Here is a 144,179-nt window from a genome sequence, read left to right on the forward strand (position 1 = left end):
GACTCCGCTTGTACATAATGTAATGAACGAGCTTCCAAGATACTCTACTCTTAGAAGCTAGCAGTACTTACATTGTTTTCCCTCTTATGGAACGATTGATGTTAATGTTGCTTCTCTTATTCTTATGTTATCAATGTTGTTGGTACTTCCTAATTCTTATAAGGTTCATAGTGAAGAGTTAGTCCTAATAACGTGTACAGAGGATACCGACCTTACGTCACTCCGAAAGGTTTAGAATGTGATTCCATGAGTCGAGCATGCATTATATATATGTATCTATTTTACTCTACCGAGCCACGCTATAGTTGGCCGGGTACGGCACCTATTGTGCAACCACTGATCAGTTGGGTTTTACCGAGCTCCACGTGGCCGGGTACGATTCTACCGAGCCTTATGATGGCCGGGTACGTTTTTTTACCGAGCCTATTATGGCCGGGTACGATATGATGATGATGATGCCACAGAGGCGAATGTTTTAAGGGTTTATGTATTTATACATATGTATCATGCATTTTATGTAAGTAGCCCTCAGAGGTACTAAGATGTTACAGGTTGTATATTCTCTATCCTTGCTTACATTACTGATCGTATTTATGGTTCCCTGCCTTACATACTCAGTACTTTATTCGTACTGACGTCCTTTTATTTGTGGACGCTGCATGTCGTGCTGCAGGTCCTGATAGACAGGCAGGTGCAGCTCCCCCACCACAGTAGGCTGTCCAGTTCAGCGGTGATTGGCGAGATCCCTTCTCCGGACTTTCCTTAGTCTTGGTATGCATTTTTGTTATAGACATTATGGGTATGTCGGGGCCCTGTTCCGGCTATATTGCAGCACTTATGTTCCTTTAGAGGCTCATAGACAGGTGTCGACTCATGTATAGTTTGGTATGCCTTGTCGGCTAGTTTTTGTTGTATAGTCTTTCATAGTAGTGTGGTAGCTCATACCTTATATGTAGTTTCTTGATTGTCTGGTCATCCCCTGCTATGTATGTTCATGCCGTCATATTTTATTGCTGGTTGCCCATGATCCAGGTCTACCATTTATATTGATCTCGTCAGCCCTAAAAGATAATAATGAAGGTTAGATGAAATGTACGTTGGTGCTCGGCAAGTGTGGTCGGGTGCTAGTTATGGCCCTCCAGTTTGGGTCGTGACAGCTCGACCCCAAGAAGAAGGGACCCAAAGTAAAGGGATTTGTATAGACATATATAAACCTCTCTCTGGAGTAGGTAACTCGTTCTACCCTATTGGGGCAAAGATTTCGACATTGGAGTAGTTGCAGTCCTCCTTCATAGTAGGGATACTAGAAGGATGAATAGAGGAGGGGTACCTATGAACAGGCCAAAACCTGCGGCTTTGAGAATTTACAAATGTAGTTTGTTCTTGGAGATCGGTATGATGGTGTTAACAGTTGGAGGTTCAGACTCAACGTCAATCTCTTTGCCTTTGTTTTTCTTCGGGATTCCACCGAAGAAAGGACCAGTGTTTACAAAGTTAGCAATATAAGAAGTCATGGTGGTAAAGATCAAGGAAGAAGTTCTTGCTAAGGAAGTCAAATGTTTTAAGAAAACTCAGAAAGGGAGAAGAGATTGTGAAATTAGTGAAAGTGAAGAAATAAAAATTATGAGTAGCAAAGAAGTTATACATGACAAAAATCGTGGTCATAATTACCTCGAAAGCCGGCGAAAATACTTGCTGAATCATGGAGCAACACGTGTTTAGAGTATTAAATGCGAGGAGACATGTGTCCCTTCAAGTGTCAAAGACCATTTAGGAACTTTCTCTCCAAGAAAGGAATATTCATCTACTTCCCGATAATACTGAGTTGCATCACCGAAAAGTAGGGGGACTATCTGTATGGGATAAAATTGGTTGATAGCAAGTGGCTAAATGGTGAGATGACACGTGAAACCGATGACAGACAAAAGTTGAGTCAGAAATAATCACCACTGGGTACGAAGTGCGTAACAAGTACGGGATGGACCCCGAAGGAAGCACAACCGATGAAAAATATTTCAAGGCTCGACATCGGATATCATTTAATGAGTAGCTGTTACAGAGAATTTCTACATTCAAAGTCAGCTCTTATGCACCCCTTAATGATGTTTTTATTCTCATTCAAGAGGGGCTTGATTTTAGGATCTTGTCTCCCTAAGGATATATATAAATATCAAGATTGGCAACCTTATAGGAAAAGAAAACATCATGCACACAAAAGCTTTAGTCTACTATTTTACGTTCAATCTAAACAGTATTATCATTCCTTTATCACTGCTTTTACGTTTGCTCCCGGAAAGATCGAGCTCAGAATCAAGCTTGCTATTTCCTTTAATTTCAGTCATTAGTTTTATTTGCGTTCTCATTTCTTTATTATTTTTGGAATTAAATCGATTCGCTTGTCTATAAACCACGCTATAAATTTAACTTTACTATTTTAAGAATAAACAACAAATAAGAAAATTAAAAGTCGAAAAAGATAGGTGATCTTTATTTAGATTGAAATAAACTATCAACTAATTTAGTTTTATTTGTGGAAAAAATATTATTGCTTGTGTGCCAATCTAAATATCAAAATTAGAGCTTTCCTTCATACGAAAATAACTTATGTTGGCATTGCATTCAAATTTTTATTTGTATTTTTTTGCTTCTATCATTTTGATCCATAGTTCTTATATTACTTTTATTCTTTTTGATTTTCACATAGTATCTATCTATATTTACATATAAAGATAATTATTCAATAAAAACAAACGTCCACTCAATATTTCATGACAGATACTCAGTTTGTACCTTACTCTTGCAGAGTTGCATGTACAATTATTTACTCAATTCTTTGATTTAATATTATTGATATTATTTTACTATATGCGCGTCGAGTAACAGAAGATATAGTCAACACATCATTCTTCTTTGTTGAAAGCTAAAGTTCGGTTGCTCCTCCATCTCTCTAACTCTCCCCAAACAAAACTTCTACCTCACTCAATACCATGGATTCAGATCCTCCCAACCTAGAAAACACAAAAGTTCCTCTGAAACCACCGGATAATTTAACGCCTAGTAATCCATCTAGGGATCAAACCAACATAGGAAACCCAATCTATCCCATTCCAACCACTTTTAAAGATAAACTAATTGGATATGGGGAGCAAATTGATCTCTTCATAGACCATCTATCTTCCCTCACCCTACCAATGGAAATTCAAGAACATGAGTCTACTCCACTTTCCAAAGAAGACTATGAAAACCTAGCCCTCTCCATTACCATCATACTGGAGGACAAACAAAGAATCTATCACCCCTGGAAATACTCTCTAATAATTAAACTACACGGAAAAAGGATCCTTCATCAAATTTTGAAACAAAAAATTCAAGAACTATGGAAAATTAAAGAGAATTTTCCCCTCATCGGCTTGGGCAATGACTACTACATTGTTAAACTTCAAAATGAAGGCAGTATGAACCATATCCTCCAAGACGGGCCATGGTTTATCTATGGCTTCTTTTTATATATCCAACACTGGCAACCAAACTTCGTAGCCAAGAATGCCAGACAAAGCCACACGGCTGTTTGGGTCAGGCTACCCCAATTACCCACAGAATTCTATGATAGCCAAATTTTACAAAAAGTAGGGAAAGCCATTGGAAAACCCCTAAAGGTAGACGCTTGTACATCCTCATCACTAAGAGGAAGGTATGGTAGACTATGCATAAAAGTGTCTATGGACGAACTAGTTAAAAAAGTTATCTATATCAGAAGTCATAAGCAGCAAATCCAATATGAAGTGGACAATTATCTTTGCAAGTCTTGTGGTCACTTGGGCTATAAAACCACAGATTGTTAGGAGAAAGGATTTGCTAAGAAGGATATTAATCCCTCACCAATGAATAAAGCAAAAAACTCCACACCAGATCCACACCAGTCAACCCCTCAACCCTTATATTACCAAGACCCTTCTCCTAAGAATGCTAAGAATACCATTAAGCAATTGGAGAAGATTCCGACTAATTAAAATTCTAAGAAACCAAAGACTGCTCCACATGGACAACCTACCTCCTTTCCCTCAACAAATGCCACCACTTCCAATATTGTATGCCCAACCTCCACTTCCTCAGAACCATCACCCGACCTCCTGGATAGAGCTAGGTCTTATGGGGAGGGGGATATCACTCCAAGTAAATATCAACGGGCAAGAGAGTATAATACTCATCAACAACCCACAATTCCTAGCACAAATTGTGTCCGAGGGCCTACACTTATCAATGAGCAACTATCTGAATCACATTTGGGTAAACAACATCATGCAACCCCTAGCGTCTGGGATGAACAACAACTTAGTCCAAGCCATGCGGGCCCAATGGAACCTCCCCGCCACTTCTCTTAGAACCCTTATCTCCTTCAAAACATAGGTCTAGAGCTTCCCTTCTTTCCTCCGTAAGAGTTGATTGCCCTGAATCCAATCTTAATGCCCTGGGAACTGCCTTAAGACCACATGCAACAAGAAGTGCCAATGAACCCAGACCCGATGGATCAGCAGGTTCCTCAACCCCATATGCCACAAGATTTAGGAAATCCAAAGGGAGATAGACCTTATAGGGGAACAAATAGTAGAGTCTTCAAACCTAGACGAAGTAAAGGTGTATCTATTCAAGGAAAGGCTGGAGAAGAGGCTTATTCTAGCATGTCCACCTTCACTATTCAAATGCACAATGGACATGAGGCTACCCCGCGATCCCACTGTAGGGAAATTAGCCATGATCCTAGTTCCCTCTTTAAGGAAGAATCCAGTATTCCCAATAGCAATCCAGTCCAATGGTCCCCCCATCACCCTCATCTACCAATGAATCGTGCTAAAAATATTATTATCTGGAACATCAGAGGAGGAAATAATGATGAGTTTAAGAGAAATTTTCACGAGCTAATATCCACTCACCACCCTTGCATGGTCACCTTACTGGAAACAAGGATGACAAACCATGGATGCCTAATGAATGAATTTGGGTTTCCGGATATGATAAAGGTCATAGCAGAGGGACAATCAGGTGGCATGGTAGTGATGTGAGATACCAACTTCGTCCATGTCAACAATTTCGCCAAAAGAAACAATAAAATTCATGCACTACTTGAGGTAATCCCTTCTCAATATCCTTGGTTATTTACATCCATTTATGCTAGTACAAAGATTTCAAACAGAAATAATATGTGGGATAATGTCGCAAACATTTACGATAATTATAAAGGTGCTTGGTTACTAGGTGGAGATTTTAACGATGTTTTTGTAGCAGGTGACAAGTTAGGAGGTAACCCTATAAATAGAAGAAGGGCTGCCAAATTATGGAATAGGATTAATTATTGTAAGTTAATGGACCCGGGTTTTAAAGGTTGTAAATATACATAGTCAAATCATAATAAGATAAATAGTAACCGTATTATGGAAAGACTAGACAAGGTTCTAGCAAATGAAGATTGGTTACGGATATTTCCTAAGGCATCTGTAATTCACTTGCGTAAAACCCATTCGGATCATAATCCTATCCTTCTAGAACTAATTCCAAAACACATAACATCCTTTCCAAAACCATTCAGATTGGAATCTTATTGGTGTGGTCACCCCGAATTTGGTAACATTATTAATGAGTGTTGGCTGGACAACAATTTTGTTGTAGCCTCCAACAATTTTAGGAATTGTATTATTGAATGGAAAAATACAACCTTCGGAGACCTTTTTAAGAGAAAGAAAAAAAATCTTGGCAAGACTAACAGGGATTCAGAAGTCTAGATCTTATGGTCAAAGTATTTTTCTTAATAACCTATAAATTTTCCTCAAGTCTGATTACAACAATATCTTAAAAATCGAAGAAGACTTCTGGAAATTACGCTCTAGAATAAACTGGCTCAATGAAGGAGACACTAACTCAAAATTCTTCCACATTTGTGCCACCAACAATAGAAGAACTAATAAAATTGTATTTTTCAAAGATATTGAGGGTAACTGGATAGATGATCCTCAGAAAATCATGGATCACACCTACAATTATTTTAGGCAAATTTTCACTACTAGCCACATTTACTTTGACTGGTCAGCTATTACTAACCCTCCTAGCTTCAGATTTTGTAACTTGGTCTCCTTAGACAATCCTTTGTCCCAGTCGGAACTCAAAAATCAGTTTTTAATTTTAAACCTTTTAAATCACCCGGGTCAGATGGTCTCCATCCGTTCTTCTTTCAAAAATATTGGCAGTATTTAAGAACCTCTGTCACAAATCTTTGCCACAAAGCTTTTGAGACAGCCAAACTTCCAGAAGGGATAAATGAAACTTACCTCTACCTAATCCCCAAAATCCCTAATGCCAATAATCTGAAGAATTTTCGTCCTATTGGGTTTTGTAATACTATTTATAAAATAATCTCAAAAACCATAGCCAATAGACTAAAACCTTTTTTAGAAAACTTAATTTGCTCTTACCAGGCTAGTTTTCTCAAAGGAAGACGTAGTAGTGATAATGCTATTATAACTCAGGAATTGATGCGTAGAATGCACAAACAAAAAGGTGCTAAGGCTAACCTAGTTATGAAAATAGATCTAGAAAAGACTTTTGACCGGCTAGAATGGTCTTTTATTTATAGAACCCTTTGTCATTTTAATTTCCCTCCAAAAATCTCTACCTTAATTATGAATTGTATCACAACCAGCAAGATAGCTGTCTTAGTTAATGGTAGTAGGAGCGACTTCTTCTCTCCCAGTAGAGGCATTAGGCAGGGAGATACTTTATCTCCTTATATATTTATCCTTTGCATGGAGATGTTGTCCATCCAAATTAACCATCATGTAGATATTGGTACCTGGTCCTCCATCAATATAGGAAGGAATCAATGCCAATTATCCCACCTATTCTATGCGAATGACCTCACTCGAATGTGCAAGATTGATAAAAAAATCCCCTAATTCAATCCTCAATTGCCTGAACTCTTTTTGCAAATTGTTAGGCCAAAATATTAATTTGACAAAATCAAAAATCATTGTCTCCAAAAACTGCCCCATCAACACCTCAAAAGCTTGGTCTAAACTTTTTAATATAAAAATTAGTAATAGTTTTGGTAAATACCTGGATTTCCCAATTATAAATACGAAGCCTAGATCTTCTGATTACCAGTTCATCCTTGATAAAATGGCAAATAAAATGGCTTCCTGGAAATCAAATTTTCTTAGCATGGCAGGGAGGACAACCCTTGCAGCTGCATCTCTAAATAGTATTCCTAATCATATCATGCAGTATAGCTACCTGCCCACTAGGATCATCAAACACATTGATAAAATCCAGAAAAATTTCATCTGGGGTTCCACTATAAATTCAAAGAAAATTTACCTTGTATCTTGGGATACTTTGACTAAGGATAAGGAGAAAGGGGGTTTGACATCCATTCAGCTAAGAAAAACAACCTAGAGACCCTAACTAACCTTTCATGGAGACTCATACACAAACCCAAGCTTCCTTGGTCACAAATTCACCTCCCTTTATGGTTCATCCAAAAATTTGAAAACCTCTTCTTTTATTTGGAAAAGTGTAGTAAAAGGATGGGAGGTTTGCAACAAAGGTTTAAAATGGACCCCGCATACATACTCTTCCGTGAACATCAGGAAACGAATTGGATCCCAAAAACCTCTTTGCTAAGAAATCAAATAGTGGGTCCTCTCACTTTTCCCACGAGGAAGCTTAGTATCAAAGAGATTTGGTCTAATAATAAGTGGGACCTATCAAAAATCCCCTTTGAGCTCCCTCAGCATATTAAGAATGCCATCCTCTCTATTCATCCTCTCTAGAGTGGCCATGACACATGTTATTGGGAATTAACAGGAAATGGTATTTTCACAACAAAAACTTGCTATAAAGCAATCCAATCAAATGATATTAACTTGGTAGATTTTAATTGGATTTGGTACACTTAGTGCCCAAACAAGATACAATTTTTGCTGTGGAAATGCCTTCATAATAGGCTGCCCACGCGCTCATACTTAAATTATATAGGTTTGAAAATTGATCCTCTATGTCCAGTGTTTAAAAAGGAAGATGAAATCATTAAGCACATCTTCACAACTTGTACAACAGTTAAAAATTATTGGACTCCACTAGGTTTAAGTTCTTCTCCGGGACAAAAGGGCACTCACTGGATCCATAATATTAGAGACCTAAGATCCTCGACCCCTTCCCCTACCTTAAATGGGAGAAGCTTTTCCCATTCGTCATGTGGAGTATTTGGTTATATTGGAAAAATAACAACCACTCTAACATGACCCTCAATTTCAACTCTTCACATGCAATTTCTCTAGCTTTAGAGTATAATCTTCTCACTACAAAGGAACCCTTAACTGCCCAGTCCCATACTATTGAGGTCGCATGACACAAACCTCCTCCAAATTATTTCAAGCTAAACATAGATGGAGCCTTTAAAGAAAATACAAACATGGGAGGCATGGGTGAAGTATTCAGAGACCATAGGGGGGACTGGATAATGAGTTATCAACACTCCAGTCCCTCAAGCTCACCCCTTCAAACTGAATTGGAAGCACTAAAGGAAGGACTTACAATTGCTCTAACTCATGGTTATACACTATTGGTGGTGGAAACGGACGCAACAGAGGTTATCAAAATATTACATTCTAATTGTGTCCCTTACAACTCTACTATTGTTATTTGCAGGTGGTTAATGCACCAGATGAAGCAATCGAAGATTAACCATAATTTTCGGGAGGGAAACAAGGTATCTCACAGGATGGCTAAGGAAGCACTCAAGCATGCACGAAAACACCAACCTTTTGATAATACTGTCCCTTTTGTTCAAAATAACTTAGCAATGAATAAGTATGGTTATGTGTATTTGGTTAAAAACATTAGTACTAATGTGTGTTGTAGTGGCCAAAATGGGGAATTTGAATGTCCTTGAGGCCTGTAGTTTCGTTAATGATGTAACTATTGGTACTCCGTAATGTTTTAATATATTATCTTTTCCTGTCAAAAAAAAAAAAACAAAAAATATAGCTATTATTTCTGCATAAAACTTTTTGATGGGAAATTATTTTCCATGCCAAACAAGCTCAGTCACTAAGGGATGGGCATATTTCGGTCGGAACCGAATAAACCGATCGAACCGAATTTTTTTTATTTCGGTTTTGGTTATTCGGTTTGTTCGGTCGGTTTCGGTTTAAAATTTTAAAATTTCGATTTATTGGTTCGGTTTTCGATTATTAAGTTTTTTAGTTCGGTTAACCGAAAAACCGAATTATTAGCATATATGTTCTTTAAATTATATATAGGCTAAGCCCATAGGTAATAAATTAATACTATTAGGTCCAATATATCAAAGACTCAACCTATTTAAGTAAGTCCATCAACTTTCCAATCTTAAAGACTTTCAGTCTATTAAAACTTCCATAGCATATATGATAGATACCGGGAGAATTTCACACAGAGTTGTAATTTACACTATGTTTGAATTTTGTAATCCATAGTAGTGTGCAAAGTTTAGTCTATTTTTTTTTTCTATTAACACAATATTTCCAACAATTTCAAAGTTTTGGGAAAAATCAACAAATTCGCCGGTCATATTATTACATAGAAGGAGTCCAATATGATAATGTTCAAACCGAACTGAAATAACCAAACCGAAATTAAAAAAACCGAACTGAACCGAACTTATTTCAGTTTGGTTTCGATTACTACTTTTACGAACCCAAAACCGAATAGCCGAACCGAACCTGCCAAGAGTCATGCTAGTATTCTTACTTTCGTTTCGTGAATAGTAAATAGTTAAGTTAAAGCAAAATCCAAGAGTCAAGAAGAAAACCCTCCACTCGAATTTCAACTGTGTGTATGCACGGAAGAAAAGGATGCTGCGAGCTCCGACTCCAACCAGTCATTCAAATCAAGCCACACCAGAAATGGAGCAGCCGCCGCCGCCGCCGCCGCCGCCCCAGTTGAGGTCTTCTTCTTCCTCAGTTTTCAGAAGCCACCACCATCACTTTCATCCTTCTCGACCTGCCATCCTTGATCTCTTCAACCTCTACTTAGGACTGGTAATCTACCTTTAATTTCATATTTGCCCCCTTTTTTGAACAAATATCCCCCAAATTTGTTGCCTTTCTCTATTGCCTTTTTTCCCATTGTAAAGTTCAATCCCGCCAATTCACTGTTTCTCGCAGAAAAATTCTGGGCAAAAATCAGATGATTCTATTAGAGAACCTCCGTAAGTGTTGTCTTTTCTTTCTGACATGTAAAATTTGGCTGTAGTTTGAAGCACTATTTTGCGCATGAACTAAATATTTTTCATTGTTTATGAGTTTTATAAGCTTAACAGCTTAACTATATACATCTGTCTCCATATTATCTTAGGTAAAGGCAAGAAGTGGTGGGGGTGGGGGGAAGGTCTAATTACCACAGCTATTTAAATGAAAAAACTAGCTTATTTGATGCAGGCTATATATTATGCTTTCTTAGTCTTTCATGATTCCTTTTTATGAATTGGGGTTTGTTGGACTTGGTCCTCCATATATTCGGCATCTTATGCACCAAACATTTTATTTATTATCTTCCAGTCATATTTCATGTCACCGATTCATGAACACAGCAAAGAGGAATTGGAGGTGAGACTGAAGACATGGCAACATTAAGGTTTACCTTTTGGAGTTGCACAATGGCTTTACTAATTATCGGAGAAGAATAGGTTTATTATACCTGCAATCAACATCATTTCTTGCTTCTATTTAAGAAGAGGACAAAAAGAAATTGAGATTTTTGGTTTTTACGCATCTATGTCTCTCCAGTAGGGCTGTGCACGGATCGGATCGGATCGGATTTAGCATATTTCGGATTCGGATTTCGGATTTCGGATTCTGAAAAGGCCAATCCGAATCCGATCCGAATTAACATTGGATCGGATCGGATTTGAAACTTTGGATCGGATAAATTTTCGGATTGTCGGATCGGATTGTCAATTTTCAGAACTTGTTCGAAGTACATAAACAAATATTTCAGAACTTGAAATATGTGTTGTTGTTTTAACTTTGAACTTCGAAATTAAGTACTTAACATTGTTACATGTACTGAATGTAAACCAAACTGAAGTACATAACTGAGTACACAACTGACTGAACTGAATGTTCAATTTACAGTACAAAATGATTTAAACTGAATGTTCAATTTACAGTACACAACTGACTGAACTGAGTACTCATAAAAATTAATAATGCAACTGAGTTCAAAAATGCACAGCCCTAGTAACAATGTTCGAACTTAACAAAACAAAACAACAATCTGAAATTTACACAACTGGACAGTAAACCAAACTGAAGACCCCAAAACAAAACACAATCAATTGTCTTTCAAACCATATTTTCATAGCAAAATAAAACAAACCAAACTACTAAAGTCCCAACAGTTCTTTAACATATTACACATAACAAAAGAGTTCCAAGTTCCAAGTTTTGGGAAGCCGCAACAGTCAACACAAACCAGCAACTAGGCCAAATGTAGCTCTCAATCTCAGATTCTCAGTAGGACTGTGAGACCAGTTAAAAATCTGCAATTTCAAACAATACAAAGAGCATTTTCAGAGAAAGAAAAAGACAGCTCATGGTCCAGAAATACCTATATAATACAAAGAGCTTGTATAATGAAATACCTGAGAGCAAGTGTATAATGAATCAATACAAAGAGCATTTTCAGAGCAAGTGTATAATGAAATACTTGAGCTTGTACAACAAATGGAAAATCACTATATGTCGACAATGCAAGGCTCTCTTCCCGTATTCATAAATTCTGTATAATAAGATAGTAACACAAGAAATTAGTTTAGAAGTAATCTAAATAAACATACAAATAAAGTATACATTAAACACAAGTAATAAGATAGGCTTACCAGCTTCAAGTTGTTCAAGATTATCTAAATCTTCTTCAATTTTAATCGGAGTTGTTGATTCATTACGAAGCCAATCTTGGACACACACAAGAGCTTGAACCAATCTAGGAGTCAATGAACTCCTAAATGGATCAAGTATGCGTCCGCCGGTGCTAAAGGCTGATTCTGAGGCAACACTAGAAATCGGAATGGCTAGCACATCACGTGCCATCTCAGCAAGAGTGGGAAATCTAGGTGAGTTCAACTTCCACCACCCCAGAATGTTAAACTTTTCATGGTCTTCCTCAACATCTTCACCCAAATATTTATCTAACTCCGTTTTAGAATCAACTCCGCCACATTTCTTATGCTTCTTTAAATCTAGCATGAATTTTGAGAGCAATGATGAAGAAGATGGAGAAGATGGACCAGAACATGGAGAAGATGGACATGAACCAGAACCACCATTTTTCATTGCATACACATTAAACAAAGTATCCATGTATGTTTTCACATCCTCTTGTATTTTCAGACCTACTGTTTCTCCAAACATAGAACCAAGTGCAAATGAAAGAGTATTAAACTTATGGCGTGGATCAAGCACACATGAGATAAAAATCATTTTGTTCATCTTATGTGGATCCTCTCAATACTTGTCAAATTTTTCTTTCATATTCTTTGCCATTTCTCTCAAGAAAGCATCTTCATTTTGCATCAACTCTTTCAAAGAAGAATCAACAACACATATTTCAAGAAAGTGCTCATTAGACGTAATATAAAGTGTACCTGATACTTTCAAGGTGAGTTCATAAAAAATTTCCAGAAACTTCACAATACGTCTTACACTATCCCAATCACTACTTAAAAGTGGACCTGCAGGTTGTCCATCCTCACAAATGCAGTTAGAAATACATGACATCAAACCATAATCAATATCACAATACTTTGTAAAGGCTTCCTCATAAACTGTAGCAACCTTCAACATCAAATATGTGGAGTTCCACCTAGTAGGAACATCCAAGCACAATGATTTTTTAGAAGTTATCCTATCAAGATCACAACATTCTTTAAACTTTTTCCATCTTGCGGGAGATTGTCTAATGTACCTAACAGCTTGTCTTATTCGTTCAACAGACACACTCCCATCTCTCAACCCATCTTGAACAACTAGATTGATGATGTGAGCCATACATCTCACATGAACATGCTTACCTTCCATCAAGTTAGTGTTCCATCTAGTAAATTGCTTGGATAACTCTCTAACCATCACATCATTAGAACTCGCATTATCAACTGTCACAGTAAATACTTTATCCACTCCCCATTCAAGTAAACACTTTGCAATACCACTAGCTAAATCTTGACCTTTATGACTAGTAATTGGACAAAAATTCAATATCCTTTTATGTAATTTCCAATTATTGTCAATGTAATGGGCTGTAACACACATATAATTAATTCTTTGAATTGAAGTCCATGTATCAGTAGTAATACATATTCTCTGTTTTGATTCTTTAAGAATAGACTTCAAAGCAAGTCTAGCTTCATGGTAAATCTCAAGACAATCCCTAGTCATAGTAGTACGAGATGGAATATGAAATAAAGGTTGAAGACTTCTAACAAAGTCTCTAAATCCATCTTTTTCAACAGAAATAAAAGGAAGTTCATCTTTAATAATCATACGAGCTAAAGCCCTCCTACATGCCTCTTGATCAAATTTCCAAGGGATAACTGAAACATCACCTGTTAGACCTTGCGGCTGAAAACCTAATGTTGTCTGGCTACCTTCTGCCTTGTAGGGATTGGTCGGACATTTGGGAATATGCAATAACAAATTGCTTGTGCCGCTATGCTTAGTATCAGCTACATATTCTTCTGAACAAAACTTGCACCTCGCTTTTTTCACACCCTCGGAATCAGTGAACTTGTTGAAGTAGCGCCAAGCCATTGATCTTTCTTTAACCATTTTTCTTTTCTTCGAACCAGGTTCAGATTCAATGTTATTGGTTGTTGAATCTGAATCAGTTGAAGCATTACTTTCACCAACTGTTTCAACAATTTGAAGTTCATTCACTGTCTCTGTTTCGTTTTCCATCTACCAAAGGTCCAAAACAAACAAAAAAACCTAAATAAAATCAGAAATAGATGTTGTAATAGAAAAAAACCTAAATAAAATCAGAAATAAATGTTGTAATAAAATCAGAATAGAAAATGAAAGAGATAAAAAACAGAACATAAAGACAAATCGATACATACATAAAAATTGAAAAAACAGTATGAACCAATAGTAACTAATAGTGAAGAAGAAGATTACTTTACTGGCTTGGGACTTCGAGAGAACTTGGAGTTCACTACTTCACTGGCTTGAGAGTTGAGACTTCGAGACTGAGAGGACTGACTACTGAGTCACTGAGATAAAGAGTGAAGAAGAAGAGAGGCGGAACCGCGGAAGCTAAGGCGACTGAACTCTGAACTTCAGTGGCTTGAAGGGGCAACTGGCAACAATGAACTCTGAAGAGTGAACTGTGAAGTGAAGGTGAACTGTGACTCTGTGAGTGTGAAGTGGTGAACTAGTGTAAGTGAAGAGAGGCGGAAAAGAAGAACTGAAGAAGCATCAAGCTTCAAGCATCGATATAACCTAGGAAATAGGAATAGTATTTAGGGTAGTATAGTACTATTACTATAGTATACTTAACCAGTTAACCGGGTTAAGTTATTTAACCCTAAAATTTTAGGGTAGTATAGTATTTAACTATTTATATATAGGCCCATATAATTTCGGATTTCGGATCGGATCAGATTAAAATCATGCCAATCCGAATCCAATCCGAAAATCCGAAATTTTATAAAACATAATCCGTATCCAATCCGAAAATCCGAAATCCGAAAATCCGAAATAGATTATGTCGAATCGGATTTCGGATATCCGATCCAAATGCACAGCCCTACTCTCCAGGATAAACTAAATGGAACGGGTTCTAAAGTTACGGTTTAGGGGCGTTTTGGGAATTTGAAACTAGTTAACTCTTTCCTTTTCTTGTTTGGGTTTTGGGTTTTGGGGGGGGGACTGAATCCCATACTTACCTAATTCATCAACCATTCTGTTTTCATGGCAAGAGTACACAACATTATTTTTATTTCAGATGTTTAATCTTAGAAGCAAGTACAGATACTTAAATCTATAAATCTAGTAGAATCAGCAGGTGAGATTAAAATGTTGCTTCAAAAGTGAAAGAAGCAGCAGTCTTCGTACTTGAGGAGTCAAGTGCTTAGATGATTTGCTCATGTTTCATCTCATTGGATCTGACATTAAGCAATCATATATGTGGAACTTGAAGTTTCTTTTTAAAAGAGGAGAAAGTAGAAGATGGAAAATACTGCGATGTTATTGGATTGTATGGCTGACCATTTATATAGATATGTACAGCAGATGCAGCAACAAGATAAACTTGAAAAAGATAATACCTATCAGAAAAGAGCCTAAATAGGAGGAGAGAGTTACAACAAATTCCTAAAGATCAGTAACTATATAATAGATTTCTATAGTAGTAAGGAATCCTAGAGTAAGCAGTAATCAGCCGTTATTACGCCCCCGCAAGTTGGTGGTGTCAACAACACCCAACTTGGAAAATTGCTTGACAAACGAGCCTCTTGGAAGTGGTTTAGTAATTATATTTGCCACTTGATCAGCCGAGTGAAGGTGTTGAACTTCGATTTCCTTGTTTTGAACTTGTTCACGAACAAAGTGAAAGTCAATAGCAATATGCTTCATACGACTATGAAACACCGAGTTGGCGCAAATGTAGGTGGTACTGACATTGTCACAAAAGATCTAAGGAGTGGCTGATATACGGAAGCGAAGCTCATTGAGTAAACTTCTTAGCCAATTGGTCTCAGAGACAACCCGATATTCTACTTCTGTGGAGGAACGGGAAACAGATCTTTGCTTCTTAGAGGACTATGATATCGGAGAGCTGCCAAGGTAAACAACATAACCTGTAGTGGAGGTTTGATCAAGAGGATCTCCAGCCCAGTCAGAATCCGAGTAGACTAGAAGACCGATGGTCACGTTCTTTAGCAATTCGGAGACCAAACGAAGATGTCTGGTGAAGATACCGAAGGAGATGCTTCATGGCTGTCCAATGAGATATTAAGGGTTGGTGCATGGACTGTGAGAGTTTGCTAACATCAAAAGCAATGTCCGGACGTGTAAAGGAATGATAATGAAGTTTACCAATTATCCGCCGATAAAGAGAGCCATCTACTAGAGAATCTTCAGCAGATTCTGGGAAAACAACAGTAAAAGCCATTGGCGTTCGAACACCCTTGCAATTGTGCATATTAACTTCCTGTAATAGATCTGTTATGTATTTTTGTTGAGACAACAAAAGACCACCTGGATAAGAAAAGACTTCAACACCAAGGAAATAATGATGTGGACCAATATCCTTTAGTGAGAATCGGGTTGCAGGTTTTACATTAATGTTTTGAACACCACGAATTTGATTGCCCGTAACAATTATGTCATCAACATAAACTAGTATATAAGTAGTAAACTCAGAATTATGCATGATGAACAATGATGAATCAGATTGGGATTTAATAAATCCCGAAGTAAGAAAATAATTTTTGAGTTCAGTGTACCAGGCCCTTGGAGCTTGTTTAAGGCCATATATAGCTTTGTGCAGCTTGCAAACATGTGTAGGATGTGTAAAAGCTTCGAAACCAGGTGGTTGACACATATAGACCTCCTCGTCAAGACGACCTTGCAGGAAGGCATTATTGATATCGAGTTGACGGATGGGCCAACTCTGTTGTGTCGCAATTGCAAGAACGAGTCGAACAGTTGCGTGCTTTACCACAGGACTAAAAGTACATTGAAAATCAAGGCCAGGTCGTTGTGTGAACCCTTTGGCAACTAGGCGAGCTTTATACTTGTCAACAGAACCATCAGGATGATATTTAACTCGAAAAAGTCACTTACAATCCACCACATTTTTCGAAGGATCACATACCAGATCCTATGTCCGGTTCCGAACTAAGGCTTCAAATTCATTTTTCATAGCTTCATGCCAGTGTGGGACTTGTTGAGCTTGCTTAAAGGTTCTAGGTATGGAGGAAGTGGTTTGAACAACAGTGTGAAATTGTTTGGGCTTAAGGCTGTTGGTTTTAGACCGAGTAATCATATGATGAGTGGATGTCAATGTAGAGTCAGAGGCAACATGGAAGGTTGTGAGGCGATGGAAGGTGGGGCAGGTGGCGAGGAAAAAGGTTGTATCATAGGGTTCTGGGTCAAAGGTCTAGTGGACTTATTTTGGCGCTGGTAAGTGATTATTGTGGATTGAGGCTGAGCGTTTAAATGGGGAGAAGGGTGAACTGGTGAGGCAGAACGATTTGGTTGAGGGGAATCATGGCTGGCAATTGAGTTTGGGGTGGCAAGAGGAGGGGGCAGAAAAGATGTTGGAGAAGGAGAGGAAGTGTTAGATAAGTGAGAAACCGAATTACCTGAGACGGTGGCACCTGTTGGGGCAGAAGAAACGAGTGAGTGAGTGTCCACAGGCTGTTGTACATTCTGAGTAGGAAGCTCATAACAAACATTTGAACTCAAAGTATTATCCAATTGTGGTTGTTCAGTTGAACAAATCTCCCAAGATACATTTTTTATTGAGTGTAATTTTCAAATGGGAAAAAATATTTTCAAATGGGAACTGATTTTCCAGAAGTAAGGCATCACGTGATAAATAAATTTTGAAAGTTAAAGGATCAAAACATTGATGGCAGTAATGTTTATTTGAAAATCCTAAATAAACACATGGTGTCGAACGAGGCTCTAATTTATTTTTGGCATATGATTTGAGCCATGGATAACACAAGCATCCAGATACTTCAATAGAGTCATACTTGGGCATAGTTTGAAATAAAATTTCAAAGGGGCTCTTATGTTGAAGATTGGGTGTAGTGAGCCTGTTTATTAAGATAAACAGCTTGTTGACAGGCAAAATTCCAAAAGTGTGAGGGTAAAGATGCTTGGTGCAACAAGGTTCTAGCAGTTTCAATAACATGTCGGTGTCGTTTTTCGACTAGGGCAACTCTTTGCGGAGTATACGGTGGTGACATTAAGTGTTCTATGCCATGTGTTTTGAGATAGGACTGTAAACATTGAAATTCACCACCACCGTCGGTGTAAAGAGATTGAATTTTGGTGTTGAATTTGCGTTCAAACAATGGACGCAAAGTTTGAAAAACTTCAAGCGTTTCATTTTTTGATTTCAAAGTGAACGACCACATGTATTTTGAAAATTGGTCGACAAATAACACATAATATCTTCTTTTATCAATTGACAAAATCGGAGACAGACCCCATAAATCGCTATAAAGGATTTGAGTGGCTTGTTACTTTGTAATGAATTTTCGGAAAAATCAACCAGTGCATTTTATTTGAATAACAGGAATTACAAATGGAACTAGCTTTAGGATCTGAAACAGGAAGGGAAAAATTATTCAAGATAGTATTTAAAATGCGACGACTAGGATGACCTAAATGCCGATGCCACAGGTGAATTGGAACAACCACATTGCATTGAGGAGGACGATGTGCACAACCCGGTGGCCACTCGTACAACCCATCTTTGTTCTGCCCGTGAAATAGAGATGCCCCCGTACTCAGATCCTTCACAAGATAATGAACAAGAAAGAATTCAATGGATGAATGATTATCACGAAAAAACTTAGAAACAGAAATAAGGTTACTTTTTATGGCAGGAGAACATAAGGTATTGAGAAGTTTAAAATTATGATTTGAAGCACTTATTTTAGAGTTACCAGTGTGGGATATTGGTATGGTGTTACCATTGCCCATAGTTATCTCTTCGGTGCCGTGGTAATCATGTACCGTGGTTAGGCTTTGAGCATCAAATGCAATATGATGAGTGGCTCCGCTGTCCACGATCCACGGGGTCTGTTGAGGAGAAAAACGAGCAGCAAAGTTTGCCCGAGCTTGCAGATGATCATGTGACTGCAATCTGCATACTCTAGCAGAATGACCTACACGATCACATAATTGGCTGCGAAGGTTTTTGTCAAAGGGCTGCTGCTGGTTGTTTCTTCGGGGGCGCCATGGTTGTGTTTGCCATTGCTGATTGTTGGCAGGTGCATTTGGACCTGGACGGCGATTGTTGGAGTTAGGATTATTACCCTGACGAGGAGGAGTTGGTGTAGTCTTTTGTGCTACAGCAGCGGTAATAGGTGTGGATAACGGCTTCTTGTCTTCCTCGTGCTTTAGGAAAAGCTCATGATCCAGAAGCTTTTCATAAAGCTCTTCATAGGAAATTGTAGAATCCCGAGCACGAATGGCAGCAGAGAGTTCGCGAAATTCAGATCCGAGTCCACTAAGTATTTTGACGATGAGTTCGGTGTTTGATACAGGGGCACCAGCAGTTGCAAGTTCATCATAGATCGATCGAACTTGATGAAGATAATCGGTGACCGGACGAGAGTCTTTAGTGAGGCGAGCCAATCGATCTCGCAAGCTGAAAATTCTTGTTTGAGATTTGTTCGCATACGCAATATGCAAAGCATCCCAGGCAGCTTTGGGGGAGACTACAACCGCAACAGTAGGGGCAAGTGTAGGATCAACAGAGGCCAAGATAGTATTTTAAATTAACTGTTCTTGGCGATACCAGGGAACAAATGCAGGGTTATCCACATCTTGATTGTTTTGAGAGATGGTGCGTGTAAGGGCAGGGATGGAGCCATCGAGATGCCCATAGAGATTGTGGCCACGCATAAGCATTGAAACTTGAGCTTTCCACAGATAGTGACTGCCAGTTAATTTTTTGGGCAGTTGCATAAGGGGATTGAATTGGACAATAGTAATGGCGTTGTTGACTCCATCAGCATTTGTCACAAAAATATTGGCGGCCATTTGAGTGGTTGGGCTAGTAAGCGGGAAAAAAAAATAGAGGATCGACTCGTGGGAGTTTAGTGTCGCTCTGATACCATAAAAGAGAAGAAAGTAGAAGATAGAAAATACTGCGATGTTATTTGATCGTATGGCAGACCATTTATATAGATATGTACAACAGATGCAGCAACAAGATAAACTTGAAAAAGATAATACCTATCAGAAAAGAGCCTAAATAGGAGGAGAGAGTTACAACAAATTCCTAAAGATCAGTAACTACAAAATAGAATTCTACAGTAGTAAGGAATCCTAGAGTAAGTCAGCCGTTATTACTTTTAAGCATGAAAGGACAGGATTCTTTTTAATTTTGTGAAAAAAAATGTGATGACTATAGGCTTATGAAGTTATGTTTTGTCGCACTTGGTAACTGGCATAATGTGATCTTTAATTATCCTTCTCTTCTCTTTTCAACTTCCAAACCTGTGCATATCTGCTCTATGATGCCAAAAGTCTTATAATTGATTGCACTGATTAAAAAAGAAAGGAAGTCTTATGATTGATTGCTTATGCAAGCATTATACAGGAACAAGACACAAAAGCGAGTAACTGCTCTTAACAGAGAGCTTCCTCCACGAAATGAGCAATTTGTCTTAGATTTTGGACAGCTGCAGAGCCAATTTGCTGTAAGTTTTTTCACTTGGAAAATAATTGCTCCGTTAGATACTTACGTCTTTTATCTTCTATGTGTTACATCTGATAAAATCTGTGTCTTACATGTTATCCCAGGACCAGGAACAACTGCGTGCGGTGGCAGAATCTGTTCTTATTTCTCTGGTTATTCAGTGCAGCAGTCACGCACCTCATGCAGAATTTCTTCTCTTCGCCATATGCAGTTTGTCTAGTATAGGATACATAAACTGGGATACCTTCTTGCCTTCTCTTCTTTCCTCAGTTTCATCTACGGAGATATCCGCAAGTCAGGGCAATCAGCCATCTGGTGCGGTCTCTTCTGCTAATTTAACACAGTCTGGATTGCTGCCATCTTCCGCCGCAGTAGCGAGTACCTCTAATTTTCATTCATCAAATCCTGCATCTCCTTTGCCCACTGTCCATGGTATTGGGTCCCCTGTTCAGTCAGCAGCTGAACCATCATCTTCTGCTGCTTTGTCTCCCATGAAGTCTTCTGATATTAATGGCACTAGCCAACAGTCCATCGCAAAAGTGAATTTGTTGACAAGGGATAGTGCTGCAAGCAGTCTGCGACAGATATGTTGCAAAATTATTTTAAGTGGTCTAGATTCTAGTCTTAAGCCAGGAACACATGCCGAAGTTTTCCACCATATGTTGAACTGGTTGATTTATTGGGACCAAAAGTTACATGGTGTTGATGAATTTGATAGTGCAAAATATTGGAAACCAGATAAGGCCCTAATTGAGTGGCTACACAGCTGTTTAGATGTTATTTGGTTGCTGGTAGAGAATGATAAATGCCGCATACCTTTTTATGAACTTCTCCGGAGTGGGTTGCAGTTTCTAGAAAACATCCCAGATGATGAAGCTCTGTTCACACTTATTTTGGAGATCCATCGGAGGCGAGATATGATGGCTATGCATATGCAAATGTTGGATCAACACCTTCACTGCCCTACATTTGGGACCCCTCGACTTCTGCCTCAAGCCACTGCAAATTCGTCCGGTGAAGCAGTTACTAATATGAGATATTCACCAATTACATATCCTAGTGTGCTTGGGGAACCACTGCATGGAGAGGTATGTATATGTGATATCTTATTAGAAACATGTTAAAATACTGTGTAGAGGCTTACTGATAAAAATGTGAATAGAAAAAAAGAAATGTTTATAGGGAATCTGTTTGCTTGAGAATGAAGGAGCAGGTGAGACATCTTCCAGACTGAAAGAACATTTTAACATCAATTTTCAGCAGTCCTCTTAGTCTCCTTAACATCAACAATAATATATGTTCTATCTATGATAGAAAATTCATATACAACTTTGTTTTCTGCCAGTCTTTAGTCGAAGAAGGATAGTAGCGTTCTAATGTGCTTCAATTATTTTTGACAAAATGGTTTTGGTCCCTATGATATCAAAAAGAAAAAAAAAGAAGAAATTCTAGAACATCACTGTAGTGCAATGAAAGTAACAAACCATCGGCTACTAGACAAAGAAATAGTTTGGGTTGGACATACATCAGAATGAATAGTCATAAACGGAGTTGTGCTTCTATTCACACGCATCACAGGACAAAGATTCAAATCGAGTCCTTGAAAACAAATCGGGTTATAACTTCTTCAAAACAAAGAATGATGGGTGTCCTAACTGTCTATGCTGTTATATTATTTCTTGGTTGACATCCTTATTTTCCCCAAAAAAGGCTTGACTAGTGTTTTGAGTCACATCTAATATATACAAGTCATCACGCAATCTACCATTGCCAATCCTTTTCCCCGTTTGAAGATCCTGAAAAATACAATGATCGGGAAAGAACTCGATTTTGCAATTTAGAGCTTTGGTGATGGCACTAACAGATAAAAGATTGATAGGGAACTCGGGAACATGGAGCACGGATGATAGTTTAATATTAGGAGTACAAATGACAGAACCTGTTCCAGAGATAGGTGTTAATGAACCATTGGCTATTTTAACATTATCTCTTTTGGGACACGGAGAATAGTTTTGAATGTCTTTAGAAGAGCCTGTCATGTGTCTATTTGCACCATAATCGACAATCCAAGAATTAAAGTAATCAGCAAAGGCAGTACCTGGTTGCACATGATTGGATGTGACAACATTAGCAGAGTCAAGTTTGGCTAGGAGGCGACGTAGAAGCTTAATTCATCCGAAGACAAGATTTCTCCAGAAACCGTCTCCTTGAATGTCTCCATATTTCAGCCCAATCAGAAGGAGTTTGTGTTGCGGACAACCAACAAGAGAGAAAACTCGACCTATTTGATAAAAAAGGAACCCTAGTGCTGCGAGGGAGATAACTCACCTCAAAAAGGCAGCAATAGCTCTGATACCATGTAGATTTTGAGAAGAAGAAAATGCTTCTTGTATTTATGTGTATGTTTACATCCCATGAGCAAGGGAATTTATACAAAGCTCCTAATGCTAATTAAGGAAATAAAATAAATCTATACAACCAATCCAACTATCAAATCAAATCAAATAAAATCAGATCTCCTAAATATAATCAAATCTTCTGAAATCATGCTAATCAACACTCCTAAATCAAGTTTCCTTGAATCATGCTAATCAACAGTTATTTTCCGGCGGGGTTTGCTGGGGTTTGATTGCCGGAGGGTGTAGGACCCTGTAGTGGTGTTGGTTTTAGCACACCACTGAGGAAAACGTAGGTGACGCAATAACAGCCCTAGAAGTCGCCGGAAATTGATGCGCAACGACTGTCTGGCGGAGTTCTCTTTCCCAGATGTTTCTAACGCTCTATATCATGTGAGAAGTATAGCACGGAAAAGTTTTACTAATTATGTCTAAAGTGTTGTACAATGTCCTATTTATATACAATGATTACATAATAATAGGTATCTATTTCCCGATATGGGACACTATACATTACTAACTATTTAACAATTTATCTGTCATTTCTCTCTACTATTTAACCTTGTTTCATATTCCTAGTGGTATACTTTCTTGCCTAATTAAGAATTCTTTAAGCAATCCTTGCTTTGGTACTTCTGGCGATACTGTTGTTGTACGTACCAGGGAGTGTTTAGATGATTAAATTTTCACAATAAGGGCCTTGTTTTGTTAGTTTCTTTTGTGTGTCCATCTCAAGTTATTTACTATTAATACTTTAGTTCATAAGAGCTACTGACGTCGCTTGAGAGAATTCTCTTTTGCAAGGCATGGATGATATAGGAGACTATATTGCAAACTAAGAATTTTTGCTTGCAAATCTAAAGAAGGGACAAGTCTTTTTATTTTTTTTTGGGGTGGGGAGGATTTGAGTCCCTATGAATAAAAAATTCAGAAAACACACTCATTGTGTGGGAACTGCTTGTACTGTTAGCTTTGGGAGTCGGACTATTATTATTATTATTATTATTATTATTATTATTATTATTATTATTATTATTATTATTATTATTATTATTATTATTACGGCTACTACTTTCTCTTGATACCGGTGATGTCCAAGCCAGCTTGGACGCACTTCCATTTTTTCATCTGGTACGTGCTATCTCCCCATAAGTAGAGGTATAGGGTAACTTTTCCCACCAAGGCTTAGGCAAACGGGAAGAAATCACCAAGTGTTTTTGATTCGAATCGTGGTCTCCCATTTTTTTTTTCCGTTTCACTTTATTGACCAGTAGGCCACATCCTTGGGTGCCCTTTGGAGTCAGATTATCTGTGGCTTAGGTTAATGAAAAGATAGTACAGGCAGCAACCAAGTGAACTGTATGCTATAGCTAGTGTTACCCATTCAAGTCCTTGCAAATCACATTTACATTTTCCTCATAATCTTTAGGACGGGGGTTCTAGGTGATAGTGATATACAGAAATCAAGTTACAACTCTTTATCTTATACACTTAGTCGAATCAGATTGTTAAATCATATTGGAGGCATATTCATGTATGCTGAGCTACTTATCTCAGTCAGAAGTGCTGCATCGGAAACGATGTCTGACCAAGAGATGAAATATGTAACTCGAGCTCCAAGGCCAGTTTCAATCTGCTTGAAACAATTATAGCATATAATGCATGTATCAGTTTTATCTATTTGTTTGTGCTAATGTTTATCTGTATATCGCCAGACCTTTATGTATCTTACATCGACCAGTGGTTATATCTTGAGGATATTCTGTCACTTGTGCAAAAGCTGATCTGTAATGCCTCTCTTTTATAGTTAAAAGAATCTTGGTGGTGCGTAAACTTACTTGCATTTATTTGGAAATAGGATCTTGCAGCATCCATTCAAAAAGGGAGTCTGGATTGGGAGCGAGCTTTGCGTATTCTAAAGCATGCTCTTTGTAACACTCCATCACCAGACTGGTGGAGGCGTGTGCTTCTCGTGGCTCCCTGTCACAGGCTTCATGCCCAGGCTCCAACTCCGGGTGCCGTTTTTACATCGGAAATGGTTTGCGAAGCAGCGATTGAAAGAATTGTTGAATTATTGAAGTTGACTAATTCAGGCAACATTCTCAAACTTCAAACTCTGCCTGAGATTGTGTTAGCAATTGCCAAATTTGTACTCTGTTTTTCCCCTTCTCTTTCTTATGATGTTATTATCAATATTACTAGTTGGTTAGAGTATTTCCAACATGATGCTTACCTTTTATATTCTGATTAAAAGAGTTGTAATATTTATTGTCTTGTGCAAGTAAATCATGTTAATCTGATACAGAACAAAAAGTACTGCTTTCCACAGTTGATTCAGAAAGGTCTATCCAAGGGCATGGCATAAAGCAAAGTGCCGATGCTTTGAAAGAAAAGTACAAGAAAACCTGAAAGTTTTTTCCAAAATTGTTGCGCTATATCGGTTTATCTTGTCTAACTTTGACAATAAAATGTGCTGCTTGGTGTTTGCTGTGGGTGAGAAGTTAGAACTGTTCTCCTGGATGTGTGCCTCTAAGGAAAGGCCCTCTTGCATGCTTGGTCGCATAATATGTTCGCTCTTAGATAATGTGTGTTTAGTTAGTATATTGTTAACTTTAATGATTTACTCTGCTTCCTCGTAAGTGCTTTCCACCTTTGTAATGGACTTAGTTTGATAGCTTTTATTTGTTCTTCTTACTTTCTGCAGAAATCAATTGCTGGCAGGAGTGGCTTATCTTCTCAGATATATTCTTTTTTCTCGTGAAAAGTGGATGCGTTGATTTTGTGGAGTTTGTGGACAAGTTAGTATTGCGACTTCAAGAGGGCGATCAACAAATACTTAGGACGAACCATGTTACGTGGTTACTTGCACAAATTATTCGGGTTGAACTAGTGATGAATGCTTTAAATACAGACTCAAGAAAGGTTTTCCATCTTCACTTTATACTGATCACTTTTTTAAGATAAAGAGGACATACACTGGTTGTACTTTAATACAATCGTTTTGTAGCAACCTTGATGTTTTTGGTGGTTGATTTTTTTTTTCTTCATATTTATCTGTCTCTGGTTTTCGAGATTTCCTAAAGAATGATCGCGTAGTGGAAATGGCCCTCCACCATGGGGTGGTTCCAGTCACCAAGGGGGCAAGTTGGAAAAGCCGCTGTTGGCTCCTTGGGAAGTTTTGTGGGGGGTGGGGGTTGAAGTGTACCATAATTTAAAAAGAAAATTCCTCCTCCGGATGCAGAACCAGAAATCCGTCATTGGCAGTTCTTTTCATGTTTAAAAGCATTAGTATCTCAATCTTCTTGTACCTTTTTATTTTTAATTTTCTTCTTCCCGCAATTCATTAAGATATAACTTTGAGTAATTAAAGTAAGTTTTTGATGTTTGAGCCAATTGTAATATCTTTTTGGTGACTCTCACAATTTGCTGTTAGGTGGAGACAACCAGAAAAATTCTTTCGTTCCATAAAGAGGAGAAAAGCTCTGATCCCAATAATCCTCAAAGTATCCTACTTGATTTCATTAGCAGTTGTCAGAACTTGCGCATTTGGACACTAAATACAGCAACAAGAGAATACTTGAATAACGAGCAGCTACAAAAGGGAAAGCAAATTGATGAATGGTGGAGACAGGTTAACAAAGGTAATCCTTTCATTTAACTGTACCAGTTTAAAACATGTTCGTTCATTTCACAACAGATTTTAGATTCAACAAATAATGTGTAAACCAACAACACATCTATTGCCTCTCCCCTCCTCTATATTGGCTGCTTTTGTTTTTTGATGTTAAGGTCATTATTTCTTCTCTTTTGGGTCATTATTAATTTCATGTTTTTTCTTCTAATCTTACCAATTCCACCAAAACAATGAAAATGGACTGTGAGCACAGATAACTAGTCAAAACAATAATGCCACTTCTATTGTATTCAAGTTATTAAGGTGTTAAGACTTTTGGAATTAGTGTGGCTGAAATCATTTTGCTGAAGGGTTATATCTGATCACCACAAACCTAGGAAGATTCAAGGAAATTGAATTTGAATTATTTAACCCACAAGAACTCCTTGAAACAGGTAGAAAAGCAATAAAAGGGATAGATGGATTAGGAACTAGGCTTGAACGAATACAAGAACTCAACTATAGATTAGTTGAACCCGTGCAAACACTACAATAATCACTAATCAAAGGACAGAAGAAAAAAAGGATCAAATCAGATAATGAATGCAATTAGTAAACCCAAGGTCATCATTCCAACCCAAGGTCATCATTCCCTTTGGTTTTCACAACCAAAAAATTATTCTGAAGGTTTACAAGAAGATCAAAAAATAAGAGATTGTATCAAGAATTATGTACAAAAGAATATGAGAACGTCCTCTGGCGTCGAGGGAATTGCACGTATAGAGATTCAAAAAAGAATCGATCTGATCCAGGTCATAATCTTTATGGGATTCCCAAAATTATTAATAGAAAGTCGACCGCGCGGAATCGAAGAATTACAAACGACCTTACAAAAAGAATTTCATTGTGTAAACCGAAAACTGAACATTGCTGTCACAAGAATTGCAAAACCTTATGGAAACCCTAATATTCTTGCAGAATTTATAGCTGGACAATTAAAGAATAGAGTTTCCTTTCGAAAAGCAATGAAAAAGGCTATTGAATTAACAGAACAAGCAGATACAAAAGGAATTCAAATACAAATTGCGGGGCGTATCGACGGAAAAGAAATTGCACGTGTCGAATGGATCAGAGAAGGTAGGGTTCCCCTACAAACGATTCGAGCGAAAATTGATTATTGCTCTTATACAGTTCGAACTATCTATGGAGTATTGGGCATCAAAATTTGGATATTTCTAGACGAGGAATAATTTTACTACTTGTCTTTCCCTTCTATCCAATGATTGAACAAAAAAAGACAAATTCATTCTTTTTCTAATCAATCAAGGGAAACATTTCTAATTCTTAATTCTATAAGGTTGAATAAAAATTCGATTGACCATTTGATATAATTGCTATGCTTAGTGTGTGACTCGTTGGTTTTTTAGGGTTAGGATTAAAAAAGACCAGCCCACATAGTATGAACTAAAAACTATAGAACTAATAACCAACCCATCACTTCGCATTATCTGGATCTAAAGAACCAGTCAAGATATGATATATAGGTCATATCTTTGTAGCAACTGAAATCTTTTGCATAAACAAAAAAGGAAATCTGATTCTAAGTTGTAAAGCAAAATAGACAAAAAAGATGTGGATAAATGGAAGGATGAGAGAAAGAGAGAAAAAGAATACCAATGATATAAAATTCCAATATGTAAGGTCTATGAGTAATCTCATAAAAGGCAGTGTAATAAAGCATCAATACGCATTCATACCATAATAAAATGAATCTTCTTATAGAAATAGAACAAAAAATCAAGAGCTTCGAGCCAATAAAGACTGAGAAGATTGACTCAAGAACCAATTTCATTCTGAGCTCCATTGTAGAATTCGGACCTAACCATTAAGTAAGAAGTGATGGGAACGACGGAACTTGTGAATGCAAAAGATTCTATTGAAAAAGGAATCTTAATGATTCACTGGTCGGGATGGCGGAACGAACCAGAGATTAATTCATGTATTCGGAGATCTGAGAAGTCACGAGTTAACCCTACAAATGAAATAGGGATTGAAAGAGTCAATATTCGCCCGCGAAAACTTTTTTTATTGCAAAATTTAGGACAATACAATAAAGGACAAAATAAGGATTTGGTATAATAATACAATTTTTTTTTAGATTTCTATTTATAAAACTCAAAAGTTTAGTTATCTATTCAAACAAGATATACAAATTACTAATAGATTGAATGAAATCTCAAAGAATCCCACGTTCAAGGTATTACTCAGTAAATACATATATATCTTAACTTAAGATTGACTATTCTAGCTTAATTCTAATTAAATTTTTTGGAATCCTTTTATTCGCGAGGAGCTGGATGAGAAGAAACTCTCACGTCCGGTTCTGTAGTAGAGATGGAATTCAGAAACAACCATCAACTATAACCCCAAAAGAACCAGATTCCGTAAACAACATAGAGGAAGAATGAAGGGAATATCTCATCGAGGTAATCATATTTCTTTCGGTAAATATGCTCTTCAGGCACTTGAACCTGCTTGGATTACATCTAGACAAATAGAAGCAGGCCGACGAGCAATGACACGAAATGCACGTCGTGGTGGAAAAATATGGGTACGTATATTTCCAGACAAACCAGTTACACTAAGACCCGCAGAAACACGTATGGGTTCAGGAAAAGGATCCCCTGAATATTGGGTAGCTGTTGTTAAACCGGGTCGAATACTTTATGAAATGGGTGGAGTAACAGAAAATATAGCCAGAAGGGCTATTTCACTAGCAGCATCTAAAATGCCTATACGAACTCAATTCATTATTTCGTAATGTAATAGAAAAAAATGCGGAAAGGGCTCTTAGATATGAAACGAAACCGCATGTTTCTTTTTTTTTGGACAAAAATATTTCTTTTTTTTCTTCGCCCTTTGCATTCAAAGAACGGATTAAAAAAATGATTCAACCTCAGACCCATTTAAATGTAGCGGATAACAGCGGGGCTCGAGAATTGATGTGTATTCGAATCATAGGAGCTAGCAATCGTCGATATGCTCATATTGGTGACGTTATTGTTGCTGTGATCAAAGAAGCCGTACCAAATATGCCCCTAGAAAGATCAGAAGTAGTCAGAGCTGTAATTGTGCGGACCTGTAAAGAACTCAAACGTGACAACGGGATGATAATACGATATGATGACAATGCTGCAGTTGTTATTGATCAAGAAGGAAATCCAAAAGGAACTCGAATTTTTGGTGCAATCGCCCGGGAATTGAGAGAATTAAATTTTACTAAAATAGTTTCATTAGCTCCCGAGGTATTATAAAATGAAATTGTGATCTGTTTCTAGTGGGGTATTTGAAAGAAATAGATTAATTAGTAGATTGTGTCTCACGCATATATCTTTAATAATTCATATCATATTCAAAAAAAAAATAAGTAAAAAACACGTTGATTATATCAAATTTGGAGGCCCCAATAATTTTAGTTCATCATGGGTAGGGACACTATTGCTGAGATAATAACTTCTATACGAAATGCTGATATGGATCGAAAAAGGGTGGTTCGAATAGCATCTACTAATATTACCGAAAATATTGTTCAAATACTTTTACGAGAAGGTTTTATCGAAAACGTGAGAAAACATCGAGAAAAAAACAAATATTTTTTGGTTTTAACCCTGCGACATAGAAGGAATAGGAAAAGACCCTATAGAAATATTTTAAATTTAAAACGAATCAGTCGACCTGGTCTACGAATCTATTCTAATTATCAACGAATTCCGCGAATTTTAGGTGGAATGGGGATTGTAATTCTTTCTACTTCTCGAGGTATAATGACAGACCGAGAGGCTCGACTAGAAGGAATAGGTGGAGAGATTTTGTGTTATATCTGGTAATCCTTTTAATATCCAAATTGGATTCGAAACTTCCTATTTGTGAAAAAGAAAAAAGGGGGGTTGTCTAATATCTTTCTTATTAGTTGATACCTCAAAGGGACTTTAAGAACCAAAAAGGAGTCATGAAGCTTTAATTACTGAATCGCTTCCCAACGGTCTGTTCCGGGTTTGTTTAGATCTGATTATAAATTATGTTTCAGGAAAGATCCGGCATAGTTTTATACGGATACTGCCAGGAGATAGAGTCAAAATTGAAGTAAGTCCTTATGATTCAACCAAAGGGCGTATAATTTATCGACTCCACAACAAAGATTTGAAGGATTCGTTTTTCAACTTCACCATTCCTTTCGTGGGAATACAATTCGAGATGAAAAATTTCAAGAAACTTATTTTCTTCCAAGAAATAGATTCAGAATTAAGGTAAGGAATGAGAAATATGAAAATAAGAGCTTCCGTTCGTAAAATTTGTGAAAAATGTCGACTAATCCGTAGGCGGGGACGAATTATAGTAATTTGTTCCAACCCGAGACATAAACAAAGACAGGGATAATCAGACTTGCCAGAAGAGCCGATGTACAAATAAAGAATCTGTTTTGACATGAAATGGATATATCCATATATCTCTGACTCATATTTACGAGATGATAAAATATGGCAAAAGCTATACCGAAAATTAGTTCGCGTAGGAATGGACGTATTGGTTCACGTAAGGGTGCACGTAGAATACCAAAGGGAGTTATTCATGTTCAAGCAAGTTTCAATAATACCATTGTCACTGTTACAGATGTACGGGGTCGAGTAGTTTCTTGGTCCTCCGCCGGTACTTCTGGATTCAAAGGTACGAGAAGAGGAACACCGTTTGCTGCTCAAACCGCAGCAGCAAACGCTATCCGTACAGTAGTGGATCAAGGTATGCAACGAGCAGAAGTCATGATAAAAGGTCCCGGTCTCGGAAGAGATGCAGCATTACGAGCTATTCGTCGAAGTGGTATACTATTAACTTTCGTACGGGATGTAACTCCTATGCCACATAATGGCTGTAGACCTCCGAAAAAAAGACGTGTGTAGAACTGAACATTGAAGAAATCTCAAGAGAAATAAAAGATTCGATGATCTAATCAAATAATAGTACTATGGTTCGAGAGAAAGTAACAGTATCTACTCGGACACTACAGTGGAAGTGTGTTGAATCAAGAACAGACAGTAAACGCCTTTATTATGGACGCTTTATTCTGTCTCCACTTATGAAAGGCCAAGCCGACACAATAGGCATTGCGATGCGAAGAGCTTTACTTGGAGAAATAGAAGGAACATGTATCACACGTGTAAAATCTGAGAAAGTCCCACATGAATATTCTACCATAACGGGCATTCAAGAATCGGTACATGAAATTTTAATGAATTTGAAAGAAATTATATTAAGAAGTAATCTATATGGAACTTCTGACGCATCTATTTGTGTCAAGGGTCCTGGATCTGTAACTGCCCAAGATATCATCTTGCCGCCTTATGTAGAAATCGTTGATAATACACAACATATAGCCAGTTTAACGGAACCAATTGATTTTTGTATTGGATTACAAATAGAGAGAAATCGTGGATATCTTATAAAAACGCCACATAACTTTCAAGATGGAAGTTATCCTATAGATGCTGTATTCATGCCTGTTCGAAACGCGAATCATAGTATTCATTCTTATGGGAATGGGAATGAAAAACAAGAGATACTTTTTCTCGAAATATGGACAAACGGAAGTTTAACTCCGAAAGAAGCACTTCATGAAGCATCCCGAAATTTAATTGATTTATTTATTCCCTTTTTACATATGGAGGAAGACAACTTATATTTACAGGACAATCAACACACGGTTCCTTTATCCCCTTTTACCTTTCATGATAAATTGGCTAAACTCATAAAAAACAAAAAAAAAATAGCATTGAAATCGATTTTTATTGACCAATCAGAATTGCCTTCCAGGATCTATAATTGCCTCAAAATGTCCAATATATATACATTGTTGGACCTTTTGAATAACAGCCAAGAAGATCTTATGAAAATTGAACATTTTCGTAGCGAAGATGTAAAACGGATATTGGGCATTTTAGAAAAATATTTCGTAATTGATTTAGCAAAAAATAAGTTTTAAATCTATTGGACTTACTTAGTGAAAATAGATTGAAACTCTTTAGCACAATTAATATATTAATATATCATATATTCAAAATAAATTCAGAATTAAATTGAATAGATGTATCTAGGGAGAATTCGCTTTGAAGAAACTATTCCCTAGATACACATGTCGTGTTATTTCACAATTGAATCAATTTAAAAATTTAAAAAAGACCTAAAGTTAGGGATTTATCAATAGGTAATGTTGCACCAATGCCCAACCAAAGGGCGACTGCGGTACCAATCAAAAAGACAGTCGTCGCTACTGGACGGCGAAATGGATTTTGGAATTTATTAACATTCTCTAAAAAAGGTACTGTTAATAATCCCGCAGGTACTGAAACCATTAAAAGAACCCCCAATAATTTATTGGGCACTGTACGAAGTATTTGAAATACAGGAAAGAAATACCATTCAGGTAATATTTCCAAAGGGGTTGCAAATGGATCTGCCGGTTCACCAATCATTGATGGTTCTAAAACGGCTAAGCCTACATTACATGCAATAGTACCTAGAATTACTACTGGAAAAATATATAAAAGATCATTGGGCCATGCGGGCTCTCCATAATAATTATGACCCATACCTTTAGCCAATTTAGCTCTTAATACAGGATCATTCAAGTCAGGTTTTTTTGTTATTGGGATAGGTGAATTCTTATAGATCCATCCCCCGAGGGAACTGGACATGATAATTTTTAATCATCCAGCTCGAGCAAGAATAAAAAGAACCAAATGACTCCATATATCCATATAAAATATATATATGGTACCTGTATTTACACATACACATATATGATATAGGAATGGTTCAATGTAAGAAAAATTTGACTGAATTCTTTTTTACGGAGTTGCAACTATCCATTACAAAACAAAGAATTCCGTTCTTACAAGTAAATACTCAAGACCCAAGTAGGCTTACAAATCAGATCATGATATGATCAAGTGCTTTCTGGGTCGTCTCAGACCTTCTAATTGGTATTTATCTCCAAAATATTTGGAGATACACATACAAGGTTTGCTTGTTACTAATATAGTCTAGCCTCTCTTCTTCTTTAGATCCCTTGTTTCACTCCGATAGTAGTATTGATCGTGTCACTGCAGAGGAAATGAATACATTTACATACTATTTAATCTTATAAGTGAACTAGATAAAACGGAATCAAGATTCCGTTTTATCTAGTTCACTTATACTGGATCTTACGGAGCCTGCTCATGTACAACATGATTCGGACCTGATCATAGAAAAGATTCTCTTTAAGCGAACCAGCCTATCCTCTGTATAGGGCTTACACGACGATTGGAACAAAGCAACAATTACAAGATATACCTAAGAGGGAAGGTAAAGGAACTCATACATGATACTTGAAACAAATCAAATAACAATCAATTACAAGATATAATCCAATGGAGAAGGGGAATAAACTCATACATGAATTATGTAACATGTCGTAATCTAAGAGGGGTTAATTGAAGAGAAATGGGACAGACCCCCAACTCACAAAGAGTATTCATTTTCATAATTTCATAACTAGGTAATGAAAAATAAACTCTAAGATGATTGCTTATACTAAGGGTGTGTTTGGTATGGAGGAAAACATTTTTCAGAAAATATTTTCCAACTTTTCCATGTTTGGTTGGCTTAAATGTTTTGGAAAATATTTTCTCCATGAACTCATTTTTGTCCAGAGGAAAATGTTTTTCCTATCAAGAGGAGGGAAACATTTTCCAAAACTATTTTACAAGCTTCCCCACCTTCTTTTCCTACTCCACTAACCCCCACCCTCAACCCTCGCCCACCTCCATCCCATAGTGTTTGCCTAAATTATATATTTTCCAAAAAAATATTTTCTACTCACGAACCAAACACTAAAAAATATTTTTCGAATTTTTTTTTCCACTCACCAACCAAACATGGAAAATAGTGATAAATCACTCATTTTCCAGGAATTCATACCAAACACACCCTAAGTCTAATTTAATAGCTAACATTTACCTTATTTAATTACCTTAAACTAGGCCTAAAAAATAGATGGGGCCGAATTACATAAATTTGGCTGACCTAGTAGCCTTGGGGATAGCGGATGATTACCTGTAATCGTGGATCCTGCCAGCTGCTCCGTCTTCGCAATCGTGGTTCTGCCTCGCGATTGCTGCTTTACAACACACAACAAGCACATAAATAGTATTTCACAGAAATTGTTTTTATAATATAATGCTCAATAAGATCAAAATAGATATTCAACAAGAACATACATCTCAACATAATCTACATTTAGGACTTGTCATAAACAGTAGTGCAGAAAATTAATTAAACACTCTGATGAGTCCACGACAGCATGCACATTGCTCCAAATCTATCATGGCAGGATACATAGTGCCCCAAACATATTCCGTTTGCGAAAAAAATAATTTCCAATGCCCCAACGCCATGGCATGAAGCCACGCCACGCCACGCCACACCACAAATCATATACTCCTTCTGTCCCAATTTATGTGGCGGAGCTCGGCTTTCGAGAGTTAAACTTCTTAATTTTGACTGTGAATTCGGACATAGAAACTTTAAGTTTTTTGAAACAAAATTTACATATTTGGAATTACATAAAAAGTACTATAAGTCACAATAATTAATAATTTAAAATATTTAAAAGGCATAAAACAATTCCAGCCAAAAAAAAATCGTTTCACTCTCGAAATACGAATTTCGCCTAATAAATTGGGATGAAGGGAGTATTAAATAATTTTTATATTTCTCAACAAAATAATATACATGCGGCTGGTTCAAATACCACTGATTATGCCAAGCATATGCTCGTCCCAACGCATAAACCAGACAGACAAACACATTTTTAAAATGGGTTTTGAAAAGTAACATCCAAGCTTAAAGTCTCACCTACCTCAACTCGTGATTAGAGCAATCTTTCCAATAGCCCATAACTATACTATTGGGTCTCTAGATCACCTCAAACTACACAAAAATGGATTTAGAATGGTCAAAACCCTTAGGGTGAACATTCTTTTAATTTGTAAAATAAGATAAACTCGCTGTCAAACATTGACCCAAAAAGTTAAATATGGTCTACGGGACTAAATTCCCGAACCATGTCCATCAACAGATTCTCCTCGGCCACATGATTCTAGAACACTAATCAAAATTAAATTTTAATAATGTTTGCCCTTTCAAATTGATGATTTAGGTTGAAGAACCCTAGGACTAGACTTTTCTCAATTTTTCAAAATTTCCCCTGTGTTTCTACCATTAAGTTTTTTCATAATCATGTACAACAACAACAACAACAACATCCCAGTATAATCCCACAAGTGAGGTCTGGGGAGGGTAGTATGTACGCAGACCTTACCCCTACCCCGAGGGGCAGAGAGGCCGTTTCCAGGAGACCCTCTGATCAAGAAAGCACCAAGTGACGATGTATTAGTACTATTGATAGACTCATAATATAATAACATAAAATACATAACATACATAAAAGAAATTAAAATAGCAAAATAACAGCCATATAAGAGAATATAGGAAATACGAGAGAGATGGAAGGTAAACTAATATCCAGCGTATAAAGCCCTGCATCAGTAGCTAACCAGTAATATCCTAAGCCTAACTCCTAACGAGCTAGTCTCACTCTAGTGCGCTGTATAGATATTCACAACTTCCCCCTAACCTTCAACCTTAATGTTCGACCTCCACAATTCCCTGTCTAGGGCCATGTCCTCAGTAATCCTAAGTCGCGCCATGTCCTGCTTGATCACCTCTCCCCAATACTTCTTAGGTCTCCCTCTACCTCTCCTCGTACCCACCACCACCAATCGCTCACACCTCCTCACAGGTGCATCAGTGCACCTCCTCTGATGGTGCCCGAACCATCTGAGTCGTGCTTCCCGCATCTTGTCCTCTATTGGGGCCACGCCCACCCTCTCTCGAATATCTTCATTCCTAATCTTATCCATCCTTGTATGCCCGCACATCTACCTCAACATCCTTATCTCTGCTACTTGCATCTTCTGGATGTGTAGGTTCTTAACCGGCCAACACTCGGTACCATACAACATGGCAGGTCTAACTACTGCTCTATAGAACTTACCTTTTAGTAACGGTGACACTTTCTTGTCACACAGGACTCCCGTCGCTAACTTCCACTTCATCTACCCCACCCCTATACGGTGTGTGACATCCTCGTCGATCTCCCCGGTCCCCTGAATAACTGACCCAAGGTACTTGAAACTACCCCTCTTAGGTATGACTTGAGATTCAAGCCTCACTTCTACTCCCTCGTCCGTCGCCTCGTCCCCAAATTTGCACTCGAGGTATTCCGTCTTCGTCCTGCTCAATCTGAACCCTTTAGACTCAAGGGTCTGTCTCCAAACCTCTAGCCTCTCATTGACGCCGCGTCGGGTCTCGTCAATTAGGACTATGTCATCAGCAAATAGCATGCACCATGGCACCTCCCCTTGAATATTATGCGTTATGGCATCCATCACCAGGGCAAATAGGAAAGGGCTGAACGCCGACCCTTGGTGCAACCCTGTAACAACCGGAAAATGCTCGGAGTCGCCTCCTACTGTCCTAACCCGAGTCCTAGCTCCATCATACATGTCTTTAATCACCCTAATGTATGCAACCGGGACCCCTTTAGCCTCTAAGCAGCTCCATAAGACCTTCCTAGGTACCCTATCGTACGCTTTCTCTAGATCGATAAACACCGTGTGAAGATCCTTCTTCTTATCCCTGTATTGTTCCACCATCCTCCTAATAAGGTGGATAGCTTCTGTGGTAGATCGCCCCGGCATGAACCCGAACTGGTTGTCTGAAATAGACACCGTCCTTCGCACTCTCATTTCTACCACTCTCTCCCAAACTTTCATGGTATGACTTAGTAATTTGATGCCCCTATAGTTGTTACAGCTCTGGACATCACCTTTGTTCTTATACAACGGGACCATTGTACTCCACCTCCACTCTTCAGGCATCCTATTAGTCTTGAATATAACACTAAACAATGCAGTAAGCCATTCCAAGCCTGCTCTACCCACACACCTCCACAGTTCAACCGGAATTTCGTCTGGCCCGGTAGCTCTGCCCCTTCTCATCTTACGCATTGCCTCCATGACTTCATCGATCTCAATGTCCCTACAATTACTTACTTCATGGTGACTGTCGGCATTCCTCGATTCCCCAAGTATAATATCCTGATCCCCTTCTTCACTTAGAAGTTTATGAAAGTAGGTCTGCCACCTCCTCTTAATCTGGTCATCTCCCATCAAAACTTTGCCGTCATCATCTTTTATGCACCTCACTTGGTCCAGATCCCGAGTTGTCCTCTCTCTCGCCTTAGCGAGTCGGAATAACTTCTTCTCCCCACCTTTGTTCCCTAGTTCCTCATACAGACGAGCAAAAGCTGCTGTTCCTCATAATCACGTAATAAACTCAAATAAAAGTTTAGGATAATTACCTTGATGCTTTGGGTTGAAATTTCCTATTTTTATCCCCATTCTTTTTCTCTTTTTCTCCCTTTCTTTTCTTTTATTTGTCTGCGTTTTTCCCCTTTTGCGTTTCTGATTGGGTTGAAACCAGCGACTCCTTTTCCCCTTTTTCCAAGCTAACTCATTTTTCTCTTATTTATTTATTAAATTTTGCCTTCTTTTGATTAAAATACAAAATAACTTCCCCCAAACTAAATTGAGGTTATTACATTTTCCCCCACTGAAGATAACGTTTGTCCTCGAACGAGTTAAAAGTATACCTAACATCTCGAATAGCTACAGGTACTTGCTTCGCATGTCTGCATAGAACTCCCACGTAGCAACCTTTGTCGGATGTTTGCACCATAACACTTTCACTGAAGCAACCTTCTTCTACCTCAATTGTCGCATTTGTCTATTAACCGTGGATATTATACCTTCCTCGTAAGTTTGATTTTCATCTAGTTTCACCGCTCGAGTTGAACACTCTCGTCATGAACATATCGTCTAATCACAAACACATAAAACATATGATGTACAGTCAAACATTTTGATTTCAAAGTTAGTCTCAATGCCACTAATCCAATACTATCAATATCTCATACGAACTGTGAGCCATCTTACAGGAGAAAAATCTATTGTTGATATTTTGTTTAATTATAATACAATGGGCCCTATTTATACAATACATATCATACTCCTATTCTATGTGGGACTAGGACTAAATCATATTATTTACATGACTATCTAACACTCCACCTCAAGCCGGTGCATACAAATAGTATGTACCGACCTTGTTACATATGTAACTAATACGAGAACCAGTAAGGGACTTGGTGAGAATATCGGCATGCTGATCATTCGACTTCACAAACTTTGTAGCAATATCTTACGAGAGTGTCTTTTCTTTGACGAAGTGACAGTCAATCTCAATGTGTTGAGTTCTCTCATGGAACACCAGATTTGATGCAATATGAAGGGCAATTTGATTATCACACACAAGTTCCATCTTGCTGATCTCACCAAATTTTAGCTTATTAAGCAAATGTTTGATCCAAACAAGCTCACATGTTGCCACAACCATTGCTCGATATTCTGCTTCTGCACTAGACCGAGCAACCACGTTCTGTTTCTTGCTCTTCCAAGACACCAAATTACCTCCTACTAAAACATAATATCCAGACGTAAAACGTCTATAAGAAGGTGATCCTGCCCGGTCAGCATCTGAGTACACAACAATTTGCTCATAGCCTCGATCTTCAAACAATAATCCTTTGCCTAGAGCTGATTTTATATATCGAATAATGCGGACAACTGCATTCCAATGGCTATCACAGGGAGAGTCAAGGAACTGACTTTCCACACTCACAGGAAAGGAAATGTCTGGTCTAGTCACTGTGAGATAATTTAATTTACCAACCAGCTGCCTATATCTTACAGGAAGCTAAGCGGCTCCCCCTGTCCTGGCAGAAATTTAGAATTCGGATCCATAGAAGTGTCAACAGGTCTTCAGCATGTCATTCCTGTCTTCTCAAGAAGTGACAGGAATGACATGCTGAAGACCTGTTGACACTCCTATGGATCCGAATTCTAAATTTCTGCCAGGATAGGGGGAGCCGCTTAGCTTTCCTTAAGATATAAGCGGCTGGTTGGTACATTAAATTACCTCACAGTGACTAGACCTGACATTTCCTTTGATGTGAGTGTGTTGAGTCAGTTTATGAATTCTCCCTGTGATAGTTATTGGGATGCAATTGTCCACATTCTTCGATGTATAAAATTAACTCCAGACATAGGATTATTGTTTGAAGATTGAGGCCATGAGCGAATTGTTGGATGCTCAGATGCGATTGGGCAGGATCACCTTCTAATAGGCGTTCTACGCCTGGATATTGTGCTTTAGTAGGAGGTAATTTGGTGTCTTGGAAGAGCAAAAAACAAAATGTGGTTGCTCGGTCTAGTGCAGAAGCAGAATATCGAGCAATGACTGTGGCAAGATGTGAGCTAGTTTGGATCAAACATTTTCTCAAGGAATTGAAATTTGATGAGATCAACAAGATGGAACTTGTGTGTGATAATCAAGCTGCCCTTCGTATTGCATCAAATTCGGTGTTCCATGAGAGAACTAAATACATTCAGATTGACTGTCACTTCATTAGAGAAAAGATACTCTTAGGAGATATTGCTACAAAGTTTGTGAAGTCGAATGATTAGCTTGTAGATATTTTCACTGGTTCTCGTATTAGTTATATATGTAACAAGCTCGGTACATATGATTTGTATGCACCGGCTTGAGGGGGAGTGTTAGATAGGTATGTAAATAATCCTAGTCCCATATGGAATAAGAGTAGAATATTGTATTGTGTATAGTTATAAATAGGGCTATTGTAAAATACTTAGTAGATATCGATAATAGATTTTTCTCCCGTGCATTCTCACAAGACCAATTAAACTTGAATTTCAATGACGATGTCCATTTTGTTAATTTATGCTAGTCAAACTAAGAAGGGCAGTCTAAGCGCAATGGTATTGTCGTTGTGTGGCTAGGAGGTTATGAGTTCAAAATATAGTAATAACCTCTTGCAGAAAGTAATGTAAGACTGCTTACGGTAGACCCATTTTGATATGTCCTTTCCAGAACCCTGGGGACAAGGGAAAATTTAGGGCACCTGGCTACATATACCCTGTACTATTGAAAATAGTTTAAATATATCCTCCGTTTCATTATGTGGGTTCACTTAACCATTGTTCATTACCCGACCCAAGGCCCCCCCCACACCCCGCCTGCCCACAAACCCAAATCACTTATAAAAAGCCCGTGAATGAAAAAGAACCCTTGTTTCACCTCTCCCACTTTGTCAAATTACGCGAAAAAAGAAGATTGAAAAACATATCAAATTACTGTTGGAATCTCAAATTCCTTTTTCTATTTAGATTTTGAAATCTTCTCTCTTTTCTTCCTTTTCACTTCACCAGTATACCCACCTTGTAGCTGTCCCCTTCTCAATGCTTTAAACTCCAAATCGCTCCTTGTGTATAGCCAAAGCTTCACCGAAGCGCCCAATTTGCTTTCTCACTTGAGAAGGATCAACATCATAGAAAGTCGGCAAAACTATTTGATTTAGCTTCTCCCTGCATTCAAATTTTAACAGAACAATGGTGAACGACATGGAGCTAAATCAACTTTTCGAAATTACTAGCAAAGCTCCTGATGCTGCACCAAAGTAGTCCGTAAGTATTATTCCAACAATGCCACAAGATTCCAGTTTAGGGAAAAGGACGGCGATGCTCCAGTCACCCGTCGCATTCGATTTATGGGAAGAAGCTGGTTGACGCAGTCGTGATCATGCTCTTCTTCCTTATCAATTGATATAAGGGTTCTTTTTCGTCCAGGGGCTTTTCTTAATTTTGGGGGACTTTGGGTCGGGTAATGGGTAATGTTTAAGTGAACCGGGTTAAAAAATTGGGATGGGTCTTTTTAATCCCATGCAGCCACGTGGCACTCAGTCCAAAATAAGGGTATATTTGTACCATAGTATAACGGCAGGGTCCGAAATAACCACATAGTGAAACGGAGGATATATTCAAACTATTTTCAATAGTACAGGGGTATACTTGGCCCTTTACCGTTATATTAATCAAACTAACTTTTCAACCATCATTTGATATTTTCTTCCCTTGTACTCAATATATAAAGCCCAACTAATATCTTAAGCTCAGTGTCTAGTCAAGTGACGCCACATAAAGGGGACCACGAGTGTAATTTGTTTCTCGTGCAATGTTGGAGTACCTCTTTTTCAAGGGCAAGCAGCAATCAAGCTGCTGAACCCAAACTGAAGATACTTCCGTGTTCGGTGGAGCTCTATATAGGCTTTAGTTTGGTAACTCATGAGGAACTGAGCAGAACCTACTTGGGTTGAATTGGTATGCAGCCCTCTCAATGCATCCTAGTCTCTGTCCTGTGGATGGTGAGCTTGTGTTCTTAACATTTAGTATTGCTCAAAACTTTTTCCGTCTATGTGAGTCAGAGGGGTCTTCTCTTCTCTGTTGTGCTTTCATGCAGCCAATTCTAGTGAACATAGAGAGGTCTTTATGTTTATACTAGGTTTGGATGGAAATGGGCATCTCTTCCATTTCTAGCTATGGAGTATTACTTCGCCTATCCAAACCTTTCTCCTTTGAGATGGCTTTTGATTATCATCTTTTTTTCATTTCCATAAAATCAGGAGAACGCATGATGGATTATATGAATTTGGATGATAGATCAATTGGGATGTTTTGGGTTGTGTCCTACACAATGGCCCAGCCTGCTTGTGAAACTGTGATGCACTGGTTAACCTCCGCTGGGGTTACTGAGCTTTTACCTGGACCAAATTTGCAGTCTAACGAGAGGTTAATGGTGATGCGTGAAGTTAGCCCCCTGCCAATATCATTGTTATCAGGATTTTCCACAAATTTGTGCTTGAAACTGGCTTTTCAGATGGAAGAATCAATGTTTTCTGGACAGGTACTTACTATGGTTTCCTCCTGTTGGTCTTTTCCAAAAGTAAAAAGAAAAAAGGATTTTTTTTCTCAAGCTTATGGATCTCAAGATCACTGATCAATTCATCTACATGCCTTCTATATATATATATAAAGTTTAGTACTCGAGCAATACTATACGATTTTGTCAATGGATTGGTAGGTCTCCCTTGTCCACTCTTTCTTGTGGTTTTATTTGCTTTGATCATGTTGTTTGGAAGGGATATTATCCGTTCACATTTACTGCAGCTTTATTATCATACTAACTCCACTCTGACTGAGAGCAAGCCAGTATTTCCCTGTTCCCTTTTTCTTTTGAAGGTTCATCGTACCAGTTGTGAATGCTTAATATCATTCTATCATTTTTGCAGGCTGTGCCTAGCATTGCTGTGGTTGAAACATACTGTAGGTTGATGCTCATTTCTCCCCATTCGTTGTTTCGCTCACTCTTAACTGTAACTTCTCCTCTTTTCCCTCCTAATATTCCTTCTTTGGTATTTAATTTTTTGGCATGCCACTGCATTTTCTCCGGAACTACATTCATTGTGTTAATCCAGTAAGCGAAAGAAACCTCCTGAGAATGTCACTACTGGTTATGTGCCAAATTTGCTATAATATCTGTACTAGTTACTTTATCATGGTTCAGTACTATTTTGCTTCGTAACAGTCTAAAAGGCAAATGCTATTGTTGAGTTACTCCACCAAATATAACTTATCAATTGGATAGTCTCCTCTGATTTCAGACATCACGCTCTAGGTTGAGAACAAGTATTTATGAAGAATCTGTTGCTTGCTCCTCTCACTGTGTCTCCATTAAAAGTCTGAAGCGAAATTCTCAGATGAGTAGCATGCCCCAAAACAATGTTTCTTTGTATTTTAGGCCTTCAACTATTGGATGTATTAAATTCATCAAGGAATAAAATACCATGATTGGATAGGCACAAAGCATTCCTTGATGATATTTTACCATTATGAAAGGTGATGGCTAGCATTGTTTTTAAAAGCGAAAAGCACAAAAATTGACGAGATACCTAGGACTTTGAAGTGAAAAGCGAGACGTAAAGCGCAGAATTCACGACATTAAAAGAATACCAAACATTTATGAATTCAGTACTATAATGATTAACCTGCAATTACAGTAACTAATTTTTAGTATCTGATTTACAATAACATTGGTATTCATCTTACTCCTCAAAGTTGAGATTCAAAGAACAGACCCCTTCTCATAGGGATCGCTTTGCCTGTCGTTGTTTGGAGTGCATAGTTCTATGAAGTGCATGGTTTCAGTGATGAAGTGATATCCCTTGCTTCGCATCGCTTCATCTCTTTAAGCAACAAAGCGGTGGCTTTTTAATAACACTGGTGGCCACTCAGGCCGTACTCTGCAATGATTTTTTACTTCCCAAATATTATCTGAAATTTAAGCTGGTGTTTCATGAAAGCACTTCACTGAAAGAGATGGTATTTTACAGGTTGTAAACACTTTAGAGTTGATGCTAGTATAAGAATTTGCCGAAGATCAAAATAAGCTGAAATTTCGTAATGATTTTTGATTGTCTTTGCATCACTGACATTAACAATCAATCTTTATCTTGTAGATATAAGAATTGTTTTTGGGGCTATAATATTGTGAATGGTTTCGCTGTGCCTTTATGCAATGAATATGTTACATGTGTGGCACTTTAAGTGCTTATTCAGTCAAGTAGCAGAACTTTTGTCCTGCTGTGCGATGTCATTAGCTTGTCCTCGGCCCTAGTAACCATAAAACTGGAATTTTCTCTTAGTCTCCATAACACACATTTTATGAGTTATTTTTACTTATCCGACTTGATCATCTCTTTGTTATTGTGTTGTAATGTACAAGCTATTTATTGTTACTATTATTACTATTAGCCATCTTTGTCGTACTACTACTAGGTAGAGAGAATCCAAACCAATTTATTATTGCTGTAAGCAAGATTAGATCTTTGGTATTAGTCGCAGATTCACATTAATTGATAGTCCAAATTATCCCCTTTTAATGTCAGTGTTTATACAATGTAATATACCAAATTATATATTTTTGAGTATTTTTTTTCTTTTGGGATTAGTTGAGAATCTTTTTTTTTTCCTCTTAAGATTTTGAGCAAAGAGTTATTATATTCATAATGCTGTTGCAAACGCGAAAAGCATAAGTGGTCCACATCGAGAAATGTAAATTTAGACATCGAAAAGTGTGTATATAGAAATTGTCGGCTTAAGACATTTGTATTCATTTTCTCCAACCTGTTCCCCTTTTTTCTCTATTTTTCCACATGATATCAAAGCTTTGGCGAGAAATTATGTGATGTATCGTGAAGATATTGTTGTTGTGCAATTTTATGACGGTCACATCTGATTGAGGTTTTGTCGTCTTCTGTGAGCTGCTGTTCTCAAATCAGCACCACCATCAGTTTTTGGACATTTGTGAGAGCATAACCCAATAAATGAGCTACCATGGAACCTCAACTTACTATAATAGGAACCTCGACACGCCTCGAGAACTGTCTGAGATTTGCCCACATGTGCCAGTGAGTGCAGCATATTGGACTACTTTCATCCCATGACTCCAGCACTCTGTTGATCGACTTATAAGTTTGATTCAACTCATTCTAATTTCATCTCTTGTCAGTGCAAAAGACCCTAGACCGATGAAGGCCCAAGAGCTTATCAGTGAGATTTTCTCAGTGAGTGAAGGTCACAAGCCAATTCCCCAATGTCTATTAAACTAAGGTGGTAGTGCAAAAAAGGTTAATTCACTCTGGGATTGGTAGTCCCAGGGGACTTCACTATTTCTTTCTGCACGGTGGAAATGGACTAAGATTTTTGCACTTGCCCAGCTGATTTTCAGAAGCTTTTGACTGTTTTTTTTTTTTTTTAATTATTTTTTTTTTTAATTTTTTTTTTCCGGTTACTCAGAATTTCTCTACGAGTTTGTCATTGTCTCTCACTCTGTGATCAAAATTTTGGCATCATCTTGGTCGACTTGAACTTTTGACTCTACGCATGCCAATTCTAGAATTTTCAGGCTGCGAGAGACCTAATTAAGCAGCCTTCAATCAATTATTTTGGGTGTTTATCGCATTTCTCAGCCACTGTTAGTCACTTTTCCGGCATCCTAGAAGTTGAGTCATTGTAGTAACCCTTTCCATTCAATTTCCAGTATCCTTCAATGAGTATCGGATGGTTATCAGACTAGCTATTTTCATTATGGTGAATTTCCAATTTCCCACAGCTTAATAAGCATGCTCGTTCCTCTGAACAGCAAATGCTTACTGAATGTGTTTAGTTGGCTCAATCAGGTCCCTGTATCTAGCTGTGAGAACTTTTTGGATTGTGTCTTCTCCTTAGCTTTAGATTAGTTTTTGTATATGAGCAGGCACCATCAAGCAGTACTGTAATTTTTGCATCTTTTACTCTGCATCTTCTTGATGCTTATTAATGATAATTCCCTTGCTTCTTCAAACAAAAACAATGTTTGGGGTTGGTTTTATCTATTTTGTTAACTTTAATGATGATATTTAACATGTACTGGATTTTATTAATGCAAGGCCGTTCTATGTTGTTTTTCATCTTCCAGACATTTTGTACAGAAATACAAATTTATTTTGGGGTCTTTAGTCGCCTTTTTTGTAATTGTAATGCACCAGGAATCTTTTCAGTTTCAGCAGTTTATGAATTTTCGTGAAAGTCATCAGACCTCCTGCCTTTGTACGGATCTTAATAACTGAGATAGTTAGAGGAACAATGAGATCTTATTGAGACCTAGAAGAAGATGGCTCAAATCAGGACCAAGTTGAATCAAACAAAAGTAGTAAACGCAAGCCAACAACTGTAGCGATATTCTTCAGCTCGTCTTAAATCGACAAAGATGGTGTGGAATCAACAGTTAAAACAGTAGGAAGTGGCTAGAAATGAGATTCCTTATTTGTCGACTATTGTTGAGGTCAAAGACATTAATGGAGTGAATGAAGAAATCCTGAAAGATGAAGAACCTGAAGCTAAGGTCAGCGGAGAAGGATGATAAAATGGGTGCTAACTGCTAAGGCATTGCTCCTAAAACTCAGACCATTGCTCCTAAAACTAAGGTAATTGGCATTACAGGTTTGAAAATAAACCAGAAGAAGGGAAAGCAAAAAGGTGTGGGAGGATTAGAGGAATTGGGAGAAAAGAGGGTGAGAAGGGTGGGGTGGATAAAGGGGCCGACCAGGAATATGGGGATTTTGGTATACTCGAAGAAAATGTATCTGGAGAAGTAAACTGAAATAAGTTACAAAGATTGAGAACCCTATTTTGCACGAGAGGTATTTTTCAGCATTTCTGAAATAATGCCATAAGTAAAAGATGTCTATGATGGAGTTAAGGAAGTAGGTACTCAACTTCATCGAGAAGGAGGGTGGATGTTGGGGTTATTTCAAAGTTCAACAAAAGTAACTAATATGTCGTGTGCGTAGCAGGAACATATTGAAGGGCTGCAACAATGTCATACTGCTGTTGGAACGGGTTAGGACTAAGAGACTTGGGAGGTAAGAGAGGAAGCAGAGGAGGATTATGTAAGGGCAAAGTTAACTGAGAGAGGTATGAGGAAGTTGGAGACAGGATGAGAGAGGTCAGTTGTGAAGTATGGACAGAAAAAAGAGATTCACAAATATAGGACATATTTTGTTAAGCAGCATTATGGAAGACATAATTAAGTAAATAAATGTGTGCTTTCTCTAGCTTAAAGCTTTTAGGAGATGGTCAGGCCATTCAGTAAGTATTATTGCCTATCCTACACCCTACACCAACATGACTCAATGCAAGTGCCTTTCCTTTTCTTTTAAATAATTAAGTAGCTTCATAACACAGTCTTACTGTAGCATAGGCCTTCCTCGGGCTTTGTCCTTCACCTGTAGGCAGTGACTTCCTTTCACTATCCCCCCTGCAAACTGTGTGGTTACTATACTAGTCGGTTTTAGTACCAGAATAGCGACATTATTGTAGAAGCACTTAAGTTCCGTATTCTATCGTTCAGTGGGTGGTTCATCTTTTGATGGGAAATCGGTGTAATATGTTAGTGAATTTCCTCTAGTTTCTTGCTAATTCGGATTAATTGTGGCTTCCCATTATGGAATGCTGCTAGGATTTCTTTCTAGGCAGTTTCATTTTCTTGGTAGGAGACATGGTTAGTCTAACTTGTGTTTTTGTTTGCACACTTTTCTACTGGAGTTCATTACGTTTTGCTCTTGATGCAAACTTCTATTGCAGCATCTAACATCGAGGAATCCCACCACATTGACCAAGCCTGGAAACACGATCTTGGTGTTTGAAATTCTTAACTATCGTTTCCTTTCACTCTACAGGTGAGTGAAGTTACTCATCTTGGGAATTCATCAGTTTCTTCTCTATTATCTATATTCTCTACTTATGTCTGTGACTGATGATCAATGTTGCTTTTACTAAAGAATAGTACATTCACATTTGTACATATAGATAGCATTACCATCTTTTTGCACCTCCTCAATTGTTAGGATTCTGTAACTTGATTCTCTAAATAACTGATAAAAAATAAAGTCAATAAACTTCTTCCTTTTCTAGGTATCAAGGCAAGAGCAAGACCTTGATGTATGATGTCACCAAAATGATTTCTACACTGAAAGGGAAACGTGGAGATCATCGCATTTTCCGATTGGCTGAGAATTTATGTATGAATCTGATTTTGTCGTTGAGAGATTTTTTCTATGTGAAGAGGGAAGGGAAGGTAGGAATATTTCTCCAGCTGAACTTTTGTGCATGCTCTGTAACTCAAATTATAACTTTTTCTGAGCTACTCAATGCATATGCAGGGTCCAACTGAGTTTACTGAGACTTTAAATAGAATAACAATTGTTACTCTTGCAATCATAATCAAAACACGTGGAATCGGGGAGTTTGATCAGTTACTGTATCTTCAGACAATGCTAGAACAGATTCTAGCAACTAGCCAGCATACCTGGTCTGAGAAAACTTTGCGCTACTTTCCTTCAATTTTACGCGACGCTTTGAGTGGGCGAATGGATAAAAGGGGCTTGGCAATCCAAGCATGGCAGCAGGTACATGAAATGGTTCCTCTTCGTACGAATTATCTGAAGCTTTAAACCTTTTTCTCTCTTAGGTGCATGTTTCTTTGTGTTTTATGGGTTTACTTATTCTTCATACGTTTCCGCATGTCACTTTGGCAGAAAAGGTCATGACAGATGTTGAGTTCATGAAATGGAAGGAAAACCTGAGTCAAGAAAAGTTTGCACTAAAGTAGAAAAAAAAGAGAAGGGTTCTAAACTGCACCTCGATAGTCTTAAAAGCATCAGTAGAAAATATGACCCGAAAAGACAAAATATCTCATCCTAGATACATAATTTGTGAGTGCTAAAAGATTTATCAATTTTTTTTGCGTATTTAAAAGTTGATACAGAATGATGAAGCTCATTCCTTAATCTAACTAGTTGTTTATTACTCCCTCTATTCCATCTTATGTGTCACCGTTTCCTTATCAGTTCTTCCAAAAAGAATGGCACATTTTTCATATTTGGAGACAATTTAACTTGAAATTTCCCAAATTTACCCTTAACGACATGGTTCTTAGACACATATATGCTATGCCATGTTTAAGGCCACAAATTTTAGAGGTCTTTTTTTTTCTTTCTTAAATTTGGGTGCCTAGTCAAACGCCAGCACATAATTTGAAAAAGCGGAAGTACTTATTTTACTCAAGTTATTAATATTTATTCTGTCAGAATTACCTGTGCATCTCATACGGTTGCCAGTTTTAAATGCTAAATGTTTGCATAAGCCCTAACATATTTACGTGATGCCATGAAGAGCCTGTCTGATAATTTTTATCAGGACTTAAAGCTGAACAATTAAGCAATTAGATTTTAGATGTGTTTGACAGTGTAAAATGGAAATCGCTTACCACATTAAGTGCCAATTAAAACCTTTACAGCCTCAACATCGTCCATAAGTAGAGATTTAAATAGCAAAATTCTAAGAAACCATATAATCATTTATTATGGGAAGTGAAGTGCTTATTAAATTTATGGTTGTTGGTTGCATATTAAATCATAGAGAACAACTCAATTTTGCATTTAGTGGTAGTATTCAGTATTGGCTAGTCAAGAACTCCCATGTGCAAAAGATGAAAGTAGCAGAAATAATGATGTTGAGATGGATGAGTGGGTGTACCAGGAGTGATAAGATTAGGAATGAAGTTATTCAGGACAAAGTGGGAGTGGCCTCCGTGGAGGACAAGATGCGGGAATCAAGGTTCGGGCACGTTAAGAGGAGAAACATTGATGCTCCTGTTAGGAGGTGGGAGAGGTTGGCCATGACGGGTTTGAGAAGAGGTCGAGGTAGGCCAAAGAAGTACTAGGGAGAGGCGATTAGGTAGGACATGACACTGCTTCAGCTGGCTGAGGACATGACCCTTGATAAGAAGGTGTGGAGGTCGAGGAGTAGGGTAGAAGGTTAGTAGGTAGTTATAAGTTTCTCCTTTTCATACTAGTAGATTTAGTAGCACTCATTGTCACACCCCTTTTTTTACCAACTTATCCTCTTAAAATATATAAAAGAGATTTGTAAAGCTCAAAATAAAGGGTTTTTAATTAAAAGTGACAAAATTGTGTTCAAAAAGATTTTTTAGAGTCGCCACCTGACATTGATTTCGGTGTGCTAGGTCACCTTTTTTTATAAAAATGATTTTTCCTTTTAAAACATTTCAGACTCTAAACTAAGTCTGCACCAAATATTTGAGTAAGGGGGTTCATTTGACTCGAGAAGAAGGTGTTAGGCACTCCCCAAGTCCCGTAACTAGTACGGTTGCATACTTGATCTAGTCGGCTTTTAAAATATTCGAATTGAGGTAATAAACACAGAAATGGGAAAATTAACACATAGGAGGCTCGAGATCGTCCCCACCTAATAAAGGAAAATAAAAAAATAAAAATGAAATAGAAATAGAAGTACTACGAGTTTGCTTTCGGCCTCCAGTTACAGAATACTACGGGGCATTCCCCGGAACAAAGTGTATACAAATCCTTCGGGGTATTCCCCGGATAAATTTAACTACGGGAACGACTTCTCGCCTCAAAACTAACAAAAATCCTAAAGTTTGCCTACTAGGTGTGGTCGGCCTAAACATGTTACTAGCGAGTCGAATAAAATAAAATACAAAAACAGTCAAAATATTCTTAAGCCTAACCTCTTCCTTGCTTCACAATAATATCCATTTTTCGATTTTAATTACCATAATTAAACCCAGCAACTCAAAACCAGTTCATTTTTCTTGTTCCAAATTGAAGAAGCAGTGATTCAAGCGTAGCAACTACTCAATTGAGAATAAACTAATACGCAAACGATAATATCAACCACGACAGAATTTCATGATGTCGTTCAACAAGCAGCAAATTTAAGAAAGATAGAAAAATATATGTAAAATAAATTGCAGGAAGAAAGAGAAATTGGACCTCAATATAGCAGAAATTTGATTGTTTCACTTCTTTGAATTCAAAAACGTAACGAATCGCGGATGGGAACTCGAATTGGCACCGGAAGGCTCGAAATCAAAACGATCTCAATCAAACTCCATCGGAACCCAACAACAACAACAAACCAGTATAATCCCACTTAGTGGGGTCCGGGGAGGGTAGTGTGTACGCAGACCTTACCCCTACCCTGGGGTAGAGGAGCTGTTTCCAAATAGACCCCCGACATCCTTCCCTCCAAGAACTTCCCACCTTGCTCTTGGGGAGACTCGAGCTCATAACCTCTTAGTTGGAAGTGAAGGTTGCTTACCATCAGAGCAACTCCATCGGAACCCATGGTTTCAAAATTGAAAATCAGAAGAAGAAGAAGAAGCAGATATGAAAAGCCGGATCTGATTGAGCAGACCGTGAGTGTAGCAGTGCTTGAGCCGACAATGAAAAATTCTCTGCTTTTTGTGAAATCTCCGATCGTCGTTTCTGTTTACTACTGGAGTTAGAGTATTATTTTTTAGCAAACAAGGTCCTAATTAATGTTTTCCTTTTGAAACTTTGAAAGAATCCCAAGAATTCACTCGATATTTGGCCTCAAATTCCCATCCCCTCTCATTCTCGTTCTCTCATCGTTGCTGCTATTTGTTTGTGCCTAAATGATGTAACCACACTTTTATTAGAATTATGTTGCAAACTTTTTGGTCCAGAACACAATGCACCATAACTAGAGGTGTTTAATTTAGACTCCTTGTTGCTTCCCGTGGCACTAGATGAAGACACGTTTTATAACCTGGCTTTCCGTCTCAGCTTAGAAGCTGCTTTGTTTGCTATCTATATGTGTGTGTTCTCGGTTAAGGAGTGACGACTGTTTGTGTTCTTAGGTCTTCTATCTGCAAGTGAGGTGCGGCTGATGCTAGGTCTTTTAGGGTGTCTCTAGGGTCTTGTTTTAGGTTGTAATTAGGTAGATATATGTGGGTGGGGATTAGTTTTGACCATTGGATGAAAGGGAGTGAATGACTAGGATTAAATTAAAAAAAGCTGATGGGTTAAAGGGTTTTGGGCTTCATATTTGGGTCTTAAAATTGGACTAAAAGAAAAATGTCCTAACCATACCTTTTAATATAAGCTAAATATACTACATATTGTAAAAACTATCCAATTAATTAAACTAAATTATATATAAAATATGAAACTATTTTTTTATATTTTTCAAATGTCAAACTAAAATAATAACAAGATTAGATTAAAATCATCGCAAAATTAAGATAATACTACTACCAAAACACTAATATCCTTGAAAATAAAGTGTGACTATTTTTGTATTTTCTAATGTTATGTAAGGTAGATAAACTAAAAACAACAAGATAAAATATCATTAACCTAAATAAAAGAAAATATTTTTGTAATTTTTATTTTTCTGACAAAATAAAGGAAAATAGTTTAAACTAGGTAAAATAGCGATATTAGGCCTAAACTAAATATCTAAAAGCTAAAATGAGTAAAAACTCGGGGAGGGTAAAAAATTACATGTCTACAACTGCCCCTCTTTGACTGGAAACACGAAGAGTTTTCTGACAAAGAACGTCGAGACAAGTTTTTTGATCCGACCCTTATTTAGAGAGACCAAAAACTAAAAGAAAAGAGAATGTGATCGAGCACTGGTATCTGAGCTGCCTACATATCTTTGGCTATAAAAGAATCAGGCCACGTGTAGTTCAGAAGTAGGAACAGTGTTGGAGTATATCGACGTGGAGAGCCGATTGAAGTGTCGTTCCGTTGAGGTTCCGGTCTGCAATCCTGTTATTACATCAAAATCAAAAAATGAAAAAGATTAACTAAGCTTGTCAGCTATGAGTTACAAAATTCCTATCTATAAGTCTTCTGGAGCTTGATCTTGAGTCTTGAATGGTTCTTCATGCAGACTTTAGATTTGAACCGTGACGCTCGCTAACTGTAGGTGCTAGTTCATTCTTCTTCAGCTTTTTCGGATCAAGACCGGACATGTAGCGCTCGTGACTTCAACCACATCTTGAGCAGTTCACATTTTTTTTCTGCTTTTTGCATTTTGGATTCACCCTTTTTGTTTGGATTGAGACTACTTGTATTGGTCACCTCGGACTGTTGACTCGCATTCTTGCCGCGAGCTTCTGCTACTTCTAACTTGAATTGAATTCTGAAATGACTTCCCTCGTTCTCTAGGTGGGTGCCTGCTACTGACTTGAAACTTGAAATAATTCCGAAACGAATTTTCTCGTTCTCCGGGTGGGTGCCTGATTGCCAAAACTTGAAATAATACCGAAACGAATTCCCTTATTCTCCAGGTGGGTGCCTGCAATCAAAACAGCAAAACAAACAATTTTCTGCCCTAGTTTGTACTAGGAAGATTTGTAAGTTGTTAGCAAAACTGTAAATCACCTATGCTATTGATGCAATGATGAGAGTAAAACTAAAGACTTGACTGGGATGTGCGTCTCCTATTAATCAAACCAAGAATATTTGACTAGCAAGTGCGTCTGCTAAGAATAGAACCTGAATGACCTAGACTAGGAAGTGAGTCTCCTAGATTTAAGATTGAGCTTTGCGAAAAACTATAAACTAAGCTTGACTAAAGTAAAAACTGACCCTATTCTCCAGGTGGGACCCCTGATTTCAAGAAAACTAAAGATTAATAACTTACGAAAACTAAAAATGGACCTCTTTTTTTTTTCAAATCCAGACTTCCCCTTTTTTATTAAAAAAAAATTATTATCCTAGTAGAAAATTCATCAGACTAGGTTTTAATCTTAGGAGAAAGATTCATCTGACTAAGATTTTGATCTTAGGAGAAAGATTCATCAGACTAAGATTTTTATCTTAGGAGAAAGATTCATCTGACTAAGATTTTGATCTTAGGAGAAAGATTCATCAGACTAAGATTTCTATCCTAGGAGTAAATTCATCATACTAAGTTTTAATCTTAGGAGAAGGATTCATCAGACTAAGACGTTTATCCTAGGAGAAAGATTCATCAGACTAGGGCTTTTTATCTTAGGAGAAGGATACATCAGACTAAGATTTTTATCCTAGGAGAAAATTCATCAGACTAGGGTTTTTTATCTTAGGTGAAAGATTCATCAGACTAAGATGTCGATCCTAGGAGAAAATTCATTAGACTAGGTTTTTTATCTTAGGAGAAAAATTCATCAGACTAAGACGTTTATCCTAGGAGAAAGATTCATCAGACTAAGATTTTTATCCTAGGAAAAAATTCATCAAACTAGGTTTTCTATCTTAGGAGAAATATTCATCAGACTAAGATGTCGATCCTAGGAGAAAATTCATCCAGACTAGGTTTTCTATCTTAGGAGAAAAATTCATCAGACTAAGATTTTTATTGGGAGGAAAATCCATCAAATTAGGACTTTTTTATCCTAGGAGGAAAAATGTGAAGGGCAATGACAACATTTTATGCACACTAGCAAAATAGATAAAGGCAAAGATTTGAGAAACTTCCCTTTGTCGGCTCTTCTCTTTTTTTTTTTTTTTTTTGAACCAACTTGCTTGCACCGCTTTGTTCCTGTTTCAAACAAAGAAAACTTGTGAGTTTAAAATGTGGTGGTTAGTTTGTGGCCTTGACTACGAGGGCGATTTCTCTTGCACTTGTCACAATCAACTCGGACTTCAACTTGGAAAACAGTGCTTGTTATCGACAGACTGCTTTTCCGGACAACCCTTATCACAAGAAATATTCCTGATTCGTTCAAATCCAATACATTATTCCCAATGTATTGCACTCGTGTTCTAACATTCACCCAATTTTTACATTTTACATCAATCCCAAAGAACATCTATTATCACCAACTTAGTGCACACACTATTCTCCTCTGTCTTATGCCATTTTGATGTGCTTGCCAGACTCGGCTTTGTGTGATTAAAAAGCTGGTAGCAGATTTTGAAGTCATTTCTCACTTGTTCTGACCAAACAGACTCAAGAAGAGACTCAAACAAAAAAAGAGGTACAAAATAAGGGACAATTGAAAGAGATGATACCTAACAAGAAAATTACAAAGTAGAAACTTATCAGATGTGGATACCAACTCTAATGACCATGACATGCACCTTTGGATTAAGTGGCCTAATCTCTCAAGCAAGTCTAATATTCAACTCTTGTTGTACCTCTTCGCTGTAAAACTGGGCTTCTATCGCTTCAATTGTCATATTTGATCCATAATCCTCAATCGAATTGTAGTGCCCTAAAGGGTTTTCACCATCAAGCCTCTCTCATTTTGCTCTTTTTCTGAACTCACCGTCGCCTTACGGTGCCTGTGAAAGTTTTCACCAATAAGACTCTCTCATTTTATCATTTTCTCTCTTTGTGCTGAGAACAAGGTATTACCCATGATACAAGAAGATCATACTTTCACCACATACTTTATTTGACATTCTCAAAGATTGGTCGGAAGGTCTTTCTTTGGACCGAAATGTAGGCTTTTGGACAGGGTTGGAAAGAAAGGGTGACATGAAGGCTCAAAATAGTTTAAGATAAAAGGGTTCAAAATTACAACTTTTGGAATCAGATCTTTTGGCAAAATTAAAACTTCTGCCCCAGTTTTTTGGAGTCTAGGGATTTTTTTTGGATTTGTTTTTTGTTTTGATGGGATTTTTAAGAAAATCTTCCCCACTCTCGACTTTGGGGGATTATGAAATATTTTATTTGGTGTGAGCGAACCGTAAGACTGCCTACGTATCTTGTGGTGACAAGAATCAGGTCAAACGTAGTTCAAGCACAAAGTTGTTTTTTTTTCTTTTCTTTCTTTTTCTTTTTTTTCCTTTTTTTTTTCTTTTCTCTTTTTTTTTTTCTTTCCTTTTCTCCTTTTTCTCTTTTTCTTTTCGTTTCTAGTTCCCAACTCTGCTTCTGATTCCAAAAGAGGGGTATGAAACAAAACAAATTAAGGTTCAAAAGGGGTAGCAAAAGATCAAAGTGTTTGGATAGCAGAATAAAATGCCTTTGTCATACCAAGCTTTAAGAATGCCAAGTACAAACATGTAATCAAGGATAAGCAAAGAAATCATACATAGTATCTATTGATGGCATCAACACAAACAAAAAGTGCCAATGGGCAATACCTTTGTCCTAATGAATGATCCTTGCCAGTTCGAAGCAGACTTGATTCAAACTTATCTTGATGTGGAGGAATGCATTTCAGCACTGACTGATCTACCTCAAACTGCTTGAGAGACATTCCCTTGTTGTATGCTCTCATCAACCTCTGGATTTTCCGGACTAACTGTCTCAGTTTCACTCAATTTAAGCTCAAGGTTACCTCAGAATGCGTAAATCTTTACTTGTTTTCTCAAATGCCTCCTTTTATCATATTCAAAACCGTGTCATTGCTTCATGATTAGACTAACTTTTAAGACCAGACTGAGAATTATGCGTGTATGTCATGCCACTAGAGTCAGCATGAAAAGAACTATAAAAGGAAAAGTGACCTAAACAAAACTGACTTGAACTAACAGACAACAGGAGATTGCATTAGACAGATGGTGAACAGGGTATGAACAAAACAAACAAAATAGACATGGGTTACAACCCTGGAACAATCCTAGATAACACTAGACGAGTTACTACAATAAAACGAACTAGGCAAAAAGAAGAAGAATTTGAGCTACAAGACAATATCCGGATTACAACCCTGAAATAACCCGGACAACAGAAATGACAACAAAATAAACCACCAAAACTCCTCTTTGGCTAGCCAAGAAAGGAGTGTCTTTCCAATCACCAAGCTCGACATCTTAGCCACTGGGTTGCACATCAAAATTACTGGGACCTTCACCAATTTCAATATCATTAACTTCAGTCAGCAAGTTTCCAAGAGGATTCTCATACTCCCTGTCACCATGCATCCTCCCCACAATGTTTGTATCATCATGTGCAGGTAAAGGATTCTGCGCGATGTTCTGGGTGTCACTATCCTGGATCACAATTATCCCTTCTTGAATCATTCTTTCTATTTCTCTTTTCAAATCCCGACAACTTTCGACATTGTGCCCCTGGGCATTGGAATGGTATTCACACCTTTTAGAAGGGTCAAAGCTTCTTGCACGTGGGTCCACATGATTCAGAGGAATAGGTGCAATCAGGTCATACTGCTTTAATTTCTCAAACAAGCTTGCATAAGACTCTCCTATCAGTGTAAAATTATCTTTCAACCTTTGCTTACCTCTATACCCCTGGCTTGGATGTGGGTTATGGGGCAGCTGAAAATTTTGTGGAGGCTGGTGGAGATTTTGCGGTGCTGGCGCTCGCCTTCTGGGGTGTTTTGGTGGTTGGATAACATACCGGGGTGGAGCAACAAAATATTATGGGTTCTCAGGGGAATCATCAAAAAACAAACGAGGTTGGTCATGCCTTCGAGATGTTCTTCTAGGACCTCTTCTCGACCTTGATGTCATCGTGATTTCTTCAACCTTCTCACCTGTGCCACTAAAATTACTAGATTCAATTTGGACAGCCTGAGTTGCAGCTCTGAGAGCTGCTTGACTAATAATTTTGCCTGTCTTAAGGCCATTCTCAACCATTTCTCCCATTTTGATTGCTTCCTAGAATGATTTGCCAACTGCGGACATTATGTTTTGAAAGTAATCGGGCTCTTGAGCCTGAAGGAAGACAATGATTAGCTCGTGGTCATCCATGGGTAGCTTAACTCTAGCTGCTTGTTCTCTCCATTTAATGGCATATTCCCTGAAACTTTCAGTTGGTTTCTTCTTCAGATTTGAAAGGGAATTACGATCCGGGGAGATGTCAATGTTATATTGGAACCGTTTGACAAAGGCCTGGGCCATGTCATCCTAGACATACTAGCAAGATGTGTCTTGACCCATAAACCATTCAGAGGCTATACCCGTAAGGCTTTTCCCAAAATAAATCATCAGTAATTCTTCATTTCCTCCCGCACTTCTTAGTTGATTAAAATACCTTTTCAGGTGGGCTATGGGGTCTCCATGTCCATCATACTTTTCAAATTTGGGAGTCTTGAAACCAAGTGGCAAACGAACATCGGGGAATATACATAGATCCTTGAAGGCAATACTCTTTTGACCTGCCAGCCCTTGTATGTTTTTCAACTGTTGTTCTAAGCTTTTCAGTCTTTGGGTTATTTCTTCCGGTGCTATCTTTCGGCCAGGCTTCTCAATCTTTGCAGGAAGATCAAATAGGTAAGAGTGGTACTCAGGAGAGTGGTATTGTTCTTGCTGGGTAGCAAATTGTGACTCATGAGTTTTCCTCTGCACCACCATCGGCTGTGGGATGGTAAAGACATGTATAACTGTAGTGGTTGTCTGATTGGTTGTCAATGGCACACTTTGGGAGTGCACAACAGAAGTTCCAGCTATAGTGGTGCAATTGGGATAAAGACTGAACCTAAATGGATAGAATTGATTGGACAATGAAACCGGAGTGGTAGTAGCCGAGATGGGTATAAACTCTGGGAAAGCATAAGAAAGGGGTGGTCCTTGACCATTGGCCCATGCTTGACACATTTCAGACATTTGTTGTTTCAGCCTTTGGACCTCCTCGTTCAATTCAGATTTCGACTTCACAATCTCCCTCGAGGGGTCGACAACTCCTGTATCCAAGCCTTTGCTAGCCATGACTTCCTTGCTTTTTGACCTTGTGGTGTATGGACAAATCACCAAAGTGCCACAAACTAGCCACCCTCTGTTATGATAACAATGAAAGTAACAAAGAAGAGCAAAACAAAGCCAGCATGTTAGCGTAAAGGCATTTATCAGATAGAAATATCACATTGCGTGCAATGCCCCTAGCAACAATTAACAGTTCTAGAATGACTTCGAGGGTCACAAGGTCATTTGGCATCATCCCAATTTGTTCATTTCAACCTTCTTTTTTCTTTCTTTTCTAGCACTTCTTGGCTTGTTCATTTTCCTTCCTCTCTTTTTCTTTTTAATTGTTACTCTTTTCTTTCCTCTCATTTCTCACATCCACAATTTCATCTCTTTTTTTCTTCTTTTTTTTCTCTTTCTTTTTAATAATGATTCGATCGAACCCTATGTAGGTTGTCTACGTATCATGTCCCTCATGAATCAGATCAAACGTAGCTCTGGAAAAGTAATGGACAAAATAAACTAAGAAACAAAAATCTTTTTGGGACTTTTCACTTAATTTTTTTTTTGATTTTTCAAATACAAAATGGGAAGTAATATAATAAAAGACTCGATATTACTGTACAAGACTAGAAAGTAAAAGACAACATGAATGAAAGACTCAAAACATAAAATATCTATAAGCAGCTCCTAATTGCAGTGGTCTTGGGGTATTTGTCATGCTCGAGCTCCGGTATACTGATCCATACCTGAATGGGAAAAATAAGATCAAATAGAGTTAGTGGCTCAAGATACATGTGACACTACGACACCTTCTATTGGACACATGAAAGGCATGATTAAGACTATTCTTGCAAAATGAACTACGTAGCCAAAATGTGGCTATTAGGGCAAACTCAACAAAAATGACCTCAAAGACATGGAAAAATACTTCACTAAGGCTTATATGGATTCAAACTCCCAATAATCATGACCCAAAATTAATTTGCAGAAATGACCCATTTTGCAAAAACAGCCGAAATGGCCAAAAGTGGCTAAAGATGCAAACTCAATAAGGACGGACCTTAAAGTAATTTGACACCTAGTTGTGGACTTAAGATCGTAAAACATGGGTAATTGAACCACTTTTGCGATAATAACCCCATTTTGCAAGAATGGTCGATGTGGCCAAAAGTGGCTAGACATGCAAGATTTGGCTAAGACCCCGCGAAGCCAAGAACCTAAGACTCACTAGGAAGACCGGACCTTATGTGGGCTGCCTACGTATCCCGCCCCGAAGGACGAGAATCAGGTATGCGTAGTTCGGGAAGATTGGATATGGGAGAAAGCTTAAAAAATGACACTAATTTGGAAAAAATATACTTTTTTTTGTCTTTTTGAAAATTGATGGAAAATGTAAAATCTTTTTGGATTTTTTTTTTATTTTTCTTTTTCGGAAAATGAGGGGAAAGTGCAAAATCTTTTTGGATTTTTTATCTTCATTTTTTTTGATTTTTTTTTTGAAAAAAGTTGTGAAAGAAAAATATAACTGGGCCCTATTTGCTTCTTTTTTCACCCTTCTTTCTCAAGCATCGGTCCGCCAAATGACCTTTTTACCCTCAAAGATGCAACATGTATCACATAGGGATGATTGAATGTCTTTTTGGGCCACGGGCCCATTTTTGACAAAATTTGGATAGGCTTCCTACAAAGGGACATGGTGCCTGAGACCGAGCCCTACTAGGTGTAAATGACATGATCCAAATAAAAATGACCTAAAGGTTGACCTAAGTTTGGGGTTCACTAACAAGGCAATTCAGGGCTGCACATGGTCGATGGCGGCTGCTCTAGCTGTCCGCCCACTCCACGCTCCCACGCCACCCCCCTAAAGACACGGGTGACTCACAAAAAGCCGTGTACGCTCAAACGTACTTCGGAAGACTTGTTGCAGAAAGAAGACTCGGCGTTATGCAAATGATGACAATTTATAAAGCAGTAACACATAAAGGAAAAACTGTAAACAAATAAGCAACTAGCAAATAACAAAACGACATAAACTAAATAAAATGCAAACAAAACACATAAAAACCTCAACTGAATATCCTAAAAACCAACAAGATCAAGTACTAACTCGAACCTGCAATTCCCCAGCAGAGTCGCCAGAGTTGTCACACCCTTTTTTTTACCAACTTACCCTCTTAAAATATATAAAAGAGATTTGTAAAGCTCAAAATAAAGGGGTTTTAATTAAAAGTGACAAAATTGTGTTCAAAAAGATTTTTTAGAGTCGCCACCTAACATTGATTTCGGTGTGCCAGGTCACCTTTTTTTTTATAAAAATGATTTTTCCTTTTAAAACATTTTAGACTCTAAACTAAGTCTGCACCAGATATTTGGGTAAGGGGGTTCATTTGACTCGAGAAGAAGGTGTTAGGCACTCCCCAAGTCCCGTAACTAGTACGGTTGCATACTTGATCTAGTCGGTTTTTAAAATATTCAAATTGAGGTAATAAACACAGAAATGGGAAAATTAACACATAGGAGGCTCGAAGCCGTCCCCACCTAATAAAGGAAAATAAAAAAATAAAAATGAAATAGAAATAGAAGTACTACGAGTTTGCTTTCGGCCTCCAGTTACAGAATACTACGGGGCATTCCCCAGAATAAAATGTATACAAATCCTTCGGGGCATTCCCCGGATAAATTTAACTACGGGAACGACCTCTCGCCTCAAAACTAACAAAAATCCTAAAATTTGCCTACCAGGTGTGGTCGGCCTAAACATGTTACTAGCGAGTCGAATAAAATAAAATAAATTAGAGCTAAAATAAATGAAAACAAGATAACTACTTAAAGTCCAGTTCCCCTCCTTGTCAACTTAAACCCAATTCTTATTCTTTTTGTTTAAACCCAACTACTCAACCAAGGGAATAAATAAAAATACAAAAACAGTCAAAATATTCTTAAGCCTAAGCCTCTTCCTTGCTTCACAATAATATCCATTTTTCGATTTTAATTACCATAATTAAACCCAGCAACTCAAAACCAGTTCATTTTTCTTGTTCCAAATTGAAGAATCAGTGATTCAAGCGTAGCAACTACTCAATTGAGAATAAACTAATACGCAAACGATAATATCAACCACGACAGAATTTCATGATGTCGTTCAACAAGCAGCAAATTTAAGAAAGATAGAAAAATATATGTAAAATAAATTGCAGGAAGAAAGAGAAATTGGACCTCAATATAGCTGAAATTTGATTGTTTCACTTCTTTGAACTCAAGAACGTAACAAACCGCGGATGGGAACTCGAATCGGCACCGGAAGGCTCGAAATCGAAACGACCTCAATCAAACTCCATCGGAACCCATGGTTTCAAAATTGAAAATCAGAAGAAGAAGAAGAAGAAGCAGATATGAAAAGCCGGATCTGATTGAGCAGACCGTGAGTGTAGCAGTGTTTGAGCCGACAATGAAAAATTCTCTGCTTTTTGTGAAATCTCCGATCGTCCTTTCTGTTTACTACTGGAGTTGGAGTATTATTTTTTAGCAAACAAGGTCCTAATTAATGTTTTCCTTTTGAAACTCTGAAAGAATCCCAAGAATTCACTCGAGCCTCAAATTCCCATCCCCTCTCATTCTCGTTCTCTCATCGTTGTTGCTATTTGTTTGTGCCTAAATGATGTAACCACACTTTTATTAGAATTATGTTGCAAACTTTTTGGTCTAGAACTCGATGCACCATAACCAGAGGTGTTTAATTTAGACTCCTTGTTGCTTCCCGTGGCACTAGATGAAGACACGTTTTATAACCTGGCTTTCCGTCTCAACTTAGAAGCTGCTTTGTTTGCTATCTATATGTGTGTGTTCTCGGTTAAGGAGTGACGGTTGTTTGTGTTCTTTGGTCTTCTATCTGCAAGTGAGGTGCGGCTGATGCTAGGTCTTTTCGGGTGTCTCTAGGGTCTTGTTTTAGGTTGTAATTAGGTAGATATATGTGGGTGGGGATTAGTTTTGACCATTGGATGAAATGGAATGAATGACTAGGATTAAATTAAAAAGAGTTGATGGGTTAAAGGGTCTTGGGCTTCATATTTGGGTCTTAAAATTGGACTAAAAGAAAAATGTCCAAACCTTAGCTAAATACCTTTTAATATAAGCTAAATATACTACATATTGTAAAAATCTATCTAATTAATTAAACTAAATTATATATAAAATATGAAACTATTTTTTTATATTTTTCAAATGTCAAACTAAAATAATAACAAGATTAGATTAAAATCATCGCAAAATTAAGATAATACTACTACCCAAAACACTAATATCCTTGAAAATAAAGTGCAATTATTTTTGTATTTTCGAATGTTATGTAAGGTAGATAAACTAACAGTAACAAGATAAAATATCAATAACCTAAATAAAAGAAAATATTTTTGTAATTTTCATTTTTGTGACAAAATAAAGTAAAATAGTTAAACTAGGTAAAATAGCACTATTAGACCTAAACTAAATATCTAAAAGCTAAAATGAGTAAAAACTCGGAGATGGTCAAAAATTATATGTCTACACTCATGTAGCTTCATATTCTTAGATCTATGTTACGTCATATTGTTGAGTTCGCTTCAATTATCGTTTTTCCCTGTTGTCACTATTTGGTACTACTTGTTCTTCTTTACTTGTGGGAATGTAATGGGTTTGTTGTTGTAGTTGTTGGTGGTATTCAGTATCCAGACTTTTATCTTCTGCGCCCAACATTCAAAGGTTAATTTATTTAGTCACAAATGTTTCAGATTTTGAACTTGAGCTGTTAGTATCAGTTCTGTCAAGCGGAAGCTGTAATCTTAATGATTGAATTTATTCCCAGCTGCTTTGTGAGGAGTCAAATTGCTAATGAGTGATCTCCTGAAGTAAAGAAGAATAAAGAAAGGAAAAGAGTATGATTTAAGACAATAGGTTTATTTGTTGTCATTAAACAGTATGGGTTCAGTGAAAACTAATAGACCAAATATTCATGAATTTGAGGCATTTTGCAAACCACTGGCAAGATGTTTCCTGTATAAGTTTGCTCGTGTTGTTTTTCTGGAGAGCTTACAATTGACTTCAAGATGTTTTATCTGCAGGCAGAAACAACTGTTATCAATCAATGCACACAGCTTCTTTCTCCATCGGCTGATCCCACATATGTTATGACTTATATTAACCACAGTTTTCCTCAACACCGCCAGTATCTTTGTGCTGGTGCGTGGATACTAATGCATGGACATCCGGAGAATATTAACTGCATAAACCTTGTAAGGCTCGCCCTTGTTTTCCTCAAGTTATTAGAAGCTTTTGTGTAGTGATCATCTCATCGACTTCTTTCTCATATTGAGATATCCCTACTAAAACACATTTTTCTCGCGTGGCGGCGTTCCTGCTAATAATTGGATACAGGGACGTGTCTTGAGGGAGTTTTCTCCTGAAGAGGTGACTGCAAATATTTATACGATGGTAGATGTTTTGCTTCATCATATTCACTTGGAACTACAGCGTGGACATCCCTTGCAGGTTTTGTTGTACTCCTTTCTTATTGATTCTCTAGACCTATCAAGTTTTCACTGAGTATTGACCCTCCTTGCTTTGTTTTTTTCTAATGTCTTCCTCTTTTCATTCCTCAGGATCTTATGCTAAAAGCATGTGGAAACCTTTCAATTTTCATCTGGACCCATGAGCTTTTGCCTCCAGATATCTTGCTACTTGCACTTATTGACCGCGATGATAATCCACATGCTTTGCGCATTGTAGTATGTTCTTTATAATCTTTCTCAATTAGTTTTCTGTCTTTATTAGTCTTAGTCAGTTGTGAAGAGCGGTGTAAGCCTATGATACTTAATTTTCTGTTAATGATTCATTGTTATTTGCTTATAATATTCTTTTGACGGCATCTTCTCCCAATATAATCAGGGGAAATGGTATTTTGACATCATGTTTTTCTCATCTGTTGTAGACTCCGTAGTTTGGTGCTGTTTCCACTTTCATTCTTACGCTATAGTGTTATGAGGACAAAGTGATAATTCTAGCTTGCTTGAAGAAGGCATCATCTTTGTTAAATGGACATTGGGCCCAACTGAACCCCAAAAGCTAGCTCAAGAGGTGGTGATTGTCCAAGTCCATATAAGGACACTACACATCCCATTCATTGTCGATGTGGGACTTAACAACCCCTCTCACGCCCAGGACTGGACATCTAGAGCGTGGACAATTATGGGGGCCCAACATCCGAAAATCGGGATGGGTCCTGCTCTGATACACTTGTTAGAACCGAAAAAAGTTAGGTGTCATGCGGAAGCTAGTAAAGCAAACCTTCAACTCGATAAATCAGACAACAAAAGAGAAATCTACCAAAAGAGGCACAAACATTTAACATGGTTCGGTCAACTGACCTACGTCCACGACGGAGATGAGCAATCTACTATAATACAAAGAAAGTACAAAATATCGAGAGAACAACCTCACGAAGAGGCAAACACAAGTGACGCACTAACACTTGTCCTGTAAAGTTCTCCCCGTAAACAAGACTCTCAAGCCCCCTATGGCTACATTGTGGATGCTACTGAACGAGAAGGACAGATCTTCAATTTATAGAACTCCAAACCTTTTCCTACAAGAAAAGGGACTAGCCAAATATGGAAGAATTATATTTTCCTTCTAGGAAAAAAAACCCAATTATGGTAAATATGTTGTCCTTTCGTTCCTGAGATAGGAAAACCAATTATGGTAAGAAAATCTGGACAAACACCTAACAATTCTCTCCCTTGGCCTGAATTTTCTAACAAAATAAACTTGATCCACCTTCTTCGCATAACCTTCAATAGGGTTGCATATCTAAATCTCCACCACAAAGTTTCTCAAACAAAAATTACGATTATCGTCAAATATGTTGCGGCTAGAACTGAACCCGCCAAGATAAATCTGTCTTGAACCTCGCTCTGATACCAATTTGAAGGATTGAAATACCCCGAAGAATAATTTATGCACAAGCAAAAAATTCAGCAAAAGCTATATAGAAGAAACTTATCAAACTGGGGAGAGAACATTGTAGGAGGGTTTTTCACAACTCAAACTCTTGAATCTCTCTACATTGTAGCTATCTCTCCACAATAGAAAATATGTAGTAGCACCCTATTTATAATACTACAAAACCAAAAACCTATTCTAATGTAAAATTGATAAACAAAACCTAACTAGACATGAATTAAATAAACTACCAAATATCAAATCCTAGACAACTTAAGAATATTAATTAATCTTGGTTTAATTTCCAACAGCCTCCCTTAAACCAAGATCTTCAAACTTGAGTATGCCATAAGTAACATCAAGCCTTGTAGAAGTCAAGTACCTTAGACTCTCCACCAATTTTCTAAAATATGTAGCATCAACAAAATCACGAGTATCATCTTTAGTTAACTTCAATTTCTCTTCAATATTGGTCATATATGATTTGGATATAACCTTGGTAAATTCCTTTAAAATATCATCAACATATTTTTCCTTTACTTTGAAATCATCTACTTCTCTAATTGCCTTGTGGTTGGTCTCGTACACAGATTCAACTCTAATTGGCGATTCTATAGGTTGTAGAGTAATGCCATTAATAGATATTTCGTCTTGCTCCTTGAAACATGTAATCTCGAACAATGGCACGAAATTGATTACATTTTCAATATATATAATCATGTGTTGTTCTGGTTCTAGATCCCAAGCTATTTGCACCTCAATCTTGTGCAAATCATCAGAGACTTTCTCTTGATGAATTATCTTATTTTTTTCGTTAATAGGTTCATCTTTAATACTATCAAATAACTTTTCAGGTGAAACACCAACCTCTTTTGGACGAACGTCCCTTGCAATCAAATCTTCCGTTTTAACAACCAGAGAAATTTTTGGCAGATCAATTTGAATATTATTTGACTTCCCTTCGCATTCAATAGAATTTCTATCACAACAAAAATTACATGTACCTTCTCTTCTTTTCTCCTCTGTTTCTGAATTTTGGCCTTCTTGATTTATTTTCGTCATCTTTGATGTGTCTTCTTTTTCTTTTGGTTGATCATCTTTTTCTTGTGAGGCCTCCTCCAATGTCTGATCTTTCTGTTGATTCAATGATCTCTTATATGTCACCACTTCACCTTCTAAATCATCAAGTCTGAGAGTACTAAGATCTTTGGTAGCCTCAAGAATAACTTTCTTGTTGCTAAACTTTAAACTTAGAGACTGCAATATTTTTCAACAATTTTAACTTGTTCCAATACTTCTCCATTGGTCCTTAGACCATTGACTATTTCTTCAATTTTTGTAAAAAATTCTTTGATAGCCTCTGTTGGTCTCATACGAGCCAACTCTAATTGACTCTTAAACTCTTGAGGTTTCTCCTTCTTTATATCAACAACTTTACGATATGACTTCACCAAGATTGTCCAAACCTCCTTTGATGACTTTGTATGCAAATATTTCTAGATACATGCAATTCGACATTGATGGCGAGATAGTAACGTGCCTTATAATCTAAATGTCTCTTCTTCTCCAATTGCGTAGCTGTATCACCTGTCAACGTTGTGCCTTCTAGGAGTTCCTCAAATCCTTCATCAATGGTGGACTATAATCCAATAGCCTTAAAAAAAATTCTTCATCTCTTGATACCAAATTTCAAAATTATTTTTGCCATCAAACACAAAAACTGGACAATTAGGTAATAGAGTATCCATATTTTTGTTGGATCTCCTATCGGCTCTGACAGAATCTCACACAGGCTCTGATACCATGTTAAATGGACATTGGGCCTAACTCAACCCAAAAAATCTAGCTCAAGAGGTGAGGATTGCCCCAAGTCCATATAAGGAAACCACACATCCCATTCATTGTCGATGTGGGACTCAACAATCTTCTCTTTGGCTATGATGTTTTACTGCCTGTCCAGCCTAATCGAATTGTAATTTGTCATAGGGAATTGCTAAATTCCAATCTTCTTATGTTTGGGCTATTGGAGCGATCTTCAACAATTAAAAACTGGGGAGAAGAACTAAATGAAGGGCGAACAGAAGTTCTAGCTCTGGTTTTCTACGAAATCAAAGTATACTCATTTACTAAAAATGAATAATTTCAGAAGCATTTGATTAGTATGAGATTCCAAGCCTACCAGTCAGGAATCTCATTCCTCTGTATCATCCAAGACAATTCATAAAAGCAGGCCTATCTGGTTTAACGTCTGAAGATGTACAATATTATGATCTCAAGGTGTCCCATAACACTATTTTGGAACATTGGTTCTTATTGCTGTTGACATAAACACCTTTTTAGTTTTCTGCTCCTCTAGCATCTTACATGTCCAACCATAGGCTAACAAGGTAGGTAGTGATTTTGTTAATTATTTCAAGTCTATAACTCTAAGTGGTTCTTTCTCCTAATGATTGGAATGTGTCTTTCCTTTTATAGAAAGTGGATTAAATACCTGTTGCTTTGGTTCATGCTACTATGGTAGAAGCAACTATGAGCTATCCTCTGACATATTGAAACAAGTTAACTTCTATCTTTTCCTTTTCGAGTATGACAGAAAGACGAAGTTTGTGGTAAGAGCACGAAAGTTATGGAGCTGCAGTACCCAGAGAGTGACATTGCACTTCTACAGAGAATTGCTGGGTCAACAATCATATCCCATTCTTGTTCATTTTGCCTTGAATAAGAGAGAAAGTCTCTTTACTTTTGACAATAAGAGAGAAAATTACAAGTGTTAGTGTCACGACCCAAAATCCATCTAGTCGTGAATCGTGATGACACCTAACCCAACCCGATAGGTAAGCCAAATAACATTCAACACAACTCAAATGAGAATAATATGAGCCAATGAGTAAAATAGCTGAACTTCGGTACTAAATCCCAAGGATTTGTAGTATAAATCATGAGCTTTTAAGACAGAGAATTTACAAAGCTGGTACGAAGTAAATACATCATCTGTCCGAAATATACATAAACAAATTTGCAAATCTAAAGCTACAAAGGACAAGTGGCAGCTATGACCAGAACGCAGGTACATCTTCAATGCCAGCTCCCGCCATACACAACATCAACTCCAATATCTGCACGCAAGGTGGAGAAGTGTAGTATGAGTACAACCGACCTATGTACTTAATAAGTAATGGACCTAACCTCAAGTTCAAAGCAGTGACGAGCTCGGAAGATAGTCAGAGTCCAACATCAATAATAACATGAGATATGTTAATGTCAGAAACAGTAAACAACTCAAAACAATATTATGCTCAGCTCGGTCACAATTACGGGAGAATAGACATGTTTTTCAAGTGTGACAATCAAGTCCAAATTTTACCACCGAAATCATTTAAACATGAGTTTATCAAAAAAATTGCATTTTTTCAATTCATAACATCTGCTTTACCATTTAGTATGGGAAAAGTATATCTCTATGCCTACATGTCAATATACATGTCAAATCATCAATTATCATATGCCGGCTAGCATGAGGAACATACATCTCTATGCCTACATGTCAAATATACATGTCCAATCATCAATTGTCATCATAGTGAAACCATCAAGAATAACCACACTTAGCACATTCACGGTGCCTGGCCCAAGGCCCTCACCAACACACATAACACTTAGCACTGTACCCTGGATTAAATGCCCATCACTAAGGCAAGTATATCAAAAACACTATGCCTATGCCCACTGTTGGCATGTCAGACTCCGGAAGGGTGGATCATGCCCAAGCGTTAATCATAATCATTGAGCCCAAATAGTGGGGCCTGGTGCACGCGTCGCCCCAAATCAATAATGCTTAGCCCAATATGAGCCTAGCGTACGCGTCACCTCAATATCAATACCAAATCTGCTCTATTTGGGCCAAACTCAAGTCATTAACCGTTCAAGTCTCAAATAAACACTTCTCACAATACTCAGTTCAACAGTGTTACACATAGGATGCATCAACATTTGAGGAATCAAATAAGAAAGGACTGAGACAGAGATATCATACACGAATGTAGCATCATGACTGAGAACATGTGTACAATTAGGGCAAATAGCTTAGAAACGGCAAGAATAGCCCTATCAAGACTCAAACAGGTAGCACATACCCTAGACATGATTCTAACATGATCAGAACTCAAATGTTCATATAGGTCTAGAAAACACGGATATAACGAGGCATGATAGCAAAACAATCCCATAGTAGCCTAAAAGCCACCTATAATCATGAACACTCCGGTGCACGTGCACACGCCCTTCACCTAGCGTGTATGTCACCCTAATACCTCTCATATAACATAGTTTCCAGGGTTAAATACCCTCAAATCCAAGTTTAGATATGTTACTTACCTCGAACATGCCAAATCCAATATCGAGCAAGCCAAACAACACTTTAGAAACGCCATCCCGCGTGAATCAACCTCCGAACGACTCGAATCTAGCCAGAAGCAACTCAAAACATCAAATAATGCCATAGAAAATAAACCCAAAGCGATAAAGGTCGAATCTTTAATCAAATACTCAAAGTCAACCAAAAATTCAACTCGGGTCCGCACCTCAGAACCCAACAAAACTCACATATTCCGACAACCCATTCAATTACGAGTCCAACCATACTAATTTCACTCAAATCCGACTGCGAATCGAGGTTCAAATCTCAAATATTCACTTTAGAAAAATTTAGTTAAAACCACACAATTTCTCTTTTAAATTCATCAATCAAATGCCAAAATCGAAGATGGAATCACGAAATATAATGAAAACCGATTCAAAGACACTTACCCTAATCCATATAGTGAAAATCCTCTTCAAAATCGCCCAAATCCGAGCTCCCCAACTCAAAATGTGATAAAATGATCAAACCCTCGAAATATATAACATATGCCAGCATTTCCGCATATGCGGTCACTTAGTCGTATCTGCGACCTCCACTTCTACGGTCCCCGTCTCGCATTTGCGAACAGGCTACCTCTTACCATTTCTCGCATCTGTGGACCCATAGCTGCATTTGGGCTCCGCAAGTGCGTTCCGCATCTCGCAGAAGTGCTCCCGCATCTGCGCCAAAACCTCCGCCAAAGCGGAACTCCTTTGGACACCTCCCCTTCGCAGAAGCGACCACTCCATCGCATAAGCAAGCCCGCACCTGCGGCCAAATCTGCGCAGGTGCGAAGAACCAACAACAGAACTGCCCAACATGCTCAAAATAATCCAAAACACTCCCAAGCTCCTCGGGAATCCGTCCGAACATAACACGGACCTACTCGAGGCTTCAAATTACGCATTTCAACATCAAAATCACGAATTGCACCTCAAATCAAACTTAACGAACTTTCAACTTCCAAAACTCGTGCTGAACTATATCAAATCAACTCGGAATGTCCTCGAATTTTGCACACAAGTTCCAAATGACATAACAAACCTATTCCAACTCCCGGAACAACAATCCGAATGCGATATCATCAAAGTCAACTCCCGGTAAAACTTATGAACATTCCAAACCTTCAAATTACCAACTTTCGCCAATTCGTGCCAAAACCTTCTAGAGCCATCCAAATACATATCCAGGCATACGTCCAAGTCCAAAATCACCATCCCGGAGCTAACAGAACCATTTGAACTCCGATCCGAGGTCAAATTCACAAAAGTCAAACTTGACCAACTCTTCCAACTTAAAGCTTTCTAGTTGATAATCATTCTCCCACAAAAATCCCGAATCACCCAAAAACCAAAACGACGATACACACAAGTCATAATACGTCATATGGAGCTACTCATGTCCTCGAACCACCGAACGGAATGCAAATGCTCAAAACGACTGGCCGGGCCGTTACAATTAGAGTGAAGAATACATTTTTGCGAGCCGGCAAACGATGATTTCACTCATATAGGAACAAAATCCAGTGTCTCATAGGATTACCTTTTTTTTGCTTTCTGTGCAAGTGGATCATTCTTGTTGTGAACCTGACCGTGATCATAAGAGCTTTTCATTCACATTCATAAATATGATGACTTTCAAATGTTATAAGTAGTTCTTTTGCAATTTATTGAAATAGTGATATATTTGGTACATCAAAACGTCCCTTTTTTCTTTTGCTCACTTTTTGACACCTTTTGTTCAAATTCCAAACAGATTAACTTACTTGACAGTAAAGAGCTCCAACAAAGAGTAAAACTTTATCTCATAAATCGTGGCCCACCTGAACATTGGCTTTCTTCTGGACCTTTCAAGCGTGTGGAACTGCAGAAAGCTCTTGGAAACTATCTGTCATGGAAGGAAAGGTAACAAATTGAACATTTTTTTTTCCAACAAGTGGGTAACATCTTGGACTATATTATATGCAATCTCAAGGTTCCTTGTAATTGCTGAATGCTTAGATATTAACAGTTGGATCAAGTATATATATGGTTGCAAAGTAAGTACACATATCTCTATGTCGAATGTTTATTCGGATCTTCCCTAAGCATAAGTTTTTATTTGTAAGGCCTCATTTGTTTGCACTTAATGAGGTCTTAATCTTAATCATTCAGATCTCAGACGTTAACTGTACTTCTTTTTAAAGTGTGGATCTTAGTTTTTTTTTTGATAATGGTAACATGTAGTGTGGATCTTAATTATTCAGATATTAATTATTAAGTGTGTTTGTTTTTTTATTTCACAATCACTTAATGGGTTTGAATGATTAAGATATATAACAAAGACTTAATTTCATTAAAATGTTATCATCCACATTCACTACTAACTGCCGCCACCGCCCACCATTATCACCTACCGCCATGCACCACCCACAACCACTATACTCAACCACACCGACCACCACATCCTCAATCATAGCCGCCACCGCCATTATTATCGACTATCACTACCCACTACCCCAGCATTATCAACTATTACCACCCACCAACCCCGCCATTATTAACTAACCACCACCGTCATCTCAACCACAACCACCTACCCATCCACCTAAACTACCACCAGCTACTATCCCCACTGTCATCATCAGCTATAACCGTCATTGTCTACCATTATAAACTATTACGACCCACCACCACCTTCATTCACAACTACCATTAGCAATCACCACTAGCTACCACGCAGAACCACCACCATCAACCAAAACCACACCTCCAATCAGCATCACAAGCATCACCGTTAGCAATCACCACCACCAACTACCATATTATTTTTTAAAACATATTTTGTTATTAAAATATTTTAACTAATATATTATTTGAATTTTATATTTATTAATTTTAGATAAAGATATATTTATACATTTAGATGTTGTAAAAACAAACAGTCTTAATCATTCAGTATTCGGATATTGATCCACATCTTAATTTTCGGATGTGTATTCAAATTCCGGCATTTAATCTTAATATACATCTTAATATTCAGATTCAGACGTCTTAATCTTGAAAAAACAAACGAGGCGTAAGTCAACATTTATTTTATCTGAAAGGGAGTAAGATACATTCATGGTTGTTGGTATGCTTTTCAATGAGTAGAAATCTATTTTTAGAGTACATTCAGTTGACAGATGTGTTAAGCTGTGCTATCATTAGGATAGCACTTCTATATTGCCACGATCCAAAATCTCACCAATGATCTTGATGACATCTAACCTGCTTGCTAGGCAAGCCAACACTCAACAACAACAATAAACTTCAATTATTAAGCCATTAACTGTTTCATGATATAAATAACAATGTGGAACATAAATCTCAAATCAATAACATAAGTGCATAATCAAAAACAGGTATAAACTCGGCTACAATTGTCTAACAAATGCCCAAAACCCCGGTGTCACTACATCACGAGCATCTAATAAGAGTAACTAGTTTCAGCTGAACAATAACATCTGTTCGGAGAAGAAATACATAGAGAGAAATGAATAAGTAGGGAAGGGGAACTCCATATGCTGCGGATCAGATAAAGTAAGGTAGCTTACCACGAAGTCTCCAACAAACACTTCTAGTCAGCTAGATGGTACCACAAATACCTACCCCAGAACAACAACAAACCCAGTATAATCTCAGGGGTCTGGGAAGGTTAGTGTGTACGCAAAGTCGCAGACCTTATCCCTACCTTGAAGGTAGAGAGGCTGTTTCCAAAAGACCCCCGACTTTAGAAAAGATGAAAAAAAAGCAGTAGCAACAAACAGTAACAACAACAACAAGATATTAAGAAACAAGCGTAATGAACATGTAGTAATAGAGATTTACCAATTATAGAATACAAGGCTAACTACCAATCCTGGTGGTACAGGGAAGACACACACACAATGACTGTCACAAGGTGATTGGAGAAACTGGCTAACCACACTTACAATAAATGAGATGTCAGGTCTCGTGATCGTAAAATAGTTGACTTTGCCAACAAGTCTTCGATATCTTCCTGGATCTTTATGAGGCTTCCCTTGTCCCGGAACAAGTTTAGTATTTGGATCCATAGGATTGTCCATAGGTTTGTTGTTTGCAGTTCAACATACCAGTGTCTTCCAAAATATCTAAGGCGTACTTCCTTTGTGAGATGACAATGCCGCTGCCGCTGCCAGATTGTGCCACCTCAATGCCTAGAAAATATTTTAGTTTGCCCAGATCCTTAGTCTGGAATTGACTTGAAAGATGCTGCTTAAGTTGGATAATACCTTCATGATCATCACGTGTGATGACAATATCATCAACATAGACAATTAGAAAGATACATTTGCCTTGAGATGAATGCCTATAGAATACTGAATGATCAACTTCTGTTCAGTCATTCCATATTATTAGACAACAGTTCGGAAACGGCCAAACCATGCCCTAGGAGACTGCTTAAGACCATAAAGAGATCGACGAAGTCGACAGACTAATCAAGACCCCTCCCTGAGCAACAAACCCTGGTGGTTGCTCCATATATACTTCTTCAACAAGTTTTCCATGAAGGAATGCACTCTTAATGTCCAACTGAAAAAGAGTTCAATGATTCATCATTGCCTAAGAGATAAGAAGATGGACAAATGCCATCTTTGCAACTGGTGAAAAAGTATCACCATAATCAATGCCATACACCTGAGTATACTCCTTTGCAACCAATCTTGCTTTAAGGCGATCAACCGCTCCGTTTGGACCTACCTTAACTGTAAGCACGATGTTGTGGGTTTTCCCTTTAGGTAAAGGGACTATCTCCCAAGTACCGTTATTGTGAGAAAGCACGGGAGAAAAATATTATTGATTTTAATTAATGACAATGATACAATGAGCCTTATGTATATATAATACATGTCCTACTCCTAATACATATGGGATTACGGTTATTTACTACTATTTAACTATCAAACTAACATTCCCCCTTAAGCTGGTGCATATAAAATTTTATGTACCAAGCTTGTTACATATATAACTAATACAAGGACCAGTGAGAGACTTGGTGAAAATATCAGCAAGCTGATCATTCGACTTCACAAATTTTGTAGCAATATCTCCCGAGAGTATCTTTTCTCTAACAAAGTGGCAGTCAATCTCGATGTATTTAGTTCTCTCATGGAACACTGGATTTGACGCAATATGAAGAGCAGCTTGATTATCACACACAAGTCCCATCTGACTAATCTCACCAAATTTCAACTCCTTGAGCAACTGTTTGATCCAAATTAGCTCACATGTGGCCCTAGCCATTGCTCGATATTCTGCTTCTGCACTAGACCGAGCAACCACATTCTGTTTCTTGCTCTTCCAAGACACCAAATTTCCTCCTACTAAGACACAATATCCAGACGTAGAACGTCTATCAGAAGGTGATCCTGCCCAATCAGCATCTGAGTATCCAACGATCTGCTCATGACCTCGATCCTCAAATAATAAGCCTTTGCCTGGAGCTGATTTTATATACCGAAGAATGCGGACAACTGCATCCCAATGACTATCACAGGGAGAATACATAAACTGACTCAAAACACTTACAGGAAAGGAAATGTCAGGTCTAGTCACTGTGATGTAATTTAATTTACCAACCAACCACCTATATCTTGCAGGATCGCTAAGAGGCTCCCCCTGTCCTAACAGAAGTTTAGAATTCGGATCCATCGGAGTGTCAACAGGTCTACAACCTGTCATTCCTGTCTCCTCAAGAATATCTAAGGCATACTTTCGTTGTGAGATCACAATACCTGAGCTAGACTGAGCGACCTCAATACCCAGAAAATACTTTAATCTGCCCAGATCCTTAGTCTGAAAGTGCTGAAAGAGATGTTGCTTCAACTTACTAATACCATCCTGATCATTGCTGGTAATAACAATATCGTCAACATAAACGACCAGATAAATACAGAGATTTGAACAGAATGTCGATAAAATACAGAGTGATCAGCTTCACTACAAGTCATGCCAAACTCCTGAATAACTGTGCTGAACTTACCAAACCAGGCTCGAGGAGACTGCTTTAGACCATAGAGGGACCGGCACAACCGACATACAAGGCCACTTGACTCCCCCTAAGCAACAAAACCAGTTCCTTCATATAAACCTCATCCTCAAGGTCACCGTGAAGAAAAACATTCTTAATGTCCAACTGATAGAGAGACAAATAGTGAACAACAACCATGGATAGAAAAAGGCGGACTGATGCAATTTTAGCCACGGGAGAGAAAGTATCACTGTAATCGAGTCCAAATATCTGAGTATACCCTTTGGCAACAAGACGAGCCTTAAGTCGATCAACCTGGCCATTTTGACCAACTTTGACTGCATACACCCAACGACAACCGACAGTCGATTTACCCGAAGGAAGAGGGACAAGCTCCCAAATATCACTCGTATGTAAAGCAGACATCTCGTCAATCATAGCCTGTCGCCATCCGGGATGAGACAGTGCTTCACCTGTAGACTTAGGGATGGAAACAAAGGACAAAGATGACACAAATGCACAATGGGATAATGACAGACGATGGTAACTTAAGCTGACATAATGAGGATTAGGATTAAGTGTGGACCGTATACCTTTTCGTAGTGCAATCGGTTGATTAAGAGGAGACAAGTCCGCAATATTAGCAGGGTCAGGTGTAGGACGTCGATGATAAATCAGGAGTGGTGGAGCTGTAGAAGGTTGAATTGGACTAGGTGGTGGCACTGTAGCTATAGTTGGTGGTACTGGACTAGGTGGTGGCACTGGAGCTATAGGTGGTGGAGCTGCAACTGGAATTGTAGGTGGTGGAGCTATGGAGGAAGATGAATGGGAGATAGGGACTGAATCTCCAAAAGAAGGAACTGGTAGCACCTTAGAATATCTAAGTGATTAACTGGACCTGTGAAGTATGATTGGGTTTCAAAGAACGTAACATCAGCAGACATAAGAAATCGCTGAAGGTCAGGAGAATAACATCGATATCCCTTTTGCGTTCTCGAGTAACCCAGAAATATGCACTTAAGAGCACGAGGAGCTAACTTGTCTTTTCCTGGAGTAAGGTCATGAACAAAGCACGTACTCTTAATGACACGGGGTGGAAGAGAGAACAAAGGTAAGTGGGGAAATAAGACAGAGAATGGAACTTGATTTTGGATAGCTGAAGATGGCATACGATTAATAAGATAACAAGATGTAAGAAGTAAGAACTGCATCCCCCAAAAACGCAGCGGAACATGAGATTGTATGAGTAGGGTACGAGCAGTTTCAATAAGATGCCTATTCTTTCTTTCAGCTACCCCATTTTGTTGGGATGTGTACGGACAAGATGTTTGATGAATAATCCCATAGGAGTTCATAAACTGCTGAAATGGTGATGACAATTACTCTAGGGCATTATCACTACGAAATGTGCGGATAGAAACCCCAAATTGATTTTGAATTTCAGCGTGGAAGGTCTGGAAAATAGAAAATAACTTAGATCGATTTTTCATCAAAAATATCCAAGTGCACCTGGAATAATCATCAATGAAACTGACAAAGTATCGGAATCTAAGGTAGAACTGACCCGACTAGGACCCCAAACATCTGAATGGACTAAAGTAAAAGGTGACTGCTCGGTTATCAAGATGCCGCGGGAAATGGGAGCGGGTATGTTTACCGAGCTGACATGACTCACACTCTAGAGTAGACAAGTGAGATAAGCCAGGTACCATTTTCTGAAGTTTTGACAAACTGGGATGTCCTAAATGTAATAAATTTGGTGGATCAGTAACGGGACAAGTTATTGGAGGAAGACAAGATGCGAGTCCATGTGATTTTGCAAGGATAAGGTAATAAAGTCCATTTGATTCATGTCCGGTACCAATGATCCGCCCTATACTGCGTTCCTGTGTAAAAACAAGGTCATCAAGAAATAAAGCAGCAGATTTAAGTGATTTGGCTAAGCGACTAACGGCTATGAGATTAAAAGGACTACCAGGAACATAAAGAACTGAGTTTAAAGGTAAGGAAGGAAGTGGACTTGCTTGACCTATTGCAGTTGCCATGGCTTGAGACCCATTGGCCATTGTGACTGTTGGAAGAGATTGAGAATATGAAATACTAGTGAAAAGAGATTTGTTACCAGAAATATGATCAGATGCACCTGAATCAATTACCCAAGACTCAGAAGTTGAAGATTGGGAGACACAAGTCATGCTACTATTTGTTGGAACAATGGAGGCTAATCCTGAAGATGTCTGTTTACGTACTTTGTACCGAAGGAACTCAATATAATCCGGTAAAAAAACCATCTGGATTGATTCAATGCATTGGATCCAACGGATTGTGAGTTAAAGGCTTCTGATACGAATGCCATTATAATATTGTGCCGGAAAAAAGCAGAATTTTTTCAAGGAATTACTGTTCTCGCCGGAAAACTTGCTGTTCACGCCGGAAAAATCTCAAAGTGCTCGGAATTTTGTCAGGGATAGCAATGGTCGACTCGGAATTGCTGTGCGAGTGACCTTTCCTGTAGTAAGTTCGTCGGAAAATGGCTGGAAGAGGTCTCATGCCCCGGCGCGTGCACAGATCTCGCCGGAAAATCTTGACTCTGCCCGGCGCGTGAGGGCGCGTGGCAATGAGTTTTCCGGTGGGTTTTTTAGATTTGGTCGCGGGGCTACGGCGGACCTTGTGGTGGTGTTGGTTTGTTTACAACACTGATAAATAATGACTTTGACGCAAACAGGCACTTAGGTCACCGGAAAATTGCACTGTGACTGAGTTCTTTCTTCCCGGATGTGGCTTGAATGACGCACAACGATTATTTTCTCACTGAAGCTCTGATACCATGTGAGAAAGCACGGGAGAAAAATATTATTGATTTTAATTAATGACGATACAATGAGCCCTATATATATATAATACATGCCCTACTTCTAATACATATGAGATTAGGGTTATTTACTACTATTTAACTATCAAACTAACAGTTATCATGCAAGGCAGTCATCTCTTTAATCATAGCCTGACGCCAACCTGGATGGGCCGTTGCTTCTTCCACAGTCTTTGGAACCTTGACAATGGATAAGCTAGTAATAAAGGCATGATATGAAGGTGCTAAACGATGATAACTTAAAAAGGTATAAGTGGGAGTTTGATTGTCAGTAGTTCTAGTACCTTTTCGTAGAGCAATGGGGAGATAAGTGACATCCGATGAGTGCTCAACCGAAGCATGAGATATTGCTGGAGAAGGCAATGAGTCACCCGGCGGGCTTTGTGTACCTGAATTAGGATCAGAAGCATCAAAAGCATCAGCTGGAATAGTAGGTTGAGAATTAGATCGAGGGCGTCTAGAATAGACTTGGAGTGGTGGAGCTGGAGCGGGAGGCGAAAAAGTTTGAACAGGGAGAACTATGGATATGGCCTTCTGATTTAATGCATTAGGAGAAAAGTACGGGGAAGTCTCAAAAATGTAACAACTGCTGAGATTAAGTACCCATTTTTATAGGGATCAAAGCATTTGTATTCATTTTGTAGACAAGAGTACCCTAAAAAGACACATTTGATAGCCTTTTGCTGAAGTTTGTCTTTTCCTGGGGTAAGGTCATGAACAAAACAAGTACAACCAAACACACGTGGAGGAAGTGGGAACATAGGTTGTTCTGGATAAAGCATGGAGTGTGGACTCTTGTACTGCAAAACAAAGGAGGGCATACGATTAATTAAATAACAAGCAGTAATAACTGCATCACCCCAAAAACGTAAAGGAATATGATTGTGAATAAGTAATGTCCAAGCCGTTTCAATGAGATGTTTGTTCTTTTGTTCTGCAACTCCATTTTGTTGTGGAGTATGTGCCAAGAAGACAAGTGTAATATACCTTGTGATGACATAAAGGAAGAAAGAAAAGAACATAAGTATTCTCGGGCATTATCACTGATTAATATCTTTATGGAAGCACCAAATTGATTGCGAATCTTAGTACAAAAGTTTTGAAAAATAGAGAACAATTCAGATTTTTTTTTTCATTAAAAATAACCAAGTGCACCGAGAATAGTCATCAATAAATGTAACAAAATAATGAAATCCTAGTGAAGAGCTGACACGACTTGGACCCCATATGTCCGAGTGAACAACTTCAAACATAGAGGAAGACCTATTATTGACACGCTTTGGGAAAGAAGCACAAGTGTGTTTCCCAAGCTGAAATGACTCACATTCTAACAAAGATGAACTAGATAGACTAGGGACCATCTTCTGCAGCTTTGAAAGAGTTGGATGTCCCAATTGACTATGAAGCAAATTAGAGGAAATAGCGGAAGTGAAGACAACTGGTGGTTTTGGAATGGATAGTTTGTACAGACCGTGTGACTCATGTCCTCTTCCAATCACTTGTCTCGTACTCTGGTCCTGCACAAAAAGAGAATCCTCAGAGAAGATTACAAGACACTTGAGGTTCTTGGTTAATTTACCAATGGAAATAAGATTATACGACATTCAGGTGCAAAAAGAACTGAAGTTAAAGGTAAAGAAGGTAGAGGGTGAGCTGCACCTATTCCTTTGATAGCAGTCTTTGATCCATTAGCTAAGATAATAGTAGAAAAGATTGATGGAGAATTAAGGACATAAAGAAAATTTTTGTTACCAGATATATGATTACTAGCACCAGAGTCAAGAATCCATGGTCCAGGAAAGGAAGACTGTGCGACACAGGCAAAAGAGTTACCAGGTTGCGCTGTGCAAGCTATAGATGAGGTAGATGATTGTTGCTTTGATGCCTGATACTGAAGATAATAATTATAATCTGCTCCAGTCAAAGTGATAGAGTGAGATGATCTATCCTTTGACATCTGGTGTAGGTAGAATACCATCTCCACTATGAGCCACATTGATTGCATGTCGAGGACGATCATTGTTACGTGGAGGCTTACCATGAAGCGACCAACAAACATCTTGTGTATGTCCTCCCTTATCACAATATGTGCAATGTTTAGTGCTTTTCCCTTTTCCTTTTCTGGTTCCATTTTGAAAAGTGTTAGTTTGTATGGCCATTATAGAAGTATCATATGAGTTTACTTCCGGTGTAGATGTGATGCGCAACAATTTGACAGATACTTCCTCCAAGGTAGAAACAGATGCGCTAGCAAGAATTTGGTCTCGAACTGAGGAGAGATCAGATCTTGATCCAATCAAGGTTAGAACCATAAAAAATCTGTCTCTTTGTCTCTCCTGATCATCCAACTTGTCAGTAAAAGGCATAATAGAATCAAATTGATCCTTAAGAATTCTACCTGACTAAGATAACTTGCCATGTCTTGTTGATTCTGTTGCAGGTGGACAATGTCTGAAATTACCTTGTAAATAAGTTGTATGTCATTTGTATACAAGGTTTTGGCCTTGTTCCAAACACTGCAACATGTCTTATATGACTGCAAAAGATTACGTAACTTACTGTCAACAGAGTTCCATAGATGCTCTATTTTAACCCAAGTTGGTCTATTAGATGCTCCAATCTCTGTATAATTCTTGACCAAGTGATCTTCATATCCTTGACCTATAAACCACAGTTGTACAGAAGCTGCCCAAGAGGTATAATTTCCACTACCATCCAACTTAACAGTAGTAATTGTTGGAGATGGTGAAGAGAAAAAAATCGACTTTCCAGTAATTTGATTTTCAACTGCTTTATCATCTCCCATTGTTGTATTTATTGCACATGGACTGCTGAAAGTAGTGGATGAGAGTAACTACAAAAACAAGAGAAATAGGAAGAAATAGAGAAAACTAAAGAGTCGACCTAGGAGGATCTGGTTCTTCTATAGTCTTTTAATTCAAGGAAAAAAATGAGATGGAGAAGGGATTAAATACCCGAGCTTTGATACCATGAGAAAGAAGAAGAGAAGAATGATGGTGAATAGAGTGCTTGATTATTCCCTCGAGCTGTTGGATTTAAATAACCTTTGACAGAAATACAAATAAGGAAAGACTACAATTACAAGCCTCCAAAATCTCCTAATTACTTAATTACAGGGATATATGTAGTTGTGATTACAGGGATTTGTGTATCTTTTCATATTTACATAGTATCAATTTTTGCCATATTTAACAATCTACATAATCTCCCTCGGGACTTTGTTATATGCTTTCTCTAGATTAATGAATACCATATGTAGGTCCCTCTTCCTCTCTCTATACGGCTCCACCAACCTCCTTACAAGGTGAATGACTTCCGTAGCCGAACATCCCGGCATGCATTCGAATTGATTTTCGAATATAGACACGCTCCCCTCACCCTCACTTCCACCACCCTCTCCCAAACTTTCATAGTGTGGCTCAACAGCTTGATACCCTTATAATTGTTGCAATTTTGGATATCACCTTATTCTTGTACACCGGAATCATCGTACTCCACCTCCATTCCTCAAGCATTTTCTTCATCCCAAAAATGGTGTTAAACAACCTAGTGAACAATTCCAAGCCTGCTCTACCCACGCTCTTCCAAAATTCTACCGGAATGTCATTTGGTCCGGTCACTCTGCCCCTGCATATCTTACGCAAAGCCCCCTCGACCTCCCCAATTTTAATACACCTACAAAAGCCAAAGTTACGACGACTCTCGGAGTGCTCCAAATCATCCAACAAAAGACCCCTATCCCCCTCTTCATTTAGGAGTTTATGGAAGTATGCCTGCTATCTACGTCTAATATGCATCTCTTCCATCGATACTCTGCCATCCTCGTCTTTGATGCACTTCACCTGATCCAGGTCACAAGCCTTCCTTTCTCTCACCTTGGCTAGCCTGTACAGCTTCTTGTCTCCACCTTTGTCACTAAGTTCTTCGTACAAACGACCAAATGCTACAGCCTTAGCCGCCATAACCGCTACCTTCGCCTCTTTCTTGGCTCTTTTGTACCGTCCCTATTCGTCCTCTTTTTCTCCTCGTCCTTGCTCTCCACAAGCTTCAAGTACACTGCTTTCTTGGCTTCTACCTTTTCTTGGACCTCTCCATTCCACCACCAGTCCCCCTTGTGTCATCCGGCGTAACCTTTTGAGACCCCTAGCACCTCTCTAGCAGCTTTCCTAATGCAGTTCGTTGTTATGGTCCACATACCATTCCCGTTCCCATTTCTCCTCCATGCCCCATAGCCACCAACTTCTCCCGCAATTCCCCCCCAACTCCCAAGCTTTGTCCTTTGTCAAGGCTCCCCACATGATCTTGGGTGAACCATGCACAACTTTCTTCTTCCTCGTCCTCCTGATCTCCAAGTCCATCACCAAGAGCCTATGTTGGGTTGAGAGATTCTCACTCGGAATAACCTTGATAAAATAAGATATCAACACCTCAATCCTCACATAAATACATGATACATGTCAACAACATTTCTATCAAAGCCACTGCATGAGTATATGATATGCAAATCTGCATGCTCAGGATCCCTTCTCAAACCTCACAACACAAATCCATATGCCTGACACATGCCACGTGTCCAAACAAGCACCAAAAATCCCGTGTGTCTACGCTCACAGGGCCCATGGTAAGTAATATGAGTAATCACCTGACTTCGGAGGGATGGATCCATATCCAAGCGTTTGATCATTTTACAATAATGATCAATAACCAATAATTATTTGCTCTCACTCATGCATATGTGTATGAAATAATATACTCCCTCCGTTTCAATTTAAATGACTTACTTTCCTTATTAGTCCTTTCCAAAATGAATGTCATAATTCTATACTTGAAAACAATTTAACTTAAGCTTTTTATTTTACCCACTTTACTGTTAATGATAAGCTTTTATAGCCACACAAATGTCATGGTCCCATAAAGCTTTAGCCCCTTAAGCTTTTAAGGCCACATATTTCAAAAGCCTTTCTTTTTTTCCCTTAAATTTTGTGCCAAGTCAAACTACATCATTTGAATTAAATCGGAGAGAGTTATAAAGAAGCGTCAGATAACAATAAGAATGCAGATAAAAGCTCATATGGTTAAAAGTTGACTGTGGTTAATCATATATTTCCTCTGTTTCAAAAAAGATTGGGCTATTTCTTTATTAGTCTGTTCCAAAAAGATTGACACCTTTCAGTATTTCCTTGATAGGAAGCATTTTTAGCCACACAAATGCTATGGCAAGTTTCAGACCATAAAGTTTCAAAAGTTTTTCAACAACACAAATGCTATGGCTTATTTAAGGCCACATGTTTTAAAAGTCTTCCCTTGTTTATTAAAGTTTGTGCCAAGTCAAACTAAGACAATCTTTTTGAAAAGGAGGAAGTAATTCAATTTATCACAATGGTTCAATAAGCTGTTTAAGTACGCACAAGTTTCATCATATTATTTAACATGAGTCAATTAAGCCACATAACTACCAAATCATGGAGCAAATACGACAAGTATATGACTATGGATTAACAATAAAGCTCAACATGGCAAACAATCGTTTATGTCCAGTTCAACAAGTCATTACCTTGAACAAACTCCTAAATCATAATTATGAATTATCACGTAGTCAATGGAATCAACGAAATATGGATAATACGCTCACATAGTCCAAACAAGGCATAAGCATAAGTCAATCTCTACCGGATAAAGTCATTACCAAGCTACACATATACGCTCGTCACCTCACATATGCGTGACTCCTAAGTCAAGCAACATGTAGCAAATAGATCACATATGAGGAGAATTCCCTCTTACAACAATAAACAAGAGACTTACCTTATCCTAGCAAGCTTAAATCAACCAACAACTGCCTTTCCCTTCAAAACCCAACACTAAATTACTCGAATCTAGTCAAATATAACTCAATAACGTCAAACAAATCTATAGGAATCAATTCCAAACGATAAAGCTTCAATTTTTAATCAAATCCCCAAAAGTCAGCAAAACCCAACCAGGGCCACATTGTCACAATCCAAGTCAAGGGACAGATCCCGACTATCCATAACCCCACAAGTCCAAATATGTGATTAGATTTCAAAACCGAGTCCAAATCGACTCTCAAATCCCCAAAATTTACCCTCTTAAGTTGTAGACAAAAACCTCAATTTTCTGTTTAAAATTGCGTGATTAAAGTTATAATTCCGCAGAGGCTCAAGATATATAATCAAATCCAAGTTAAAATTACTTACCTACAAAGTAGTGATGAAAATCTCCTCAAATATCGCTTCTTACCGAGTTCCGAAATTCAAAATAATGAAAAAATGAGCTAACCCTCGAAAATATGAAGTCTGCCAAGGGTCTCGCATCTATGGAACAAAGGGTCGCTTCTGCGACATATCGATCACATCTGCGATCCTCACTTACACAACCCCACCGCATCTACGGAGAAGCTATCGCATTTGCGGATTTGCAGATGCGACCATAAATGTGGATCTGCGCTACACCTTGAGCCAGCCTAATCTTGCACCTGCGCACGAACCCCAACTTCTGCGAAGGCGTAGATGCGGCCAATCCATCGCTTCTACGGCCTCGCACCTACGCGAAAACCATCGCAGGTGCGACACACCAATACCAGATCGTTCAAACAACTTACAAATGGTCTGAAACCAATCCGAAACACACTCGAGCCCCGGGTCCCAATCCGACCATACCAACAAGTCCGAATACTTTATCCAAACTTATCCAAATGCTCATGACACCACAACAAACATCGAAACCAAGAATCGGCAATCAAAATCCATCTCTTAGCTTCCAAACTTTCCTACTTCGCCAAACGTCCGAATCATGCCTAAACCTTCCGGATTCCAACCAAACTTGCCGGATTCGAAACTTTGCACCTATCCAAGTTCCGAAACACCAATCGAAGCCCGATAACATCAAAGTCAACTCCCGGTCAAACCAATAAACTCTCCAAACCTTCAAATTGCCAACTTCGGTAAATAGAGCCAAAACCTTCTAGGAATCACTGAATCCAAATCCGAACACTCCCTATTCCAAAGTCACCATACGAACCTATTGAAACCATCAAATTTCGATTCCGAGGTCTTTTACTCAAAAGTCAAACCTTGGTCAACCATTCCAACTTAAAAGTTTCCAAATTGAGAATCACTCTTCCAAATCTCTCCGAACCTATCGAAAATCAAAACCAACTATACACGCAAGTCATAATGCATATACGAAGCTACTTAAGGCCTCGAACGGAATGTTAAAGCTCAATATGACCGGTCGGGTCGATACATATATTTTCTTATCAAGAAGTATTCCTGCTGGTTCAGATAGATTTAATGATTCGCCTGATCGATTAAAACTACGTTGCCTTTCCAGCCCTAGAATTCAACTTCTTCTATTCGATGTATTATACATGCATTGAGATAACCAAGAGAATAACCTACTTTTCTTGTCTGAATTGTTATGTAACTGGTCATAGTGCTTGCTTACTTCTCTATATGCAATAAAAAGGCACTGAAAAATTTATAATAACAGTGTTGACGTCATCGTTGGCAGCTTTCCTTTTGAAAATGGTAACAAATAGTCGTTGGCAGCTTTCTGAGGCTCTAGCTAACTTGGTTGACCAGTACGACTAAACCCATTAGGCATTTAGCTTGAAGAATCAATTCTATTAAACACAATTTGCTGCAAGTTAGGTCTTTTGAGCACTGATCATTGGAATGCTTATTCGTGTATTCGTGCTTATTTTTCGGTGTTTAATATTTTTGGGTGCTGCAGAACTTATAATTGTGTTCTGTCACGACCCAAATTATGGGACTGTAACAGCACTCTATGATCTTGCTCCCATTAAGCTAATCACTTTTTGAATTTAACTCAACTGAAATCTGTAGAGAAATACGTACTTATGTTGCTCGGACTCTCCGAAAATGTAACTGGGTCCGTGTCCGATCCTCTAAAAGTAGTGCATTTTTGGAGGATCTGACACGGGTGTGGCAAGATTTTTGAAAGTCCGGGCAACATAGATTACTTCAAATGCTAAATTCATATCCTAAGTACATGCTACCAAGTATATTGAGAACAACTCTAGAATAGGGCAGCGTGGTGCACAAAATATCCGCGTTCACGGGTTCGGGGAAGGGCCGCAACCCGAGGATGTGATGTAACAGTCTACCCTAATGCAAACATTAGTGGCTGCTTCCACGGCTCGAACCCATGACCTATTGGTCACATGAGGACAACTTTACCGTTGCTCCAAGGCGCTCCCTTCGGAACAACTCTAGAATACTGAACATAAACAGTAGTTTCAAAAATGAGGGTATAAGGTCTAGCACCAAAACTGGAACATACTTATCTTTTAGAAAAATGCTAAATGCAAAAAATGTATATCTTGCTTTATGTGTTCTAAATTTTCTAGTGTTGTCTTCTCATCTTTAAAATTATGAAGGAATACAAATTGTTGTTGGAATAGACATTTCTGACACAGCGATCAGGAAGGAATCTGATTGGGAGGAAAATTGAAGATTATGGGAATGTCAAGCTAGTGACAACGGTCTGATCTCAACCCAATAAGTTAGGTATCTCCAATGTCTGATCCCAACCCGATAAGCTAGGTATCTCTTTAACCTCTATCCAATGGGTGATCGTATCTCAACATAGGTTATTAGTACTCTTGGCATCTGCGTCTCTGCGATATTCATCTTGTGGATGTGTTGAATTTTGGTGGCCCAACATTCACTCATATCTAGTGTTGTTGGTTTTATAACTGTTCTATAGAACTTACCCTTGTAGGCTTCACCATTTCAACCATCCGATTTTGATTTTATGTGTATACATCTTCATCTGTCATCCCATTCTCCTGGAATAACCATCGTAAATATCTGATTTTTTTTTTTTGCATTTGGGCACAGCAAACCTATGTTATTTAACCTCAATTTCACTGTTCTTCATTTATTTATTTTCCATTTGTTGAAATTCACTGGTGATTCAAGTGTCGGTGTTACTTTTATTGATGATCCATGCGTGTGTATGTTGTATGTGTACGCATTGTATCATCTCTTGTTTGTTATGCTCATAGGTAGTAATATATCAATTCTCAGATTTCAGATCTCGAGGATACACCTATTAACCTTTTCTTGCTTGATCATTATGGTTTCAGGTATCCAACATTTTTTGATGATATTGCTGCACGCCTGCTTCCGATCATCCCCCTAATCATATATAGACTCGTTGAAAATGACGCTATGGATGCAGCTGATAGAGCTCTCCAAGTTTATTCGACCTTCCTTCATTACTATCCTCTGAACTTTACGTTTGTTCGTGATATACTGGCTTATTTCTATGGTCATCTTCCTGGAAAGCTAATACTCCGCATATTAAATATCTTGGATATTAAAAAGGTGATGATGGTCGATGCTTTTGTAACTTGCTAATTGTTTTTGCCCTTCTCTTTTAATAATCACTGAATCATTCTTTTTTCCCTTCTTCCTTTCAGATTCCATTTTCTGAGTCATTCCCGCAACATATCAACTCATCAAATGCAGCCATGTGTCCACCATTGGACTACTTTGCTACTCTTTTATTAGGACTGGTGAAACATGTTATTCCTGCTTTAAATAATAGCTCCAAATGTGCAGCAATGGGAGATTTTGCAAATAATTCTATGCGTGCTCCCCATGGCAAGATCCAAGCCACATCACAACCTGGGCCAACTAATTCTTCTGAAGTGCAGAAACCATATTATCAGATGCAAGACCCTGGGACTTTCACCCAGCTGACTCTTGAAACAGCTGTAATAGAGTTACTTTCTCTGCCTGTTTGTCCTTCGCAGATTGTCTCAGCTCTTGTTCAAATTGTTGTTCACATACAACCAACCCTTGTCCAATCCAGCAATGGGCTACATGGAGCTCCTGGTAGTTCTGGACAAGGCTCTATCTTGCCTACTTCTCCTTCAGGGGGAAGTTCTGATTCTTTGGGTGCAACTAGGACGACTCCATCGGTTTCAGGAATGAATACTTCTAATTTTGTTTCACGTAGTGGTTATACTTGCCAACAGCTGTCTTGCTTGTTGATCCAAGCTTGTGGTCTTCTTTTGGCACAACTTCCTCCGGAGTTTCATGTACAGCTATATGTTGAAGCTGCACACATAATCAAAGAAAGTTGGTGGCTTACTGATGCAAAAAGATCAGTGGGTGAACTAGAATCTGCTGTTAGCTATGCTCTACTAGACCCCACCTGGGCTGCACAAGACAATACCTCAACAGCCATTGGTACGCTTTCTTAAACTCTCTGGAATAACTTTACCTGTTTGTTTGCTTACTCCCCCGGTCTCTATTGATTGACCTCTATTGACTGGCAGTGTGATCATAAGAAGCCAAAAATGTTGAATGGAAAAAAGGGGAGAATTGCGATTTTGGTATATGAAGTAATGCATTATTCCGGATTTAGTTCCATATTATTTAACTTCACATATCTTGCCTTTAATTGGACAATACGTGCGCTTTACTACTTGGAGTTAACAGAAACTAATGGAAGATAGTAAAAACTAGAGAATTTTGATTAAAACAGAAAAAAATAAAAAAGAAAACGTAGTAGAACTGGATGACGACTCTACTTCCTCCTCCAACTTCGCGCTTGCTGATCCTCTCCAACCTCTTGTTCATCCTCCTACTGCTTTCACCAGAGACAACATGCTCAAGTATTTCAAAGTTAACCATGTGCGTACTATTAGAGTGTTACAAAATGAAGGTAATCATTGCCTTTGTGTATTTGTATATAATGTTCTGATTTATCAGTAGTTTTATCTATCAAAGTTTGCATGTAATACTGGAACACTTGCGTGAATAAAATTTTGGCGTACACAGAAAATGAAGATACAAACCAATTAGGATGCTATACGGCTAAAAGCTTGTTCCGACACTATATCAGAAAATTTAGGATAACATCATCATCTTCGGTGACGAAACATTCCGAGGACTCGAGTTTAGCAGAGACATGGAAATGAAAGGAGCACAAAAGCCAGAATACGACCACGACCTCCTGGCCCCTTCCTCGCCACCCTTCTATTTTCCTGTCCACTAAAGTTTTCTCATCCCACTACACAACCCCTTGCCCTTGGTTAGAAAGCTAGCCAACAGTATTATGTTCCAGATGACAAGGGAGAAGAGGATAAAAAGTGGCAACGCAGAGTAGGAAGTTGGCAGTTATCACGTTCTGCTACTGTTTTTCTTTTTAATTTCTCTCTTTATTTTTATGATATTTCAAATAGTTATTTTGTTAATTTTTGAGTACTCATTAGCTTTCATCAAATTCAGGGATTAAGAGTGCACATGTGATTGAATTAAAGGTCAAACGTCTGTTGTTGAATACAATGTTTTAAAAGGCCCCTGGGGCGGGGCACTATCAAAACTCCCTGAGGCTCATGTGTGGGGCTTAGTTTTGTGAGGCTTACGCCCCAAATGCTCGACTTTGCGCCCGAAACATGCCTAATGCTCAACGCCCGGGGCTCGCCTAACAGTTCCTAACACAAATCATGCGGAAAATTCCTTAATTAGTACTGTCGACACTCAAAACTCTTCAATAAATGAATCATGCGTAAAATTCCTTAATTAGTACTGTCGACACTCAAAACTCTTCAATAAATGAATCATGCGTAAAATTCCTTAATTAGTACTATCGACACTCAAAACTCTTCAATAAATAAATGATTTAAGCTCTACTCATCTATAGAAAAAGATTGAGAGTAGCTCAAAATAATGAATCATGGTATTGCATATTTACTAATTGAGAACGTCGGGATGGTGAATATCATTTGAATATTTCTTCAGAAAATAGATAGTCAAGATTTACATCTTCACTTATTATACGTCTTCATATCTTAGTTTTATGTCTTTCAAAATTATCAGACTTTTATTATTTTACTACTCCCTCCGTTTCAATTTATGTGAACCTATTTGACTGGGCACGAAGTTTAAGAAAAGAGAGAAGACTTTTGAACATGTGGTGTTGCACATGTATTTTGTGTGGCTATAAATCATTGAATAAAGGTAAATTGTTTCTAAATAGGGAAAATGGGTCATTCTTTTTGGCACGGACTAAAAAAGAAATAGGTTCACATATATTGAAACGGAGGGAGTACTTGCAAGCAATTTTATATTTACTCTTAAGGAGTAATATTTTAAATTACAGTACTGATGAAGTGTATTGATTATTAACTTTTAGAGGGGTAAACTATGTAGTTTAGTAATATCTTTTAGTAAATTGTAATTTTTTAATTGTTCGAAAGATAATGCATTATAGTTGATTTTTATCTCATAGTATTTTAAACTATATTTATGAGAAAATGCTAGTTTTTTTATGAGTTATTTTAATCCTTCTTAATTTTCTTAAACTTTTAATATACTTTATATACTTTTTGTGCTTATTATGCTATTTTATTAATTTATAAATTGAGAAATTTAAAGGTCCATGGGGCTTACACCTCGCCCCACGTTAAGTAAAATGCCCCATCTCATGCCCCCACCTTTTAAAGTACTGGCTGAATATTATGGGGAGTAAATTGAAATAATGTAATAATTCATGGGCCAAAATTGTTATTTTCCAGAAAGAGCAGTAACTTTGTGAGGAATATATCTACATGGGTTTTGCTAACCTACTACAACTTTTGCTTTCATTGTCTTGCCCTTTCTGAAAACATTACCATCCTTTTAATACCAGGGGCATTTTGGTCATTCCAACAAAAATACTGAAAACCCTTATCCTTCACCGTCCGGAAGGTCGTCTATTTGTTCTTCTCAATTGGCGATTATTCTTTTTTTTTTTTTTTTCAATTCTCCACCAGTGAATCCCCATCCCTATTTTTATTTCCGGCGGCTGTTGATCTTTATTTCTTCCCCCAGTCACTCCTCCTTTTCGTTAGCATTGTAGTCATTTTACTTTTCCAGTGTAAATTGCTACTATCAACGGAGTAATGATTTGATTATGATTTGAGTTTTTTTTCATGTCCTTTATATTCCATAAAGCTGGACAACAAATCTTAGGAAATATAAGCCTTTCGCAGTAAATATAAATGGAGAAGATTTCAGTATTTAGCTTGTGGAAACTATCAGGAGAGGAAGAGTTGGATAAAAAGCAAAATTATAAGAACCAGTTTGCACTTCGCAGAGACTGGGAAGATCAAAATGTGAGTGAGAAAGGAAGAAAACCAAATTGGGTAGAAAGACAAAAATATCCATCTCACTTATGCATTGATAACATGCTGTTAGGGGTATTTAAGGAAAACAAAAGATGTATACAATGCTAAACTACTACAACTATGTAGTAGGTTCGCAAAATACACACACACATGTATATATATTTATGTAAAGATGTTAAGGAATGAGGTCAATCTTTTGAGACGACCTAAATTGTGAAGTAGGTCAGGCAAAAGGGAATGTATATAATGTTTAATATTTCTCACCTTCTAATTATATAAGGTTTGTCAATTAGCTTAAAAGCAGGGGATTAAATAATTCCAGTACAGGTTGCACTAAAGCCATCAATGCGCAGTTGTGGTCATGTCTGCATACCATTAAAATGCACTTTATTGTTGTCAAAATACTTTTATTAGTTTCGGGAGTAACTGATACTCCTTTCCGGTACTAAGCATCCTTCCAGAGTCCTCCTTAATAAGTCAATTCCTAAATTTTCATTATCTATTACTCCCAAAGGCTTTCAATTCGTTATCTTCTCAATAAAAATAAAGAAGCGCTCGAACAAGGTGACTGCTTCTCGTCTCAAGTGACCTGCATTTGAGCGCAAAATGTGAGCACATCATTGAAGCACACCGGGTCGACATGCTGAAGTGCATTAATCCTCGTCTCACTTCAGTCGCTTTAGCGAGAAGTGATCGATTTTGATAACACTGCATTTTAGATAGTTATATTTTTGTATCTTGTTTTCTTTCAATCAGTGTTCCTTTTCTTTCTCCAGGTATAACTTAGCTGCTATTTGCCTTTCTCAACTTTGCTTTCTGTTATGTGGAATTCTAGTCCACTGACATAATTTTTGGTCTTCTAGGTAATGTTGTTGCACTGTTACATGCTTTCTTCTGTAACCTACCCCAAGAATGGCTTGAGGGAACTCATCTTATCATTAAGCACCTTAGGCCTGTGACATCTGTTGCGGTATTAAGAATAGCATTTCGTATTATGGGTCCTTTGCTTCCGAGGTTGGCCAATGCTCAGACCCTTTTCAGTAAGGTACAAACTTTTTCAAGTTAATGTTCATTTTTCTCTTAATGTGAGATCAGTAAAGGGTTAACTTAGGGGATTTGAGTTTGATTTACTGTATTCAGGGAAAACCTAGCTTATTTTATGCTCGCGTATCATTCTCCTGCATAATATTCCTTGTTTTCTCCATGTGAAAAGAAAATATGAATGAACGGTGTATACTAAGTTCAGAACGAAGCAAAAGCGCCTTGAGAATTCGAATTATATAGGATGCTTAAATTTTTCAAGTCGGTGCTTTGATAGTGCCTTGATTGGAAAGCTGAACCTGGGACCTCTTATCGGCCTGCTCAACAATGATCGGCAAATAGTGCTTTGGGCGGTTACGCCTCGATCGATGTGGCTGATTCAACCGACCATGCTAGAGCAGCCTGCTCTTAGTCGTTATTTTCTTTCTCAAAAGCCCATCTCCTCTGGAAGATAGTCTAGGTCTGATCCTGAATTCCTTTATAGGATTTTGATAGTCAGTCACGATGCTCTATAATGGTGGTGTCTGGACCAGCTTGCGCACATCTCGACTATTCCACTGGGTACTTATTACCTCCCATCAGCACAAGTACTGGGGAATAATAACAGAGGGATTAAACATTGTACATTGCTCATTTCCCTGAAATCTTGGGGTTGGAAGTAAATATACGCTGGACACATAGTCACGAGGCCTGGAAACAGAAATTAAAGTTTGCTCACATGCACTTAATTTTTATGGAAGTCCATCTCTGCTTAATGTTTACAAAAAATTTGTCCTTTCTGGACAAGTTTGGTTTTCCCTTTAAAAATACTTAGATTTTAAAGGGCATAAAATTCCATCAACTTTACAGGGTTATTTTCGTCTATCAGCATTTCAGTTTGGGTCTTCATGTTTATAACATTGTAGATAGAAATATGTATCCATCAAAGGCACTTCAGATCTTTCTTATGTTCTGCATTCTAATGGACAAGGGATGATGGAAGTCATAAATATCTCTAGTATGCAAATATGTTCATAATTTATATTCGATTTGTTATTTTGGAACTGATTTAAGTTAGGAAAGGGAGCACATTGCTAAAGTCATTTCTGTTTCCATTTCTTTCGCTTCCATCTATTGGAATATCATCTGGTAGACACTATCGCTACTTTTGAATATTTTGGTGGATGTCTTTGGGAGGAACTCACAGCTATCAGCACCTATTGAAGCAACTGAAATTACTGATCTTATTGACTTCCTGTAAGAATCTTTTTCTTCTCCGTGTGTTTTTATCTATAAAAGTTGTAGCTTTCTTTAATGCATGTTTTTTACATTTTTAATTTATTCTTCAGCAGTTACAACATCGTTTTGCTTCACGTGTCATTTTGTTGCCATGCTTAAACGATTTATTCCTCAGGCATCATGTAATTCATTACGAGGGGCAGGGAGGGCCAGTGCAAGCGTCTAGCAAACCTAGATCTGAAATTTTGGCTCTTTTTGGACGAGCAACAGAAAATTTGCGTCCAGATGTTCAACATCTTCTTTCCCACCTCAACAGTGATGCAAATAGTTCTATTTATGCTGCAACTCACCCAAAAATTGTCCAAACTCCTTAATTATTGTTGTATCATGCTAGCTTCTTTATCAAGTGCTCCTTTATGTACATCTTAAAAAGAAGAGTATTTGATTCCAGGAATTTAATGCAACTATTTGATGGCATTAAGTTGCTTTTGCAGCTATATCTCATCGCCACTGATATAGATAAATATAGAACTGTGTACCAAATTTTTGTTTAGGAGCACAAAGTTACTGAAATGCCACCCCTCCAATAAGAAGGGAAGGTCTATATAGACTTTTTACAATTTTGTACTGATTATTTAGGCTTAGGTGGTTGAAGACTTGAAGCGTTGCTTTAAGTTTTGAATTGGTATGCAAATTCCGGTACTAATTCAAAGGAGTTTGTTACACCATCCACTTTAACCTTATCTTTGCTTGATAACTATGAAAATCATTGCAAAGTTTTCTGAATTGATATTTCGTCGTACTTGAATCTTTTATTAAGCAATGGGTTACGGTGACTGTGTTCCTGAAATTGTAGTTCAACTCCTTACATCTTCCAAGTCGTATTATATTTGCTTCACAAATAATTCCATATCTGATGTTATTGAACATTTTGTTTATGTTTAGTTCAACTTTTGTTTATCCATTCTTGTAGTAATTGAGTGGAAGATAATTTGTCCGCAAAATGATGAATTATGACGATTGAGTATACTAATCTAGTGGATTATGGCTTAATCCAAATACATGGTATTATCAATTGTGAATTGTTTGTATCAATACTTGTCTAAACATGCTTCACCAATTGATTAACATGTAGTTTAGTAACCCAGGTTCAGTAAAATAAATAATTTTTCTCCTTAAACTAATGGGGCCTACTTCTCTTTAAACCTTGATTATTATTTTGAGAAAAGGATGCTTAGAGCTTCTTTTAAAGACTTTATGACCAAAATGCTCCTATTTTTAAAAGAGCAAAAAACATAAGTGAGCAAAATTATACGAAAATTTCCATAGATGTAGTAACACTAGGTATTTTACACATAAGGCAACTAAATAATTATATTCCTAGCAAGAGTCCTTTAAACCCTATACCTTAAATCAGGCATCCAAGTGAACGGTCTTTTAGTTGTTGGTTAACATCCTTAGCGTCAATTAAGATGATTAACATCCTTAGTGTTATGCAATAGATATTCGTAATGACCGTAATCCTTTTTTATTCCATAATTCCATATATTATATAAAGAGATGAGAAGCAATTAATAGGAAACAAACAACTGAAATATCTCGTATACTTCTTCTGCCATGGATAACAGAATCATAATTTTGGTTCAACCGAGTGGTGAAGGGAATATGCAACACAAGTTTAAGAATTTTAGCGTCGACGGGGTGTTGATCAATATGGATTGGGATTTAAAGTTATTTGTTCGGAGATATCAAAGATACTTGGAGTTGATGCAAACATTAATATGATGGATATTGGATATTCTGTGAAAGAGTATTTGCCACTAATGAAAATATATGACGACAGGAGTTTGGGCTTGTACGTGGAGTTGAAAAGGAAAAATTTATCTCATTGATTATCCATTGTGTATAACATTTAAAGAGCATGTTAACGATGGCTCATGCTCGAATCCGGTTGTAAACAAATCAAATTCCAATGTGTTTTAGAATTTTTCAATGATTGACAATCTGGAAACCGCTGAATGGATTAGTTCCGAAAATGGAGAGGACTATGATGTTATGCAGATCGATGAATATGGTATAATCGACAACAATACACGTCAAGAGGTTAATGAAGGGCAGTTGTACAAAAATAAGGATATACTGCAAAATGTTATGAAACATCTTGCAATCCGAGAGAAGTTCTAGTTCAAGGTTGAAAGTTCAAATAAGACCAAATAAATGTAAATTTATCGTATAATTATATATAATGCTAGGATGCTTTGTAAGTTGTATATTTAATTTAATAATGGTAATCTTATATAAATTTCAATGAATACATCAATATGCCCGGCTGAAGATACATGTTTATAGCTAACTACATCAAGTGTATTTCATGTCTTGTAAAATTATATGCATGGCAGATTCATAATCGCGCACAGTAGCACTAATATTTAGTATAGTTATATTCCTATATACTATTTTTAAATGATATAAATTTAATATAAAATATTTTCTGAAAGAAATTTGAATTATGTTTGTAGCTTTTGCTAAGTAGGATTGACAAACTAGCATTTGGGTAAAAATATTGAATTGGTGTTTTAGATTATATGCACGAATTATACGTCGAACGATGGTTGTATTATGTATGTGTTAGTAGAAATTCATACAAGTTTTTAGCCGAGTTACTAAGTTATTTTTTATATATGAAATCAAAAAAGTAAATCACGTATGTAGCATAATCAGATTGCAGGTGTTATCTTGTATGTATGGATGATCAGTGCTCATGAAATCTTAAGTCATCAAGCCTAAACAACTTAAATATAATTTAAGATGAGGACGTTTGAAAAAGTTCACACATGTAAAAATAATTCTAGATTATTTTCACAACGGCAGACTACCTCTAATCTCGTTGAGAGTTTGATAATGAACAAGTTAGATAATCCTAAGTTGGAGTATACTCTAGCAGAAATACAACATGACATCAAAACGGATTAGGAAGTTGATTTCAACTATAAGAAAGCATGGAGGTCGAGGGAAAATGCTTTTGAACTTTTGAGAGGTAAACCAAGCGATTCGTATAATAAGCTTCCGAGGTTTTTGTATAATGCATACAAATTCTGGGTCCATGACAAGGTTGGAAAAGATGATGGGTGCTTCTTATATGTATATGTAGCACTCTACTCATCAATTAAAGGGTGTGAGTACTGCATGCCTAATGTAGTAGTTGATGGAAGCTTTCTAAAATCAATGCACAGAGGGACCTTACTTACGGCCTGCGCGCAAGATGCGGCAGGTGAATTGAAGTAGATATTCATTGAATATAATGTACTAAATACAAATTATCTACATTTTTTCTTTGTTATGTTAACCGATAGAGTCTTCAGATAGTATTTTTTTATTTATCGTATAAATCATGTATAATTAATCATATCGTTGTACTTTTACATCAAATCTGCTTTATTTAATTTAATTGTATAATTTATGCTTAAGAAAAGTTAATTTTTTTGATGTTCAATTAGGTAAAATAATCCCGCTCACATATGCTGTGATTAATTCGGAGAATGATGCATTATGTGAGTGGTTCTTCCAGAATTTTCTAGAAACATATGGTATAAGGGAAGGAATGTGCATTGTATCCGACATGTATGCATATTCCATCTATGGAATAACATAAAGTTGAGGTTCAAGATGAGCCAAAACAAAGTAGGGCACATATTTTTTGCTATGGCTAAAGCATACACAATTGAGGAATTCAACCAATACATGTCAGAAATATGTAACCTTGATGAGAGAGTTAAACAATACTTATTTGACACTGAATGTGATAGGTGGTCTTACTCATTCAACCGTTAACAGGTCCATGGTGATGACCTCAAATATTGTGGAATCCATGAATTCTGTTAATATGGTGGCGAGGGTTCTACCTATCTACAATCTGCTTGACTACCCGATGAAGTTGGTTGCGGCTTGGAATAACACAAACAGAAACGGAGAACTAGCAACTGGTACAAAGCTTAGCACAAAGTATGAAGTATTGCTGAGGAAAAAAATCATTGCGTCAAGAACGATGACGGTAAGTTAAACTGATATACAAGGTATAAAGTTAGAATATATATAATGATATAATAGAGTGTACTGATAAAAGTGTTACTACTTAAAAATGATATTATGCTATGTATAAGGATACCACATGTAATGATTAAAATATAAAAACTTTATACAATGTATAAATGTATATTTTACTTCTCTATAATTTGGTATAATGCGGGTTACACCATCAAATGAACACTTGTATACAGTCGTTGATGATGGGAGGCGATTTGTGGTGTGCATGCAGGAAAGAAAATGTAGTTGCAGAAGGATCCAAATGGATGTGATACCATGTGAGCATGCGTTGGCGATTGTGACAAAATACCACATAGATGAGTACCACTATTGCTCACTATACTGTAGCAAGGATTACATGTTGAAGACCTATGAAGTTCCGGTTTATCCAATTCCTTACGAAAGTCAATGAGAAATACCTGGAGATGTCTTAGGAGATGCGGTTAAGCCACCAAAAGTTAGAGTTAAACCTGGAAGGTTAACGAAGATGAGAATCAAATGTGCTGGTGAGTTCTAGGCAAAAAGATGTAAAATTACATGCTGTTTGTATGGACAACAAGATCACAACAGGAAAGCCTGCAGGAATCCTCCAAAGAATGCTTAGCTCTTATGCTAGTTTGCTAGTGATATCTTTAAGGAAAAGCTTTGTTCAAGCTGAAACAGTTGTTTGATACAAATTCATTCTGTATATGATAGATCTATTGGGTTCATATAAATGTTGGTATTTCCGGATGTACTTCTTACATCTTTTGTGAGTCGATTGAATATTGCCCTCCCGCAAAAGAGAAAGAGATGTCCAAGACTAAATTTGGCGGCAGCAACACATATTTCTATTTTTTCCATACCATTATTGTTGCGGAAGAACGTGGGTTAACTAACACATAATCACACACAAAGAAAATAGAGAAAAAAAAATCAACACAAGGATTTAACGAGGTTCGGCTAAGCCTAATCCTCGGGGGAAAAGCAGAGAGAGTTTTCCACTATGAATGAGAAGACAAACACAGTACAATCTATAGAATCCCCAACTACAACCCCTATGTATAGATCCCAAATAGTCCCAAACTTATAAGTTAAAGGTTTCTCAATTTGAAAAGGACAATAAGTTTTCCTTTCCCAAATCTATTAGAATACTGGTTTTTCCTAAACCTATAGGGATTATGAGTTTCCTAAAAATACAAGGAAATAATTCAAGCCACAAAATAACAAATTTTCCCCTTGGCTTGAATTCTCTTCGTCAACAAGAACAACGTCTCTCTACCTTTCCCTCAGCCCTTACGAGGGCTCCATTGAGTACTGCACACACCAATCAAATCTAGGCAATGCCTAAACTTGTTGAGAGACTCAATCTCTTTAGCCATAGCACTAACCCGTCGATTTGGTTTTGTACTCGGAATAACTTTTTGATAGCTATAACACTCAAATTCATCAACGGTCTCTGCAACTGCCAAAGCACATCCCATAGGATTCGTGTATCCAAGAAGATTCCCATCAACTATATTTGCAAACCTTTGCAATCGGTTGATCACTCTCTTCTCTCTGCATGTTGCAATGCTATATGGTTGGTGTTGCTCAGGTGCATCAACATTATCATCTTGATCAATATTTTGCACCTCCTCCACTTCCTCTACCTTAGAACTACTGGGCTAAGCCAGTGGAGATTCAATTTCTAGCACTGTGTGGTCATTGACACCACGATATGTTTCTGCTATTGCCTTCTCCCTCTGATTGTCCAGTGAGGCAGGTTCATTGAATGTTACGTCCCTACTGATAACAAGCCCCGGGGTCTTCTAATCTGTGCACCACAACCTATAACCTTTCACTCCAGTTGCATACCCTAGAAATGTGCACTTATTTGCCCTCGGCTCACGTTTTCCATCCCTCACATGAGCATAAGCAGGACAACCAAATATCCTTAAATTTGAATAATCAGCAGGCGAACCGAACCATACCTCAAAAGGAGTTTTGAACTCAATAGCTATTGATGGAGATCTGTTGACCAAATAACAAGCTGTATTAATTGCTTCACCCCAAACATCCTTGCTAACACATGAGTGTAAAAGCATGCTTTGTGCCATATAACAAAGGGTTTTGTTCATACATTTTGCAACACCAGTTTGTTGTGATGTTCCAACACAAGTGCGGTATCTCACTATGCCCTCTCTTATGCAAAAATTATTGAACTCAGAATTGCAAAATTCATAGCCATTGTCAATCTGAAGACGCTTAACTTTTCTTTCCATCTGCCTCTCAACCATCGTCTTCCATTTAACAAATAATGTCTCATCTTTCGTTTTCAGAAAATACACTCACACCATCCTTAAGTAATCATTAATCAAAGTCATAAAATACCTGGCACCACTCTTGGAGGGAACTTTGTTTGGACTCAACAAGTCTGAATGTATATAATCTAACTTGTCTCTAGTCTTGTGCTCGGCCTTCTTGCTGAACTTTACCCTTGTCTGTTTACCAAACACACAATGGTCACAAAAATTCAAAACTTGGTTTTTGTACCCATTTAGCAAATTCTGCTTACTCAACAAAGACAATCCCTTATCGCTCATATGACCAAGTCGCAAGTGTGAGCACGTGATTTTTGCACTATATATGAATTATTCCCAAAATTCAAACAAAATGATCTTTTTCATTATTTTACAATTTTGTGAATTTTGTGTCATTTTCTATTAATTGTTTGCCTTTTATTTGTGCATTTTTATTCATATGAAAATACAAAAATTACATTTGACATTTGCGTTTAGGATTTAACTTCATATTTTAGGATTAATTAGGGGTTAATTTGTTTTTAGAACAAAATATAAAGAAGATAACAAAAAATAGTCCACTTTTGCAATTTTAATTGTTAATTGTTGAATTTGTCACGAAATAGATTTTAAACAACTTTAGGAGTTAATTAGTTTAACTTTGAAATATATTAGGACTCTATTTTACTTTTTGCATCTTTATAAAATCAGAAAAAATACAAAAATACATAATGAAATACAAAAATAGATAAAAGAAATAAAGAGAATACAAATAAAAAGGGAGAAGTGGACTGTTACAACAAAGTGGGCCATTTAATTCGTTTCTTCAGCCCAAATGCACACCCCAGAAACCGGCCCAAACCCGTTCCTCTACCCGGTCCGCCCCTCTTGCCATCGAAACGACGTCGTTTCGTTCCCAGTTAATCTGGACCGTCGAGGTTGATTGATCAGACGGTCCAGAAGCCCACCCCATTTAATATATAATTGTCCTAAAGACCGCCCCCCTCTCAGACCCCATCATCTTCCTCGTATCTCTTTGTAGCACCACTGGCGGAGTCGCCGCCGGTGAACTTCGCCGTCACCATTCACGCCCAAATTAACACCCCGTGATCCTCTCTTCTCCCTCATCTCAAATCTACAAACAGCTCCCTTCAAAATCCAGCCCAGCCCTTCGAATATTCGTCCAAATTTTTCCGGCCAGAACACCACCAGTCCCAAACTCCACCAAAATTACACCACAGGACCGCCTTGTCATCCTCTTTCAAACCCCCCAAACCTCGTCCTTCAAAACTCACCAGATATGTTCGAATGTTAAATCGAAGGTTTCCGACCAAAGCCCTAATGCAAAATCTCCATGATTTTGGACCCTAACAACCTTAACCAGGTGTTTTCTTATGAAAACACGTGGTTAAAGATGTTACGGGTCAGAAATTTCGAGGGATTTGGAGAAACAACCACTGGCCGGAGTTTTCTTTTCATCAGTGAGTTGTATTTCTTTTGTTTCATTTTTTCTTGTGGTAACATCTTAGTTTTACTTTGCTAGCAACAATTAGCAATATGAAAATCAATAAACTCTTTTAATTTTGTTTTCAGTCGCCCCCTATCTGCTTTTGGTTTAGCTTAATTTGTTGATTAGTTTAAATTCTCCAATTAGTTTAGCAATTTTGTTTGAATGAAGCTAGGAACTCAGTTTAGTTTAATTTTTTGTTTTGCATGCTGTTTGATTTTGTGCTTTGATAGTTTAAGTTTGTCAATCCTGATTTAGTAATTTAGTGTGGTCAGCTAAATGTGGTTAGATAATCGCTTAATCACAGGGGCAATTAGGGTATTATCAGGGTAAGGCTTCTTTGGCATGTGATCTAGTATCCCCTAGAAGCTTCTAGGTTGGGGTCATAGTGGAATATCAATAAACATGTGTGTTAGCTTGCTGAGTAAGTAAAAGAACTAAGGGACTAGGGTGAAATTACATAAGGGACTAAAAGGAAAATAAGGAGCTGTTTGTTTGCCTATAAAGGGGATCACATTTTCCTTGTGAAAGGGGGTCAGCTCTTCACCTAAAAAATCCCCCTAAAAGCCTTCTTTGCAGATCTGAGCCGATAGTTGAATTTCAGATTAGTAAAAGTTCAAAAACTTCCTTTAGATCTTAGATTTATCAGAAAACAAATGTGAGTATTCCACTAGTTAATTCATTTAGGATGATAAGTAGCACGGATTTCTCAGGTGCTGTCCTGTACCTGAGTGTTTAGGGCATCTGAAGGTGTTTTTGAGACTATTTCGAGTGATTGCTGATTATTAAGTGTTGTAGTTTCTGGTCAAATTGCAATTGCATTTGGGTATAGTAAATTGTGGTTGATTGCCTGGGTGTTATTTGGTTTCCAACTCTTCGTGGCTATTGAATTAAGCTACTGGCTGATTGATTTCTATTCGTGGCTGTTATTGCTGCTGATCATCTTCCTCTTCTTATTGTATTTCACATCTCCAGGTACTTAACATGAAACTCGATACTATGTAGATCTCCAGTTGAAATGAAATGAAGAGGAAACATATTTTGTTGAAATTTCCATTGGTTTCAATGATTTCAGTATAGTTTTGTAATGATTTTGGACTGTATTGAACTGATGAACTGCTAGGATTGAGTTTGTTAATGTGAACTATTAGTTGTGTGTTTGTGCCTATTGAAATAATTTCTGGCATTAGTTAACTCTCACAGTTTCAAAAATGGCACAAATTATAACTGATTTTGGAAAGGCTATTTGGACAATTGCTATTGGTACTAATTAGAATATGCGGATTGTGTTCAGAAGGGCATGAGTATTAATTGTAAGATTGTCTAGGTTCGAGTTGGAAGCGACGCTATTTAAGGAGTTAAGTCACTGATATTGTTAGATCTGGGCTGGTTTTGTATTAACTGGGCTAAATTGTTACTTCGCAGATTCATATGAGCTTTTTGAGTTAAGTACTAATTGTAATTGATCTCACGTTGAGGTAATAAAATAATTCACGTTAGTTTTAGTAATTTCCTGCTAGCCTATGGTTAATTTGAAATAATGGAAGTAATGCAGCTAGTCCAGTCCACATGAAATTGAATTGTGAAAGGTCGAAACTTTGCTGCCTTGTTATTCATGAAAATTGCAACCTCATTCATTTTAAAAGATTGGATTAATTGCAGATAGTCACCATTAGGTTGAAGACCAAATGTTGAGTTGCTCTTGGGCCTGTTGCGTAGCTAGAGTCACTGGGCGCCTTCTGTTGAATAGGACCGTTGCCCCAAGGCCCAGGCCTCATGAGTTTCACTTGCAGCCTCATGTGGAGACCATGGGGTCTCACTTTAGGCTCCTTGATTATGTTTGGGCTTGTACAAATGCCCATCAGTGTTATAAAATTGGCCTGAATCCATTTCGCATATCTTGCTAAATAATTATGGTTTCTTCTTTATTATTAGAGACAAAGTGAATAGAAATTGTAGTCTCTTTTAGGTCGGCCTTTTAAATAATAAATGAGACGAGCCTCGCCAAATAAAACTACAAATTGCGGGGCCCTCAATAGATATTGTATTAACTTTAGACTTCGGGATGAGCCGTTTAGCAAATTTCACGGCTTTCCTCAAAATAATATTACGTTAGACTCTTTAAGCACGACTTTAATAAAATTACCTTCTTAAACTCGGGTGCGCATTGATGCGACCCAAATCCAAATCTCAACGGAGTCGAAATGTGTTGAAAATCACGGGCGCATTGATTCCGACGAGGTTCGAAATGTGTTTTCACGACGTTGCAATTCTTTTAAAATAACAATAAAAGCGGTTTACGATTAAAAAACACATAAGTTAAAACATGTTTTGAAATCAGATAAAGTCAAAAACAACAGTTGAGCGACCGTGCTAGAACCACGGAACCCGGGAATGCCTAACACCTTCTCCCGGGTTATCAAAATTGCTTACTCGGATTTCTGGTTCGCAGACTGTTAACAGAGTCATAGTTTTCCTCGGTTCGGGATTCAACCGGTGACTTGGGACACCATTAATCTCCCAAGTGGAGACTCTGAACCTTAATAATTAAATCCCGTTCTGATTGTCCTTTAAGTGGAAAAACTCCTTTACGCCCTTGCGGGTGTAGGTGAAAAAGGAGGTGTGACAGCTCTGGCAACTCTGCTGGGGACCGAACCCAGAATATCTGGTTCAGGGTTCAGAATTCGAGCTTAGATAAATTGTTGTATTTGGTTATATCTGATTTTCCTACATGTTATGTGCTCAATATGCTAAATGCTACTGCTTTGATATCATCTGAACTGTATATAAACTGTGCCAACACCCTTCTCTCTTCACCTCCGGGGATGTGCTTACTGGTTGAGACTCTCTATTCTATTAGTGTCATACCCTAAAATAAAAAGAGGCTCGGATAAGTTGCAAAGCCGGACGATCTCGTGGGTCCCCGGTATGCTGCCCTCTCCTCGACTCGAGTTGTCCGCTCGAGTGCACTGTTTAGAACACATACCCAGGTTTTGAACCTAGAATAACTTGACTTCATGCCGGATCCCTAGTAGGAGCGCTTAATTGCATCATACTGCATTTGACTTAGGGGACTCAACACAGGGGTTGGGTCCGTCTAGGGCTAGCAACCTGAAATGAAAAGACCATCCTGATGCATCCTATTTGTTCTGTACATATATTTGTTTCGAACCAGCATGTTGACTAGCTTTTAAATCTCGGAAATGTTGGAAAATTGAGAAAAGAGGAAAAGAGAAAAGAGAGAAATAACAGTTAGGGGGTTAATTGATTAGTTTAGAAAACCAATGACCAAATACTGTCGAAACTCTGCCGAAATTTTGAGAAAGTGAAAGAAAAATGCTTTATTTTTAATAGTCTGTTTTACTAAAGCAAAAGAAAAATAGACAAGAGTCTTTTATTGAAAAAGAAAAAAAAGTTTTTATTTTAGGAAAATAGGTCGCTTATTGTTTGTCGAAGATGAAAAAAAAGAGTCATTATTTTGTTTCGTTTTCAAAAAATAGAAAAGGAAAAATAGTTTGTCTTGCCATGGAAAATGAAAAAAGAGTCTTGTTTTCAAAATATAGTTAGTTTTTCGGCCCGAACTACGCAGGTTTGATTCTCACAGGGCGTGAGATACGTTGGCAACCCTCGTCGGGTCCAACCTCCCCTTTGCAAAAATAGCCAAATAAATAAATAAATAAATAAGTATACCAAATTTTTAATCTTTGTCGTAAATAAGTTAGGTGATGTCGTTTTTGTCAAAAATAGCCAAATGTCCCCGAAAGGGACGCTGGAAGGCTGACTTTGCAAAGACGGCCATTTTTGGTCATTTTGATTTTTGACTGGTTGACTCTCACAGCCTTAAAATCTTCGTTCTTGGGAGTGCTGAAAGGCCGTGTTTGAAAACCGAGTCTGTCATTTTAAATGTGGAAAGGGAAATAGTTAATTTTGTTTTGAGTCAAGTAAAAGTTTTGTTTTTGCTTAAATCACCTTAATAAATGTGCAGGATGAGCACGATGCAAAACGAACCTTTCTCAATAATGACTAAAATCCCTTTCTAGTTGCGGCTATGGTGGAACGATTTAGGCAAAGAAGGACAAGACGAAGTCAAGAAATATTTGAAAGGTCTTACGGGTTTGTTGGAAATCAAACCTCGGGGTGATATTATAAGATCGTTGGTCACTTGCTGGGACCCGGCGCACAATGTCTTCCACTTCTCAGATTTTGAGCTCACCCCAACTCTGGAGGAAATAGCCGGGTACATCGGAAATGCTGAGGTTCCATTAAGAGGAAAATATCTGGTTGCTCCAAGAGCCATCACGGTGCATCGGTTTTTAGATTCATTAAAGATACCCAGGACAGTCCATAATCCAGATTTGGCAAAAGGCTTCTGTACTCTGCGCTTCATATACGACAGGTACGGCCGTGTAGGAGGGTTTAACAAGACGGACATCAAGCTATGCAGTAAAAATAACCGTAAAAAATGGGATGAGCACAGACGGGTGGCTTTCATGATAACCTTTCTGGGCCTCTTGGTGTTCCCAAGGAAAGACGAGAATATTGATATAAAAGTAGCCGGGGTCGTCAGTACCTTGGAACACTTGCGTGAATAAAATTTTGGCGTACACAGAAAATGAAGATACAAACCAATTAGGATGCTATACGGCTAAAAGCTTGTTCCGACACTATATCAGAAAATTTAGGATAACATCATCATCTTCGGTGACGAAACATTCCGAGGACTCGAGTTTAGCAGAGACATGGAAATGAAAGGAGCACAAAAGCCAGAATACGACCACGACCTCCTGGCCCCTTCCTCGCCACCCTTCTATTTTCCTGTCCACTAAAGTTTTCTCATCCCACTACACAACCCCTTGCCCTTGGTTAGAAAGCTAGCCAACAGTATTATGTTCCAGATGACAAGGGAGAAGAGGATAAAAAGTGGCAACGCAGAGTAGGAAGTTGGCAGTTATCACGTTCTGCTACTGTTTTTCTTTTTAATTTCTCTCTTTATTTTTATGATATTTCAAATAGTTATTTTGTTAATTTTTGAGTACTCATTAGCTTTCATCAAATTCAGGGATTAAGAGTGCACATGTGATTGAATTAAAGGTCAAACGTCTGTTGTTGAATACAATGTTTTAAAAGGCCCCTGGGGCGGGGCACTATCAAAACTCCCTGAGGCTCATGTGTGGGGCTTAGTTTTGTGAGGCTTACGCCCCAAATGCTCGACTTTGCGCCCGAAACATGCCTAACACTCAACGCCCGGGGCTCGCCTAACAGTTCCTAACACAAATCATGCGGAAAATTCCTTAATTAGTACTGTCGACACTCAAAACTCTTCAATAAATGAATCATGCGTAAAATTCCTTAATTAGTACTGTCGACACTCAAAACTCTTCAATAAATGAATCATGCGTAAAATTCCTTAATTAGTACTATCGACACTCAAAACTCTTCAATAAATAAATGATTTAAGCTCTACTCATCTATAGAAAAAGATTGAGAGTAGCTCAAAATAATGAATCATGGTATTGCATATTTACTAATTGAGAACGTCGGGATGGTGAATATCATTTGAATATTTCTTCAGAAAATAGATAGTCAAGATTTACATCTTCACTTATTATACGTCTTCATATCTTAGTTTTATGTCTTTCAAAATTATCAGACTTTTATTATTTTACTACTCCCTCCGTTTCAATTTATGTGAACCTATTTGACTGGGCACGAAGTTTAAGAAAAGAGAGAAGACTTTTGAACATGTGGTGTTGCACATGTATTTTGTGTGGCTATAAATCATTGAATAAAGGTAAATTGTTTCTAAATAGGGAAAATGGGTCATTCTTTTTGGCACGGACTAAAAAAGAAATAGGTTCACATATATTGAAACGGAGGGAGTACTTGCAAGCAATTTTATATTTACTCTTAAGGAGTAATATTTTAAATTACAGTACTGATGAAGTGTATTAATTATTAACTTTTAGAGGGGTAAACTATGTAGTTTAGTAATATCTTTTAGTAAATTGTAATTTTTTAATTGTTCGAAAGATAATGCATTATAGTTGATTTTTATCTCATAGTATTTTAAACTATATTTATGAGAAAATGCTAGTTTTTTTATGAGTTATTTTAATCCTTCTTAATTTTCTTAAACTTTTAATATACTTTATATACTTTTTGTGCTTATTATGCTATTTTATTAATTTATAAATTGAGAAATTTAAAGGTCCATGGGGCTTACACCTCGCCCCACGTTAAGTAAAATGCCCCATCTCATGCCCCCACCTTTTAAAGTACTGGCTGAATATTATGGGGAGTAAATTGAAATAATGTAATAATTCATGGGCCAAAATTGTTATTTTCCAGAAAGAGCAGTAACTTTGTGAGGAATATATCTACATGGGTTTTGCTAACCTACTACAACTTTTGCTTTCATTGTCTTGCCCTTTCTGAAAACATTACCATCCTTTTAATACCAGGGGCATTTTGGTCATTCCAACAAAAATACTGAAAACCCTTATCCTTCACCGTCCGGAAGGTCGTCTATTTGTTCTTCTCAATTGGCGATTATTCTTTTTTTTTTTTTTCAATTCTCCACCGGTGAATCCCCATCCCTATTTTTATTTCCGGCGGCTGTTGATCTTTATTTCTTCCCCCAGTCACTCCTCCTTTTCGTTAGCATTGTACTCATTTTACTTTTCCAGTGTAAATTGCTACTATCAACGGAGTAATGATTTGATTATGATTTGAGTTTTTTTTCATGTCCTTTATATTCCATAAAGCTGGACAACAAATCTTAGGAAATATAAGCCTTTCGCAGTAAATATAAATGGAGAAGATTTCAGTATTTAGCTTGTGGAAACTATCAGGAGAGGAAGAGTTGGATAAAAAGCAAAATTATAAGAACCAGTTTGCACTTCGCAGAGACTGGGAAGATCAAAATGTGAGTGAGAAAGGGAGAAAACCAAATTGGGTAGAAAGACAAAAATATCCATCTCACTTATGCATTGATAACATGCTGTTAGGTGTATTTAAGGAAAACAAAAGATGTATACAATGCTAAACTACTACAACTATGTAGTAGGTTCGCAAAATACACACACACATGTATATATATTTATGTAAAGATGTTAAGGAAATAGGTCAATCTTTTGAGACGACCTAAATTGTGAAGTAGGTCAGGCAAAAGGGAATGTATATAATGTTTAATATTTCTCACCTTCTAATTATATAAGGTTTGTCAATTAGCTTAAAAGCAGGGGATTAAATAATTCCAGTACAGGTTGCACTAAAGCCATCAATGCGCAGTTGTGGTCATGTCTGCATACCATTAAAATGCACTTTATTGTTGTCAAAATACTTTTATTAGTTTCGGGAGTAACTGATACTCCTTTCCGGTACTAAGCATCCTTCCAGAGTCCTCCTTAATAAGTCAATTCCTAAATTTTCATTATCTATTACTCCCAAAGGCTTTCAATTCGTTATCTTCTCAATAAAAATAAAGAAGCGCTCGAACAAGGTGACTGCTTCTCGTCTCAAGTGACCTGCATTTGAGCGCAAAATGCGAGCACATCATTGAAGCACACCGGGTCGACATGCTGAAGTGCATTAATCCTCGTCTCACTTCAGTCACTTTAGCGAGAAGTGATCGATTTTGATAACACTGCATTTTAGATAGTTATATTTTTGTATCTTGTTTTCTTTCAATCAGTGTTCCTTTTCTTTCTCCAGGTATAACTTAGCTGCTATTTGCCTTTCTCAACTTTGCTTTCTGTTATGTGGAATTCTAGTCCACTGACATAATTTTTGGTCTTCTAGGTAATGTTGTTGCACTGTTACATGCTTTCTTCTGTAACCTACCCCAAGAATGGCTTGAGGGAACTCATCTTATCATTAAGCACCTTAGGCCTGTGACATCTGTTGCGGTATTAAGAATAGCATTTCGTATTATGGGTCCTTTGCTTCCGAGGTTGGCCAATGCTCAGACCCTTTTCAGTAAGGTACAAACTTTTTCAAGTTAATGTTCATTTTTCTCTTAATGTGAGATCAGTAAAGGGTTAACTTAGGGGATTTGAGTTTGATTTACTGTATTCAGGGAAAACCTAGCTTATTTTATGCTCGCGTATCATTCTCCTGCATAATATTCCTTGTTTTCTCCATGTGAAAAGAAAATATGAATGAACGGTGTATACTAAGTTCAGAACGAAGCAAAAGCGCCTTGAGAATTCGAATTATATAGGATGCTTAAATTTTTCAAGTCGGTGCTTTGATAGTGCCTTGATTGGAAAGCTGAACCTGGGACCTCTTATCGGCCTGCTCAACAATGATCGGCAAATAGTGCTTTGGGCGGTTACGCCAATCGATGTGGCTGATTCAACCGACCATGCTAGAGCAGCCTGCTCTTAGTCGTTATTTTCTTTCTCAAAAGCCCATCTCCTCTGGAAGATAGTCTAGGTCTGATCCTGAATTCCTTTATAGGATTTTGATAGTCAGTCACGATGCTCTATAATGGTGGTGTCTGGACCAGCTTGCGCACATCTCGACTATTCCACTGGGTACTTATTACCTCCCATCAGCACAAGTACCGGGGAATAATAACAGAGGGATTAAACATTGTACATTGCTCATTTCCCTGAAATCTTGGGGTTGGAAGTAAATATACGCTGGACACATAGTCACGAGGCCTGGAAACAGAAATTAAAGTTTGCTCACATGCACTTAATTTTTATCGAAGTCCATCTCTGCTTAATGTTTACAAAAATTTTGTCCTTTCTGGACAAGTTTGGTTTTCCCTTTAAAAATACTTAGATTTTAAAGTGCATAAAATTCCATCAACTTTACAGGGTTATTTTCGTCTATCAGCATTTCAGTTTGGGTCTTCATGTTTATAACATTGTAGATAGAAATATGTATCCATCAAAGGCACTTCAGATCTTTCTTATGTTCTGCATTCTAATGGACAAGGGATGATGGAAGTCATAAATATCTCTAGTATGCAAATATGTTCATAATTTATATTCGATTTGTTATTTTGGAACTGATTTAAGTTAGGAAAGGGAGCACATTGCTAAAGTCATTTCTGTTTCCATTTCTTTCGCTTCCATCTATTGGAATATCATCTGGTAGACACTATCGCTACTTTTGAATATTTTGGTGGATGTCTTTGGGAAAAACTCACAGCTATCAGCACCTATTGAAGCAACTGAAATTACTGATCTTATTGACTTCCTGTAAGAATCTTTTTCTTTTCCGTGTGTTTTTATCTATAAAAGTTGTAGCTTTCTTTAATGCATGTTTTTTACATTTTTAATTTATTCTTCAGCAGTTACAACATCGTTTTGCTTCACGTGTCATTTTGTTGCCATGCTTAAACAATTTATTCCTCAGGCATCATGTAATTCATTACGAGGGGCAGGGAGGGCCAGTGCAAGCGTCTAGCAAACCTAGATCTGAAATTTTGGCTCTTTTTGGACGAGCAACAGAAAATTTGCGTCCAGATGTTCAACATCTTCTTTCCCACCTCAACAGTGATGCAAATAGTTCTATTTATGCTGCAACTCACCCAAAAATTGTCCAAACTCCTTAATTATTGTTGTATCATGCTAGCTTCTTTATCAAGTGCTCCTTTATGTACATCTTAAAAAGAAGAGTATTTGATTCCAGGAATTTAATGCAACTATTTGATGGCATTAAGTTGCTTTTGCAGCTATATCTCATCGCCACTGATATAGATAAATATAGAACTGTGTACCAAATTTTTGTTTAGGAGCACAAAGTTACTGAAATGCCACCCCTCCAATAAGAAGGGAAGGTCTATATAGACTTTTTACAATTTTGTACTGATTATTTAGGCTTAGGTGGTTGAAGACTTGAAGCGTTGCTTTAAGTTTTGAATTGATATGCAAATTCCGGTACTAATTCAAAGGAGTTTGTTACACCATCCACTTTAACCTTATCTTTGCTTGATAACTATGAAAATCATTGCAAAGTTTCCTGAATTGATATTTCGTCGTACTTGAATCTTTTATTAAGCAGTGGGTTACGGTGACTGTGTTCCTGAAATTGTAGTTCAACTCCTTACATCTTCCAAGTCGTATTATATTTGCTTCACAAATAATTCCATATCTGATGTTATTGAACATTTTGTTTATGTTTAGTTCAACTTTTGTTTATCCATTCTTGTAGTAATTGAGTGGAAGATAATTTGTCCGCAAAATGATGAATTATGACGATTGAGTATACTAATCTAGTGGATTATGGCTTAATCCAAATACATGGTATTATCAATTGTGAATTGTTTGTATCAATACTTGTCTAAACATGCTTCACCAATTGATTAGCATGTAGTTTAGTAACCCAGGTTCAGTAAAATAAATAATTTTTCTCCTTAAACTAATGGGGCCTACTTCTCTTTAAACCTTGATTATTATTTTGAGAAAAGGATGCTTAGAGCTTCTTTTAAAGACTTTATGACCAAAATGCTCCTATTTTTAAAAGAGCAAAAAACATAAGTGAGCAAAATTATACGAAAATTTCCATAGATGTAGTAACATTAGGTATTTTACACATAAGGCAACTAAATAATTATATTCCTAGCAAGAGTCCTTTAAACCCTATACCTTAAATCAGGCATCCAAGTGAACGGTCTTTTAGTTGTTGGTTAACATCCTTAGCGTCAATTAAGATGATTAACATCCTTAGTGTTATGCAATAGATATTCGTAATGACCGTAATCCTTTTATATTCCATAATTCCATATATTATATAAAGAGATGAGAAGCAATTAATAGGAAACAAACAACTGAAATATCTCGTATACTTCTTCTGCCATGGATAACAGAATCATAATTTTGGTTCAACAGAGTGGTGAAGGGAATATGCAACACAAGTTTAAGAATTTTAGCGTCGACGGGGTGTTGATCAATATGGATTGGGATTTAAAGTTATTTGTTCGGAGATATCAAAGATACTTGGAGTTGATGCAAACATTAATATGATGGATATTGGATATTCTGTGAAAGAGTATTTGCCACTAATGAAAATATATGACGACAAGAGTTTGGGCTTGTACGTGGAGTTGAAAAGGAAAAATTTATCTCATTGATTATCCATTGTGTATAACATTTAAAGAGCATGTTAACGATGGCTCATGCTCGAATCCGGTTGTAAACAAATCAAATTCCAATGTGTTTTAGAATTTTTCAATGATTGACAATCTGGAAACCGCTGAATGGATTAGTTCCGGAAATGGAGAGGACTATGATGTTATGCAGATCGATGAATATGGTATAATCGACAACAATACACGTCAAGAGGTTAATGAAGGGCAGTTGTACAAAAATAAGGATATACTGCAAAATGTTATGAAACATCTTGCAATCCGAGAGAAGTTCTAGTTCAAGGTTGAAAGTTCAAATAAGACCAAATAAATGTAAATTTATCGTATAATTATATATAATGCTAGGATGCTTTGTAAGTTGTATATTTAATTTAATAATGGTAATCTTATATAAATTTCAATGAATACATCAATATGCCCGGCTGAAGATACATGTTTATAGCTAACTACATCAAGTGTATTTCATGTCTTGTAAAATTATATGCATGGCAGATTCATAATCGCGCACAGTAGCACTAATATTTAGTATAGTTATATTCCTATATACTAGTTTTAAATGATATAAATTTAATATAAAATATTTTCTGAAAGAAATTTGAATTATGTTTGTAGCTTTTGCTAAGTAGGATTGACAAACTAGCATTTGGGTAAAAATATTGAATTGGTGTTTTAGATTATATGCACGAATTATACGTCGAACGATGGTTGTATTATGTATGTGTTAGTAGAAATTCATACAAGTTTTTAGCCGAGTTACTAAGTTATTTTTTATATATGAAATCAAAAAAGTAAATCACGTATGCAGCATAATCAGATTGCAGGTGTTATCTTGTATGTATGGATGATCAGTGCTCATGAAATCTTAAGTCATCAAGCCTAAACAACTTAAATATAATTTAAGATGAGGACGTTTGAAAAAGTTCACACATGTAAAAATAATTCTAGATTATTTTCACAACGGCAGACTACCTCTAATCTCGTTGAGAGTTTGATAATGAACAAGTTAGATAATCCTAAGTTGGAGTATACTCTAGCAGAAATACAACATGACATCAAAACGGATTAGGAAGTTGATTTCAACTATAAGAAAGCATGGAGGTCGAGGGAAAATGCTTTTGAACTTTTGAGAGGTAAACCAAGCGATTCGTATAATAAGCTTCCGAGGTTTTTGTATAATGCATACAAATTCTGGGTCCATGACAAGGTTGGAAAAGATGATGGGTGCTTCTTATATGTATATGTAGCACTCTACTCATCAATTAAAGGGTGTGAGTACTGCATGCCTAATGTAGTAGTTGATGGAAGCTTTCTAAAATCAATGCACAGAGGGACCTTACTTACGGCCTGCGCGCAAGATGCGGCAGGTGAATTGAAGTAGATATTCATTGAATATAATGTACTAAATACAAATTATCTACATTTTTTCTTTGTTATGTTAACCGATAGAGTCTTCAGATAGTATTTTTTTATTTATCGTATAAATCATGTATAATTAATCATATCGTTGTACTTTTACATCAAATCTGCTTTATTTAATTTAATTGTATAATTTATGCTTAAGAAAAGTTAATTTTTTTGATGTTCAATTAGGTAAAATAATCCCGCTCACATATGCTGTGATTAATTCGGAGAATGATGCATTATGTGAGTGGTTCTTCCAGAATTTTCTAGAAACATATGGTATAAGGGAAGGAATGTGCATTGTATCCGACATGTATGCATATTCCATCTATGGAATAACATAAAGTTGAGGTTCAAGATGAGCCAAAACAAAGTAAGGCACATATTTTTTGCTATGGCTAAAGCATACACAATTGAGGAATTCAACCAATACATGTCAGAAATATGTAACCTTGATGAGAGAGTTAAACAATACTTATTTGACATTGAATGTGATAGGTGGTCTTACGCATTCAACCGTTAACAGGTCCATGGTGATGACCTCAAATATTGTGGAATCCATGAATTCTGTTAATATGGTGGCGAGGGTTCTACCTATCTACAATCTGCTTGACTACCCGATGAAGTTGGTTGCGGCTTGGAATAACACAAACAGAAACGGAGAACTAGCAACTGGTACAAAGCTTAGCACAAAGTATGAAGTATTGCTGAGGAAAAAAATCATTGCGTCAAGAACGATGACGGTAAGTTAAACTGATATACAAGGTATAAAGTTAGAATATATATAATGATATAATAGAGTGTACTGATAAAAGTGTTACTACTTAAAAATGATATTATGCTATGTATAAAGATACCACATGTAATGATTAAAATATAAAAACTTTATACAATGTATAAATGTATATTTTACTTCTCTATAATTTGGTATAATGCGGGTTACACCATCAAATGAACACTTGTATACAGTCGTTGATGATGGGAGGCGATTTGTGGTGTGCATGCAGGAAAGAAAATGTAGTTGCAGAAGGATCCAAATGGATGTGATACCATGTGAGCATGCGTTGGCGATTGTGACAAAATACCACATAGATGAGTACCACTATTGCTCACTATACTGTAGCAAGGATTACATGTTGAAGACCTATGAAGTTCCGGTTTATCCAATTCCTTACGAAAGTCAATGAGAAATACCTGGAGATGTCTTAGGAGATGCGGTTAAGCCACCAAAAGTTAGAGTTAAACCTGGAAGGTTAACGAAGATGAGAATCAAATGTGCTGGTGAGTTCTAGGCAAAAAGATGTAAAATTACATGCTGTTTGTATGGACAACAAGATCACAACAGGAAAGCCTGCAGGAATCCTCCAAAGAATGCTTAGCTCTTATGCTAGTTTGCTAGTGATATCTTTAAGGAAAAGCTTTGTTCAAGCTGAAACAGTTGTTTGATAAAAATTCATTCTGTATATGATAGATCTATTGGGCTCATATAAATGTTGGTATTTCCGGATGTACTTCTTACATCTTTTGTGAGTCGATTGAATATTGCCCTCCCGCAAAAGAGAAAGAGATGTCCAAGACTAAATTTGGCGGCAGCAACACATATTTCTATTTTATCCATACCATTATTGTTGCGGAAGAACGTGGGTTAACTAACACACAATCACACACAAAGAAAATAGAGAAAAAAAAATCAACACAAGGATTTAACGAGGTTCGGCTAAGCCTAATCCTCGGGGAAAAAGCAAAGAGAGTTTTCCACTATGAATGAGAAGACAAGCACAGTACAATCTATAGAATCCCAAACTACAACCCCTATGTATAGATCCCAAATAGTCCCAAACTTATAAGTTAAAGGTTTCTCAATTTGAAAAGGACAATAAGTTTTCCTTTCCCAAATCTATTAGAATACTGGTTTTTCCTAAACCTATAGGGATTATGAGTTTCCTAAAAATACAAGGAAATAATTCAAGCCACAAAATAACTAATTTTCCCCTTGGCTTGAATTCTCTTCGTCAACAAGAACAACGTCTCTCTACCTTTCCCTCAGCCCTTACGAGGGCTCCATTGAGTACTGCACACACCAATCAAATCTAGGCAATGCCTAAACTTGTTGAGAGACTCAATCTCTTTAGCCATAGCACTAACCCGTCGATTTGGTTTTGTACTCGGAATAGCTTTTTGATAGCTATAACACTCAAATTCATCAACGGTCTCTGCAACTGCCAAAGCACATCCCATAGGATTCGTGTATCCAAGAAGATTCCCATCAACTATATTTGCAAACCTTTGCAATCGGTTGATCACTCTCTTCTCTCTGCATGTTGCAATGCTATATGGTTGGTGTTGCTCAGGTGCATCAACATTATCATCTTGATCAATATTTTGCACCTCCTCCACTTCCTCTACCTTAGAACTACTGGGCTAAGCCAGTGGAGATTAAATTTCTAGCACTGTGTGGTCATTGACACCACGATATGTTTCTGCTATTGCCTTCTCCCTCTGATTGTCCAGTGAGGCAGGTTCATTGAATGTTACGTCCCTACTGATAACAAGCCCCGAGGTCTTCTAATCTGTGCACCACAACCTATAACCTTTCACTCCAGTTGCATACCCTAGAAATGTGCACTTATTTGCCCTCGGCTCAAGTTTTCCATCCCTCACATGAGCATAAGCAGGACAACCAAATATCCTTAAATTTGAATAATCAGCAGGCGAACCGAACCATACCTCAAAAGGAGTTTTGAACTCAATAGCTATTGATGGAGATCTGTTGACCAAATAACAAGCTGTATTAATTGCTTCACCCCAAACATCCTTGCTAACACATGAGTGTAAAAGCATGCTTTGTGCCATATAACAAAGGGTTTTGTTCATACATTTTGCAACACCAGTTTGTTGTGATGTTCCAACACAAGTGCGGTATCTCACTATGCCCTCTCTTATGCAGAAATTATTGAACTCAGAATTGCAAAATTCATAGCCATTGTCAATCCGAATACGCTTAACTTTTCTTTCCATCTGCCTCTCAACCATCGTCTTCCATTTAACAAATAATACCTCATCTTTCGTTTTCAGAAAATACACTCACACCATCCTTAAGTAATCATTAATCAAAGTCATAAAATACCTGGCACCACTCTTGGAGGGAACTTTGTTTGGACTCAACAAGTCTGAATGTATATAATCTAACTTGTCTCTAGTCTTGTGCTCGGCCTTCTTGCTGAACTTTACCCTTGTCTGTTTACCAAACACACAATGGTCACAAAAATTCAAAACTTGGTTTTTGTACCCATTTAGCAAATTCTGCTTACTCAACAAAGACAATCCCTTATCGCTCATATGACCAAGTCGCAAGTGTGAGCACGTGATTTTTGCACTATATATGAATTATTCCCAAAATTCAAACAAAATGATCTTTTTCATTATTTTACAATTTTGTGAATTTTGTGTCATTTTCTATTAATTGTTTGCCTTTTATTTGTGCATTTTTATTCATATGAAAATACAAAAAATACATTTGACATTTGCGTTTAGGATTTAACTTCATATTTTAGGATTAATTAGGGGTTAATTTGTTTTTAGAACAAAATATAAAGAAGATAACAAAAAATAGTCCAGTTTTGCAATTTTAATTGTTAATTGTTGAATTTGTCACGAAATAGATTTTAAACAACTTTAGGAGTTAATTAGTTTAACTTTGAAATATATTAGGACTCTATTTTACTTTTTGCATCTTTATAAAATCAGAAAAAATACAAAAATACATAATGAAATACAAAAATAGATAAAAGAAATAAAGAGAATACAAATAAAAAGGGAGAAGTGGACTGTTACAACAAAGTGGGCCATTTAATTCGTTTCTTCAGCCCAAATGCACACCCCAGAAACCGGCCCAAACCCGTTCCTCTACCCGGTCCGCCCCTCTTGCCATCGAAACGACGTCGTTTCGTTCCCAGTTAATCTGGACCGTCGAGGTTGATTGATCAGACGGTCCAGAAGCCCACCCCATTTAATATATAATTGTCCTAAAGACCGGCCCCCCTCTCAGACCCCATCATCTTCCTCGTATCTCTTTGTAGCATCACTGGCGGAGTCGCCGCCGGTGAACTTCGCCGTCACCATTCACGCCCAAATTAACACCCCGTGATCCTCTCTTCTCCCTCATCTCAAATCTACAAACAGCTCCCTTCAAAATCCAGCCCAGCCCTTCGAATATTCGTCCAAATTTTTCCGGCCAGAACACCACCAGTCCCAAACTCCACCAAAATTACACCACAGGACCGCCTTGTCATCCTCTTTCAAACCCCCCAAACCTCGTCCTTCAAAACTCACCATATATGTTCGAATGTTAAATCGAAGGTTTCCGACCAAAGCCCTAATGCAAAATCTCCATGATTTTGGACCCTAACAACCTTAACCAGGTGTTTTCTTATGAAAACACGTGGTTAAAGATGTTACGGGTCAGAAATTTCGGGGGATTTGGAGAAACAACCACTGGCCGGAGTTTTCTTTTCATCAATGAGTTGTATTTCTTTTGTTTCATTTTTTCTTGTGGTAACATCTTAGTTTTACTTTGCTAGCAACAATTAGCAATATGAAAATCAATAAACTCTTTTAATTCTGTTTTCAGTCGCCCCCTATCTGCTTTTGATTTAGCTTAATTTGTTGATTAGTTTAAATTCTCCAATTAGTTTAGCAATTTTGTTTGAATGAAGCTAGGAACTCAGTTTAGTTTAATTTTTTGTTTTGCATGCTGTTTGATTTTGTGCTTTGATAGTTTAAGTTTGTCAATCCTGATTTGGTAATTTAGTGTGGTCAGCTAAATGTGGTTAGATAATCGCTTAATCACAGGGGCAATTAGGGTATTATCAGGGTAAGGCTTCTTTGGCATGTGATCTAGTATCCCCTAGAAGCTTCTAGGTTGGGGTCATAGTGGAATATCAATAAACATGTGTGTTAGCTTGCTGAGTAAGTAAAAGAACTAAGGGACTAGGGTGAAATTACATAAGGGACTAAAAGGAAAATAAGGAGCTGTTTGTTTGCCTATAAAGGGGATCACATTTTCCTTGTGAAAGGGGGTCAGCTCTTCACCTAAAAAATCCCCCTAAAAGCCTTCTTTGCAGATCTGAGCCGATAGTTGAATTTCAGATTAGTAAAAGTTCAAAAACTTCCTTTAGATCTTAGATTTCTATTGAAAAATCAGAAAACAAATGTGAGTATTCCACTAGTTAATTCATTTAGGATGATAAGTAGCACGGATTTCTCAGGTGCTGTCCTGTACCTGAGTGTTTAGGGCATCTGAAGGTGTTTTTGAGACTATTTCGAGTGATTGCTGATTATTAAGTGTTGTAGTTTCTGGTCAAATTGCAATTGCATTTGGGTATAGTAAATTGTGGTTGATTGCCTGGGTGTTATTTGGTTTCCAACTCTTCGTGGCTATTGAATTAAGCTACTGGCTGATTGATTTCTATTCGTGGCTGTTATTGCTGCTGATCATCTTCCTCTTCTTATTGTATTTCACATCTCCAGGTACTTAACATGAAACTCGATACTATGTAGATCTCCAGTTGAAATGAAATGAAGAGGAAACATATTTTGTTGAAATTTCCATTGGTTTCAATGATTTCAGTATAGTTTTGTAATGATTTTGGACTGTATTGAACTGATGAACTGCTAGGATTGAGTTTGTTCATGTGAACTATTAGTTGTGTGTTTGTGCCTATTGAAATAATTTCTGGCGTTAGTTAACTCTCACAGTTTCAAAAATGGCACAAATTATAACTGATTTTGGAAAGGCTATTTGGACAATTGCTATTAGTACTAATTAGAATATGCGGATTGTGTTCAGAAGGGCATGAGTATTAATTGTAAGATTGTCTAGGTTCGAGTTGGAAGCGACGCTATTTAAGGAGTTAAGTCACTGATATTGTTAGATCTGGGCTGGTTTTGTATTAACTGGGCTAAATTGTTACTTCGCAGATTCATATGAGCTTTTTGAGTTAAGTACTAATTGTAATTGATCTCACGTTGAGGTAATAAAATAATTCACGTTAGTTTTAGTAATTTCCTGCTAGCCTATGGTTAATTTGAAATAATGGAAGTAATGCAGCTAGTCCAGTCCACATGAAATTGAATTGTGAAAGGTCGAAACTTTGCTGCCTTGTTATTCATGAAAATTGCAACCTCATTCATTTTAAAAGATTGGATTAATTGCAGATAGTCACCATTAGGTTGAAGACCAAATGTTGAGTTGCTCTTGGGCCTGTTGCGTAGCTAGAGTCACTGGGCGCCTTCTGTTGAATAGGACCGTTGCCCCAAGGCCCAGGCCTCATGAGTTTCACTTGCAGCCTCATGTGGAGACCATGGGGTCTCACTTTAGGCTCCTTGATTATGTTTGGGCTTGTACAAATGCCCATCAGTGTTATAAAATTGGCCTGAATCCATTTCGCATATCTTGCTAAATAATTATGGTTTCTTCTTTATTATTAGAGACAAAGTGAATAGAAATTGTAGTCTCTTTTAGGTCGGCCTTTTAAATAATAAATGAGACGAGCCTCGCCAAATAAAACTACAAATTGCGGGGCCCTCAATAGATATTGTATTAACTTTAGACTTCGGGATGAGCCGTTTAGCAAATTTCACGGCTTTCCTCAAAATAATATTACGTTAGACTCTTTAAGCACGACTTTAATAAAATTACCTTCTTAAACTCGGGTGCGCATTGATGCGACCCAAATCCAAATCTCAACGGAGTCGAAATGTGTTGAAAATCACGGGCGCATTGATTCCGACGAGGTTCGAAATGTGTTTTCACGACGTTGCAATTCTTTTAAAATAACAATAAAAGCGGTTTACGATTAAAAAACACATAAGTTAAAACATGTTTTGAAATCAGATAAAGTCAAAAACAACAGTTGAGCGACCGTGCTAGAACCACGGAACCCGGGAATGCCTAACACCTTCTCCCGGGTTAACAGAATTCCTTACTCGGATTTCTGGTTCGCAGACTGTTAACAGAGTCATAGTTTTCCTCGGTTCGGGATTCAACCGGTGACTTGGGACACCATTAATCTCCCAAGTGGAGACTCTGAACCTTAATAATTAAATCCCGTTCTGATTGTCCTTTAAGTGGAAAAACTCCTTTACGCCCTTGCGGGTGTAGGTGAAAATGGAGGTGTGACAGCTCTGACGACTCTGCTGGGGACCGAACCCAGAATATCTGGTTCAGGGTTCAGAATTCGTGCTTAGATAAATTGTTGTATTTGGTTATATCTGATTTTCCTACATGTTATGTGCTGAATATGCTAAATGCTACTGCTTTGATATCATCTGAACTGTATATAAACTGTGCCAACACCCTTCTCTCTTCACCTCCGGGGATGTGCTTACTGGTTGAGACTCTCTATTCTATTAGTGTCATACCCTAAAATAAAAAGAGGCTCGGATAAGTTGCAAAGCCGGACGATCTCGTGGGTCCCCGGTATGCTGCCCTCTCCTCGACTCGAGTTGTCCGCTCGAGTGCACTGTTTAGAACACATACCCAGGTTTTGAACCTAGAATAACTTGACTTCATGCCGGATCCCTAGTAGGAGCGCTTAATTGCATCATACTGCATTTGACTTAGGGGACTCAACACAGGGGTTGGGTCCGTCTAGGGCTAGCAACCTGAAATGAAAAGACCATCCTGATGCATCCTATTTGTTCTGCACATATATTTGTTTCGAACCAGCATGTTGACTAGCTTTTAAATCTCGGAAATGTTGGAAAATTGAGAAAAGAGGAAAAGAGAAAAGAGAGAAATAACAGTTAGGGGGTTAATTGATTAGTTTAGAAAACCAATGACCAAATACTGTCGAAACTATGCCGAAATTTTGAGAAAGTGAAAGAAAAATGGTTTATTTTTAATAGTCTGTTTTACTAAAGCAAAAGAAAAATAGACAAGAGTCTTTTATTGAAAAAGAAAAAAAAGTTTTTATTTTAGGAAAATAGGTCGCTTATTGTTTGTCGAAGATGAAAAAAAAGAGGCATTATTTTGTTTCGTTTTCAAAAAATAGAAAAGGAAAAATAGTTTGTCTTGCCATGGAAAATGAAAAAAGAATCTTGTTTTCAAAATATAGTTAGTTTTTCGGCCCGAACTACGCAGGTTTGATTCTCACAGGGCGTGAGATACGTTGGCAACCCTCGTCGGGTCCAACCTCCCCTTTGCAAAAATAGCCAAATAAATAAATAAATAAATAAGTATACCAAATTTTTAATCTTTATCGTAAATAAGTTAGGTGATGTCGTTTTTGTCAAAAATAGCCAAATGTCCCCGAAAGGGACGCTGGAAGGCTGACTTTGCAAAGACGGCCATTTTTGGTCATTTTGATTTTTGACTGGTTGACTCTCACAGCCTTAAAATCTTCGTTCTTGGGAGTGCTGAAAGGCCGTGTTTGAAAACCGAGTCTGTCATTTTAAATGTGGAAAGGGAAATAGTTAATTTTGTTTTGAGTCAAGTAAAAGTTTTGTTTTTGCTTAAATCACCTTAATAAATGTGCAGGATTAGCACGATGCAAAACGAACCTTTCTCAATAATGACTAAAATCCCTTTCTAGTTGCGGCTATGGTGGAACGATTTAGGCAAAGAAGGACAAGACGAAGTCAAGAAATATTTGAAAGGTCTTACGGGTTTGTTGGAAATCAAACCTCGGGGTGATATTATAAGATCGTTGGTCACTTGCTGGGACCCGGCGCACAATGTCTTCCACTTCTCAGATTTTGAGCTCACCCCAACTCTGGAGGAAATAGCCGGGTACATCGGAAATGCTGAGGTTCCATTAAGAGGAAAATATCTGGTTGCTCCAAGAGCCATCACGGTGCATCGGTTTTTAGATTCATTAAAGATACCCAGGACAGTCCATAATCCAGATTTGGCAAAAGGCTTCTGTACTCTGCGCTTCATATACGACAGGTACGGCCGTGTAGGAGGGTTTAACAAGACGGACATCAAGCTATGCAGTAAAAATAACCGTAAAAAATGGGATGAGCACAGACGGGTGGCTTTCATGATAACCTTTCTGGGCCTCTTGGTGTTCCCAAGGAAAGACGAGAATATTGATATAAAAGTAGCCGGGGTCGTCAGTACCTTGGAACACTTGCGTGAATAAAATTTTGGCGTACACAGAAAATGAAGATACAAACCAATTAGGATGCTATACGGCTAAAAGCTTGTTCCGACACTATATCAGAAAATTTAGGATAACATCATCATCTTCGGTGACGAAACATTCCGAGGACTCGAGTTTAGCAGAGACATGGAAATGAAAGGAGCACAAAAGCCAGAATACGACCACGACCTCCTGGCCCCTTCCTCGCCACCCTTCTATTTTCCTGTCCACTAAAGTTTTCTCATCCCACTACACAACCCCTTGCCCTTGGTTAGAAAGCTAGCCAACAGTATTATGTTCCAGATGACAAGGGAGAAGAGGATAAAAAGTGGCAACGCAGAGTAGGAAGTTGGCAGTTATCACGTTCTGCTACTGTTTTTCTTTTTAATTTCTCTCTTTATTTTTATGATATTTCAAATAGTTATTTTGTTAATTTTTGAGTACTCATTAGCTTTCATCAAATTCAGGGATTAAGAGTGCACATGTGATTGAATTAAAGGTCAAACGTCTGTTGTTGAATACAATGTTTTAAAAGGCCCCTGGGGCGGGGCACTATCAAAACTCCATGAGGCTCATGTGTGGGGCTTAGTTTTGTGAGGCTTACGCCCCAAATGCTCGACTTTGCGCCCGAAACATGCCTAACACTCAACGCCCGGGGCTCGCCTAACAGTTCCTAACACAAATCATGCGGAAAATTCCTTAATTAGTACTGTCGACACTCAAAACTCTTCAATAAATGAATCATGCGTAAAATTCCTTAATTAGTACTGTCGACACTCAAAACTCTTCAATAAATGAATCATGCGTAAAATTCCTTAATTAGTACTATCGACACTCAAAACTCTTCAATAAATAAATGATTTAAGCTCTACTCATCTATAGAAAAAGATTGAGAGTAGCTCAAAATAATGAATCATGGTATTGCATATTTACTAATTGAGAACGTCGGGATGGTGAATATCATTTGAATATTTCTTCAGAAAATAGATAGTCAAGATTTACATCTTCACTTATTATACGTCTTCATATCTTAGTTTTATGTCTTTCAAAATTATCAGACTTTTATTATTTTACTACTCCCTCCGTTTCAATTTATGTGAACCTATTTGACTGGGCACGAAGTTTAAGAAAAGAGAGAAGACTTTTGAACATGTGGTGTTGCACATGTATTTTGTGTGGCTATAAATCATTGAATAAAGGTAAATTGTTTCTAAATAGGGAAAATGGGTCATTCTTTTTGGCACGGACTAAAAAAGAAATAGGTTCACATATATTGAAACGGAGGGAGTACTTGCAAGCAATTTTATATTTACTCTTAAGGAGTAATATTTTAAATTACAGTACTGATGAAGTGTATTGATTATTAACTTTTAGAGGGGTAAACTATGTAGTTTAGTAATATCTTTTAGTAAATTGTAATTTTTTAATTGTTCGAAAGATAATGCATTATAGTTAATTTTTATCTCATAGTATTTTAAACTATATTTATGAGAAAATGCTAGTTTTTTTTATGAGTTATTTTAATCCTTCTTAATTTTCTTAAACTTTTAATATACTTTATATACTTTTTGTGCTTATTATGCTATTTTATTAATTTATAAATTGAGAAATTTAAAGGTCCATGGGGCTTACATCTCGCCCCACGTTAAGTAAAATGCCCCATTTCATGCCCCCACCTTTTAAAGTACTGGCTGAATATTATGGGGAGTAAATTGAAATAATGTAATAATTCATGGGCCAAAATTGTTATTTTCCAGAAAGAGCAGTAACTTTGTGAGGAATATATCTACATGGGTTTTGCTAACCTACTACAACTTTTGCTTTCATTGTCTTGCCCTTTCTGAAAACATTACCATCCTTTTAATACCAGGGGCATTTTGGTCATTCCAACAAAAATACTGAAAACCCTTATCCTTCACCGTCCGGAAGGTCATCTATTTGTTCTTCTCAATTGGCGATTATTCTTTTTTTTTTTTTTTCAATTCTCCACCAGTGAATCCCCATCCCTATTTTTATTTCCGGCGGTTGTTGATCTTTATTTCTTCCCCCAGTCACTCCTCCTTTTCGTTAGCATTGTACTCATTTTACTTTTCCAGTGTAAATTGCTACTATCAACGGAGTAATGATTTGATTATGATTTGAGTTTTTTTTCATGTCCTTTATATTCCATAAAGCTGGACAACAAATCTTAGGAAATATAAGCCTTTCGCAGTAAATATAAATGGAGAAGATTTCAGTATTTAGCTTGTGGAAACTATTAGGAGAGGAAGAGTTGGATAGAAAGCACAATTATAAGAACCAGTTTGCACTTCGCAGAGACTGGGAAGATCAAAATGTGAGTGAGAAAGGGAGAAAACCAAATTGGGTAGAAAGACAAAAATATCCATCTCACTTATGCATTGGTAACATGCTGTTAGGGGTATTTAAGGAAAATAAAAGATGTATACAATGCTAAACTACTACAACTATGTAGTAGGTTCGCAAAATACACACACACACGTATATATATTTATGTAAAGATGTTAAGGAAAGAGGTCAATCTTTTGAGACGACCTAAATTGTGAAGTAGGTCAGGCAAAAGGGAATGTATATAATGTTTAATATTTCTCACCTTCTAATTATATAAGGTTTGTCAATTAGCTTAAAAGCAGGGGATTAAATAATTCCAGTACAGGTTGCACTAAAGCCATCAATGCGCAGTTGTGGTCATGTCTGCATGCCATTAAAATGCACTTTATTGTTGTCAAAATACTTTTATTAGTTTCGGGAGTAACTGATACTCCTTTCCGGTACTAAGCATCCTTCCAGAGTCCTCCTTAATAAGTCAATTCCTAAATTTTCATTATCTATTACTCCCAAAGGCTTTCAATTCGTTATCTTCTCAATAAAAATAAAGAAGCGCTCGAACAAGGTGACTGCTTCTCGTCTCAAGTGACCTGCATTTGAGCGCAAAATGTGAGCACATCATTGAAGCACACCGGGTCGACATGCTGAAGTGCATTAATCCTCGTCTCACTTCAGTCGCTTTAGCGAGAAGTGATCGATTTTGATAACACTGCATTTTAGATAGTTATATTTTTGTATCTTGTTTTCTTTCAATCAGTGTTCCTTTTCTTTCTCCAGGTATAACTTAGCTGCTATTTGCCTTTCTCAACTTTGCTTTCTGTTATGTGGAATTCTAGTCCACTGACATAATTTTTGGTCTTCTAGGTAATGTTGTTGCACTGTTACATGCTTTCTTCTGTAACCTACCCCAAGAATGGCTTGAGGGAACTCATCTTATCATTAAGCACCTTAGGCCTGTGACATCTGTTGCGGTATTAAGAATAGCATTTCGTATTATGGGTCCTTTGCTTCCGAGGTTGGCCAATGCTCAGACCCTTTTCAGTAAGGTACAAACTTTTTCAAGTTAATGTTCATTTTTCTCTTAATGTGAGATCAGTAAAGGGTTAACTTAGGGGATTTGAGTTTGATTTACTGTATTCAGGGAAAACCTAGCTTATTTTATGCTCGCGTATCATTCTCCTGCATAATATTCCTTGTTTTCTCCATGTGAAAAGAAAATATGAATGAACGGTGTATACTAAGTTCAGAACGAAGCAAAAGCGCCTTGAGAATTCGAATTATATAGGATGCTTAAATTTTTCAAGTCGGTGCTTTGATAGTGCCTTGATTGGAAAGCTGAACCTGGGACCTCTTATCGGCCTGCTCAACAATGATCGGCAAATAGTGCTTTGGGCGGTTACGCCAATCGATGTGGCTGATTCAACCGACCATGCTAGAGCAGCCTGCTCTTAGTCGTTATTTTCTTTCTCAAAAGCCCATCTCCTCTGGAAGATAGTCTAGGTCTGATCCTGAATTCCTTTATAGGATTTTGATAGTCAGTCACGATGCTCTATAATGGTGGTGTCTGGACCAGCTTGCGCACATCTCGACTATTCCACTGGGTACTTATTACCTCCCATCAGCACAAGTACCGGGGAATAATAACAGAGGGATTAAACATTGTACATTGCTCATTTCCCTGAAATCTTGGGGTTGGAAGTAAATATACGCTGGACACATAGTCACGAGGCCTGGAAACAGAAATTAAAGTTTGCTCACATGCACTTAATTTTTATCGAAGTCCATCTCTGCTTAATGTTTACAAAAATTTTGTCCTTTCTGGACAAGTTTGGTTTTCCCTTTAAAAATACTTAGATTTTAAAGTGCATAAAATTCCATCAACTTTACAGGGTTATTTTCGTCTATCAGCATTTCAGTTTGGGTCTTCATGTTTATAACATTGTAGATAGAAATATGTATCCATCAAAGGCACTTCAGATCTTTCTTATGTTCTGCATTCTAATGGACAAGGGATGATGGAAGTCATAAATATCTCTAGTATGCAAATATGTTCATAATTTATATTCGATTTGTTATTTTGGAACTGATTTAAGTTAGGAAAGGGAGCACATTGCTAAAGTCATTTCTGTTTCCATTTCTTTCGCTTCCATCTATTGGAATATCATCTGGTAGACACTATTGCTACTTTTGAATATTTTGGTGGATGTCTTTGGGAAAAACTCACAGCTATCAGCACCTATTGAAGCAACTGAAATTACTGATCTTATTGACTTCCTGTAAGAATCTTTTTCTTTTCCGTGTGTTTTTATCTATAAAAGTTGTAGCTTTCTTTAATGCATGTTTTTTACATTTTTAATTTATTCTTCAGCAGTTACAACATCGTTTTGCTTCACGTGTCATTTTGTTGCCATGCTTAAACAATTTATTCCTCAGGCATCATGTAATTCATTACGAGGGGCAGGGAGGGCCAGTGCAAGCGTCTAGCAAACCTAGATCTGAAATTTTGGCTCTTTTTGGACGAGCAACAGAAAATTTGCGTCCAGATGTTCAACATCTTCTTTCCCACCTCAACAGTGATGCAAATAGTTCTATTTATGCTGCAACTCACCCAAAAATTGTCCAAACTCCTTAATTATTGTTGTATCATGCTAGCTTCTTTATCAAGTGCTCCTTTATGTACATCTTAAAAAGAAGAGTATTTGATTCCAGGAATTTAATGCAACTATTTGATGGCATTAAGTTGCTTTTGCAGCTATATCTCATCGCCACTGATATAGATAAATATAGAACTGTGTACCAAATTTTTGTTTAGGAGCACAAAGTTACTGAAATGCCACCCCTCCAATAAGAAGGGAAGGTCTATATAGACTTTTTACAATTTTGTACTGATTATTTAGGCTTAGGTGGTTGAAGACTTGAAGCGTTGCTTTAAGTTTTGAATTGATATGCAAATTCCGGTACTAATTCAAAGGAGTTTGTTACACCATCCACTTTAACCTTATCTTTGCTTGATAACTATGAAAATCATTGCAAAGTTTCCTGAATTGATATTTCGTCGTACTTGAATCTTTTATTAAGCAGTGGGTTACGGTGACTGTGTTCCTGAAATTGTAGTTCAACTCCTTACATCTTCCAAGTCGTATTATATTTGCTTCACAAATAATTCCATATCTGATGTTATTGAACATTTTGTTTATGTTTAGTTCAACTTTTGTTTATCCATTCTTGTAGTAATTGAGTGGAAGATAATTTGTCCGCAAAATGATGAATTATGACGATTGAGTATACTAATCTAGTGGATTATGGCTTAATCCAAATACATGGTATTATCAATTGTGAATTGTTTGTATCAATACTTGTCTAAACATGCTTCACCAATTGATTAGCATGTAGTTTAGTAACCCAGGTTCAGTAAAATAAATAATTTTTCTCCTTAAACTAATGGGGCCTACTTCTCTTTAAACCTTGATTATTATTTTGAGAAAAGGATGCTTAGAGCTTCTTTTAAAGACTTTATGACCAAAATGCTCCTATTTTTAAAAGAGCAAAAAACATAAGTGAGCAAAATTATACGAAAATTTCCATAGATGTAGTAACATTAGGTATTTTACACATAAGGCAACTAAATAATTATATTCCTAGCAAGAGTCCTTTAAACCCTATACCTTAAATCAGGCATCCAAGTGAACGGTCTTTTAGTTGTTGGTTAACATCCTTAGCGTCAATTAAGATGATTAACATCCTTAGTGTTATGCAATAGATATTCGTAATGACCGTAATCCTTTTATATTCCATAATTCCATATATTATATAAAGAGATGAGAAGCAATTAATAGGAAACAAACAACTGAAATATCTCGTATACTTCTTCTGCCATGGATAACAGAATCATAATTTTGGTTCAACAGAGTGGTGAAGGGAATATGCAACACAAGTTTAAGAATTTTAGCGTCGACGGGGTGTTGATCAATATGGATTGGGATTTAAAGTTATTTGTTCGGAGATATCAAAGATACTTGGAGTTGATGCAAACATTAATATGATGGATATTGGATATTCTGTGAAAGAGTATTTGCCACTAATGAAAATATATGACGACAAGAGTTTGGGCTTGTACGTGGAGTTGAAAAGGAAAAATTTATCTCATTGATTATCCATTGTGTATAACATTTAAAGAGCATGTTAACGATGGCTCATGCTCGAATCCGGTTGTAAACAAATCAAATTCCAATGTGTTTTAGAATTTTTCAATGATTGACAATCTGGAAACCGCTGAATGGATTAGTTCCGGAAATGGAGAGGACTATGATGTTATGCAGATCGATGAATATGGTATAATCGACAACAATACACGTCAAGAGGTTAATGAAGGGCAGTTGTACAAAAATAAGGATATACTGCAAAATGTTATGAAACATCTTGCAATCCGAGAGAAGTTCTAGTTCAAGGTTGAAAGTTCAAATAAGACCAAATAAATGTAAATTTATCGTATAATTATATATAATGCTAGGATGCTTTGTAAGTTGTATATTTAATTTAATAATGGTAATCTTATATAAATTTCAATGAATACATCAATATGCCCGGCTGAAGATACATGTTTATAGCTAACTACATCAAGTGTATTTCATGTCTTGTAAAATTATATGCATGGCAGATTCATAATCGCGCACAGTAGCACTAATATTTAGTATAGTTATATTCCTATATACTAGTTTTAAATGATATAAATTTAATATAAAATATTTTCTGAAAGAAATTTGAATTATGTTTGTAGCTTTTGCTAAGTAGGATTGACAAACTAGCATTTGGGTAAAAATATTGAATTGGTGTTTTAGATTATATGCACGAATTATACGTCGAACGATGGTTGTATTATGTATGTGTTAGTAGAAATTCATACAAGTTTTTAGCCGAGTTACTAAGTTATTTTTTATATATGAAATCAAAAAAGTAAATCACGTATGCAGCATAATCAGATTGCAGGTGTTATCTTGTATGTATGGATGATCAGTGCTCATGAAATCTTAAGTCATCAAGCCTAAACAACTTAAATATAATTTAAGATGAGGACGTTTGAAAAAGTTCACACATGTAAAAATAATTCTAGATTATTTTCACAACGGCAGACTACCTCTAATCTCGTTGAGAGTTTGATAATGAACAAGTTAGATAATCCTAAGTTGGAGTATACTCTAGCAGAAATACAACATGACATCAAAACGGATTAGGAAGTTGATTTCAACTATAAGAAAGCATGGAGGTCGAGGGAAAATGCTTTTGAACTTTTGAGAGGTAAACCAAGCGATTCGTATAATAAGCTTCCGAGGTTTTTGTATAATGCATACAAATTCTGGGTCCATGACAAGGTTGGAAAAGATGATGGGTGCTTCTTATATGTATATGTAGCACTCTACTCATCAATTAAAGGGTGTGAGTACTGCATGCCTAATGTAGTAGTTGATGGAAGCTTTCTAAAATCAATGCACAGAGGGACCTTACTTACGGCCTGCGCGCAAGATGCGGCAGGTGAATTGAAGTAGATATTCATTGAATATAATGTACTAAATACAAATTATCTACATTTTTTCTTTGTTATGTTAACCGATAGAGTCTTCAGATAGTATTTTTTTATTTATCGTATAAATCATGTATAATTAATCATATCGTTGTACTTTTACATCAAATCTGCTTTATTTAATTTAATTGTATAATTTATGCTTAAGAAAAGTTAATTTTTTTGATGTTCAATTAGGTAAAATAATCCCGCTCACATATGCTGTGATTAATTCGGAGAATGATGCATTATGTGAGTGGTTCTTCCAGAATTTTCTAGAAACATATGGTATAAGGGAAGGAATGTGCATTGTATCCGACATGTATGCATATTCCATCTATGGAATAACATAAAGTTGAGGTTCAAGATGAGCCAAAACAAAGTAAGGCACATATTTTTTGCTATGGCTAAAGCATACACAATTGAGGAATTCAACCAATACATGTCAGAAATATGTAACCTTGATGAGAGAGTTAAACAATACTTATTTGACATTGAATGTGATAGGTGGTCTTACGCATTCAACCGTTAACAGGTCCATGGTGATGACCTCAAATATTGTGGAATCCATGAATTCTGTTAATATGGTGGCGAGGGTTCTACCTATCTACAATCTGCTTGACTACCCGATGAAGTTGGTTGCGGCTTGGAATAACACAAACAGAAACGGAGAACTAGCAACTGGTACAAAGCTTAGCACAAAGTATGAAGTATTGCTGAGGAAAAAAATCATTGCGTCAAGAACGATGACGGTAAGTTAAACTGATATACAAGGTATAAAGTTAGAATATATATAATGATATAATAGAGTGTACTGATAAAAGTGTTACTACTTAAAAATGATATTATGCTATGTATAAAGATACCACATGTAATGATTAAAATATAAAAACTTTATACAATGTATAAATGTATATTTTACTTCTCTATAATTTGGTATAATGCGGGTTACACCATCAAATGAACACTTGTATACAGTCGTTGATGATGGGAGGCGATTTGTGGTGTGCATGCAGGAAAGAAAATGTAGTTGCAGAAGGATCCAAATGGATGTGATACCATGTGAGCATGCGTTGGCGATTGTGACAAAATACCACATAGATGAGTACCACTATTGCTCACTATACTGTAGCAAGGATTACATGTTGAAGACCTATGAAGTTCCGGTTTATCCAATTCCTTACGAAAGTCAATGAGAAATACCTGGAGATGTCTTAGGAGATGCGGTTAAGCCACCAAAAGTTAGAGTTAAACCTGGAAGGTTAACGAAGATGAGAATCAAATGTGCTGGTGAGTTCTAGGCAAAAAGATGTAAAATTACATGCTGTTTGTATGGACAACAAGATCACAACAGGAAAGCCTGCAGGAATCCTCCAAAGAATGCTTAGCTCTTATGCTAGTTTGCTAGTGATATCATTAAGGAAAAGCTTTGTTCAAGCTGAAACAGTTGTTTGATAAAAATTCATTCTGTATATGATAGATCTATTGGGCTCATATAAATGTTGGTATTTCCGGATGTACTTCTTACATCTTTTGTGAGTCGATTGAATATTGCCCTCCCGCAAAAGAGAAAGAGATGTCCAAGACTAAATTTGGCGGCAGCAACACATATTTCTATTTTATCCATACCATTATTGTTGCGGAAGAACGTGGGTTAACTAACACACAATCACACACAAAGAAAATAGAGAAAAAAAAATCAACACAAGGATTTAACGAGGTTCGGCTAAGCCTAATCCTCGGGGAAAAAGCAAAGAGAGTTTTCCACTATGAATGAGAAGACAAGCACAGTACAATCTATAGAATCCCAAACTACAACCCCTATGTATAGATCCCAAATAGTCCCAAACTTATAAGTTAAAGGTTTCTCAATTTGAAAAGGACAATAAGTTTTCCTTTCCCAAATCTATTAGAATACTGGTTTTTCCTAAACCTATAGGGATTATGAGTTTCCTAAAAATACAAGGAAATAATTCAAGCCACAAAATAACTAATTTTCCCCTTGGCTTGAATTCTCTTCGTCAACAAGAACAACGTCTCTCTACCTTTCCCTCAGCCCTTACGAGGGCTCCATTGAGTACTGCACACACCAATCAAATCTAGGCAATGCCTAAACTTGTTGAGAGACTCAATCTCTTTAGCCATAGCACTAACCCGTCGATTTGGTTTTGTACTCGGAATAGCTTTTTGATAGCTATAACACTCAAATTCATCAACGGTCTCTGCAACTGCCAAAGCACATCCCATAGGATTCGTGTATCCAAGAAGATTCCCATCAACTATATTTGCAAACCTTTGCAATCGGTTGATCACTCTCTTCTCTCTGCATGTTGCAATGCTATATGGTTGGTGTTGCTCAGGTGCATCAACATTATCATCTTGATCAATATTTTGCACCTCCTCCACTTCCTCTACCTTAGAACTACTGGGCTAAGCCAGTGGAGATTAAATTTCTAGCACTGTGTGGTCATTGACACCACGATATGTTTCTGCTATTGCCTTCTCCCTCTGATTGTCCAGTGAGGCAGGTTCATTGAATGTTACGTCCCTACTGATAACAAGCCCCGAGGTCTTCTAATCTGTGCACCACAACCTATAACCTTTCACTCCAGTTGCATACCCTAGAAATGTGCACTTATTTGCCCTCGACTCAAGTTTTCCATCCCTCACATGAGCATAAGCAGGACAACCAAATATCCTTAAATTTGAATAATCAGCAGGCGAACCGAACCATACCTCAAAAGGAGTTTTGAACTCAATAGCTATTGATGGAGATCTGTTGACCAAATAACAAGCTGTATTAATTGCTTCACCCCAAACATCCTTGCTAACACATGAGTGTAAAAGCATGCTTTGTGCCATATAACAAAGGGTTTTGTTCATACATTTTGCAACACCAGTTTGTTGTGATGTTCCAACACAAGTGCGGTATCTCACTATGCCCTCTCTTATGCAGAAATTATTGAACTCAGAATTGCAAAATTCATAGCCATTGTCAATCCGAATACGCTTAAATTTTCTTTCCATCTGCCTCTCAACCATCGTCTTCCATTTAACAAATAAAGCCTCATCTTTCGTTTTCAGAAAATACACTCACACCATCCTTAAGTAATCATTAATCAAAGTCATAAAATACCTGGCACCACTCTTGGAGGGAACTTTGTTTGGACTCAACAAGTCTGAATGTATATAATCTAACTTGTCTCTAGTCTTGTGCTCGGCCTTCTTGCTGAACTTTACCCTTGTCTGTTTACCAAACACACAATGGTCACAAAAATTCAAAACATGGTTTTTGTACCCATTTAGCAAATTCTGCTTACTCAACAAAGACAATCCCTTATCGCTCATATGACCAAGTCGCAAGTGTGAGCACGTGATTTTTGCACTATATATGAATTATTCCCAAAATTCAAACAAAATGATCTTTTTCATTATTTTACAATTTTGTGAATTTTGTGTCATTTTCTATTAATTGTTTGCCTTTTATTTGTGCATTTTTATTCATATGAAAATACAAAAAATACATTTGACATTTGCGTTTAGGATTTAACTTCATATTTTAGGATTAATTAGGGGTTAATTTGTTTTTAGAACAAAATATAAAGAAGATAACAAAAAATAGTCCACTTTTGCAATTTTAATTGTTAATTGTTGAATTTGTCACGAAATAGATTTTAAACAACTTTAGGAGTTAATTAGTTTAACTTTGAAATATATTAGGACTCTATTTTACTTTTTGCATCTTTATAAAATCAGAAAAAATACAAAAATACATAATGAAATACAAAAATAGATAAAAGAAATAAAGAGAATACAAATAAAAAGGGAGAAGTGGACTGTTACAACAAAGTGGGCCATTTAATTCGTTTCTTCAGCCCAAATGCACCCCCCATAAACCGGCCCAAACCCGTTCCTCTACCCGGTCCGCCCCTCTTGCCATCGAAACGACGTCGTTTCGTTCCCAGTTAATCTGGACCGTCGAGGTTGATTGATCAGACGGTCCAGAAGCCCACCCCATTTAATATATAATTGTCCTAAAGACCGGCCCCCCTCTCAGACCCCATCATCTTCCTCGTATCTCTTTGTAGCACCACTGGCGGAGTCGCCGCCGGTGAACTTCGCCGTCACCATTCACGCCCAAATTAACACCCCGTGATCCTCTCTTCTCCCTCATCTCAAATCTACAAACAGCTCCCTTCAAAATCCAGCCCAGCCCTTCGAATATTCGTCCAAATTTTTCCGGCCAGAACACCACCAGTCCCAAACTCCACCAAAATTACACCACAGGACCGCCTTGTCATCCTCTTTCAAACCCCCCAAACCTCGTCCTTCAAAACTCACCATATATGTTCGAATGTTAAATCGAAGGTTTCCGACCAAAGCCCTAATGCAAAATCTCCATGATTTTGGACCCTAACAACCTTAACCAGGTGTTTTCTTATGAAAACACGTGGTTAAAGATGTTACGGGTCAGAAATTTCGGGGGATTTGGAGAAACAACCACTGGCCGGAGTTTTCTTTTCATCAGTGAGTTGTATTTCTTTTGTTTCATTTTTTCTTGTGGTAACATCTTAGTTTTACTTTGCTAGCAACAATTAGCAATATGAAAATCAATAAACTCTTTTAATTCTGTTTTCAGTCGCCCCCTATCTGCTTTTGATTTAGCTTAATTTGTTGATTAGTTTAAATTCTCCAATTAGTTTAGCAATTTTGTTTGAATGAAGCTAGGAACTCAGTTTAGTTTAATTTTTTGTTTTGCATGCTGTTTGATTTTGTGCTTTGATAGTTTAAATTTGTCAATCCTGATTTGGTAATTTAGTGTGGTCAGCTAAATGTGGTTAGATAATCGCTTAATCACAGGGGCAATTAGGGTATTATCAGGGTAAGGCTTCTTTGGCATGTGATCTAGTATCCCCTAGAAGCTTCTAGGTTGGGGTCATAGTGGAATATCAATAAACATGTGTGTTAGCTTGCTGAGTAAGTAAAAGAACTAAGGGACTAGGGTGAAATTACATAAGGGACTAAAAGGAAAATAAGGAGCTGTTTGTTTGCCTATAAAGGGGATCACATTTTCCTTGTGAAAGGGGGTCAGCTCTTCACCTAAAAAATCCCCCTAAAAGCCTTCTTTGCAGATCTGAGCCGATAGTTGAATTTCAGATTAGTAAAAGTTCAAAAACTTCCTTTAGATCTTAGATTTCTATTGAAAAATCAGAAAACAAATGTGAGTATTCCACTAGTTAATTCATTTAGGATGATAAGTAGCACGGATTTCTCAGGTGCTGTCCTGTACCTGAGTGTTTAGGGCATCTGAAGGTGTTTTTGAGACTATTTCGAGTGATTGCTGATTATTAAGTGTTGTAGTTTCTGGTCAAATTGCAATTGCATTTGGGTATAGTAAATTGTGGTTGATTGCCTGGGTGTTATTTGGTTTCCAACTCTTCGTGGCTATTGAATTAAGCTACTGGCTGATTGATTTCTATTCGTGGTTGTTATTGCTGCTGATCATCTTCCTCTTCTTATTGTATTTCACATCTCCAGGTACTTAACATGAAACTCGATACTATGTAGATCTCCAGTTGAAATGAAATGAAGAGGAAACATATTTTGTTGAAATTTCCATTGGTTTCAATGATTTCAGTATAGTTTTGTAATGATTTTGGACTGTATTGAACTGATGAACTGCTAGGATTGAGTTTGTTCATGTGAACTATTAGTTGTGTGTTTGTGCCTATTGAAATAATTTCTGGCGTTAGTTAACTCTCACAGTTTCAAAAATGGCACAAATTATAACTGATTTTGGAAAGGCAATTTGGACAATTGCTATTAGTACTAATTAGAATATGCGGATTGTGTTCAGAAGGGCATGAGTATTAATTGTAAGATTGTCTAGGTTCGAGTTGGAAGCGACGCTATTTAAGGAGTTAAGTCACTGATATTGTTAGATCTGGGCTGGTTTTGTATTAACTGGGCTAAATTGTTACTTCGCAGATTCATATGAGCTTTTTGAGTTAAGTACTAATTGTAATTGATCTCACGTTGAGGTAATAAAATAATTCACGTTAGTTTTAGTAATTTCCTGCTAGCCTATGGTTAATTTGAAATAATGGAAGTAATGCAGCTAGTCCAGTCCACATGAAATTGAATTGTGAAAGGTCGAAACTTTGCTGCCTTGTTATTCATGAAAATTGCAACCTCATTCATTTTAAAAGATTGGATTAATTGCAGATAGTCACCATTAGGTTGAAGACCAAATGTTGAGTTGCTCTTGGGCCTGTTGCGTAGCTAGAGTCACTGGGCGCCTTCTGTTGAATAGGACCGTTGCCCCAAGGCCCAGGCCTCATGAGTTTCACTTGCAGCCTCATGTGGAGACCATGGGGTCTCACTTTAGGCTCCTTGATTATGTTTGGGCTTGTACAAATGCCCATCAGTGTTATAAAATTGGCCTGAATCCATTTCGCATATCTTGCTAAATAATTATGGTTTCTTCTTTATTATTAGAGACAAAGTGAATAGAAATTGTAGTCTCTTTTAGGTCGGCCTTTTAAATAATAAATGAGACGAGTCTCGCCAAATAAAACTACAAATTGCGGGGCCCTCAATAGATATTGTATTAACTTTAGACTTCGGGATGAGCCGTTTAGCAAATTTCACGGCTTTCCTCAAAATAATATTACGTTAGACTCTTTAAGCACGACTTTAATAAAATTACCTTCTTAAACTCGGGTGCGCATTGATGCGACCCAAATCCAAATCTCAACGGAGTCGAAATGTGTTGAAAATCACGGGCGCATTGATTCCGACGAGGTTCGAAATGTGTTTTCACGACGTTGCAATTCTTTTAAAATAACAATAAAAGCGGTTTACGATTAAAAAACACATAAGTTAAAACATGTTTTGAAATCAGATAAAGTCAAAAACAATAGTTGAGCGACCGTGCTAGAACCACGGAACCCGGGAATGCCTAACACCTTCTCCCGGGTTAACAGAATTCCTTACTCGGATTTCTGGTTCGCAGATTGTTAACAGAGTCATAGTTTTCCTCGGTTCGGGATTCAACCGGTGACTTGGGACACCATTAATCTCCCAAGTGGAGACTCTGAACCTTAATAATTAAATCCCGTTCTGATTGTCCTTTAAGTGGAAAAACTCCTTTACGCCCTTGCGGGTGTAGGTGAAAAAGGAGGTGTGACAGCTCTGGCGACTCTGCTGGGGACCGAACCCAGAATATCTGGTTCAGGGTTCAGAATTCGAGCTTAGATAAATTGTTGTATTTGGTTATATCTGATTTTCCTACATGTTATGTGCTGAATATGCTAAATGCTACTGCTTTGATATCATCTGAACTGTATATAAACTGTGCCAACACCCTTCTCTCTTCACCTCCGGGGATGTGCTTACTGGTTGAGACTCTCTATTCTATTAGTGTCATACCCTAAAATAAAAAGAGGCTCGGATAAGTTGCAAAGCCGGACGATCTCGTGGGTCCCCGGTATGCTGCCCCTCCTCGACTCGAGTTGTCCGCTCGAGTGCACTGTTTAGAACACATACCCAGGTTTTGAACCTACAATAACTTGACTTCATGCCGGATCCCTAGTAGGAGCGCTTAATTGCATCATACTGCATTTGACTTAGGGGACTCAACACAGGGGTTGGGTCCGTCTAGGGCTAGCAACCTGAAATGAAAAGACCATCCTGATGCATCCTATTTGTTCTGCACATATATTTGTTTCGAACCAGCATGTTGACTAGCTTTTAAATCTCGGAAATGTTGGAAAATTGAGAAAAGAGGAAAAGAGAAAAGAGAGAAATAACAGTTAGGGGGTTAATTGATTAGTTTAGAAAACCAATGACCAAATACTGTCGAAACTCTGCCGAAATTTTGAGAAAGTGAAAGAAAAATGCTTTATTTTTAATAGTCTGTTTTACTAAAGCAAAAGAAAAATAGACAAGAGTCTTTTATTGAAAAAGAAAAAAAAGTTTTTATTTTAGGAAAATAGGTCGCTTATTGTTTGTCGAAGATGAAAAAAAAGAGGCATTATTTTGTTTCGTTTTCAAAAAATAGAAAAGGAAAAATAGTTTGTCTTGCCATGGAAAATGAAAAAAGAATCTTGTTTTCAAAATATAGTTAGTTTTTCGGCCCGAACTACGCAGGTTTGATTCTCACAGGGCGTGAGATACGTTGGCAACCCTCGTCGGGTCCAACCTCCCCTTTGCAAAAATAGCCAAATAAATAAATAAATAAATAAGTATACCAAATTTTTAATCTTTGTCGTAAATAAGTTAGGTGATGTCGTTTTTGTCAAAAATAGCCAAATGTCCCCGAAAGGGACGCTGGAAGGCTGACTTTGCAAAGACGGCCATTTTTGGTCATTTTGATTTTTGACTGGTTGACTCTCACAGCCTTAAAATCTTCGTTCTTGGGAGTGCTGAAAGGCCGTGTTTGAAAACCGAGTCTGTCATTTTAAATGTGGAAAGGGAAATAGTTAATTTTGTTTTGAGTCAAGTAAAAGTTTTGTTTTTGCTTAAATCACCTTAATAAATGTGCAGGATTAGCACGATGCAAAACGAACCTTTCTCAATAATGACTAAAATCCCTTTCTAGTTGCGGCTATGGTGGAACGATTTAGGCAAAGAAGGACAAGACGAAGTCAAGAAATATTTGAAAGGTCTTACGGGTTTGCTGGAAATCAAACCTCGGGGTGATATTATAAGATCGTTGGTCACTTGCTGGGACCCGGCGCACAATGTCTTCCACTTCTCAGATTTTGAGCTCACCCCAACTCTGGAGGAAATAGCCGGGTACATCGGAAATGCTGAGGTTCCATTAAGAGGAAAATATCTGGTTGCTCCAAGAGCCATCACGGTGCATCGGTTTTTAGATTCATTAAAGATACCCAGGACAGTCCATAATCCAGATTTGGCAAAAGGCTTCTGTACTCTGCGCTTCATATACGACAGGTACGGCCGTGTAGGAGGGTTTAACAAGACGGACATCAAGCTATGCAGTAAAAATAACCGTAAAAAATGGGATGAGCACAGACGGGTGGCTTTCATGATAACCTTTCTGGGCCTCTTGGTGTTCCCAAGGAAAGACGAGAATATTGATATAAAAGTAGCCGGGGTCGTCAGTACCTTGGAACACTTGCGTGAATAAAATTTTGGCGTACACAGAAAATGAAGATACAAACCAATTAGGATGCTATACGGCTAAAAGCTTGTTCCGACACTATATCAGAAAATTTAGGATAACATCATCATCTTCGGTGACGAAACATTCCGAGGACTCGAGTTTAGCAGAGACATGGAAATGAAAGGAGCACAAAAGCCAGAATACGACCACGACCTCCTGGCCCCTTCCTCGCCACCCTTCTATTTTCCTGTCCACTAAAGTTTTCTCATCCCACTACACAACCCCTTGCCCTTGGTTAGAAAGCTAGCCAACAGTATTATGTTCCAGATGACAAGGGAGAAGAGGATAAAAAGTGGCAACGCAGAGTAGGAAGTTGGCAGTTATCACGTTCTGCTACTGTTTTTCTTTTTAATTTCTCTCTTTATTTTTATGATATTTCAAATAGTTATTTTGTTAATTTTTGAGTACTCATTAGCTTTCATCAAATTCAGGGATTAAGAGTGCACATGTGATTGAATTAAAGGTCAAACGTCTGTTGTTGAATACAATGTTTTAAAAGGCCCCTGGGGCGGGGCACTATCAAAACTCCATGAGGCTCATGTGTGGGGCTTAGTTTTGTGAGGCTTACGCCCCAAATGCTCGACTTTGCGCCCGAAACATGCCTAACACTCAACGCCCGGGGCTCGCCTAACAGTTCCTAACACAAATCATGCGGAAAATTCCTTAATTAGTACTGTCGACACTCAAAACTCTTCAATAAATGAATCATGCGTAAAATTCCTTAATTAGTACTGTCGACACTCAAAACTCTTCAATAAATGAATCATGCGTAAAATTCCTTAATTAGTACTATCGACACTCAAAACTCTTCAATAAATAAATGATTTAAGCTCTACTCATCTATAGAAAAAGATTGAGAGTAGCTCAAAATAATGAATCATGGTATTGCATATTTACTAATTGAGAACGTCGGGATGGTGAATATCATTTGAATATTTCTTCAGAAAATAGATAGTCAAGATTTACATCTTCACTTATTATACGTCTTCATATCTTAGTTTTATGTCTTTCAAAATTATCAGACTTTTATTATTTTACTACTCCCTCCGTTTCAATTTATGTGAACCTATTTGACTGGGCACGAAGTTTAAGAAAAGAGAGAAGACTTTTGAACATGTGGTGTTGCACATGTATTTTGTGTGGCTATAAATCATTGAATAAAGGTAAATTGTTTCTAAATAGGGAAAATGGGTCATTCTTTTTGGCACGGACTAAAAAAGAAATAGGTTCACATATATTGAAACGGAGGGAGTACTTGCAAGCAATTTTATATTTACTCTTAAGGAGTAATATTTTAAATTACAGTACTGATGAAGTGTATTGATTATTAACTTTTAGAGGGGTAAACTATGTAGTTTAGTAATATCTTTTAGTAAATTGTAATTTTTTAATTGTTCGAAAGATAATGCATTATAGTTAATTTTTATCTCATAGTATTTTAAACTATATTTATGAGAAAATGCTAGTTTTTTTTATGAGTTATTTTAATCCTTCTTAATTTTCTTAAACTTTTAATATACTTTATATACTTTTTGTGCTTATTATGCTATTTTATTAATTTATAAATTGAGAAATTTAAAGGTCCATGGGGCTTACATCTCGCCCTACGTTAAGTAAAATGCCCCATCTCATGCCCCCACCTTTTAAAGTACTGGCTGAATATTATGGAGAGTAAATTGAAATAATGTAATAATTCATGGGCCAAAATTGTTATTTTCCAGAAAGAGCAGTAACTTTGTGAGGAATATATCTACATGGGTTTTGCTAACCTACTACAACTTTTGCTTTCATTGTCTTGCCCTTTCTGAAAACATTACCATCCTTTTAATACCAGGGGCATTTTGGTCATTCCAACAAAAATACTGAAAACCCTTATCCTTCACCGTCCGGAAGGTCGTCTATTTGTTCTTCTCAATTGGCGATTATTCTTTTTTTTTTTTTTGAATTCTCCACCAGTGAATCCCCATCCCTATTTTTATTTCCGGCGGCTGTTGATCTTTATTTCTTCCCCCAGTCACTCCTCCTTTTCGTTAGCATTGTACTCATTTTACTTTTCCAGTGTAAATTGCTACTATCAACGGAGTAATGATTTGATTATGATTTGAGTTTTTTTTCATGTCCTTTATATTCCATAAAGCTGGACAACAAATCTTAGGAAATATAAGCCTTTCGCAGTAAATATAAATGGAGAAGATTTCAGTATTTAGCTTGTGGAAACTATTAGGAGAGGAAGAGTTGGATAGAAAGCAAAATTATAAGAACCAGTTTGCACTTCGCAGAGACTGGGAAGATCAAAATGTGAGTGAGAAAGGGAGAAAACCAAATTGGGTAGAAAGACAAAAATATCCATCTCACTTATGCATTGGTAACATGCTGTTAGGGGTATTTAAGGAAAATAAAAGATGTATACAATGCTAAACTACTACAACTATGTAGTAGGTTCGCAAAATACACACACACATGTATATACATTTATGTAAAGATGTTAAGGAAAGAGGTCAATCTTTTGAGACGACCTAAATTGTGAAGTAGGTCAGGCAAAAGGGAATGTATATAATGTTTAATATTTCTCACCTTCTAATTATATAAGGTTTGTCAATTAGCTTAAAAGCAGGGGATTAAATAATTCCAGTACAGGTTGCACTAAAGCCATCAATGCGCAGTTGTGGTCATGTCTGCATACCATTAAAATGCACTTTATTGTTGTCAAAATACTTTTATTAGTTTCGGGAGTAACTGATACTCCTTTCCGGTACTAAGCATCCTTCCAGAGTCCTCCTTAATAAGTCAATTCCTAAATTTTCATTATCTATTACTCCCAAAGGCTTTCAATTCGTTATCTTCTCAATAAAAATAAAGAAGCGCTCGAACAAGGTGACTGCTTCTCGTCTCAAGTGACCTGCATTTGAGCGCAAAATGTGAGCACATCATTGAAGCACACCGGGTCGACATGCTGAAGTGCATTAATCCTCGTCTCACTTCAGTCGCTTTAGGGAGAAGTGATCGATTTTGATAACACTGCATTTTAGATAGTTATATTTTTGTATCTTGTTTTCTTTCAATCAGTGTTCCTTTTCTTTCTCCAGGTATAACTTAGCTGCTATTTGCCTTTCTCAACTTTGCTTTCTGTTATGTGGAATTCTAGTCCACTGACATAATTTTTGGTCTTCTAGGTAATGTTGTTGCACTGTTACATGCTTTCTTCTGTAACCTACCCCAAGAATGGCTTGAGG

The 144,179-nt window shown here is 37.4% G+C and overlaps 3 protein-coding genes and 2 long non-coding RNA genes across 6 annotated transcripts in view; all 5 read left to right on the plus strand.

Annotated features, from left to right (window-relative positions):
• The first annotated feature begins 9,818 nt into the window (after positions 1–9,818).
• Positions 9,819–95,140, plus strand: LOC104219060 (mediator of RNA polymerase II transcription subunit 23). Of its 2 annotated transcripts, XM_070152820.1 has the most exons (21): positions 9,819–10,070; positions 10,197–10,240; positions 20,377–20,476; positions 20,580–21,563; positions 24,730–24,964; positions 25,576–25,793; positions 26,305–26,512; positions 42,239–42,519; positions 42,905–42,988; positions 47,799–47,893; positions 48,129–48,291; positions 48,377–48,622; positions 63,748–63,918; positions 64,061–64,174; positions 64,285–64,410; positions 71,778–71,926; positions 88,061–88,301; positions 88,397–89,171; positions 92,959–93,140; positions 94,269–94,372; positions 94,530–95,140. In XM_070152820.1, the coding sequence occupies exons 1-21, from the start codon at positions 9,885–9,887 to the stop codon at positions 94,726–94,728; spliced, it is 4,905 nt and encodes a 1,634-aa protein (XP_070008921.1). In that variant the 5' UTR covers positions 9,819–9,884; the 3' UTR covers positions 94,729–95,140. The 2 variants fall into 2 exon arrangements, with proteins under 2 accessions (XP_070008921.1, XP_070008922.1); XM_070152821.1 differs by lacking the exon at positions 94,269–94,372.
• On the plus strand, positions 80,666–81,186 carry LOC138874480 (uncharacterized). The gene is made up of 3 exons (XR_011401448.1): positions 80,666–80,768; positions 80,873–80,970; positions 81,101–81,186. It is a non-coding gene; the product is annotated as an uncharacterized lncRNA (long non-coding RNA).
• A 14,844-nt stretch (positions 95,141–109,984) lies between the features above and the next one.
• On the plus strand, positions 109,985–111,896 carry LOC138874556 (mediator of RNA polymerase II transcription subunit 23-like). The gene is made up of 3 exons (XM_070153206.1): positions 109,985–110,187; positions 111,314–111,417; positions 111,575–111,896. The coding sequence occupies exons 1-3, from the start codon at positions 110,137–110,139 to the stop codon at positions 111,771–111,773; spliced, it is 354 nt and encodes a 117-aa protein (XP_070009307.1). The 5' UTR covers positions 109,985–110,136; the 3' UTR covers positions 111,774–111,896.
• A 15,142-nt stretch (positions 111,897–127,038) lies between these two features.
• Positions 127,039–128,954, plus strand: LOC104233972 (uncharacterized). The gene is made up of 3 exons (XR_011401563.1): positions 127,039–127,245; positions 128,426–128,475; positions 128,633–128,954. It is a non-coding gene; the product is annotated as an uncharacterized lncRNA (long non-coding RNA).
• Positions 128,955–144,101: 15,147 nt separating this feature from the next.
• The window catches only part of LOC104233970 (mediator of RNA polymerase II transcription subunit 23-like), a 1,911-nt gene continuing 1,833 nt past the window's right edge, over positions 144,102–144,179 (plus strand). Inside the window, exon 1 of the mRNA XM_070153196.1 lies at positions 144,102–144,179. This exon is cut by the window's right edge and continues 122 nt beyond it. The gene's annotated coding sequence lies outside the window, so the exon portion shown is untranslated.

Source organism: Nicotiana sylvestris, chromosome 8 (genome assembly GCF_000393655.2).
Source record: "Nicotiana sylvestris chromosome 8, ASM39365v2, whole genome shotgun sequence".
In the NCBI taxonomy this organism is placed as follows: Eukaryota; Viridiplantae; Streptophyta; class Magnoliopsida; order Solanales; family Solanaceae; genus Nicotiana; species Nicotiana sylvestris.

Coding starts and splice junctions, on each gene's coding strand:
- LOC138874556 (XM_070153206.1), top strand. CDS start 110,137: ATGGGTCCTTTGCTTCCGAGGTTGGCCAATGCTCAGACCCTTTTCAGT. Junction 110,188..111,313: donor CTCAGACCCTTTTCAGTAAG/GTACAAACTTTT, acceptor ATCATCTGGTAG/ACACTATCGCTACTTTTGAA. Junction 111,418..111,574: donor ACTGATCTTATTGACTTCCT/GTAAGAATCTTT, acceptor TTTATTCCTCAG/GCATCATGTAATTCATTACG.
- LOC104219060 (XM_070152820.1), top strand. CDS start 9,885: ATGCTGCGAGCTCCGACTCCAACCAGTCATTCAAATCAAGCCACACCA. Junction 47,894..48,128: donor CGTTTCCTTTCACTCTACAG/GTGAGTGAAGTT, acceptor TTCCTTTTCTAG/GTATCAAGGCAAGAGCAAGA. Junction 89,172..92,958: donor CAATACCTCAACAGCCATTG/GTACGCTTTCTT, acceptor TTGGTCTTCTAG/GTAATGTTGTTGCACTGTTA.